Below are 144179 nucleotides of genomic sequence, written 5' to 3' on the forward strand. Positions count from 1 at the left end.
AGAGACAGCACTGGGGCTGTGGTTTTAGCTATTAGTTTCTCTGCAGGCCGGGCTGGCAAAGCTGGAAGGACGCGGGCTACAGCTTTCCTGGCCCTATGTGTGCACGTGTGTAAAAGCAGAGGAAAAAATCTGGAGGAAGTGTGTGAAAGCAAAGGGTGATGACCTCAGGCGAGAGGATGACCCAAGCTCCACCTGCATCCCTGGGAGCCCAGACAACGTCCAGGTGCGACGCTCCCTCCTGCCACCTGCACTGTGGCTCTTGGTCCTAAGGGCCTCAGGCTTCAGGATGTCCATCCCCGGTAACTCTGAGCTCATGACTAACTGTGGGGAGATGCTTCTGGCCCTTGGACAAGACCTACACTGTCCACAGACACTGGTCCTCATGCCTCCTGCCCTTCCTAATCCCTCTGCCTGGCCAGGTTCTTGGGGGGATCTTCCTCAAAGTTACTGGGTCTGCTCAGGGGACGGGGCATGGACCAACGGGTACCAGGACACAGAGGGGACCAAGGCCTTCAGCGTCTCGGCACAGTTTTACATTCTTACCAGGAACAGCTGTTCCTAGTTTGCTTGTGTAACTGAAGGTCAGTGGGAAGAGCTGGATGAATGTGTGTGTTGGATATAAAGTGTTGACTTGCTCAAGGACATCCCTTCTCCAAGCTGGGCCCCGAGGGGAGGTGGGGGCCCTTAGACCAGGCCTGAGACCTTCACTCTAGCAGAGCGATGGGGCCTGGGCCATATGCCTGAGCCCCTGCCTTGTGGAGATGACACTCAAGGGGCCGTGGCGGGGGCCAGTGTGGATGAATCAGGGGTGCAGAGTGGAACAGTGGTTCCCAGAGACACCCAGGCCCCATCCCTGGAACCCATGGATGTTCCCTTAAAAGGGGGCCTCGTAGATGTGATTAGATTACAGATCTTGAGATGGGGGTGCTCACAGTGGGTCCTTATTAGAGGGAGGCTGGGGAGTGGTGGTCCAGTGGCTAAGACTCTGGTCTCCCAATGCAGGAGGCCTTGGTTCCATCCCTAGTCAGGGAACTAGATCCTGTGTGCTGCGTCTAAAACCCAGTGCGGCCAAATAAATAAATATTCAAAAAGAAAAAGAGGGAGGTAGGAGGCTCAGTCAGGGGGCAAGTCCACGTAGTGATGAAAGCAGTGGTTGGAATGATGCAGCTTGGAGCCAAGGGGACACAGGTGCCTTTAGAGGCTGGACACGGTGAGGGCAGAGCCTCCCCGGGAGACCTCGAAGGAGCCAGCCCTGCTCACACCTTGCTTTCACCCCCACAAAACTGTCTCCAGACCCTCCATCCTCCAGACTGTGAGAGAGTAAATGTTTCTTGCTTTGCACCTCTGGGTTTGTGGCCACAGATACTGCAGCCACAGGAAACCTCTGTGCATCTTGTATCAGGTGGTGGGATGGGTGGAGTTGGGGGAGTCAGGAGGGAAGGCAACATTAAATGGGGTGTCAGCTTCTCAAGAGGCCTGAGGAAAGAGCAGTCTGGTGGGGGGCCAGCCTATGCAAAGGCCCTGGGGCAGCCGCTGTGCATCAGAGGTCCAGGCATGGGGCTGAAGTGCCGAGAGAGGAGGGGTAGTTTAAAACTTGTCCTTGTACTCTGAGCTGTGTTCCCAAGGGGACCACACCCCTCCCCCTCAAACCTGGGTAAGCCTCATGTCCTCCTCCATCAACAGGTGAGCCTGAAGGATTCACGTGGTGACTTCCAAGGCTGCCTTAGAAAAGGCCATGGGCTTCCTTGGACCCCCATGCACTCACTGCAAGACACAATCTCAGTGGGGTGGAGAGGGAGAGAGAGAAGGTGAGAAGGAGAGAGATACCTGGGAAGTCCCAGATGTTACAGCTGGGTCTCTGTGTCTTCCTAGCTCAGGGGCCTTTTCGTGGTCTGGGGTGGCTGTGGGAAGACTCCGAGGTGCAGCCCTGGGAGACAGGATGGGTGGGAGGTGTGTAGTGCTGCCACATTTGGGATTTTTGCTGGCATGTAGATGCTGTATTCGTTCGTTGGAGACGCTGTAACAAGCATCACAGACATTTATTTTCTCACGGAGGCTGGAAGTCCAAGATCGAGGTGCTGCAGGGCTGGTTCTCTCTGAGGCCTCACCCGTTGGTGTGTACCTGGCTGTGTCCCCACATGGTCCTCCCTGTGTGTGTCTGAGTCCTCATCTCTTCCTATAAGGATACCAGTCCTATGGGATGAGCCCCAATCAATGGCCTCACTTTTCCTTAATTACCTCTAAGATCCTGACTCTCAATACAGTCACATATTGAGGTGCTGCGGTTATAACCGCAGTGTTTGCATTTTGGAGGAACACAATTCTGCCTGCAGCTGGCCCCATATGGAGGGTGAGGGGACAACAGTCAAAGGTGAGAGGTCGTCGGGGCGGGGACCGAGCGTGCAGGGTGTTGGGCAGGCAGAGTGGCTGTGGGGGTCAGGCTGCAGGGCTGCTGGGGTCCCTGGGCCCCACCCTGATCGACCTCCAAAGGGCAACTCTTGGACCTAGAGCTGGACCCTCGCTGGACCCTCTGCCCAGCCTGTCCAGGCTGTGCGCCCAGGAGCAACCCAGCCCCTCCCTCGCCTGATAGGAGGTGACGTCCCTGAACCACAGTCTCCAGAGAAGGAATTACAAGAGAGATCAGTTCTGGTTCAGAAGACCTGTGTTCACCTCTTGGTATTTGAAGAGAAGACATTCTGGCTGCTGGGATTGTCTGTTGGACATGCATGGAGGCACTCAGGCTGAGCCTTGTCTCCCCCTCCTCTTCCATCAGAGCAAGTTTAGCCCCTCGGCCCCATTGGTCTGTGTGAGAGAGGAACAGTTTCAGGCTGCTCAGAGAAGCCTAGCTGAAGCCCAGGGAAAATTAGAGAGCTAGTTTCAGGCATGGCTGGTTCCAGTGGCTCTGGACACAGACTCTCACAAGGCTGACCTCTCATGCTTCCCCCTCCTTGCCCAGAAGAGGAGGCCTTTCCTAAGGTTTCAGGGAAGGTTCTGGATTGTCTCACTTGGGTCTTGTCGTCTCATCTGGGAGACGGGCCAAGCAAAGGTGAGTGCTGATTGGCTGGCCTGGGTCTTGAGCGGAGGGTCAACCTGTCAGCCCCACCCCGACCACATGGGCCCGGTGGGGTGCAGGTGCCAGAAGCAAGTGTTGGCAGGAAACAGGCCAGACGATGCAAGTTCCTGCACCCCTTCCAGCACAATCACTGTGCTCCCGGCGCTAATTTAAGGGCGTACGACCCAACTCAGTGAATTCTTCCGGCCTCCCTACTCAGGGGTGCCATAGCTACTCCCAATGTAAAAAGAACCTAAGCTGAAAACCAGTGTCCACACAAAAACTTGCACATGAGTGTCCATTCCAGCATTATTCATAATGGCCCAAAAGTGGAAGCTGCCTAAATATCCATCGAATGATGATGGACGGATAAACAAATGTGGTGGTTCCACACAATGGAATATTATTCACCCCCCCGCCAAAAGCTATGAAGTTGTGATGCATGCTGCAGCGTGGAGGAGCCTGGAAAACACTACGTAAGCGGGAAAAACAGAAAGAAAAGCCGCAGAGTATATGATTATAGGAAATGTCCAGAACCATGAAATCTAGAGAGGCAGGAACCAGAGACAGCCAGGGCTGGGGGAAGGGAAGGGGGCGGTTGGTAATGAGTAGGTGGTTTATTTTGGGGTGATGGGGATGTTCTGGAATCGGATGGGGTTGATGGTTGCATAGCATTACGGATGTACTTAAAAGTCACTCAGCTTTAAAGGGGTAAATGGTGTGGTTTGAGTCACCACTTAAGGAAATGCGGGAATGAAGGGTTAAGGGCTCTGCTCCAGGCCCCCCAAGTGAAGGGCTGGCAGCTTTGACCCGCCCTCCCCATCTGTGCTGTGTGGCTGCCACTCTTCTTGCCCCCGGCCCCACACAGTGAATAGCTGATCAAAGCAGCCGGCACTTTGTAAAGCTGACAAAAAGCCAAGTTACTGTGCTCTCACTGAATCTGAGTTGTGCCATGATTTCAGAGAGCGCTCAGAAGGGAAACTGCCGCCAAGCACACGATGATGGACTGCTTCGTCACGTGCAGTAGATTTCCGACTTACTGGATGAGCTTTCTAGACTTAGCAAAACAGCTCTCTTCACCATGCATCTCTATTAAACACGCCTTAAAGGAATAAGGTAGGGACCGCCCTGGTGGTCCTGCGGTTAAGCCTCTGCCCTTCCACTGCAGGGGGTGCGGGTTTGATCCCTGGATGGGAAACTAAGATCCTGCGTGGCACAGCCAGGAAAAAAAATTTTTTTTTTTTTTTTTAAAAGGAACAACATAAGTAAAGCAGGCTGGTGAGGCGTTGGAGGCACTGTCAGGTCTGTGCTCTGTCTGCTGGGCTTTGTCCTTTTTGGGCGAGGGGAAGGGGGAGGAAGCCTGCGCCTTCTGAAATAGTCCATGGAGGAGCCTAGCTCTCTTGGAATGCAGCTAAGGGGAGGGTCTGATGCTTCCACTGCTCTTGACTCAGCCCTGCGTTCCTCAGAGCTAAAGCCTGCTCTTCCACAGTGTTTGGGGTTTCCTTCCAAGGCTATGCATTGGGGTGAGTGGTGTCTCCCCAGATCCATATCCACCCAGAACCTGGTGGATTGGGAATGGCAAGCCACTGCAGTAATCTTGCCTGAAGAATCCCATGGACAGAGGAGTCTGGTGGGCTACAGTCCATGGGCTCTCAGAGAGTCGAACACAACTGAGTAACTAAACAACACCAACAACAGCAAAATGGTGGTTTGGGCAGCTGCCCAGGACCCTGACACAGCTGCTAACTGTCCTCTGTGCCTACCCTGCCTTCCTGCTGTTCCCTAAGCTGGAGCCAGGGCCACCTTCCCTGCCCGGGAAGGGTTGGTGCTGCCTGTCGCACCGTCAGGGGCTTCCTGGTCGTCACCCTGGCCTGCCGGTCCTGTCCCCTCCGCCCTGCCCAGTCCCCCCTCCCCTCACACTCTCCTAATTCAGCCGGACCCATCTCCTGTCCCTCTAGGCACATTTCTGCCACGGGACCTTTGCACCTGCTCTTCGCACCCCCAGCCCCCGTGTCCCTCCCGAACCTCACTACTTTCCCTAGGTCTCTGTCCTGTGTCACCTCCTTAGAGGTGGCTCCGTGCGGCAGCCTCTGCGAAGCAGCCCTTGCCCTTGCCCCTGCTCCCCGTTTGGTTTTTTCTCCATGCAGTTTTTACCACCTGCCCTCTGGTCCATTCTCATATGTTTACTCTGGGCTCCCCCCAAGGCCAGGCACTGCCGTCCTGCCCTCACGGTCTCCCAGCAGCACCACGATGGTCTCAGAAAGGGTCCTCTGCTTGGAGGGGGCGCTGCCCTAGCCCACCGTCAGGAGGCTGAGGGGACCAACCACTGTCGGGGTTCCAGATGTCCAGCGTCTCCTGGTCTCCCGGTCCCTCAGTGTGGGGTCCCCACTGACTGATCCTGGGTCCCTCTCTCCTGTTCAGCTGACCCTGGAGACTTCCGTGACCAGCCACACCCTGTGGGCACAAGGGTATGGCCTGTTTGACTCCTGTGGCTCCTGTTTGACAGCCTCCTCCTTGGACATTCCTGTGGGTGAGCCACGGCAGGCACCCCCACATGTCCCCAAACTCGGTGCCTCACCTCCCCCCACCCTGCACCCCTGACTCTGTGGAGGGTGCAGCCATGAACCTGGGCATGGTTGTTATTTCTGTAGAGTAGCTTACTCTTTATTTATTCACTTTGGCTGCGCTGGGTCTTTGTTGCTGCTCAGGCTTTCTCTAGTTGCAGTGAGCAGAGGTTCTCTGTCAAGGATCATGGGCTCTAGGTGTTTGGGCTTCAGGACTTGCAGCTCACTGGCTCAGTAGTTGCAACATGAAGGCTCGGTGTTTGTGGCTTGTGGGCTTCATTGCTCTGTGGCATGTGGAATCTTCCCAGAGCAGGGATTAAACCCATGTCCTCTGTATTGGCAGGTGGATTCTTTTCCACTGTACCACCAGGGAAGTCTTTACTCTGTCTTTAACCAAAAGTGCCCATTCTGAGGGCTTCCCCAGTGGGTCAGCAGTAAAGAATCTGTTTGCAATGCAGGAGCTACAGAAGACATGGGTTTGATCCCTGGGTCGGGAAGATCCCCTGGAGGAGGGCATGGCAACCCACTCCAGTATTCTTGCCTGGAGAATCCCATGGACAGAGGAGCCTGGTGGGCTACAGTCCATAGGGTTGCAGAATCAGACACGACTGAATTGACTTAGCACATGCACGCATGCTCCTTCTGAACAAGCCTGTGACAGATAATGAGAACAGGCAATGTGTCTCTAAGCCTTGACTTTATTGAAGTCAACAGATATTCCTTTGTTAGTGTTCAGTCCCCTGGTTCCAGTGCTCTGTGGTGGAGGGAATACTCTCCTATCGGTTTACACAACGTCGTGGAAGATTAGCTCTGGAGCCCAGTCGTGGGGCACCTGTGTTTGGTGGCAGCCTTGGCAGTGGGAGACGGTGCCCCCCAGGCATTCTGCAGGCAGTGCCGCCCATGATTGAGGCCACTCCTCCTGTCTTCTCCCTGCTGGACTTCAGGCCCAGGGTTCCCAGTGAGCCCCTGTCAGTAGGTTCAATAGCTCATGTGCACTCATCCTTCAAGCTGCCACGCTTTCAAAACCAGGCATTCCTAGTCCCAGCTTTAGAAGGCAGAGTTTTTGTGTTTGAGTTTCTCTTTTCTTCTTGTCTTTTAAATAAACCTTGGGAATTCCCTGGTGGTCCAGTGGTTAGGATTCTGCGCTTCATTGCAGGGGGCATGGGTTCGATCCCTGGTTGGGGAACTAAGATGTTTCATGCTCAAAACAAACAAACAAACAAGACACCCAAATAAATAAAACTTTAAAATTTGGAACAGTTTACATGTATAGAAAAACTGTGAAGACCATACAGAAGTGCGGATGACCCTGTACCTACTTTCCTCTGTTGTAAACACCGCATGTGCTGTGGTGCCTTGTCACCATCAGTGAACCGATAAAGACAGACAGCGCTAAGTTGTGTCCGACTCTGCGCCCCCATGGACTGGAGCCCACCAGGCTCCTCCGTCCATAGGATTCTCCAGGCAAGAATATTGGAGTGGGTAGCCATTTCCTTCTCCAGGGGATCTTCCCGACCCAGGGATCCAACCCGGGTCTCCCGCATTGCAGGCAGATTCTTTATAGCTGAGCCACCAGGGAAGCCCAAGGAGACCACAACTTCCTATTTCCCTGTAGTTGTAAAGAGCAACTTGGAAGGAGGCACCAGGATCATTCACATTTAACCATACGAATGATCACTTAATTCAACACAAATGAAACCGCAAACTCTGCTGAAAACCACCTGCTGGATTGAGATGTTTGGCTGTGGGGTTGAGTTTCCACGTCTTCTCGGCAGCAGTCCGGCCTCCCTGCCCCACCCGCCCACGCTTCCCCTTGGCCCCTTGTCCTGGATGAAGCGCCTTCCCCAGCAGCCTTGTTTCTTTCTGGGAATGTGGCGAGAGTGGCTGGGCCCTGAGCTCTCACTGGGTCAGGGGAGCGGAATGGTCTGGCTGGGGGTGGGGGGTGGAGGGCAGGGCTTTCGGACCTGAGCCACACCCACCTCTGGGCTGTAGGGATGTTGAGACAAAGCATTACTGACAACAGGTGGGAGTGTGTTTTGAGCAATGTTACTGCATGTTAAGAGTCTTAGAGATGATCCGGATCCATATTGCACATGCATGATGAGGAGAGAAAGGTTTTTTTGGCTTGATATCCTGACATTTTCAGTTGTAGGATGCGAGAGAGTGCTGTTCATCGAGGGGATGGGGCCGGGGGCTGCCGCGGCTGCCTGGTCTTCCGACCGGGGGGCAGCTGAGCCGGTGAGGGAGACCACAGCGGGGTTCCCGCCCAGACCCGTGCTGGACCGGGGCCTCTCCTCCCGTTCCCGCTGCGGTGATGGTGGTTGCCAGTCTCGTGGACCCCAGACAGAGAGTCCATGACAGGTGTCGTCTGGGGGACATCTGTGTAAAGACCGTATTTCCTCACCATACCACGATGCTCCCCTGACAGCTCGATGTCACCTGCCATGTTCCCGGAGCCTCTAGACGAGGCTGCGTGCCATTACCCGGAGCACTTGGTTGCAAACAGAAATGTCCAACGTGTTAGACGGGGCCTGACAGACGCCTGGACGAAGGCCCCAGCCCCAGCCCCGACATCGTCTGCCAGCGCTTTCCTGCAGCTGCCCTCACGGATGACTCTGGACATCAGAGGATGCGGGCCCACGACGGACACCCCACCCCACAGTGCTGTCAGTGGGTGTCCTGCTGGCGTTGGTCCAAGTCATCCTTTTCTTGCCAAGAATCTTTGTCTGGCTCATGCTCCCAGTTCCTTCACAGTGGAACAGCTAAACAGTGGCCCTGAACCCAGCAACAGAGGCGTACAAATAGCAGACAGAATGGAAGTCACGGTCGGTGCCCACAGGTCTAAGGACACAGAACCCAGATATTGTGAAGAAAATGAAGGACCATGTAAAAACAAAACAATTTTTGCAGGTTCAAAAAAACCTATAAAAGAGAGGTGACAAATTGGGAGAAAATTACTTACAAAGTAAATAATACAGAAAGGGGTGCTTATTGTGCAATAAGCAAGTCAATAGCAATAAAGAGCCAAAGCACAGGGCTGGTTTGCAGAGGAGAAATACAAAGGGATTTATAAATACAGAAGTTGCTCAATCTTGCTCATAATTAAAGAAACGAGATGAAAATGTGAGAACTTTTCATCTCTCTGATTCAGCCAAGGTGACGTGTGAGTCACACTGCTTTGATGCGGATGCTGAAAAGACACTCATGTTTGACTGCAAAGAGCCCTTTCTGGAGGACAATTATTTGCATCAAAATCAAAAGGGTATGTACCCTGAGACTTCCACTGCAGACTCCGTGGTACCTGTGTGCTTAGGTGATGTCTGTTCCAGGATGTCCAGTGTGGCTGTCATGCGGGGACTGTTCAGACAGCAGGAAAAAAAGAGGACGCCCCGACGTGCAAGCCCCGGGTCTGTGCACCAGGCTTGTGTCTGCTGGATGGTGGTGGCCAAGGTGGGGCCTTAAATGCTGACAGGGCACCGTCACAAGGCAAGCCCGTAGGACAAAGTACAGAACTCCACAAAGCACAGCACGCCACTGCCATGCACAGGGACAGGTGTGTGAGACACGGGCGTGCATGCGTGTCCAACGGGCAGCAGGACCACAGCCGCAGCGGGAAGTGGCTCCGCGCCCTCAGTTCTGCGCGCACCCGGGCTCGGCGCCCCGGCCGTGTCCTCCTCCAACCTGGCCTTGGACAGTCGTTTCCCAGGGGTGTGTCGTTTTCTTCCTGACCATCCTCAGCAAGACCCCTGGAAAGGCGTCTGCTTTCTGAGAAGGAACATCTCAAGGATCCATTTTCTGGTTCTGGAAAGTTGGCAGAACCAGGATGAATTCCGACTTTGGCACAGGGGGGTGTGTGAGTGAACGGTGTGGAACCTTCTTACTGGGAGGATGAAGGTCAAACCATGGACAAGAGACAGCAGGCCCTCGCTGCTGGCACTTTAAGTAAGGCACAGGCATCTGCGCACACCCGGGGCCGTGGGTCCTCTGCAGAGAAAGGCCCGCGTGACACAAGCAAGGTGGCCTCTCGTGGCTGTGGCCGAAGCCTACAGTGGGGTGAAAACACGAGGTATGCGGGCCAAGCGAGCAGGGTTCAGTGAAAGGATAGCTGTGTTCGGCACCATCCATCTGAGCGAACGTGGAGGACACAGGTGCTAAAGATAGGAACCCACCCATACAGCGATGCCCTGCCTGGCAGAGGCAGGCTGCTTGCCTCTCCTGCTCTGCGGGGAGCGGAGACGGCGGTGGCCCTGCGCCCTGGTGCAGGGAGTGCTGAGCTCTGACCACAGTCGGGGGTGCAGGAGCCAGGGGTCGGGGGTAGTGGTGGTTGTATGCCTGGTAGGGGTGTTGTCAGACTGGCAAAACCAACAGCCATCCCCACGTCCCCTGATGCCCACGTAACAAGTGTTAGAGGCCAATGATAGACGACAAACAGTAAAAAAACTCACAAGCCAGACAAGGAAGAAACTGCCCACAGTTACTAGCTAAAAAAGGTGTTTTCCTCCCATTTTATTTGATAATACATTTTCACAGAAACATGATATTATTTACAAATATACAGGTAAGAGACTGCTGGTCAAAAATCTTAAACTGAAAATGTCATCAAAAAGTAATTTACAAAACCCGCCAACTGTCCAGGAGCCCCGGGGGGGATGGTCTGTGCAGGTCGGGGCTCTCTGCTCTGCCGGCTTTGGGAGCCCAGTCGCCCAGTTGCCCGAGGCCTGTGTCTCAGGAGGCGCTGGTCTGCATGTTTTTGGAAGCTGCTAGCATCGCTCTTACTTTGGCCATGAGGTCCTGTGTGAGAAGAGACAAGGTGAGGTGAAGACAGAGGAGACTGGGAGCAACGTGCTGGGGGCCGTGGATGTGCTCAGGGCAGGGCTCCGTCCCAGCCCCGCTGCTGGGACCCGAGGTAGGATCACAGGCTCAGGGCCCAGGAGTCGACCACACAGGTCACCCGGGAAGGAGGATGCAGGGCTGCCCGGAGAGGGAAGCTCAGGGCTCAGCCACCCTGGGACCTCCAGGCAAGCAGCCCAGGACCCCCATCAGCACCCACGAGAGGAGAAGGAAGTGAAGGCTAGCCCCTTCATAAAAAGAAGGGAGGGAAGAGAGACCCATTCCCACCTTACCTGAGTGATTTTGCTCTGCACTGAAGAAACGATGGCTGAGGAGATCTGACCGTCCTTTTCCTGAGAAACTCCCCTAATGCAAAGAGAAAGAGAAATCGGGGGCTTAAAAATACTTCAAGCCATTTTGTTTCCAGTATCTTTAAAAAATAAAGCAACCTTATAAATGTATGTATTTTACTTGTCTATTTTATGTAACAGAAATTTGAAATATTTCATAAAATGTAATCTAACTCAAAAGATATTTTCATATAAACATCATGTAAGACACATTTACAAAATGATGAAGAAAAGGAGGGCAGCACAGAGAGCTGGCGTGCATTCAGAACCTGACCATAACCTGAGTGGGCACCTCCGGCCCATTTTTTGGACTTTTGGGGGCATGGATGTGACACACAAGTGATGATGGAGCCTGTACTCAGTTTCACCTTTGAAGAAGCCACAGCTTAGTTCTTGATTCACCCCAAGTGAGCTATGGAGAAGGCAATGGCAACCCACTCCAGTACTCTTGCCTGGAAAATCCCACGGACGGAGGAGCCTGGTAGGCTGCAGTCCATGAGGTTGCTAAGAGTCGGACACGACTGAGCGACTTAGCAGTAGCAGCAGCAACTGAGCTGTTGTCTCTGCCACTCACCCGCCAGTTTTGGGGGAGATGGGCCAAAATTCACATTCATGAAAACAGTGGGTCTACAAGCAGGAGGGGACATGATCCCAGTGCCCCTCTGGGTGGATGGGTGGGGGCGGCTTTATGAAGTGGTATTGTCTGGCAGATACCTCCCAGCAGCCAGGGCAGCCAGTCCTTGGGGAGCCACCTCGTGGGCATGGGGAGACTGTGATGGTCAGTGTGGACTCCCACGGCCCTGAAGCCTGTGTGCTCAGCAAGTTTCACCCGTCTGCTCCGGCTCAGAATGAGCAGTGGGTTGACAGGGGTTCTGGGGCTCAGTCACCGTGCACTCCTGTGCCTGCTCCCTTCCCGTGGTCACAGAGGCTCTGCAGCGGGGGCGACTCCCACCTCACACGGCCCATGTGAGGACAGAGGTGCCATCATCAGGGAACGGCTGCTGCCACATTACATCTGACGCAGGCGCTTCCCCAGGACTCGCACCCAGGTCTGGGAGGGGAGGCCCCCCACCTGCTCACGGGGGGTGGGGGGTGGGGGGTGGGGGCAGCCCAGGGTGCGGGGTGCAGGAGGCAGCCTAGGTTCTCTGACCTCTGTGTCCGCCTTAGGCTCATTTTGAGCCTAAGTGACACAGAGAGGAGGGCGTGGGAGCAGGGGTCTGGGGCTTTGCCAGCGAGCCTGTCCCGTCTCAGCTGCCCTGCGCGGCCCAGAGGTCGGGGCGGGTCACGGCGGGGCTACCTGGAGCGCTCCTGGCTGGAGCCCCGGCTCTCCACAGGAGAGATGCTGGCCGAGTGGCGGCGCGCGGGCTGCTTGCTCGGGGAGGCTGGCTGAGATCCGGCCTTGGACTTGGTCCGTGACCGTGAGCGTCTCTTCTTCTTCTTCTCGTGGGGGCTCCTGGAAGGAAAGCAGTGTTAGACAAAGGCACCGCGCTGGCTCTGAAGGAGTGCTGGGTGTATTCCAGGAGAATTCGGCAACATCCCCCTTCTATACACATTAACTCTTTTTAAGAACTATGTACATTTAACTTGAAACCTGGATGGGTGTTAACAATATAAAAGCCATGCAAGAAGTGAAATGTAGACCACCTTTGAGACAGAAGTCCTGAAGTCAGATGCCTGTGGGTTTATAACACACTCAGCGCTTTATCTGCATTTAAACACCCAAGATAAGCAACTGAGTGCTGTTTATGCTTCCTGTTCATTTATGCTGACTTAACGGGAATTTCCAGCCAGAAATGGAAAATGATTAAAACCAAGCTCTGCGAACACAAAAGCTCAGTGTGTCCTGGCCTGAGGTGGACAGTGCTCCGGGGCTGCCTGTGCTCCCGCTGGTCCCCACGGCCACGTCTCGCTGACTAGCCCACACGCTCCGAGTCACTAAGGCCTGCAATCCCACGTCAGAAATGTGCCCCCAGCTCCATCTCCCCTTTCCAGACCCTCCCCCGCCCAGAGAAGACATCCTTGAGCTTCCCGAAGGTCTCGTGCTACATTCTGCCCTGTGACCCTCCTTCTCGTGCCCCTAAAACGCCTGAAGAAAGAGGGAACGTGTGTAGATGGTGAAAGCGTGGAAGTGCACACGGGCACTGAGCCCCTCCTCTGGGCTTCCTCTCAAAGACCACCTGTTGCCAGTCCTTGAGAAGCCCACCCCAGCACACAGCACAGGGGCCTCCGCAGCCTGCCCTCTTGCTGTGACCAAGCATTTCTGGGAGACTCTTTGCAGACACAGGTCACCATGAATTTCATGAGCCTGATGCCCAAACTGTGCAGGGTGCCAGCTGGAGGGTGGATGACAGGCTCCCAGTGCTATAGTGACCCCTGAAAATATTTATTGCTCTAAACACGGACACCCCAGGTCACCGCCTGTACAGCTCAGACTCCTCCCGGCTCCTCAGGACTCAGGTAGCTTGCAGGCCCTCCCCAACCTGCAGACACCCCAGGGTCTGTCCTCACGTCCTCTCACCATTTCACCTGCCACCCGACCTGTCACTCACCAGGGTATTTCCCTGGTGCCCCTATCCGCCTTGGTAGCAGAGTGTGGGGTACAGGCAGGGCCACCCCAGGCACCTGAGGGGGCTCGTGCTTGAGTCCAGGCCCCGGTTCAGCTCCCATGGGCCCCTGGCGTAGCAGACTGCTGAGCCAGAGAAGCAAGCCGATCCTCCTGTCTGGCAGGGCACAGCTTTCTGGCTCTGCCTCAACCACAGCACCAGGGTCTGGCCCTGGGTGGTGACAGCCTGACGACTTCAGCTGCGGGAAGTGTCCCCCAGTGAGCTGGGCTGTGGGGAGGTGGCCTCTGTGCAGGCCTGGATGAAGAGAAGTGGTCGAGAAAGAAGAGGCTGTTCCTGGGGCTGGACACAGAGGTGGAAAGTGCATAATACCACAGGCCTACTTCTTATACTGCAGAGGTTTTTGTGAATTTTTGTCTATAAACAAATGTCTAGGATTTCAAAGGAAGCAGGGTTAAAAAAAAAAAAAAAAAGTGACCTCAACCCCAAATCTAGTTAAGCTCCTGGGGCTGCTGATATGAAATAAAGGTAGGTTAGCAATCCTGACCTGTAAATCACTACAACTTGATCTTCATAACAAAACTTTCCAAGTGTTTGCTTAAGGAATTAAGTAATCTAATTATTAATAGTATTATTTTAAATTGAGGTGTGCTTTACATCCAGCAAAATGCAAATGTCTGAAGTGCTATTTGTTGATTCTGGCCAAGTTGCAGACATGGTGAAACCCAGAAACCTCTCACAATCAGGGACATTCCACCATCCAGAAGGTTCTTCCACTGATGCTCTGCCATCTGCACCCCCTTCCCCTCCCTCACAGGACCCACTGCTCTGATTTCTAGCATGTATTAGGTTGGTGCAAAAGTAATTGCAGTTTTGCACTGCTGAACTTTGCTGTTTGACACTGGAATACATTCTTAAAAAAATGCAGTTTTGTTATATACATCATTTTAACACACATTTCTTGCTTTATGTTTTTTTTTGCTAATGACTTATTACTTGCTATTTATATTTATTTTAGAAATGATGTGAGATAAAGAGCAAATTTGAGCGATTTTCTTATTAGAGTTCAAAATGGGTCATAAAGCGTCGGAGACAAGTCACAACATCAACAATGCATTTAGCCCAGGAACTGCTAACCAAAGCACAGTGCAGTGGTAATTCAAGAAGTTTTGCAAAGGAGAGGAGAGCCTTGAAGATGAGGAGTGCAGTGGGCGGCCGTTGGAAGCTGGCAACGACCAACTGAGAGGATCACTGATCCTCTTACAACTACCCGAGAAGCTGCCAAAGAACTCAGTGTTGACCATTCTACAGTCTTCTGGCATTTGAAGCAAATTGGAAAGGTGATAAAGCTTGTTAAATGGGTGTCTCATGAGCTGACCGCAAGTCAAAAAAAATTGTCCTTTTGAAGTGTCATCTTCCCTTATTGTACACAACAACAATGAACCATTTCTTAATTGGACTGTGACATGCCACAAAAAGTGGATTTTATACAACAAGTGGCGACAACCAGCTCAGTGGCTGGACCAAGAAGAAGCTCCAAAGCACTTCTCAAAGCCAAACTTGCACCAAAAAAAAAGTCATAGTCACTGTTTGGTGGTCTGCTGCTAGTCTGATCCACTACAGCTTTTTGAATCCTGGTGAAAACCATGACATCTGAGAAGTATGCTCAGCAAATGGATGGGATGCACTGAAAACTGCAACACCTGCAGCCGGCACTGGTCAACAGAACGGGCCCAGTTCACCTGCACTACACCCGGCCGCACGCTGTGACCAGCGCTTCAGAAGTTGAACAAACTGGGCTACGAAGTTCTGCCTCATCCGCCATATTCACCTGACCTCTTGCCAAGTGATTACTGCTTCTTCAAGCATCTCAACAACTTTTTGCAGGGAACATGCTTCTGCAACCAGCAGGACGCAGAAAATGCTTTCCAAGAGTTGGTTGAATCCCGAAGCACAGATTTTTATGCTATAAGAAGAGACAAACTTATTTCTCATTGGCAAAAGAATGTGTTGATTATAATGGTTCCTACTTTGATTATATACTGTATGAATCTGCCTTCATACAGTTTAGGCTTTCTCCTGTTAACCGATACCTGAGTTGTTGCCAATTTTGGCAATTACAAATCAAGTGGGCATTTGCGGGCAAATGTTTATGGGGAGTGGACACCTGGGACCAGCAGAGTCGGGCCCTGGAGCAGTACATGCGGAACTCTGTAAGAAACCGCCGAACTGTTTCCCAAGTGCTGTACCACCCTGCCCCCGCCTTGCAGCTACGTCTCAGGATTACGGCTGCTCACACGCTTGTCGACACTTACTACGTAATACCGGGCTTGCTTATTTCCAGCTATTCCTGTCAGTGTAAACAGCACTGCATTGTGGTTTTAATCTGCATTTCACTAACAGATGACTAATGAAGCTAAGCATCTTTTCATACCCTATCTTCACTGGCTATTTAAATATATTCTTTTTCTCATGCACAGTATTTATTAGTTGTTTATTTATCAAGAGAAACTATTCCGTAGCCCAGATATTCATGGTTCATACTTTAGGAACACAGATCAAGTGACTAACTACCACGGAACTCAACCCAAAGAAATCCTTTACATTCCCAAATCACTCTGCACTCTGAAAGACACCAGCCTTCCTCATCTCCTCCAGATCTTTTATGGAATCACAATTTGTGTAGGAAACCGTGTATGCCTTCTTTCCTGATTCACCCACAGCAAACTTAAGAGAAAAACTCAACTCCCAGGCACACAGTAAATGCTACAGCAATATCAAGTCGCAGATGCTTGACCAGAAGGCTGTGCATCCAAGCGCCCATCAGAGAACTGGAAGCCATGGTAGTTTTTCTCCCTGACAGCTCAACAACAACGTCCTTCCACACTGATGGAGACGAGGCCCTTAAATATATTCTGTCATGAAACATCTTTCAGGCAGTCTGCCCCTTTTCTATGGGGTTGTCTTTTCGGTATTGACACAGGCCTTTGTCAAAGATACACACTGCAAATATTTCTCCCCATCTGGGGCCTGTCAATGAAGTTTAACTGTGCCTTTTGAATGAAATTTTTAATTTCAATGAAGTCAAATTTATAATCTTTTCTTCTTACGGTGGAATTGTCTATATCCTCAAGATTCTCTGGCACTTCATTAAATGTATTCTCCTTATTTTCTTAAAAACACACACACACACACACACACACACACACACACACAGAATGGTTTCAGTTTTCACATTTAGGTCTGTGATACATTTTAAGTTAAACTTGGTATATGGGGTACAGGTCACTGTTCTTCCACTTTGGTATCCAGTTATTCAAGCAAATTTTGTTGAAAAGACTTTCCTCACTGTGCTATTTTGGCTCTTTACCTCTTAAAGGTGTACAGCACATACTGTCTGATTGATGAAGCTTTCTAGTAAGTCTTGAATTAGTAGTAAAAGTCCTCCAATTTAGTTTCAAAGTTTTTTTCTTTTCTTTCTTTTCTAATTTCCTTTTGTTTTTGGCTGCGCCGGGTCTTTGTTGCTACACGCGGGCCTTTCTCCACTTGGGCGAGCAGGGGCTGCTCTCTCGCTGAGGAGCAGGCTTGCGGCTTCTCTTGTGGAGCGTGGGCTCTAGAGCGTGAGCTTCAGCAGTTGTGGCTCGTGGGGTTAGTGGCTCTGTGGCATGTGGGATTTTCCTGGACCAGGGGTTGAACCCGTGACTCTGGCAATGGCAGGACTCTCAACCACTGGACTACCAGGGAAGTCCTCAAGGTTGTTCTGACTGCTAGTCAGTTTGCCAATACCTACAAGAAGCCCATGAGAGCTTTGATTGGGACTGTATTGGATCTACAGATCAATTTGTGGAGAAGAGCATCTGACTAATACCAAGCCTTCCAATCCATGAATACGGAGTTTCTCTCCATTTCTTTAAGTTTCCTAAACATTTTCTCTGAAATGTTTTATGGTTTTTCATTGTAGAAAGATCTTACATGTTTCCTTACACTAATCCATATGTAGTTTGCTTTTCTGATACTGTTATGGATGGTATTGCTTTTAACTTCATTTTTTAATTGTTTTATGCTGCTGCTGCTAAGTTGCTTCAGTCACATCCGACCCTGTGCGACCCCATAGGTGGCATCCCAGGGATGGCAGCCCACCAGGCTCCCCCATCCCTGGGATTCTTCAGGCAAGAACACTGGAGTGGGTTGCCATTTCTTTCTCCAATGCATGAAAGTGAAGTCGCTCAGTTGTGTCCGACTCTTAGCGACCCTATGGATTGCACGCCAACAGGCTCCTCCGTTCATGGGATTTTCCAGACAAGAGTACTGAAGTGGGGTGCCATTGCCTTCTCCGTGTTTTATGCTAGTATACAGAAATAAGAGGTTCCTTAAGATTTACATAATTACGTAGAAGATAGTTTTACATTTTCCTTTGCAATCTTTATGCCTTCTATTTCTTTTTCTTGCCTTACTGTCATGGCTATGAATTCTATTACACAGCAGACACCCTGGCCTTGTCTCTCATCTCAGAGGAAGGCACTAGGAAGTGTGATGTTAGTTGCAGATTTTTCAAAGATGCCCTTCAGGAATTCCCTGGTGGTCCAGCGGTTAGGACACCACCTTTTCACTGCCGAGGGCCAGGGTTCAATCCCTGGTTAGGGAACTAAGTTCCCAAAAGCTGCTGGGTGCAGCAAAAAATAAAATTGGATGGAAAAGATTTCCTTCTATTCCTGCTTTTGCCAAAAATATCCCCCCCCTCCATTTTTCTTTTTAATGAATGGGTGATCAACTGTGTCAAATACTTTTTTCTGCATCCATTGAGATGTCATATGATTCTCTTCAATTTTTTTGTCAACACTGTGAATTACAACGACTGGTTTTTGAATGCTAAAGAACTCTGCACTTCTGAGACAAATCCCATTTGGTCCCGATGTATTGGTTATTATCCTTTTAGTAAACTGCTACACTCAAATCAGCTAACATTTTGTTAAGAATGTTTGCACTTCTTTTCCTGAGAATATTAGTTCATGACTACATCTACACCCCCTGACAAAACACACTCCACACCACACAGATGTGCACACACGTGGCCATCTGCTTCAGGGTGGGCTCATGAAGTGTTCTCCTGTTTCCTTCGAAGTGTCTATAAATATACTGTGTTCTCCTTTTTCTTGAATGTTTGTTAGACTCTACTGATAGAAGTCATCTGGGCCTGAGTTTTTTGGAAGTTTTAAATTATAAATGAAATCCCTTTAGCAGGTATGGAACTATTTAGACTTTCCATTTCTTCTGTTGTCCGTTTGTAGTTGGTTTCTTTCAAGGAGATTTGTCCATTTCACCTAAATTGTTAAGTTTATTGGCATGGTATTTATTTCCTTATTATTCTTTTAATATCTATTGGGTCTTTCATTCTTGATCAATCTAAAAACAGATTAATCAATTAAAAAAATCATTTTCAAAGAACCATCATTTGGTTTTACTATTTTCCTCTGTGAGTCTGTTTTCTGTTTTGTTGATTTCTGATCTTACTTTTATTACTTCCTTGCTTCTACTTACTTTTGGTTTAATTTGTTCTTCTTTTTTCTAGCTTAAGACAGAAGATTAGATCACTGTTTTTAGACTTTGCTCTTTTTTTAATATAAACATTTAAAGCTAGTAACTTCTTTCTGAGCACAACTGCACCCCACAGACTTGAGTGTCACATTTTCATTATTATTCATTTCAAACTATCTTCTACTTTCTCTTGTGATTTCTTCTTTGACCTATGGGTAATTTTCAAATATGTTAATTTTCAAATATTTGGGATCTTTCCAGATATCCTTTTACAGATTTTTATACTTAAAGTCGGCCTTCCTAGGTGGTGCTAGTCGTAAAGAACCCGCCTGCCAATGCAGGGACATAAGAGACTCAGGTTCAATCCCTGGGTTGGGAAGATCCCCTGAAGGAGAACATGGAAACCCAATCCAGTATTCTTGGCTGGAGAATCCCATGGACAGAGGAGCCTGGCGGGTTGCAGTCCATGGGGTTGCACAGAGTCGGACACGACTGAGCAACTTAGCACACACACACACTTAGTCATGTGGTCGGAAGACACACTCTGTGTTATGTGAACGTACTGGCACTAATTCAGTGGTACAGAGAATGGTCTAGCTTGGTGACTGGCCCGAGCACGCCACGACGCACACGCCATGCGAGTGCGTGCCTCACTGCAGGGCGTAGTGTTCAGGTGGTTGATGCTCTGCTCACGTTTGCTGCATCTGTACTGCTATACTGCCTGCCTTTTTCCCTTTAATTCTTTCAGTTTCTGTTTCAAGTATTTTAAAGCTTTTATTCAACACTCACATTTAAAACATTATGTGCTCATGAAGAACTGATCCCTTCATCATTATGAAAAGGCCTTCTTGATTTCTAGCACCACTGCTTCAAGTCTATGTGGTCTTCTATTAAAACAGCCATATTGCCTTTCTTCTTATTAGCCCTGTATGGTGTATCTTTTTTCAGTCTTTTAGATTTCACAGTCTTTGTGTATTTCAGGTGTCCCTTAAGCAGCTTAGTATTAGGTTTTGCACTTTAATGTAGTCTGAATTTCTGCCTTTTAACTAGAGCTTTTAGTCTACTTACATTTAATGTAATTATTTGTACAGATGGTGTTAACAATCTCTTTTGCCTTCCAGTTGTCTATTTGTTCTTTTCCCTTCCCCTCCCCACTTTTCTGCTTTCTTTTGCATTAATAAAGCATTTTAATGTTCTCTTTAACAGTCTCTATTAGATTTTTAGCCTTTCTTAACTGGTTGCTCTACAACCTTTAACAGTCATAGTCTACAATGAATTAATAACATCTCATGTATGATGTAACCCACTCCAGTCTTCTTGCCTGGAGAATCCCAGGGACGGCGGGGCCTGGTGGGCTGCCGTCTATGGGGTTGCACAGAGTCGGACATGACTGAAGTGACTTAGCAGCAGCAGCATGTATGATGTAAGAACTGTAGAACAGCAGTATATTCCCACTTACTTGATAAACATTTACTGATGTGTTCAGAGCAGTGATGAGCTGGAGGAATTCAATGCTAACCACCCCCTCCCCAATCAATCACTAACTATTTACTGTTATAAAGTAACGGGGACTTCCTGTTGGAGTATATGGTAATATGATTTGGCTAAACATTTTCATGAATTTTACTTTAAAAAATATTCACTCTACCCAAATTTAGATTTCTAAACACTCACTAAAAGGAACCATGATTCCTAGGAGAAATGACTGACCCCAGGTCCGAGGTAGGGGAAGCAACAGCTAAACCTAGAGTATCTTGGGTCAAAAGTGACAAAGTGCTCAAGGAACAACGGGGTCAAATGTGAGACGATGTCACCATCAAATGGAATATAATGGCAATGGATTATTATGCAACCAATATAAAACAAATTCCCCAAACCCCAAATCCACAATGATACTAAACAAAGGGTGGGGTGTCTTTAGAGAAAAAATGAGGAGAAAGTCGATGGCAGCAGACATTCACACTGTGCAGCGCCGCCCACAGACTACCTGCCAGTTCAAAGAGGAAAAGGCAAAAGCAAGTGCAACCTTAACCAAGCCATCAAACTCAGAGTCACTAGTAACGGGGCAAAGGGACACGTGTGCATCTGTGTGATACCATGGGAAGTCACACGGCAGCATTTATACAGTATACAGTACTCTTGCCGCAGATACTTAACAGCAACACAGCCAAGAGGACAAAGTAAGACAAACCCAGAGTGTGGGGTCTTCAATGACCTGGACTGGCCTGGACTCGTGTAAGTCATGAAATACATACATAGAAAGGTGGGAGGGAGGGAGAGAGAGAGAGAGGAAAGCAAATGTGGGAAAAACATTAACAGTGAATTGAGCTACAAGCTTCACGCAGATGGCTGTTCACTGTACTATTTCTAAGTAAATTAAAAACTTTCTAGTAAGTTAAAATTAAAAAAAAAAAAGTCAGCGAAAGAAGCATTGCATTCAATGATCAGCTTGTAGGAATAATCCTTCAAATCTGGGAGGAGGCACTTTCCCCTCAGTTGGGGGACCTGATGGGATTAGTCGCCCTGACTTGGTGCATAATTAGCTACCTGCTGCTGTACTGAAGCAGAGACCCCCTTCTCCGCCCCAGCAGCTACTCTGAGTAGAAGGACAGAGGGAACAGCCTGACTGTTGGGTTTATATAACTTGCCCTCTAAAAAAACATATTCTGGACCTAGAGACAACTCTAGGTTTCTCATAGCTTTTCTTCTAAGGAGCAAGCGTCTTTTAATTTCATGGCTGCAGTCACTATCTGCAGTGATTCAGGAGCCCAGGAAAAGAAAGTCTGTCACTGTTTCCATTGTTTCCCCATCTATTTGCCATGAGGTGATGACAAACCTAGATAGATTAAAAAGCAGAGACATTACTTTGCTGACAAAGGTCTGTCTAGTCACAGCTATGGTTTTTCCAGTAGTCATGTATGGATGTGAGAGTTGGACGATCAAGAAAGCTGAGTGCCAAAGAATTGATGCTTTTGAACTGTGGTGTTGGAGAAGACTCTTCAGAGTCCCTTGGACTGCAAGGAGATCAAACCAGTCCATCCTAAAGCAAATCAGTCCTGAATATTCATTGGAAGGACTGATGCTGAAGCTTCAATACTTTGGCCACCTGATGAGAAGAACTGACTCATTAGAAAAGACCCTGATGCTGGGAAAGATTGAAGGCAGGAGGAGAAGGGGATGACAGAGAATGAGATGGTTGGATAGCATCACCAACTCGATGGACGTGAGTTTTAGCAAGGTCCAGGAGTCGGTGATGGACAGGGAAGCCTGGTGTGCTACAGTTCATGGGGTTGCAAAGAGTCAGACGTGACTGAGTGACTGAACTGAACTGGGAGACAACTCAGTTTATAATCACCACCATGAAATTGACCAGTAATCATGCACATGTTCAACTCTTCTGGGTTCCCCCTGAATCCACCACTGCCCACAGCCCCTCAGAGTCAGGTCACAGGATTAATCCCATCCACCAGGGCAGGGCAGCTGGGCCCTGTAGTGGGATGAATCTTGACTTCTTTTGTCTGACTTAAAGTTCCGATGATAACACAAGCTCTGATGAATCCTAATATAATTACCATAGTCTCAAGTGATAGCTCTTTTAATGCAATGGCTAATTTTGAGGGTAAAGCAAGAACTCTTCTGTTAGGAGAGATTTTCGGCTACAAGGAATTAATTTTAGACCATGCCCTTTACATATACCAAGGGTGATGATAAATTTCAAATGTCAATTACTTGAATAAGGAATAAAATTTAAAATGGACTTCACTTTTCATCATGTTATCCTGGAACAGTCACGTACGCTTAGTGAGGGATTTCTAAGGCACAAAATGAAATTTATAAACAGACGGAATGAGTCTGTACATGAAGCCTTTGCTGAAATATATTAGCTTCACAGCTCTTTTCTGATTTTTCTGTTTTTACTGTTTTAAGAAAATGAGATGACATTTTATCATTTAATGGAATGATCACATAACTAGCCAGACTGCAGGAACATTATTTGGCTAGCAATGCCTTTTAGAACTCTTCCTGTTAAGGGCAGTGCTGATGGAGGCGGGCCTCTGAGGCAGGTTTGGGTGATGGTTGGGTTCATTTGCCCAAGAATGGCAGACACCTGAAATTCAGATCTGTCCTCTGGAAGGCTCCAGAAGGTTCTGGAACTCTGGATGTCCTGACACACACAAACACTAAGCAGCATAGTCTCATGCAATCTGAGACTACGATGGGCAACAATGGCATCCTGCCTGTTTCTGGATGCCTCAGTCGCTGGGACAGCAATACTCCTGTCCACCTACAACAGCTGGGGCCTGCTTAATTCCAGAGCCAGGGCACAAAAAACAACAAGCCTCATTTCTGGGGCAAATGGAAATACAGAAGCCAAGTGACTTAAAGTATTCAGGTGGCACCTCCCACAATGGACGGGATGGTCTCCAGATGGCAATGCTTAGCTGAGAGGGAAACGCCCACTGGTCCACCAGCCACCAGCCCTGCTCCTGGCTTGGATTCTGTGTCTTCTCAAGTCAGTGGTGGTACTGGGGCCTCTGGTGGCAGAGGTCAGCCCTAGAGCTCTCTCCCAGGGAGCGAGAGCGGGGGCCCTGGCTTGCTGAGTGTCAGAGGCCCAGACCAGGGGCGGCGGTGATGTGGGAACCTGGCTCTCTCACCCTCCTCGACAGGTCTCTTCCAGTGGTCAAGGGGTCAGAGGACGGACCCTGTCCCTGCTCTCAGGCCCACTCCTGGGAGCCGAAGCTGGGGCCTGGTCCTGAGCAGCAGGGACCTACTTGAGACTTGAACTTCTGATTTTCCTTGACACTCATCCCTACTGTCCTTTCCCTTCTCGACAGGTAGAGGATAAGGTGCTGTGTGTGGGGGGTCCAGAGGAGCACCTAGACTTGGGGAAAATGGAGACCCCATGACCCACTGCAAAGACAGATGGTCCCTGGCTCTAGCATGGCAAGTTCCCCTCTGCCTGTGAGAGTTCCAGAGCAGTGGAAACGCTGCCAGGATGACTCAGGATCAGTCAAAGTAACTGCTTCCCTGGTTCCCGACAGCTCTGTGCTGTGGATGTGGAAGCCCCACCTTCCCAGTACAGGTCCCACGTCTGCGAAAGCTTGGTTGCCTACCTGGACCGGGTCCGCTTCCTGCTGACTCCAGGGCTGTTACTCATCCGGTAGGCGGTGGGGACACTCCTGTCCTCCCGTCGTCTCTCGGGGGAGTGCGCTCGTCTCCGAGGGGACCGGGACCGGGACCTGGGCAGAGGAAGGCGGGCCTTTCAGTTCTCTGTGTGTGGGGGCAGGGGAGCACCTCCACCACTGAGGTGGCGGCCAGCCCTGGCCTGTCCTCTGAGGCCCGCCCCCAACCTCCCTACTCTTGCCGACCCAGAATGGGATCCAGGCTCAGGGGCAGAGTGCTTGTCACGCCAGTGCTAAACTTCTAACCGGGGCACAACTAATGCTGAGGCTGGAGCCATGTGCTCTTGGCCGGCAGCGGCCAGCTCCCCGCCTGGGCGTCTCCCTGCAGGTCTTGGTGGACGCGGGCCTGCTGCTGCTCTTCCTCCCTCTTGCCTTTGCCCTAAAAAGTTCAGCTCACTGATATTTCTATCAAAATTAGGGATGGAAAGGCATTGAGACTCTAGTGAGTTTTTCTACTTGTTCTGAATACTGGCAAGAGGAAGAAACTAAAAAGAATAAAGTTAGAAGGTGACTTGAAATTTCTCCTGTGTGCACTCATCTTATGGGCTCTTAGCATGAAGAACAGGCTGCAGGCCCACTGGCAGGAAGCCTAAACCTTCAATCCAATTCAGACCATGCCATTCCCGCGAAAATTTTGGCTAAATCATTTGTTTCTGAGATTTCTAATGTTTTACTCTCCCCTTTCCTGTGCCTGGAAAAGGACTATTCTATTCATGCAGTGTCCCACAGACACCAGCACATAGAGCTCCAACTCCAGACCCTCACCTGTGGGGTCAGGTCCTTAAGAAGAGACCTTTAATAATAGGGTTAGGACTCTTATTTAAGTTTTTTGTCCATTCAGTGAAAATACTATTTTGGGGAAATCTGAAATAAGCAGATATCTGAGCAAAAAAACAAACAAACAAAAAAAACCCCCCAAAACCAAAACAATTTATTTCTGTTCTGTTTCTATGACAACACACTCAAAACCAATGTAAAGAAGAGATGTTTTGATTTTTGTCATCTAAAAATATTCTACACTGAATCATTCCAGTTACAACCAAACCTCCCAAACAACACACATGGTTGTTGCAAAGATCAGCCTGTAATCACATTCCACCCTCTGTGTCATGGAGAAAACCCTGAGTCATTCCTGAAAAAACACCACAACCACAGAATGAACCTGCTCCGGGATCAACTCCCCTCGACTCTGGGGCTCCTCCCACACAACTGCTTCTCAGCTTATACAGCGGTTTTGATTTTCCAGACCTTTCCTAAGATTTAAGTAACAGATTACAAAGGTGAGGTCAGTCAGACACCTTGACATTTTACCAGGTTTCCCCTCAAAAGAGCTCCAGGAGGCAAATCTGCTCGTGGTCGAAGCTGCCTGATAACTGTCCCGCTCTGCTGCTGCTGCCACTGCCGAGCTGCTCTGACAAGGCTCCGTGCTCAGCGTCCCTGGGGAGGCTGTGGGTCTGTGATATGGAGGTACACACTTCACATTCAGAATAAAATGTGCTGAGCTGGGCAGCACTAGAACCCTGAAAAAGGGCTCTGCTTAATCAAAACTATCGCACCTATGGAACGCTCAGACGCAGAATTCTACAATAAACTCAATAATCAGGAAAATGGATTAGTTTTTAATGTTTGCAAATTCGTAACTTTGAAATACAATACCATTTAGCGGTGGCTATGAGTATTAGATTTCTTTAAAGTGAAGAGGCTGTTACCAGTAGATTTCAAGTTATCTGGGAAAAAAGCCCATCTCAGAATTATGGGCCATGAGCTATGCCAGATAACACTTGGGTTTTATTTTGATTAAAGAAGCTCTAATGTTTTTATTCTATTAAGTAGGCTCTTAATATTGCTACCACGACACAGTTCAAGAAACAGGAATTCCATTCTTTCCTTAAATCATCTGTATAACGTGACCAGAGGCCTTCTTATAGAGATGCAATAGTCTGAATTCAAAAAACTTCAAGCATAATGCAACTTGGATATTTTTTTCTTAAATAATAATAACAGTTTGTTGTCAAATAAAAGCATAAGGAAACCTTTTGTCTGAATGATGAGATATTTATAAATAGCTGCTTCTACCAGTGTTTAACCACATCTGCGACCCACTTCTCCATTCCTGTTACTTCACTGCTCACAGGTCCTCATGGAACCCAACGAGTGTCACTGGTGCCCTGGCAGCAAGGATCCGGCACCAACTGGCTTGAATAACCAAGAGGATCCCAGGTTTTACTTCTTTTAACTTTTGAACTGTGGACCCAACTTCACTCACAAATCCTTCCTCCTCTCTTGAGGGGCTAGTGTCTCCACAGCTTTTCTCCCCAACACTATTATCAATGGCTGTGGCTCTGTCTGGGGTTACGACTCACTTCCTGGAAACCAGCATGTGAACTGTCTCCTCGTGGGAACATCAGTGTCCCACGTTCCTTCAAAGATCAGGATCAGGAGATAAACCACTCACTCACTGACTAGATATGCAGTTTATCAGTGGAAGAAGTGAGGAATTACAAATTTCAAACTAAAATATGACCCCAATTTGGCCCACCTGAGTTCTTTTTGAACATTAAATGTAACTGTTACAAAAGCCACGTTAACCTCCAGCCTCTCCTTGAGTGAAAGCCCTGAGGGAACTTTACTTCAGGAAGTGACACAAGGGCCCATTATCCTCCACAGAGAACACCCCAAAATGTGGGGGTGCAGAGTTCTACCTAGAAACCTCCCCTTAGACACAAACTAACCAATGAAATGACACCACAGGTGATCTTATTAAAAGCTTTACAAATAAATTGAATTTCAAGCTTTAGTCTCATTGAGTTTAGTTTTAAAATACCTAAACTATTAAAACTGGATTTTAATTTTAGGCAGTAAATTGCATGAATACATCTTTATCCCATTAAGATATAAAACCTAATGTGATATAAAAGCAGAAAACAACAGAGAAAGAAGTCTTATACTTTAATCAATGTTGATTTAAAAGACACTAAATACTGCCTTGCGGTAATCACTGTGCTTTCTGAGAAGCAACAGACTGATTTCCAAAACTAAAGATTTTTCTATGACTAATTCACCTTTGGAGAGCCCGAGTCATCAGTAATTTAGACATACTTGATAAATGGGACTTCAACCACACAAGCATTAATATATTAACATAAAAATTACTTATGATAGTAAAGCTTTTTAATCTTAACTTTCTACATTTTACATAGGACTTTAGTAATTTAATATACAAAAGAAAATATATTTCAACTGTAGCATCCTACCCCAAGCAGAAATATTAACAAAAGTCATTTTACTTGAAGCTGGCAGTAGTCTTTTTAAAACAATCGATTAAATTGTGTCAGGCCCAAGAAACAGTCTGATATATCCTATGTAGACATTATGTCTGTAATGGGTTATTCTATCTGAAAAGACAGTTAAAGAAATAATTATGATAGTTATCATTAGCAACCTCAATATTTTGGTTAAAATTTAATTTTTTTCTTTTACATTTCAAACAATTCATATTACCAAGAACACCAACCTCCCTCATTTCATAACTGCTGTATTCGAAATTCAGTTGGGTCCCTAGAAATTATTAATGTGAGCTTGGATTAAGAAAGCAGGTCTATAACCAGCTTAGAAAAATATATAGTTTTATCAGATAAAACTCACTCTTCTCAGAAATAAAAGCTGAGGCAGGATCCTACTTGGTGAAGGTACTTATGTCGCTGGGACCCAGAGACCAACCACAGGACAGGTGGGCTCCTCCATACATCCAACCAGACCTGAAACCCACTTCAGCGCCCTGAGTTCAGAGGTGGTCTGATTTCAAGCAGCATCACTGTCACATACAAGCTTTCAAGGCAAAACTTCCTGGACAAATACTTTGAAGGTTTTGTTTTCTAATAGTATTTTTAAAAAACAATTTATAATAAAGTTGCACTTTGCCTTGATACTTTATTTAAGCTGTAAAATCAAACACCAAAGATCTGCTGATTTAACTAAAGTCAGCTGATTTAACTAAAATTAACTGAAAGTATCACATAGATATTACTCTGTGTGTGTGTCTTAGTCGCTTAGTTATGTCCGACTCTTTGGAACCCCATGGACTGTAGCCTGCCAGGCTCTTTTGTCAATGGAATTCTCCAGGCAAGAATACTGGAGTGGGTCGCCATTTCTTTCCTCATAGATACTACTAAGATTTTTTTAAAAGTTTGAGAATTATGAGAATACTCAGCTCTCTTTACACATAAAATACTTTGTTGGTAAAATTAAGGTAAAATTGTCGGCCTGCCATCACAGAACTCATATTAACAATTTTTTAATCTTTTTCTTTAACTGAAAATTATACACTAAGGATTAGGATTTTGTTTCTTGCACTTGTCAGCACTGAATATATGAAAACAATATTAAATACACTTGCATATAAAATATGTAAGTCTAAACAATATAAAATACACTTGCATATAAAATATGTAAGCCTATTCTAAAATAAAAGCTATTTTAAAAATACTAACATAATATACACAATGACTTACTCTACTATAGATAGTCAATAAAAACCATGGAATCCTAGAGAGTTGAAATTCCAAGTGTTTCATGAACACTTCTAGTTCTGAACAGACCAACCTGGGGAAAAGTCTGTGGCCATCAGGTCTGACCAGATGGGTTCACCTAAGAACCAGGCACCCGCACCTACTGTTTGTCTCAGCATGCACCACGAAAACCAACTCATTTCTTACATAAGAAGCGACCTAAGGAGCCCTGAGCATTATCAGGCCCCTAGAAGGGGATTTAGGAGTAGATTATAATTTCTTCTCTTTGAGCCCTGAAATAAATGAAATCTACAAAGGATTTTACTGGGTATGGTTATTATTCATAGGGCTTGTACAGGTCTATTTACTTCCACTATATTATAAGAAATTTTTTCAAATAAGAAACCCTAGTTTTGATATATACATACAAGTTCCTGGGGACTTTCAAAAATTGGAAATATGTCAGCAAAGTTGTTCATTTAATTAAACAACAAGGTGTGTGTGTGTGAGAGAGAGAGAGAGGGAGGGAGAGGGAGAGAGAGGGAGAGCAAGGGATAGAACATATAAAGAACTAGCAAAAATGCAGAGCCAAAGATCAAATTTATTTATCGTGGAGGTAAGCCTAATTTCATTGTAGACAAGGGTAAATACTTGTCAAGCCTTGAAGGTCTGGTCTAGGTAAAAACTGGGAAGCATGTTGTTTTAGGGTATATTCAAGAAAGGCTAATGTGTATACAGTACAGTTTTTTTAAACATAAAAAATAAAAAGTATAGGGCCATCTGCATTTTTCACATGGAAAGGAAAGAAAACATCAATTGTAGAAGAAGTAGATTAGTACAAGTGCTGTGCTAGAGAAACTAAGTCCAATTGACATTCAGTAAGAAATCAGAAGGCGTGAGGTAAGTTTTAAAACTAGAAACTTGCTTTTCTAAACCTCCTGTAAGTCAGATGCTTTAAAAATCAGAAAAGCACCTGCTTCACTAAGCACTCAATTCTGTGATCCTTACAGGTTTTCGTGTTTATTATTTCTGTTGCATAAAACCTTAAGCTGCTTCCTCAAAAGCTGGCTTTTGGTGGAACAGTGACTGTTAGTGGGAGGCTGGAGAAGCAGATTGATTGAGAAAGCAGATCTGTGCCTGTGTTTCCTCCTTTACGGGCACTTGCAGGTGTTCTGCCAGTGAAGCTGAACACAGCCACAGTGCACGTGTCTCTCGTGTTGGCAGATACACATTCAAAAGGAATTAGCTTGGGAAAGTCGACTCATTCACCAAACAAAACGCCCCCGACCCTGTGAATTTTCCACACATTTTCAGCAAATACGCTAGGCTTGCTCCCAAGACCTGTTAAAAATTTAAATACCTCTCTTCTAAGAAAAACCTGGCAATAGTTGATGAATTTTGGAAAGTCAGGTTAAAAAATATTTTGAAAAGAGATTGCAGGACGCATCTCTGCGTAAAGACACGCAGGTGTGTGGGTCTGTGCTTGCGGCAAGCCGGGGGAGGGGAGCCCCGCGCCCCCTGCTGGCGAGCAGGAGCAGCGGGATCCGCCCCGCACCCGACGCCCGGCCGCGGCAGCGCCCTGCACACTCACCTCGAGCGCCGCGCTGTCCGATAGGCACTGGGAAGACAATGCTTTGCTTTTGAGTGAGACCTAGACCTGGACTTGGACGACGAATGATACTTGGGAGACCGCGATCTTGTTCGAGACCGTTTTTTGTGCTTTTTCTTTTTCCTCTCTCTTTCTTCTTCTCTCGGCGGGTCTTTGCTTCGGCTCGAGCGCCCTTCTGGAGGCTTCACGTCTAAAGTTGGCAGAGGTCTGCCTCCAGCCAGTAGAGGACAGGGCACGGTACCAGCCTCCTGGAAACAGAAGCACACGTCCGGATCTCAGCAAGGAAGATAGGCTGTTTCAAAATGTGTGTATAAGATTCCGACTTTGGCGCTCTCTCATCTGTTAGAGCAGCCCATGCCTCCGTCTGTGGCTCTAAATATACCCCCGGCATCTCTGGGAGAATGATGGCTCCTCAGAGGCCAAGAGCACGAATGCCTACCTCTCACGGCCGAGCCTTCCCGTGCAGGGTCCCGTCCCCAGCCTGCCAGGCTCTGGAGGCTGGATCTGAGAAAAGAAACGCGGCACATGGAGGGCTGTGTTAGGAAACGAGCCCCACCTGCTCTTTCCTAAATAATTGTGACTTTCCACTAAAAAGGAGATTCTTCAAATTGCTAGCACTAGGTTTTTATGCATCTCTGCTCTGCCTGAACCAAAAGAGGTTCCTTTTTGATTAAAAAAAAAAAAATTATTTGTTACTAGAACACTTTCTTTCTTTGTATGAGGTAGTGGATATTAACTTACTGTGTCGATTACTGCGTATTTTATGTAAGTCAGATCATGCCATCACCTTGAACACACAGTGCTACATGTCAACGGCTAACTGGAAAATGGTCCCTCACCATCTGGTGCTACAAGGATGAAGTCACCGGTCACTGGAGTTGCTGACCTTTGACACCCTGAAAGAAGTTCAGGGCAGAGATCAGGAAAGAGGCCCTCTGTGCTCTGGGAAAAACTGGCAGAACGTGCCTTCGGATAGTTAGACCTTTACAGGAGAAGATTCTAAGAGCGATTCTTGTACCTCCTCATGCCTGGAAAAGCACTAACATTACTAACAGAGACATCTGCTCCTCCTGATAAGCAGCCATCTTCCGCCAAAACGTGTGTTTCACTGCACATTCCGCTTCACCAAACTCACGTATACACGGACCCTGCCCCCCACCTCTCAGGAGCAGTTCCTCAGAGGTCTGACAGGCTGTCTCCCCAGGCTATCATCCTCATTTTTGTCCCAAATAAAACTTGATGTGCACCTTTTCTCAGGTGACACAATTATACCTCAGTAAAACTGAAAGTAAAAAAATAAAGCCACTAACAGGAACCACAGACAAGACAATCCCATCAACGCAACCCAGCCTTACTCCACATGTATCAACACAGCAAGGAATTTCACTTAATGGGTTATCAGTCTTCAGACCTCTGTATCCAAGTATGACAGACACACAGAGTGCACAGATCTTAGGGCTGCTGCCTACTGAACTTTCACGTCAAGACACCAGCGCATACATCCAGGAGCCACCACTCTCAGCAGTGTGCATCCAGAGCAGTCCCATTTCCAGAACTTGTTCACTACGGTCCAACCAGGAAGGCAATTACTACTCAACTTTAAAAATGATGTGGTAGTCCTATTTTATTGACATTAACATTGTCCATGTCACAATGTAAGATAAAAAAAAAAAAAAGAATTTACAAAAAACAAAAACAAAAAAGCCACACATAAGAAAACCACAAAAAACACCCCCAAACCGCATTTCATATTTGCAATTGCAGCCACCCCCTTCAGCCCTTCCCTCATCCTGAGCAAGGTCGTTTCCTTGATTCAGTTTACGTGAGTTTTAACTACAGCCAGTAAACACCATACACAGAGAGACACCGAAGAATCTGGAATTTATCATTTTGTGCCTCAGAACTTTCAAGCTGTTAAGGTTCATGAAAAAAAAAAAAAATCCCAGGCAGGGGCTGCAGCCCCAAGTGGGTGCAGCTGCTGGCGGGTGGTGGGCTCTAGCAGGCCTGGCTTCCCTTCTCCTTGGGTCCATTTGGATAAGGCCAACTGGATGAGGCAAAACAACACTTTGTGCAAATGATTCTTCTGAAGCTATGCTTCTTCCCCTGACTTGAGAGGAACCGTGATGGTGGTCTTATGGGACAGCCACCAAAGATATCGCCCCTCCGATACAGGCATGCCTAGAGAACAGGGCTGCCTTCCTGCCAGCCTCCTGTCGTTTACACTCACAACACACTGTCTTCACATCTTTCATTCACTGTGAGCTGAGAGGCAGTGGGGCTGAGAATCGCTCAAGAACAATATGCCCTGCTCCCAAAGCAGTTTATTACCACGAAAATACTCTTAGTAACCAGGCCCCCTGTGGAAGGGCACATAGCCGCCTGGTGTTCCTGTCCGGCCTTCACTCTTCTCCATCGTGGCAATGCGGCCCAGGGCATTTTTAAGGTTTTGCTTAAACTGTCTCCAGGGAAACCATTTCATCATGAGACAGTTCTTCTTATCAAAAATGTCTTTCTTACTTCAAATTATTTTAGTGCAGTAATCTGTTTCTTCCTTTTTTTTTTTTGGTGTCACTTGGCATGGCTTGAAGGATCTTAGTTCCTCAACTGGGGATCGAACCTGTGCCCCCTGCAGTGGAATCGAGGATTCTTAACCACTGGACCGCCAGGGAAGTCCTGCAATAATATTTTTTCAGGTTAAATTTTAAAATAATTGGTTGTTGTTAAACAATTCTAACATGTAGATACAAAACTTTATATATAAGAACACCTAATTCCCACTCTGGCACTTCTAAACACACATACAAAGTGATACAATAAATTTAGACTAATAAAATGTAGTGAGTTTCTAACTTTAGAGGTTGGAGGAAGGGAAATGCTGCCCCCTTCACACCCCACATCCATCGGCTTGTAGAGAACTCTGCTGTTGCCAGGCTGGAAAACCAGCTTTTAGTGCATTAAAAAACCCCAATAACCATGGACTCTAAATTAGGAATATATGTAGGTCTTCTCAGGTGGCACTAGAGATAAAGAATTCACCTGCCAATGCAGCAGATGCAAGAGATGTAGGTTGGATCCCTGGGTCGGGAAGATACCATGGAGGAGGAAATGGCAACCTACTCCAGTATTCTTGCCTGGAGAATCCCATGGGCAGAGGAGCCTGGTGGGCTAGTTGATGGGACCGCAGAGAGTCAGACACGACTGAGCACACACACACACACACCCCCCGCATGAAAAAGTGAGATGGAACTGGGGGTAATAAGTCACCACTAAGAATTTCCAGGCCAGCACACTCGAGGCCTCTAGGAATGCTGAAGGTCAGGGCCCAGGGACCACAGGGCAGTCGGGGCTGCTGTGGGGAATTTCCCTGGGAACCAGAGAGCCCGTTTTAGGAGAACTGAGACTCCATCTTTTATCTAAGTGATGGCTGAATGAAGAGAAACACAGGATGGCTTTCTCCTTCTCCAGCACAGGGGATAGAAGAATGGCACTGACGAGTGATAATGAGCGCTGCACTAGGAGGGGGAGAAGGGGAAAATATGTCCCCCTAAGGACGTCTGCAAAGGACAGGAACCAGGGGGACAGGGCGCTGCAGGCAGCCACACCAGGCCAGGAGGGGGAGAGGCAGCTCATTAGATGAATCCCTATTTATATATTACTTCCAGCCTGATGATTTGTATCTCTGAGCTTCATTACTGCTTCTGCTGCCTTTGTCCTAATGCCCATCGTTAGTAACACTTATTTTACCACTGTGGTTATCGTTTATTTCATTTTGAGGCGAGGGAATAAGTAAATCAATATATTAAAAATATAACTTGCAATTAAGTCATAGATACATTTATTCTAATAAAATGATCTATTACCCTTCACCATTAAAGTAAAAATCAGCAACTTGGGGGTGGGGGTGGGGGTGGCGCTTGGCTGGGCAGAATTAAGATGATGCATTCTGATGACCTCACTGTTTTTTCAGCTTAAAAATACAAAGAGGACATTAAAAACCAAGCAGTTAGACTTGAGAATAACAACAGAACGGGATAACCAATCCTACATGCCCAGTGGTAGCCCCCACAGTGGTGGCTCCAGGGGCAGGCTGTGTGCGCCAGCATGTCTCAGCAGTCTGGAGATGTATGTTCTCCGCAACATGCCAGTGCTTCTGAAACCCAGAAACTTTAAGATGCATCCTACAGCCCAGGGCAGTGGCTCTCGTGACTGCACCTGAAGAAACAGACTCAGGTCATGCCTCTCATGCAGGGTCACCAGCAGTCAAGGGAGAAGCCCAGTGTAGCCCACAGGGGTACCTATGCCCAGAATGTAAGTAAAAATGCAGAGTTTAAGAGACTTGCAGAGATGCAGGTGCTCTACCCAAACATAAGCAGGAGGACCTGGTCTCCCAGGGCCCCCATGACTGCTCCGGAGGTGGGCTTCTTGGCCTCCAGTGTCGGGGAGCATCCCAGCACGTGGCACACAACAGGGCAGGGGTGCGTCCTGGCCTCTCCGACTACACCAAAGGCGTTCCTGTGTGCACAGCTGGCGGTGGGGTACACACTCCAGCAACACAGAGGAAGTAGTTCATGGATATTTATGACACAAGCCATGGAACTACTGGGTTGGCCAAAAAGCTCCTTTGGTTTTTAAGTAAAAACAAAAGATACATTTTTCATTTTCCCCAAGAACTGCATTGAACAACATACTCATCATCCTGTTCTACTACCTTCTACTGTTTTCCAGGCAGTTTTGTAATCCCAGGGATTCCCTGGTGGCTCAGAGGGTAAAGAGTCTGCCTGCAATGTGGGAGGCCTGAGTTCGATCCCTGGGTCAGGACGATCCCCTGGAGAAAAAAATGGCAACCCACTCCAGTATTCTTGCTTGGAAAATCCCATGGATGGAGGGGGAGCCTGGTGGGCTACAGTCCATAGTGCTGCCAAGAGTCAGACATGACTAAGCGACTTCTCTCACTTTTCTAATTCCATCTTTCCAACACTTTTTATCTTTTTGAGCCAGGTGCCTTTTATAGTCTTTCAGGAAACTGAAATTTTTTCCACTAAGAGAACTTTGTAAAGACCGAAATACATGGACATCTGAAGGTGCAATATCTGGTGAATACAGCAGATGGATCAGAACTTCTCAGCCAAGGAAACAGCTGCCTCCTCAGCCAGGTGGTTTTTGCCTGATCATTAAGAAATGCGTGATCTTGTGTTACCCCAATGGAGGATTATTTGTTTTCTGTCGACTATTTCCAGACGCTTTTTGTTGAGTGCTGCTTTAAGTTTATCTATTTGAAGCAGTACTTGTTGGAATTAATCCGTCTGGTTTTCCGGAAGTAGCTCATAATAGAGGACTCACCTCCAATACTACTATATACACAATATCACTTTCTTTGAATGAAGACTGGCCTTTGGTGCATTTGGCCTGCCTCATGATCTCTTCTGTTCCACATTATTGTATCTACTTTCATCACCTGTCACAATTTGTTTTAAAAATGGACTGTTTCATTACATTTCAGTAAAGAATTGCATGGGGAAGTATGGTCAAGAAGGTTTTCTTGCTTAACTTACATGGAGTCCAGACATCAAAGTGATTAACCCAACCAAGCTGGTACAAATGATCCTCAGTGCCTGATTTGAATATTTTGAGTATGTCAGTTATCTCCCAGGTGGTATAACATTGATTGTTCTTAATTAATGTCTCAATTTGAAAGCTATCAACTCGTCTACCCAACTATGGAGCCTTGTCTAGTGAGAAATCTCCAGCACTAAACTTCAAAAACCACTTCTAACACATCTGATCTGCTGCAGCACCTTCTCTATACACTGCACACATTTTCTTTTTTGGCATTTCAGTTGTATTTTTTATCTTTCTTGAAATAATAAAGAATAATATGCCGAAAATGTTTTTCTTCCATCTTCAGTATTAAAATGGCTACACAGAAATTTATCAATTTTTATTTTATTTTTTTTAATGCACACTGATTTTATAACAGCTGTCACAAAACAGACCTGGAGAGTGTGGCCAGCCAGGGGAGGCTGGGCCTGTGGATGCATCCTTGAGATGCCTTGTGACGTCCTGTGAGCTAGGCTACCCTCACAACTCAGAAAGCAAACCCAACTAGTTAGTGGTTTTGCTTAAGTCGTTTGGGGGCAGTAGGGTAGGTTTCTAGCATGTATAATATAGAGCCCTGACTGACGCAGCAATATGGATTTTTAAACTACTGGCAAAAAAGAATGAAAACCCAGCTAGCTCTGTAATGTAGACCGTGCTGTGGTGGTGGAAATGTTCTGTTTCTGCACCATCTGCTGCATTTAGCTACCGGTGGCTATGGAGCACCTGAAATATGGCTAGTGTGGTCAAGGACCTGAAGCCCAAATTTTAATTAAGTTTAACTGAAATTGCCAGGGAGTCCCCTGGTGGTCCAGTGGTTAAGACTCTGCCTTCCAATGCAGGGGTTGCAGGCTTGATCCCTGGTCTCTCCCACATGCCTCCTGGCCAAAAAAATCAAATCATTAAACAGAAGCAATACTGTAATAAATTCAATAAAGACTTTAAAAATGGTATACATTAAAAAAAAAAAAAAAAAAAAACTTTAACAGAAACAAAACTGAGATTGCCACATGGGGTTAGCAGCTACCATACTGTATAGTGTATATCCTGAAGGAGGCAAATGACCCGTTAATTTATACTATAAATTATATGAATAACCTGAGAGACTAAGCCACTGCTGAGTCAAGACCTTCCTTGCAGCCCCACATGTCCTGTGTCTGGTTTCTGAAGGTGTCTGGCTAAGGCCCTGCACACAATGACCTGTGAGAAGCTGCCCGTGATGCCCACAGGAGACACAGCAACAGAACCACATGGCAACCAGTGCCAAACAAGCAAAGCGGCCTCTCAGGGACGGAATGTTAATATTACAGCAAGGATGACTAAGGCACAAATCATCATGGGCAGTGGGGAGAGCATAGGCTGGTTTGAGTTGTGAGCGGGCAAAATCAAAAGGAACTTTAGAAAGATCAGATACTCATAGGCGTATTTAAAAACTGACATCCCTTTTGTTGGTAACACTGAAAAATATTAATCTGTCTTTGATCACAATGAAGTATTTGTCAACAAGTTAGCACACAAACTAGCAACTACTATTTCCTGCTGTGGGAAAACAAATTGCTCAAAAGCAGACTAACACACATTTTAAAATAAAATCTTATTTCTGAAGTAACACTACATTAACTAGGAAAAGGGATAATCATGCAAAAGACTCAAGGTAACGTTTGAAATCAGACTTTGAAATGCATCCTCTAGAACTGTATTTGCAAATTTCTACCCGTGCTGGGCATGCCCTGCAACCCTCCCAGCAGGGCAATGGCCCAGGTCTGACTGCTGAGGCCTCTGTCCAGATGACCCTGCATTTTCCACTCTGTTGGCACCCTCTCCTCCCCTCTCATCAGCTGTGTTTGCTTGGGAGTGCTGCTGCCAGCCTTGCCAATGCTACTCCATACATATCCTTCCCGTGGAAACACTGCTTTAGCTCGTCAGTGTCCCACTTGTACTGCAGCCAGTGGTCCAGCCTCTCCCAGACCTGCCTGTGTCAATGACTTGTTCTGCGCCTCCTCCACAGACCCTTCAATGCAGGGTTGCAGGCATTATTACTGCCTGCACAGGCTTCACCGGCCTCCCCCACAGGTGAGCCTCTGGGCCTCCTCGCTACTGTCACCTCTCCAAGTGATCCAGGTTCCTCACAGTCCCGGTGCCCCCTCTGCTGTCCTGGGGGCCCGAGGCCCTCACCCACACACTCAGAGCTGCTCTGCACCTTACAGGGCCGGTGTGGTAGAAATGTTCACGTGTAGATGCCAACCACTCAAAAGTGACTGGTTATGAGAAACAGGTTTCTAATTCATACCCCAAAGCTCCCGGAATTATCACAGAGGCTCAGCAAACATGGGTTATTTTTGTTCCCCTTTTCTTTTCAAACTCTTGCTGGACCTTAAACCTGGCAGGATCATTAACCTGAAAAAAGTTACTGCATCTAAACAAAGTACTGAAGTCTGTTGTTACCACGGAAATGATGCCATGATTCAACAGAGACTTGATTCAAAACTTCTGATTTCTCTTCATTTTGAATTAACAGTGCACGTGTGCACAGGCACACATACACAAAATGGGACGGTATATACACAGATTTCCAAGTGCTACTCATGAACAGGTTTGTATATATTTTATACACCGCTTAAACATTTAACGTAACTAGTATCTGTCCATGTCAATAAATACACTTCAAGACATCCTTAAAAGTTATACCTAAACATAAAATCACCTCTCCTAACAAAGGGACCAATGGAACTAACAGACAAGAATGTAAAAATAGACCAAACACAAGCGGGAATTTAGTATACAATAAAGGGAGCCCTTTACACTAGTGGGAAAAGATGTGATTTAGTGGTTTGTATTGTGCCTAGCTATATGCTCCTCAAAGTGAAGTAAATTCCCAGTGGGGCAGATTAAAAGACAAAAAAGAAACTGTTGGTAATGCTGATGACACAGAGCTAACACAAAAACAGCAGAGACAGACAGTCAGCCAGGAGAAAAGCAAAGGCCATAGAGAGTGTTCTCAGCAGGAGAACAGAAAGGCCGTGAAACCTGTGAAAAGTTACTCAATGTCCCCTATAATTAGAATATGCAGTTAAACCAAAGAGATAACATATTTTCCCACCTGTCAGACCGAGAATTAAGGCGGATGATAACCAGCGCTGGCAGGGAGGCAACAAAGCTATGTTCATACACAAGGGAGACAAAAAAACAAAAACGTCCCACCCCAGTCCGGGACCGCAATAATCACTGTAGGGCCTAATTTAATGGTGAATTAAATTTAAAAATCGGAAATGTAATAACAATTCCACGGTCAGGGATTTACTCTGTGGATACACTCACCTCAGTGAGCGCACAAGTCACAGGAGCCGTCATACAGTAAAACCCTGAGTAGGGCCCGTGCTTCCGAGAGCAGGGAGGAGTGAACAGCGCACAGCACATGCAGATTAGCTTGATATAAGGGCTGATGTGTGAAAGGACTGATGGTCATGCATCCAGTGAACAGTTACCAAGTGTTTATTACATACCAAGCATCACTCCAGATGTGCAAGCTGGTTTTAGAAAAGGCAGAGGAACCAGAGATCAAATTGCCAACATCCACTGGATCATGGAAAAAGGAAGAGAGTTCCAGAAAAACATCTATTTCTGCTTTACTGACTATGCCAAAGCCTTTGACTGTGTGGATCACAATCAACTGTGGAAAATTCTGAAAGAGATGGGAATACCAGACCACCTGATCTGCCTCTTAAGAAATCTCTATGCAGGTCAGGAAGCAACAGTTAGGACTGGACATGGAACAACAGACTGGTTCCAAATAGGAAAAGGAGTCCGTCAAGGCCGTATATTGTCACCCTGCTTATTTAACTTATATGCAGAGTACATCATGAGAAACGCTGGGCTGGAAGAAGCACAAGCTGGAACCAAAATTGAGGCCACTGAACTCCAAGTCCCCTGGACACTGAAATAATACACCTGTGCAGTGGGGTCGGACATGTCAGCCTGGGAGTTAAGTGCACAGGAAATGGTCAACAGAGTCAGGGTCACCTGTCTCCAGAAGCTGCTTTAGACTGAAAATATTTTCAAGTGTGAATCTCATTTATGATAGCTGCCAATTTAATTCACGTATTTTGTTTCAAAGTCATTAAAGATATCACCACCTGCAAGTACTGTTAACATTTTTGTTGAAATAGTTTAGTAGCTATAATCTTTCCCACTAGATGTCCAGGAAGATTGACCCAATGATTTAAACATGAAGCATAAGCATTCATTTCTAAGGTACTACAGATTTAAAATACATGCTTGAAAAGAACACAGTGGGAGATGCCACAAAAAAGACAAACAGGGTACGAACCTAAGTCTCAGGCTATCTTGTGTTTATAGAGAAGCGATTCTGGTACCTGTGACAATACTGGCAGTACAGCAGACAGAAAAACTGGATTAAGGATGAATGACTCTGGCTGTGATTGAGTTTGCATTTAGACACAATTTTATTAGAAAATATAGATGCACCCATGTAGAATAATTGGTTAAAGTATCTATGTATGTGGAAAACTTTTAATTAAGTCCTTTATTCACTGCCCAAGTGACATCCAAACAATAAGGAAAATGAAAATAGCCACTCACACCCCTCCCGTGGAGGCAGTTCCCTGTCTTCCTAAGTTCCCTGCCCTGGTGCTATATGCATCATTTTTACAGCTGCAACCATAAAAGTGGAGCTGCTCCATATCCTGCCTCTTCTTCCTTTTACATCTAACGCAGTCTTAGTGGCTGCTAGTTTCACCCCTGCACTGGTCCAGAGGTCCTCCCAAAGCTGGGCGATGACCGAGGGTGCCTTCCTGTTTTTGGCCCGGTTGGTGGCAGCGAGGCCCTCCCCAAGGGGGGACGGACGCGTCTGAAGGTGCCATGTAAGCCAGCGCTCGCTGCTCCCCAGTCTGATCCAGCTATTATTTTTGAGGCCTCCTGCCAGATTTGAATTTCTGACTGACTCCTGAGGTGAGAAAGCCGATTTGACCTTCAACACAATGCTGAAAAATGCTGCTTTCCATGGAGAAACAAATAAACCTGTGGCTACATGTAGCAAAAATCAGTTGTGAATAATGGCTCTAAACTCTTAGAAATGTCAACGTAATTAAAGTAAAAGACGCACAGGGCCCGTTCTACATTACAGGGGAAAGAGCTGCAAAAGACATTTCGGGGACACTTGGTGAAGTGGCGTGAGCCCTGCTCTGAGTGGTCCAAGCCCCCCTCCACAGCCTTCTGAAGGGAGGAAATGGGCCAGGGGGCTAAGTTCTGGTCCTACAGCTTACGAAAGAGTTGTGAGGCTCTGACCTCACAACTTGTCTTAAGAGAAGATGACAGTGACCGTATCTTATCTAACTTTTCTTTTAATTGAAATGCTGATAGTAACCTAGATCCCTGAGTAAGACCATAAGCCTAAGTGTGAGCTCAGGGTTGCTGTGACGGCAGGAACATGAGTGCTCTGGTGGGTCTGTCCAGGCCTGAGGTGGGTGCGAGGTGAAGTTCCGTTGCTCCTGTGAGGTCACCACAAAGCACAGGCTCCCAACCTGGGCCCAGAGGCCTGGACTCTGACCCTGCACCCAGAATGTGGTGTGTGTATGTGAGTTATGGGAATTTTCATCAGACTCTTGCTGACGCCAGCTATACAGTACAGGCAGACCTCATTTTCACAGATACCACTATGGTTTGTTTTTTCCCAAACTGTTGGAATTCACAGATACTGTTTTTTTTTTTTTTTTTTTTTTTACAAATTGCAGGTTTGTGGCACCTCTGTGCCAAGTGAATCTATTAAGGCCATCCTCCCAACGACATATGCTTACTTCACATCTGTGTCACAGTCTGGTTAATTCTTGCATTATTTCAAACCTTTTTCATTATTTGATCTGTGATCAGCGAAGTTACTACTGCAAAAAGGTTACGACTTGCTAAAGGCTCAGATGATGGCTGGCATTTTTGGGCATCAAAGGATTTTTAAATTAAAGTATATATTTATCTTTCAGGCATATGTGCTTGCACACTTCAGAGACTATGGTATAGTGTAATAACTGTTACACACATGGGGAAACCAAGAAATGTGCGTGCCTCACTTTGCTGCCAGGTCTGGAACTGAACTCCATGGTCCCTCCACGGTCTGCCTGCACAGGCGCTCCATCCCACCGGGGAGAAGCGCAGGGGCTGCTCATAGCCTTCACGCAGCTCGAGAGCTGAGAGGCTGCAGGATTCACACGCAGGTACTTCTACCAATGGTGCTTAGTTCAGAGCACTGATGTGGACCCTTTTAAAACTCACCTCTATGCTGAAAGGACTCTCTTCAACTTTCCCGACTTCTGCTTCTGGCAGAGGATTTTTTAAGGTCTGTAAAAATAAAGCGGCTTTTCTTTTACGTTCTGCTTGGAGCTGTTTCTCCTTTGATTCCTTAGACGCTTGGGCCAGCTTTTCCCTGGCAGCAGCTGCCAGTCGATCCTCCAACTTTTGCTTTGCTTAAGGAATAAACAAAGAAAAAAGATGTTTAGAGCAAGCAGTATTGTATAAATACCTTGCTGTCTTAATTTTCACGGGCAGTAGCATGGCCGTGAGATACAATGCAGTTACTTTAAAAACATGAACATGATACTGATTTCAGGAAAGGTCAACAAGTCAGGCAAACAGATTTCTGAGAGAATTAGTTTATAATGCTTATTATTAGTACTTTTCATAAATTTACTTTCAAACTCAAAGTCAGAAAGCTGATGGGGTTCCATAGCAGTGAAACCTGGAATGATGAGACTCTTGGAATGGTTCTCATATACAAGTGCCCAAACAGCCATACCAGGCAATGAACACTCTGTGAAAAGTGTTTTATGCCAAATGAACCGACACACAGTTGAGTTCACACGCAGTAAATGTAGATTTAGCAACACAGGCATGAACACACGTGTGCTGGGGAGAGGAACTACAGCATATCGCAAGTTCTAGGACCTCCTGTGGTTAAAGAGTTATCTTTTATCAATGCTATGTGATCTGTCTGTGTATACATAGAAAAAGCAATTCACAAAACCAGAAGAACAGTGCTTATTTTGAAAGAAGGGTAGAACACTGCTGGTCATGCGTCAGAGGCGAGCGGCGGCCACACTGTGACCCATCAAGACGAGCCGCAGTCTGAAAACCAGCAGGGGCCCCGGCCCCTTCAAGGGTCCGATGGTTCTGTAGGGAGAGGCCTCACAGAAGGGCACCTGCTGGCTCAAAACATTAACCCGAGCTGGGAACATGGGCTGAGCATTTGCCCCAGGGCTGCTATTAAAGCACTCTTGGCCACTCTCAGCTCCTCCTCGGAAAACAAATCGCCGAGGGCACTGCATCTGAGCTTAATGAACAGCAGTGCTCCTCACTTGACTGAGCGCTTCTCAGCTGAACAAAAACATCACACAGCTCCCCAGTGGTCGGCTTCCAAAGGCTGGAGGCTCTAGTCGGCAGTCCCGCACTTTTGGCTTAGTAGGTTAATCTTGTATGTACACACTTTTCTTTTAAGAAGTTTAAAACATTTGACAAACCTTGCTTTGCTTCTAGCTCCTCCTGGGTAAGTTGAGGCCGCTTCTCCTCAACAACTACACAGGGTGGGGCAACTGCCGGGTTAGTGTTTGTAGCACTACTAGAACTTTCTTGGCCTTCTTTGCTTTCTTCATCATCATCACTGTCATCATCTAGCTTAACACGATTTTTTTCCAGGGGAAGTAGATCATTTTCTTTGGCCTTGATTGCAAAGCTTATTGGAGCAAATGAAGCTATTGAGAAAAGGTGAAAATGGTAATACATTTTTAAGTAACTGGAAGCACAGAGCAAAAATCTCGGCCCCACCATTCACATGAGCATCAGTTGGTGGGAGCAACATCTGGAGTGGAGCCACATCTTACGCAGAGGGAGGGTCTAGGGGCTGTAGGTAGTGCCCATGATGTCAGAGAGCCTTTAGAAGGATGTCACACACCCCAGGCCAGATGCAGGGCACTGCAAAGCACTGGCTCCAACTCGGGCCACGTCAGGACGCACACACCGAGTGCCAGCTGGGGTCACTTCAGGGCCAAATGGTCAATTTCTGTTGATATTTTCCTTCTTTTTCTGGGCTCAGCACATAGCTGAGTTTCTGTAAGTAAGCATATGATGCGACTCCACTATTAAAAGTTACTTCTAAAAAAAAAAAATCCCAACTATATAAAATAAACTTTTTTTTTTTTTTTTAAACAAAAGCAAGATAATCTCTTCCTTTATTCAGCAAACATTTGACTGGGTGCCTACTTTGTGCCAGGCATTATGTCAAACTATTCTCTGAACCTGTAAGACAATTTTAAACCAAAGATAACAAAAATTTAGGTGGTTCAAATTTTTTCTCTCCTAGAATATTTGGAATTTTTAATTTAAGAGAAATACAAAGGCCCAAAAGGAAACAATCTTCTTCCCCTTCCCCCCATCCACTCATCACTCACTCACTGGGTCCCTTCTTCCTCAGACACTAGGTAAATGGCTCCTAAGGACACCTAATTGGTTGTAATAAGATACTTTGTTTTAAAAACCATGTGTTATTACTGATGAAGCTATTCAAGTAAACCTCAATGAAGGGTGATTTTAAGTGCAGCACAAATGGGCTGACTCTGAGAAGGAAGTGGATCTGGGTTAATGAAGGCAGGTTCTGAAGTGGCTGGGGTTGTGAGGGTGAGCTGACTCAGCTGACCCCCGAGGCATCCCCACTTTCAGCATTTTATGGTTCCAAATCTATGTGTGACTTGAAGCTGGCAAATAACCCATTCAGCAACATATAATCATCTCTTGTCAATAATCACCTCAAGCTACAAAGCACACTCTAAGATGTTCAATGTTGGTAAAGTGGGCTTCCCTGATGGCTCTGATGGTAAAGAATGTGCCTGCAATGCAGGACACCCGGGTTTGATCCCTGGGTCAGGAAGATCCCGTGGAGAAGGGAACGGCTACCCATTCCAGTATTCTTGCCTGGAGAATTCCATGGACAGAGGAGTCTAGCGGGCTACAGTCCATGGGGTGGCTAAGAGACACGACTGAGCGACTAAGGACACACAAAGCGCTTTTTTATAGTCAGAATCAAAGGGGCAAAATCAGTCTCTGTGTGGAGTATGCAATGCTATGCACTTGGACTGTGCAGGGTGGTGCACGTTCCTAATAAACCCCAGACAAAGAACACAGGAGGAAAAATACACTTTGTTGGGAGAGTCAATATTAATCGCTGTGGTTAAGAACAGCCCTTATCTTTTGGAGATACATGCACTCACACTGATGGATAAAACGCCAAGATGTTGGAATCTGCTTCAGAATATCCTAGGGGTGGGCTGGACTGAGTGTATAGATAAAATCAGTCCGTGCTGGCCACGGGAGCTGGACGCTCAGTGCTGCACGTGTGTGTGGTGACTATTCTGCCAGACTCTGTTTTTGCACTTGTTTGAAATTTTTCATAAGAAAAAAGTATCATAACATTAACCCTGTATTGCCTCTAGGTCTCTTTAATAAATCAAAGTCAAAGAAACATGTCACTATAAAAGAAAACTTCAGTTAACTGTTAATCAGAATTACTCAAGTTAACTTGGGGCTAAAGTACTATATCATAAAACAATTTTAAAACAATTACTCCCCATCTTCAGGCCTCCAAACTAAAATAAATTCAACCAACAAATACATTAAAAGGAAAACATCTGGAACACAGCTTAATGCACGCCAACACCATGCATGTACTTTAAAGTGACTTAAAATAAGAGAACTGACTAATACGCAGTCTACACGCCTCACCTCACTTCACATTTGCGACCCCAGGAAGAGACAGAAATGAGCAGGCCTCCCTATTACAGATAAGGAAGCAGGTTAAAAAGGTGAAGTAACTTTCCCAATGTAGCTCAGCCAGAAAGCAGGCGATTAGGAATTACTTCCTTTGTAGAATTATTCAATTTACAACTATTGCTTCTACATGGAAGCTTATTCGCAAGTCACATCATAACATATGAAGAGCATTTCTTACAGCCTTCAGTGTCCTGTTGTGTTAGGAGGCAGCCCAGGCTCCTGGCCACCTCTCCCACTGTGTTCCAGGCCAGCCCTGTCCTCCGACTGGAGCTGTCGCCCGCTTTTCCTCGCCTGGCTTTCTTCCTCGGCTCTCCTCAAATGAAGCCTCTCCTCGGCAGGGCCTGCTGGCCTCTCCTCCTTCAGGCCACTCTTCACAGTTTGTACTGAGTGTGTGGTCTGCTCACCTGGAGCCTGGAACAGGCAAGGACTGCAGCACTAATGTGGCCCAGGTCTGCACCGACTCTCAGGAAACACTTGTGCGTGAACCCACAGTGTCTGGCCCTCCGCCTTCCACATCAGATATGCTTCCTTTCTTAAGGTCATTAATAACTTTTAACTTCTATGGTAAAATATGTTCTTGGTGGGAAATTGTGAAAACACAGGTGAACAAAATGAAAGACCAACTGCAATTTGGATATGGGAAAAAAACGATCTGAATATTATCAGTGGATGGTTCCGAGGCACAAACGTGCGCATGTGCACTAATACAGGACAATGGGACCATGCTTTACAGGTTTTAGCCCGCTTATTATTTCCACTTAACAAGTGTAGACATCTTTCCATGTCAACATACATCATTTTAATAAATGGCAGTCATATCCTTAGTGTGGACCTGCCAGTTTATTTCAATCTCCCACAGCTGTTCCCAATTTTTTATTTTTGAAAGCTCATGAGCCTTGTGATGAACACCTGGCCGAGACAGCCTGGGGAACCAGCCATTTCCAGGAGCGGGAGGGCGTCTGTGTTTAAGGTGGGTCTCCACCATCAGGCTTCCTCCTCTAGAGAGGTCTTATCAACAACACTCCACGGACGGTGTGTGAGGGCCCAGCCGCCCACACGCTCTCTTTTACTTTAACTTACCAAAGTGGAGGCAAAGAACAGTATCTTGTCAGTGAAGATATATTTTAAAAATCTGTTCACGTACCACCTATTTTTCTTTTGTGAACTATCTTTTCGTGCCCTTTGTTTTTCTACTGCAGTGACTTTTCTTATTGATTCACAAGAGCTCTTCATATAGCAAGGATTTTGACCTTTTATCTTCTGTTATTATTAGCAATCACTGCTGTCCTGACATTTGTCTTTCAACTCTATATGGGCCCAGCTCCCGTCAGACCTATTAATCTTTCTTTATCATTTATGGCTTAAATTCTTAGGCAGTCCTTTCCAACTCTAAAGACTAGGAAAGAACTATCTAATTTTCTTCTCCTTTCATGGTTTTAGTTTCTGCATTTAAACACTTTGTCTGGAATCATTATTTATTGTCAAGTGGGGTGTAACAGTCTAATTTTTTTCAAATGGAGAGCCTGTTTTTTCAACATCAATTATTGTCATACTAGGGAAGCTGTCTCATAAGCATCTCGGGAACTGTGGGTGCTGTTCCGGCACCTGTCTGGTGCTAAGACTGGCTGTACTGGGAGATTTTGTGGCACGGTGCCACACTGGGACTTCTGCAAGGAACCCCACCTGCCCACACTTGCTCTTACTGCCCTTCCGAACCTGCTTCCATCTAAGAAGCTAACACCTGGGCTTCCCAGGGCTCCTGGCCTGCACATTGCTAGGCTTTGTGAGGCTAAGGTACTGGGGCTCATGAACTTTTAAACTTTCGATCTTTGGGCTCTGGAGGAGCTTAAATCACAATTACCCTGACCTTGACTTTGTCCTGGCCTGCCTGATTTTAGAGGTATTTCATTGACCAATGTTTTCTAAATTCTTTTAGGCCTATAGATCTATTTTACTGCCTCTCTGGAGATCATTTTAGCAATTCATACTTTCTTAGACAATTTTATCATTTATTTTCAAAATTTTCAAATTTAGTTATATATATTGTTTCTGTGTACTTAAAAATAAGTTTTTTTCTTCCTTTTTTTCCCATTATGTGTGCATTTGCTTTCTTTTCTACACTGTATTAAACTTGCACAATGATGAAAAGTTTTACTGGTCTTTTAGTATTTCCTCACTGATTTCTGCTTTTTTTAGTGATTTTCTTTTCTGCTTTCCTTACATGCATTTTATAGTTTCTTCCTAGGTTCTTGAGTTGAATGCTTGGTTTGTTTTCATTTTTTCTTTACCAACACAAGCATAAGAAGTTATAGGTTTTTCTTTTAAGTTTTCACTACATTTGATAATTTTTTGATAATAGTCGTTTTCACTTTCTTTGACTATTTTAGGGCATGCCACATCTGTAAACTCTGCTCCAGCGTTTAGAATACTTTGCATTCAGAATCTGATATACCTTAATTCCCTGGCATTTAATGCCACAGATACATGTCTAATGTGCCAGCCTGCTTTTTTCCCCCTGTGGAGAACAACCTATTTTTCTTTCTAGATGGCTTTTCTTCCATCTTTATCCTTTTCCTTGGAAATCTGAGGAAAATTCTGAACTTGTTTTCTCATCCAATCTGATTTTGAGTGCTTTATTATATTTTAAAAATTGGCAATCTTTTTCTAAATCTTTTCCAGATGTTGGATTATCAGTTACACTAATTTTACAGTACCTTTTAATTCTGTGAGAATAGAAATCAGAGAGTAAAAGAATTTTTCTATAACTTAGTAACTGCTTCCAAGGGCTCAGATGCATGTCCTTCTGAACTCTTGCTTCTCTGCAGGTGCAGTGACCTGTCTCGGGCAGGGTGGGTTCTGTTAGACACCTGCAGCTCTCAGGCGTCTCAGGCTCAGAGAGTGCAAGGAGGCGAGCATGGTTTCATCTGCTGAATTACCGGGCACTCACAGGAGAGTGGAGGGTGTCTCATGGAGGGCAGTAACCTCGGCTGAGGGGCTGACCCACTGCATTGGATCACACTGACAGGGCCCAGCTGCCCTCAGATGCTCCTGGCTGTTCTGGTCTTTGGTCTGCTCCCTTCTTTGGTTGACAGTGGGTTCTCCTGGGGGTCACTGCCACTGACTCCCCAAATGTCCGGCTTGTTCCTATTAACTAAAATCCAGATGGGCCGGCTTGTCTTTCTTAAGCATGTTCCCCCAGCTTTTGGAGCAGTAACCAACCCCACCCTCCTTTTATAATTTTTAATTGAAGAATAATTGCTTTACTAGTAACGGTTTTTACTCTCTACTTACTACATTCCTTTGGTTATTCCAAGGAGAGTCTGAAGACAGCCGGGAGGGGTGAGAGATGAAACACGCATGCTCAGGGAACCTCCTATGCTGAGAGGCTTACAGATGCTTTCCTACTCTCCTAAATCACTGGTTCCCTAGTTATTCGTTTGGGTCATTCTGGTCCCTCTTGAGAACCTTGTCTTTGGTTGCTGGGAAAGGCCCTCCTGTGGTCCTGGCCCATCCTGCACCTCCTGCCTCTCCTCTCGCCCCAGCACTAGCTCCAGTGCCCCTCCTCCACCTGAGGCCATCAGCTTCACTGCAAACCTCCCACGTGGTTTCTGCTTCACACACTCCCCACACGGGGCAAAGAGACTCCTCTGATCTAAGCTGTAAGGTGTTTTGCCCCTGTCGGGAGCCTCAGGACCCACCGGGAGGGCAGAGCCCCACAAGCTGGCTGAGGCTACCTTGGTGGGGATGCCCCACTTAACACCTGAGTCGCTCGGACCGCTTCCCATCTCTGAACCAGCCACGCGTTTCAGATGGCACCGCCCATGCCTGGGTGTGAGCCTGTTTCTGGGAGTCCCTTTCCCTCTGCACGCCCTTTCTTGTTCCCACTTGGTGGAATTCACTGCTTCTTCGCATGTTCTACCCACACAGGGTTCTCTGCTAATGTGCCTGTGTCAGCTTTTTTCTTTCTATATGTCTGTCCTGGTAGATGAAAAACTCCTCCCAAGAACATAAAGGGAAACTGGAATGGAGTGAATGGAATACTGCCTGGTGAAAGTGAAGTCGCTCAGTCGTGTCCGACTCTTTGCAACCCGGTGGACTGTAGCCTACAAGGCTCCTCTGTCCATGGGATTCTCCAGGCAAGAATACTGGAGTGGGTTGCCATTTCCTTCTCCAGGGGGTCTTCCCGACCCCGGAATCGAACCCAGGTCTCCCACATTGGGAATACCTGAATGGAATACTGCCTGGTAAAGACCCTCAAGGGAACTGCCTTAACAAATAAAGAAAACTAATTCCATCGGCACAATAGTCTGAATGTAGTTTCAGAAGTCCAAGGGGGTACAAAATATTATTTGAAAAATTCTAAACGCTTCCATTAGCCCTAACACAAGTACAGACTGTTAAAAACAAATGTATACCTAAGATGAGTTTGTATCCAAATGACCCCAAATTCAAAATCAAGAAAGTATTGGGTTGGCCAAAAAGCTTGTTCAGGTTTTTCCATAAGACAGTACAGAAAAACTTGAACAAACTTGTTGGCTAACCCATATGCTATGAAGTAAGCAAGTTTCATTATAGCAACTTAAAAGGGGCAGCCATTCCCTCCTGTCCTGTGGTTGAAGGCAGCTGACCGTGAGTGGTCTAGCACTCTTCCTTGTTAATTTAAAGTGACACCTACGAGGTACAAGATCAAGAATGGAACTCTCGGTAGTGAGGGCAGCGTACCTTTCACAAGCTTCCCGTCTGGGACAGCTCTGCTGGACGACGCCTCCTTCTTCCCCGAGGAGACACCTCTTCCCCCTGCGTCGGCTGCGTCTTCAGACACACTATCTTCCCCAGCGTCACTCGGCTTTTCAGGAGCAGGCTCTGCAGGAGTCTCTTCTGGCGCTGACACAGCCTGCAGAGGTTACAACATGACTCTGAACTGCTCACCGGAAATGACGCAGGATTTGTCAGGAAACAGACACAGTGTGTGTATATTTCATGGGACAATAGCACTGCCATGTTACTGCCTAAGTAACACTAAGGAGCATACTTTCTAACTCAGATTTACTATTTTCTGATAGAACAGACCGAAAAGAGGCGTATAAGGAGATATTTCCCCTCTAACACCATTTTGGGAACAAATGCCCACAACTTCTGTGGAAATGGATCACTGAGAACACATTTAGAACACCAAATTATGCCTGGAACCTGCAGATAAGTCGGTTTTCTTCAGTTTGAGGAGTCAGAGATAAAAACCTGAGGAAATCCACTGATATGTTTTCTACCAAAACAGGTTTTGAAAAACATCAGGGTGTCCATGTAAATAAGGAGAGGAGAGGAGAGGCAGAAGAAGGATTATAAGGACAGGAAGAAATGCTTCCAACAGGTACCTAAGAATCAAACGTGGGGCCGTTTGCAGGGAGGGAAGTTGTGAAGGGAGCTGCTAGCAGGCGGCCCTCAAGGACAATGGTGGGCAGCACCCTTGACTGGACAAATGATCATCAACGAACTGTGAATGTGGTCAAAGGTTTTAACAGGTATAAAACAGAGAGAGGAGAGAAAGTAAGTCAGTAAAAGCAAGACATCCATTACACCTAAAAGCAAGTGTAAAATGTATAAGCCCTATTAATACACATCTTGAGAATCAGACCGTTCTTCCCACACATACCTGTGCGTTCTCACCCCCTTCTTTCTGGAGGAAGAACTGCTTCTTAAACTCATAATAGGCATTATACTGGTGCCAAGGCTGCAGGAACTCAAACCTAGCAACAGAGAAGGGTTGAGCCATTCAATAAGACACACTCACTGCAACACCTCAGATCTGACCAACCACACCTGCTCCAACTTCACAGTGACTGACTCCTAGGATCTCAACAACCCCTTTTGGCAGCCACAACACCCCCCACTCAGTTTACAGACCCGGGAGACAGGGGCAGAGAGCTCATCCATGGTACAAAGATCATGCTGCAACCACAGCCTCCTGTTTTTACGTTAACAATCTGAGCATGGAACATTATTTGATTAAAAACACAAGGTGAAGTTGGGTCTAAACTTCAACAGCAGATTCTTGAAAAGCATGAATTACTGACTTTTATTTTAGGCAGGTCCAATATTTTTAAAAAATGAAGCAAAACAAACTGAATGAATAAAAAATTGTAACAATAAAGAAGACCACCACCCCACCTCAAAGTAATTGAACAAGATGTATTTATCTAAACATAGGATTAAATACATATGTATATATATAAAGAATTATGTAGCTAGGTTAAAAAAAGAAGCTAAACTAAACCTCAAATACCATCTTCCTATCCCATATAAACTCTTTCACTCACCGTTGATCATTCTTGGCCCGCACGCTGGTCTCAAACTTAAGGCCGTTCCTGGCCACGTACTCTGCCAACTTGTCAATCACAGGCTGGATGTCGGGGGGTGGGGGGATGATGGTGGCCACAGGAGCAAGTGCACTGCAAAGATGAACAGAGTCACACCCACAGCACTAGGCCCTCCCCCAGATCACTGGTCGGGGCAGCCAGCACAGCGGCTGGAGGAGGACTTGCACTGTCTCAGTTCCCACCAATAGGTAAGTTACACAGAGACAGGGATGCGCTTATCTGAGATGACTGGGACTCCAGAAAACGAATCAAAGCCAACCCACTTGAAACAGGGACTGAAATATCATTGCTGATTGTGAAAATAGGGGTTTTACTCAAAGAGACACTTAAGGTCATGAAAATAGGATCATCTCCTTCCGTTTCCCTCCAATTGCTAATTCTCAGAAGTAACCAAGAATAAACCAAGTGTGGATTTTTTTATCTTAAAAATGCTGGCTAGCATAATTCATCACCCATAGTTTCATCTTTGACTTTCTAGCACGTTCAGAAAGTGGGTCATTTCTACAAAAATACCCAAGTGTTCTGTCAAGTTTCCTGAGCATATTTTCAGCACGTTCCAGTGCCTCTTACAAAGTGCCTGGTCAACTGAGACACTCAGAGTCCCCTCCACACCACCCCTGACAAGGGCTGGGGCTTTAGTCCCTGCCGTGCTAGCTCTGTGAGTCAATGGTTTGCTGGGCTGACGGCCAGGTTCCCGTTTCCCACTTGCATCAACTTTACGAAATCCGAGTTTTTGGCAAATAACTGGACTCCATACTGACTATGCCCTATACTGTCTACCTGAGATGGTGACACAAAGAACAGATGCTAGGGCTCAGGGGAGGGGTGTGGGATGCTAACAGTGAGGGAATTTTCTCAGTTGGTTAAATCTCACTGCTCTAAGTGCCTCATGATCAACCCTGTAACGTGGGGACTTAGATAATAAATACTCAGATAACAGAGACCCTCTGTGTGACCCACATTATAAAGAAGCCCAATCCAAGAACACACATGCTCCAGGTGGTCAGCAGGAGAGCATACCTTGTGGTGATGGTGGTGGAGGTCACCCCACTGCTCGTCTCCGCCGTGGTTGGTGGGGGAGGTGGCGTGGTCCCTGGAGGGGGTGGGGCAGTGGCAGTCACTCCAGTGGAGCTGGACACGGCCACCCCGGCAGGCAGGGTGCTGTAGTAAGTGGCAACGTCAACCCCTGGAGGGGGAGGTGCCAGGCAGTAGGTGCCGTCTGGCAGCATGTAGTAGCTGTAGTACATGGCTGCCACCGTTGCTGTGAAGAGACACATTTTGAGGGCATGAGAGTGGCAAATGATGGGCCAGTTGGCTAGAATACACAATGCAGGGAGAAAGGGACACTTGCTCAAATGCAGTGTCCCTTCTGTCCAATGTCAATCATGTATTTTCTTTATTTTTCTGATATAAGAAAGGATGCCCAGGGGGCAACACAATTTGGAAGAACTGGACAATGTCCAGACACACACCCAGGAACAATGGAATCTGAACATGCATGGGGACATTCAGAGAAGCTCACTGCCTACACAGACTGCAGAATGGCAGATTAGGACAAACTTCCCCGTCCAGTACACCAGCTCTCCTCCTTGTGTGTCTTGTGAGACGACCATCTGAGGACTAAACCCCTCCACTGGCTTCCCTGTTTGACAACAACTCTCCACTCTTCACACTTGTTACTTTCCTCTCTTAAAAATTTGTCTTGGCATAAATCCTTTTCTTAGGTCTCCCAAGGCAACAGACACAAAAGCAAAAACAAACAAATGTGACCCAATAAAAGCTTTTACACAACAAAGGAAACTATAAATGAAATGAAAAGACAACTCACAGAACGGGAGAAAGTATGATGATGTGACCAACAAGGGCTTAATTTCCAAAATATACAAAAACTTCATATACCTCAATAACAAGAAAACAAACAACCCAATCAAAAAATGGGTAGAAGACCCAAATACATTTCTCCATGGAAAACACACAATGGCCAATAAGCATACAAAAAAGATGGTCAACACTGCTAATTATTAGGGCAATGCATTAAAAATACAAGGTATCACCTCTCACTAGTCAGAATGGCCATCATGAAAAAGTCTAAATAGTAAATGATGAAGAGGGTATGAGAACAGGGAATCCTCCTACACTGCTGGTGGGAATGTAAACTGATGCTGCCACTATGGAGAACAGTATGGAGATTCCTTATTCCTTAAAAAACTAGAGCCACCCTATGATCCAGCAATTTCGCTCCTGGGCCTACATCCAGAGAAAACCCTAATTCTAAAAGACACGCACCCCAATGTTCAAAGCAGCACTATTTACAATAGCCAAGATATGGAAGCAGCCTAAATGTCCATCAATAGATGAATGGATAAAAAAGATGTGATATATATGTACAATGGAATACTATTGTTGTTAATTCGTGCCTGACTCTTTTTGTGACCCCATGGACTGTAGCCTGCCAAGACTCCTCTGTCCATGAGATTTCCTAGGCAAGAATACTGGAGCGGTTGCCATTTCCTGCTCCAGGGGATCTTTCTGACTCAGGGATCAAACCTGTGTCTCCTGCATTGTGGGTGGATTCTTAAAACCCAACAGAATATTACTCATCCACAAAAAAGAATGAAATAATGCCATCTGTAGCAACATGAACGGACCTGAAATTATTACTTAGTGAACTAAGTCAGAAAGAGAGACAAATATATTTGATATCATTTACATGCAGAATGTAAATGGGCTTCCCTCATAGCTCAGTTGGTAAAGAATCTGCCTGCAATGCAGGAGACCCCAGTTTGATTCCTGGGTCAGGACGATCCGCTGGAGAAGGGATAGGCTACCCACTCCAGTATTCCTGGGCTTCCCTTGTGGCTCAGCTGGTAAAGAATCCGCCTGCAATGAGGGAGACCTGGGTTCGATCCCTGGGTTGAGATCCCCTGGAGAAGGGAAAGGCTACCCACTCTAGTATTCTGGCCTGAAAAATTCCATGGATACAGTCCATGGGGTCGCAAAGTGTTGGACATGACTGAGTGACTTTCACACACAGAATCCAAAATATGATACAAATGAACTTATTTACAATAGAGAAACAGTCTCACAGTCATAGAAAAGAATATCAAAGAGGGAAGGAGACATAAATTAGGTGTTTGGGATTATCAGATACATACTGCTATATATAAAATAGATAAAACAACAAGGTCCTACTGTATAGCACAGAGAACTATCCAGTATCTTTTAATAAACTATAATAGAACTGAATCTGAAAAAGAACATCTATTATATATAATAGATATAATAAACAAATCTGATACATCTCATATACATACATGTATATACACGTATGTGTGTGTTTAGTCGTTCAGTTGTGTATGACTCTGCAATCCCATAGACTGTAGCCCACACGCTCCTCTGTCCATGGGGATTCTCCAGGTAAGAATACTGGAGTGGGTTGCCATGCCCTTCTCCAGATCTTCCCAACCCAGGGATCAAACCTAAGTCTCCCACACTACAGGCAGATTCTTTACTATCTGAGCCACCAGGGAAGCCCATATACATCTGTGTGTGTGTATGTGTGTGTGTGTGTGTGTGTAGATACAAAAAACTGAATCACTTTGATGTACAGCAGGAACTAACACAACACTGTAAATTAACTACACTTCAAAAATAAACAAACATACATTCGTCTTGGAAGTAAGTCATCTCGTCTACAAAGCCATGCTGCTCTGTAACCACTGCACGTCCCCACCTCAGCGCAGAGATGCACTGCAATTTACTTAAGAAGTCCTAATGGACACTGAGATCACTTTGGGGCTTTATTATTACAAACAGTGACGTACAATAACTTCTTACATATTTAGCCCACACAGGCTAGTATCTGTAAGACAGAGCCTATTTAAAAACAAACAGCAAAAACAAAACAAAACAAACAAACAAAAAAACCCAATAAAAATTCCTGTATGTTTATTCTTTTTTTTTTTGGTGAGGGAAAAAAATTCAAAACCAGCAAACCACAGAAGACCCAATGATATAATTAAGCATTTAAATTTCTAATCCTGTTGTAGATAAGCAACTGGTTCTGACTACAGAGATTTAATTTCCTGTTCATTAGAGGATGGTGAAAGATTTTTCTAAGTAAGGAATTATATTTTGATTTTCAATTAACTTACTTTAAGACAAAAACACAAATAGCAAGACCTATTCACTGCCCGTGGTGTCCAGCACTGGAGGCCATGCAGGGAAGATGCGGGAGGTGCAGCAGCTCCCTACATCTCCTAACAGCTGGATCAGAGCCCTGCCGCCCTCGGCGGGAACGACTGCATAGTTCACATGCGCTGCGGGTGTATCCGCAGATGCTAATGACCTACTCTCTGTTAATTATACACGTCTCAATTCCTAGGTTGTGACTCTCTGGCTTGATGCTGTGCACCAACCACCGTTCACGTTGACAACAATATTCCACATTTTCAGAGCAGTGTGTGTGGCCTCAACATCCTCTCTACGTGATCTTCAGCATGGAGACATTCAGACCACACCTCTGAAGGCAGGCGCAGGCAGAGATGAGACCACAAAGGGCTGGGCATTGAGGGAGGAAAGGGAGGTTAGCTCTCTAAGCCCAGCACTCAGCACACAGAGTTTGATGGGTGGACAAGCTGATAGGACGTTCACATACAAGCTTTTCCTAACCAAAGGAGGTATCTGAATATGGAGAAACCTCTGTGAGATAAACCATAACCTTGAAAAAATGGAATTATGTTTCCCTTCATCCCCTTCAGATAATCAAGCTACCAGGGTCTTTCTTCTCACCCCTTGGGCAGAGCCACCATCAGAGGAGGAATGAGGCAGCATCAGCAAGATCAGAGTGTGCCCTGCCCCCTACCCCCCGACAGAGCACACCCCTGTGTATACTAGGGAGAGGGGACAGCAAGTGCTGTCCAAAATGTCACACCTCAAGGAAAGGACACTCCATGTCCTGTTCCAGACAGTTAGCCTCTTGCCTGAAAACAAGTCAAAATACATTTAAAAAATGTAGCCATAACCAATGAAACAAATATGAAATAAAAAAAGTCTGTAATTAAGTTCTGATTATATATTATGCAATTATAATTTAATGCATCCTTTATGTAATAGAAGTGAATAAATTATTTTAAAAACTGAGTAACATCCCTTTGAAAGTTTGATATGAATATGCAGATTAACCATCAGTCTATACCTGAGCTACCCATCATATTAAATTAAAACAAAGACTAAAAATAGGCCTGCCAGAGAAATGGCAGATGAACTCAAGAACTCATCCATTACAAACGTCTAAAAACGTGTGCTAAAATAAAGGAGAAATTTAAAATGCATAGCTGAGCTCAGAAAGAAGAAAAGAATCCATCTCCAGGTGTGAAAATCAAACAAAGCTTCCAAACCCGAAGGCATCTCTTAAGCCTTGGGCTTACTCAGGATGTGGGGATTCCCAGGCTGCAAACGGGGCTCAGGCTGCAAACCCTAGGGCCACCCCAGGACCCACTCTGGGGAGTCCTGCAGAGGACAGACTGGAATCAGAAACCCAGGGACAACATGTCCAGGATGCCCTCTCACTTCTTACACAAGAACTCTGTGAGTCCCTTCCAATAAATTCTAATTATACCTTGCAAAGGTGAACAGGAATTTGAAAATCCCTGTACATCCAAAAATAACCCTGATGGCAATGAAACATCGGAGGCGTGGTGAACTGAGAATGCAGACTTGCTTGCTGCGAGGTGCCTGCTGGGGCAATGCCACAGCTGAGGACTCAACACTGTGGCCAATTATGAGGCCGTTTCTCCAAGATTCTCTGTGCATGGAATGTCACAGACGAAAAGATTTTAGGGAGAAAGTTGTTTCTCTTCTTTTCACCACAGACACTGAGGTCTGGGTGGATGTGACAGGGCCAATCTCAGCAAAGACCCATGCCTGTCCTGTCTTGCCCCCCAGTTTATGGTGAACAGCACTGCCCCTCATTTCTGACCCTGGCACCTCTAAACTGTGTCTTCTGCCTGCTATGAAGTCCTTCCTAGTTTTTTTTTTTACATCCAACAAATAATAAACCCTGATGAGGATGTATAGAAAAGGGACCCCTTATACACTGTTGGTAGGAATGTAAATTAGTGTAGCCACTGTAGCAAACAGCATGGAGGTTTCTCAAAAAACTAAAAATCAAATAAACATATATTGGAAAAAAAGAAAATACTAACCTGAAAAGATACATGCACCCTAATTTTCACAGCATTGTTTACAATAGCCAAGATATGGAAGGAACCTAAGTGTCCATCAGCAGATGAATAATAAGGAAAATGTAGTATATATACACAGTGGACTACAACTCAGTCATAAAAAAGAATGGAATCCTGCCACCCACAGCAACATGGGTGGAACTGGAGGACATTATGTTATAAGTGAAATAAGTTAGACAGAGAAAGACCAATACCATATGACATCACTTACATGTGGAATTTTAAAAACTACAACAGATTAGTGAATATAAAAAAGAAGTAGACTCACAGAGAGAACAGACTAGTGGTTACCAGTGGGGAGAGGGAAGGGGGGAGGGGCAAGACAAGGATAGGAGATTAATAAGAGGTACAAACTATAATGTGTAAAACAAATAAGTGCGACTTCCCTGGTGGTCCTGTGGTTAAGAATCCACCTGCCAATGCTGGGGATGCGGGTTCGATCCCTGGTCTGGGAAGATCCCACAAACCGTGGGGCAACTAAGCCCACGTGCCAGAGAGCTTGTGCTCTCTAACAAGAGAAGCCACTACAATGAGAAGCCTGAGCACCACAACTAGAGTAGTCTCTGCTCACTGCAACTTGAGAACGTCCATGTGCAGCAACAAAGACCCAGTGCAGCCAAAAATAAATAAAAATTTAAAAAATTATTTAAAAAATTTACTAAAAAAATAAGCTACAAGGACATACTGCACAGCACAGGGAACTCAGCTAATATTTTATAATAACTATTAATGGAATATAACCTTTAAAAATTGTGAATCACTATGTTGAACACCTGCAACTTACACCTCTGCCCCAGGAGGCTCTGCTCTGCCTTCCTGAACACACATTGCTGGGGTTGTTCTCTGCAATCTGGGCTATTGGCACAGAGGGCCGTGCCAGACCACCTGCACAGCTCCCAGGACAGAGCAAGCACCAGAGACATGTTTAGAGTGAAGCCTGCTGACTGCAGGGCGCATGCGCCTCCTAAAGACCCTTGGGCTGAGACATTCTGCAAGAGCGAGAAGCTGGGCACCCGACACCACCCCACAACACTCGCTCAAGACGTGCACTTGCCCTGTGGGGCTTCACAGCTCTTTAAGTCCTTGAAACCCTTTAAAATGACCACCAACTAGAGCCCAAATGTTTTTGTGTATAGCTCCCAAGTCAGAAATTCTTCTAAGTTTTGACAATGCCTGGACCAGATGGAGCAAAGAACAGACAGAGGTCTGGTTCCTGGGAACTTACCACCGTGTCCCAGACTAAACTGGGGCAGGCGGCAGGGGCAGAGGGAAGGTGCAGGGTTCCAAAGGGCCCCTGCGGTTCCGTTTCCCCCTGAGCTTCCATGACAGACTCCTCCTTACTAGGTCTGCTGTTGATCTCAGGATTTTCTGTGAATTTTCCAAGAGGGGACTGGATTTCACCCCAAGTTAAATATTGATGTGATTTTAATAAAAATCACTGAGTACCACAAACACCTACTCCAAATAAACCCAAGAGAGATATTTCAGTGAGGGTCTACACTTTCCAAAGGCAGGTATAGTTGTATGGAAAAAATCAAGTGGCTTAAAAGCACCAGGCACATCCTTAAGCACTTCCTCCTCGATACTGTGCGTGCTTAGACAGCTGTGGAACCCAGGGTCACAGAGACCTGCCTAATTACTTCAAAGCCCTTCTATTCAGTTAGCTTCTTGCAAAAATCAGAGCTAATTTACTGATATCTGTATGCAACCTTAAATCTCATATAAATAAATCTAACTCTCAGAAGAGAACGTCAGCACTGGAAGGGTTCTTGGAGATTAGAGACCTGGTGAGCAATACTTGCTGTCAATTCTGGAAGATAAACATGTGTTTGTATTAAAAATAAAAATAGCTTTCCCGAGTTCTGTGGAGAAATGAGTATATTCTTAAAAAATCGATCTACTCTATTCACATGAGAATGTGAAGCAGCAGCACTGTGTTACCAGCTGAGTGGGCCTGGGCAGCAGCAGCTGCACCCCCTCAAGGTCAGCGCCTGGCCCCTAGCCTGCATCCCAGGACTTTTCTAGTAAGTTCAATGACTTTAAATCCTGTTTATACTTGCTGATTCCAGAACTGCCATCTCCAGCCCTGAGCTGAACTAGTACATTAAGTGCCTACTCAACACTTGCACTGGGACGTCTCATAAACCTCACAGGTGGACTGTGTCCAGAACAGGGTTGTCCCCACACATGGACATCTCCTGCTTCCTGCAGCTGCGTCAAGCCTCCTCCCACTGGGTCATCCTGGCTTCCGTGGTCTCTCAGACCCATATCCGACTCCCCAGGATCAGATCTCTTTTGACTGCTGCCCTGGAAGCTCCAGGGTCCCCTCCCTCAACTAGACAGAGCCCTCCCTGCCCACCCAGCCAGATTACACCTCTGCTGGAAACCCTCCCCAACAGGTCCCCAGCCACGCTCCCCTTCTGTGAGGCACCTGCCTTCAGGCCTCGGGGCCCTGAAAGCCTTGGCTCAAGGGCTTCCCTGGCTCCATCCGCCAGCATTGTGCACTCACTCCCCCAGGGCTCTTGTTGATTCTGTGATGCTCCGCGATGGAGGAAACGCTGTTACGGCTATCCCCAGCATCGGTTGCCTACGATGCCAGCTTGTTCAATGACCGTATAAATCACAAGAGGAAGAGCAGAAACTGGAATGACACGGAGCAAAGACTTCTAGGAGACAGAACTCTGGAACCTTCTGAACTCTGAGGGGCAATATTCAACCCACAATTCTGGGTCCATCCAAATGACCTATCATGTTTGAGAGCAGTATCCAGACATTTTCAGACATTCAAGGATTAAAAAAATAAAAAAATCGGTCTTCTTGTGTACCCTTTCTTTCTTGGCAAACTACCGGAGGATGTACTCTAGTAAAATACAGGAGTAAACAAACCAACCAGGAGAAAACAGCCCTAACACAGGAAAGCAATGCCTGGAAGTCACCGGAACATCCTGGGCTGCAGGCTGGGAACAGGGCCTGTCTAGACTGGTACCCAAGGCATACAGCTCAGAAACACAGTTGTCAGTCACCACAATGCGGACCGTGAATGCAACCACCAATATCACAGAGAAGTTGCCGCAGAAGCAAACATGAAGCATCCAGCATCAAGACTCGCTTAAAAAGATGGCACCATTAGCAAGTGCCCGCATCACTCACTGTCTCTGCAAACTGGAGGCGAGGAAGTCAAAGCAGTGACCTGGCTGACTGTCCTGGCACCTGATAGCTGGGGCTCCTCTGACAGAGATCAGGACAGAGAGACAGGTCCAAAACTTTGTAGAGGAATCGAATTGGTGCACAGGATTCATGAATAAACTATTTCTGAACTGCTCCCTTTTGAATTTTGATTAGGAAACAGAGGTTGAAATATATTAAAGTTACAAAGTAGCCAAAACCAAAACTAAACGAGTAATATGAGCAAAATTTAGGGTATTAGAGCAGACTTCATAGGGGCACAAGTGAGCCGAATCATCATTTGTCATAGCAAGAGAGATGTCAGAGAAAATCTAGAGCTGATAAATCCAGAGACGGTGCTATAAATGCATTATTCAGAGATATGGAGGAATCCTCAAAAACTTGCAACAGTTAAAGCATTTATTATTTGACTTGAAAATATGTTTTACTTTGGGACACTTTTAAAAATTATTTTAATCAAAGAGATAAGTAATTTATCCTATTTACCATAGTCTGAGCTCAGGCCAAAGAGTTCAGAGTTCAACATTATTCATTCTCCTCTTCAATGTATTACTTCATGGTTAGTCTTTCCTTTCTTCGGTCCATCCAGCCAATATTTGCGTCAGAGAGGCACCTGAAGCTGGGGATCCAGCAGTACCCACGACAGACAAACCCCACCCTCTGGGAACTTCTGTATGGCAAGTTAGAGTATGAAAGTAAACCAGGGAATAAACAAAGTAAGCTCCAGTTCTGACAAGGGTTATGGAAACATAGAACAGGGTATGTGAGAAGAGGATGAACTAGAGGAAAGGACACTGTGCAAGGCCAGGGAGACCTGACCTGAGCAGCGACAGGTCTGAGCAGCAGCATTGCAGGCTGACGAGGAGCCAGTGCAGGAGCCCTGTGGTCAGAACCCACCGCACAGGAAGCACAGTGTGACGGTGCAGGGCAAGGCGAGAGTGGAGGCAAGTTTCCGGGATTTAAATGACATGGGAAATCAAGAGAACGGTTTGCGTAGGGAGGTGCCAGGGCAGCTTCCACTGACCACCACAGGAAGCACAGGCTACGGGAAGGCTCCCCAAGACTGACAGGGGCTGCAACAGATGACAAGGCCAGAGAGACAGTAGTGTTATGTGGTGAGGAGTATCAGATTCGAGAGAGGCCCTGAACGTGATCCCCAAGGATGCGCAGCAAGATGTGGGAATTGGGAAGAGAAAACTGAGGTGACGCCTGATGCTCTAGCCTGAATGACAAAGTGAAGGTTGGTGCTGTGCCCTGAACAGGGGCATGGGGGGGCCAAGACGAGAGTCCTGCTCTGGATGCACTCAAGTTAGGGGGTGATGGTGAGAAGGCAGGTGCGGCGGGGGCTGGAAACACACAGACACTTCCTACCACAACAATACACTGTAAATGCTGGAGTCTTAACGAAACAGGTCTTTGCTATAATGTTAAAGTTTGTAGGGCTACCATACTAATAAAAAAGGAGTAAATAAAATAAGAATACTCATATTCAGGTAAAGTCTCTTAAGTAATTTTGGGATAGACCAAAGGTTGGTAAATTTTCCCTATAGAAACTCAGGTAGTAATTATGTTAGGGTCATGGATCAAGCAGCAACACCGAGGATATCATACAAGCACTTAATAGTGAGTAAAAACAAAATTCCCACATATTTTTAAATTGCTGAAATTCAAAATACAGTAAAAATAATTGAGTGCAAGTTTTTTTGGGGGGGAGGGGCAGAGGTCCATTAGTGGGAAGAATACAATTCCTTTTACACAGTAAAACTTTCACTGAATTGGGGTTCATAGTGTCCCCATCACCAAGATGACTGTAAAGCTGTCTTAGTTCATGGTCACACACACAGGTGGTGGGCTGGATTCTGTCTGCGGGTTGTGGTATGTCACCTGGGAGAGTGTCACACACCTAGCATTTTCTATTTACTCTGAAGCTAAAACGCTTTCCCCTCCACAAGTGGAATTTTTGTTTTAAAAAAGTCAACTGCAGATCTTACTTCCCTGACCAGGGATGGAACCCTCAGCCCCTGCAGTGGAAGCATGGAGTCTTAACCACTGGACCGCCAGGAAACTTCCCAGCCCAGTGTTCAAGGGAAAAAAAAAATCCCGAACAAAAGGAGACCTGTTCTGCTGTCATCAAACTGGAAGAGGAAAATCTGAAGACTTCTGTAGCGACGCTGAGAATATCTCACTTGTAAAGCCGAGAAACCACTCAAGGGGATCAGTTTTAGACATGTGAACATGTGACTCTGGAACTTTAAGGCCAGTGTTAAAAAGTAATCACTCTATTTTTTGCAAATACAAGTTATTTCTCAGGATGCCCTGTCTCCAACCATTACTTAAAGTCTTCATCAGTGACCCTCAAGCAAAATGATCTGAATATTTTATACTGTGTTTCGGTTCTGGAGACAAGTTACATAAGAATGGATTCTGGAGAGTCTGGGTGGAGAAGGCAGGAGGCTCAAGTGTGTGACCAGGAGCCCAGGTGAGGCGAGGCTGCGGGGGTATGGGGGGCGACGTGGGGAAGGACATCTGCTCCAGGGCATTGTTAGGATCCCAGGAGAGAGGAGAATGGAGTCTCCAGAGGAGCTGCACTTGTAAGGGCAGACAAAGCATCTCAGAGCAGGTGTGAATGGTGTAGAGGAGGGGCGCCCGGTTCTGGGACTAGAGGTCTGGACAGAGCTGCCAAAGTAAGCAGGGTGAGGGGTGAAGGGGAAGGTGAAAAGGAAGAGGCCCCGCAAAAGGAATCCAGCAAGGAACATGACAGGTAGACAGCAAGGAACTGAGTCTGGAAGGAAACAGAACCCAAGCAACCTTTTGAGTTTTTGGGCCACAGAAGAATCTGGAGAGACAGGAATTCAATCGAGCACAAAGAAAGGAAGTAAAGCAAGCAATGAGATGGAAGGGATCATGCTGAGCAGGGTCAGGAACCAGCCCTGTGTGTCTGCTTCAGCACAGCCTGGGAGAGCTCGGGATGGCTTCACAGTTTCAAATGGTTCAAAAACAACCCAATAAAACAACATTTCACGATGCAAATATTCTACGAAATTCAAATTTCAGTGTCCATAAATCAAGCTCTATCAGGCACCGTTACACACCTCTGTTCCCAACAGTCAGTGCAGCTTTCACACTCCACCAGCAGCGGTCACAGAGTGCACTCAGTCACCACACTAGAAACACTTATGCCTGGACCTTTACAGGAAAGGTTTGCAAACCTTGCTGAAGAGCTTAGAAAATAAACCGAGGACCCAAACACCACTGCTATCAAGCTGGTACATTTTAAACTGTAAGGAACAGAACAGTCACAGCTGAAAAAAATCAAAGTAAGGAGAAGATGGGACAGGAGGTGGACGTGATCATGCTGAATGCCAAAGAGAAACTGAGATTAAAACAAAAAAGAGAAAATTACAGACATGGAAGAAAAAGATGATCCAAAATAAGGAAGGTGGCATCTTTTAAAAGACATTCAGAGGTACAAAATAATTTCCCTGAAATGAGAACAGAATCTTCAACTGAAAAGGGTATGCAATAAATTCCAGGAAAACTGAGGACTTCATTGAAAGTTATTAAAATTTAAGAACAAAGAAAGAATTCTTAAGGTATTCAGTCAGAAAAAGCAGTCTCTTAAGGGGGAAGATGGAGCTGGCCACTCTCTCCCTTTTCACAGCAACACTCAGCAATTCTCCCAAGTTCCAAGCAAGTGTGAGTAAGTGAACTATTCTCAGCCAAGTTGCTATTTATGTCAAAGGGCAACACAGACAACACGAACATGCGATCTCAGAGAACAGCAACCAGGAGCAACTAATGAAAACCAAACAACTTACCTACACAACTAGTCAGTGGCAAAAGTCAGCCAACCTAGGTTTCACTGAGAGGAAGAACCATGTGAAATTCCAGTTTACAAAGATCTCAAAGAAAGAATACGCAACCCAAGAATTTTATACCCAGACAATTTTTCCTTTCTACACCAGGGTCAAAGGCAGGTATTTTTAAAGTATGTATGAAACAGAAACCTTGCAAAAAAACTACTTATTTATGAAATTATAATGACCAAGAAATGAATCAGATAAAGAACTCAAACAGAGATGCTCTGACAAAAAATCTAACCCAAAGAACTCAGAATAATCAACCAGGGAATTATGGTTACAAAACTGAACATAAACCCTACTTTTAACTCTCACAATCTAAGCATATTTCTTTAAAAAGACAAAAACAAAAAATGAGTTAGTGAAGGGGTGAAGGGAAGGTATTTTAATGAGGACTTAATTTTCTCTACTTAGTTGATTAATAATGTCTAAGATAAAAAATAAAAAGCTTAAGAAAAAAAACCCACACCCTACAATTCCAACCACTCTAATGTTCTCTTAAGCTTTAGAACTGAATTCTTGGAAGAAACTTTTATCTGACATTCAGGAATTACTTCACTTTGATTTTGATTATAGGTTCTTCAGCCAAATTCAAGTAAAATTATAAAGCTTATGTCCACTTTAACACAAATATTTCTATCTACACATAAGTTTTTAAAAACAACTTTTCATAAAAATTATCTTTGTATCCTAAAGATGTGAGCTTTCTTTTTTCCCCCTTTGTCCCCATGATTACCTCAGTCTTTTCCACTGTCAATGATGTTCACCTAATGTTAAAAATGGCTATTTCTGGATGGTGGCATCTTTTACTTTCCCCCTTTTCCCCTTCTACTTCTCTTGAATTATAATAAAGCTATTTCTAAATGAGAGTTTGGAAGGTAAGTAAAGCATTTCAAGGTCATGACTTTGCAGGGAAAAAAATGCTAAAAGCAACAGCAAAATCACATTTTAAAAACTGGGAAGAAGCAAGAAAATATCTACTGCAGCCACGTGATGTGGTTTAATTTCACTTAAGCTATTTATAGAACATTAAAAAAACTGAGTTGGCATTTTAGTTTAAAAAAACCACATGCTATAATAGTGGGTAGTATTTCAGCATTACTGCTTCCTGCATAATTAATTTTATTTATTATGCTCTTTGGTAAGGATTTATAGCTAAACAGCATAGGACAGCCAAATAAGAACAGCTAACAGCATGAATGACAGCTCACTGTCAGACTAATAAGTGAAAGAGATTGAGTTTCATGTATCTATATTTAAGGAACTTCGAGAAAAAATTCTTTTAAAATAAAAACAAATGCTTTTCTTCCTAGACTGCCAAATCTAGGGAAATCTCTGATCAGCAGAAAGTAAATAACAAAGGACAACTGAGTACATTCTAAGGTTATTAAACACCAAGTCATGTAAAAAGACAGAAAAACTTAGAGACTCCAGCTACCTAGACAGGCCCCAGCAGGTGGGCACCACAGCATTTGTTTTCTGGGATAAAAGCTGCCACCGGGACTGCTTCAGCCTCAACAGAATACAGGGAGAGCTGACAAAACAGTCCTGTCATTAAATCACAGAACTGCAAAGAATTAACTCAGGATACCAGTGTTTCAAAATAAGCCTCACCCAAATCTGTATTTTTTCTGAGAAGGTTTAAAGCACTACAAACGGCCAAGGAAGGAGTCACTCTCCTTGCCCTGCACTTTATTCTTCCAGGTCCTCTTCTGAGGGCACCGTGAGTACCAGTTTCTAACCTGTCTTTCCACTTCTGAACTGAATGCTGATGGTCTCACACCAAAACCTAGTCCTGGGCCTTCTGCCCTCACCCACGCCAAGTGCCCCAGGCAGGGCCTCCGGCTCCTCTCTAACTCCAGCAGCCCGCCACACACATGCATGCCCTGATGCTTATTCCATTAGTCTTCCCTGAAGGACACAGAGGGCAGCTCAGCCTTGTGCTACTAATAAAAATCTTTTTTACAATGAACATTCTTTTTTTTTCTTTTAAACTATTTATTTGGTTGCTCTGGGTCTTAGCTGCAGCATATGGGATCTAGCTCCCTGACCAGGGATCAAACCCAGGCCCCCTGCTTTGGGAGCACAGAGTCCTAGCCACTGGGCCACCAGGTGCTGGTGACGGTTTAGCCACTCAGTCGTGTCCGACTCTTGTGACCCCATGGACTGCAGCTTGCCAGGTGCCTCTGTCCATGGGATGCTCCAGGCAAGAGCACTGGAGTGGGTTGCCATTTCCTTCTCCAGGGGATCTTCCTGACCCAGGAATCAAACCCAGATCTCCTGAATTGCAGACAGACTCTTTACCAACTGAGCTATAAGGGAAGTCCCACAGTGAACATTCTTGTAGCTCAATCTTTACACATATATTTGTAGAAATATAGGAGAAATAAAGGAGAAATTCTGGGTCAAAGGCAGGTGCGTTTTAGTTCTGGTCTACACTGTCCACTTGCCCCCCACTCTGCTGGATATAAGCCTACACTCTCACCAGCAACAAGCGAGTGCTGTCAGCCTTGTCCTTTGCTTATGTGACAGCTGAAAACCGGCATGTCACTGCAGGGTCATTTGCATCTCTTTTAATTAATCTGTGATTACTAAGCAATTAAAAAAGGTATACTCAAAAGAACATTTTCCATAGCCCAGAAACTTCTATTTTATCTTAAGATATATAATTTCAAAGTATTCTCATGTGCTTGAAAATGGATATTTTTTTATCATAATGAAGTCTCAGATTCTTCATGTATTTGCTGCAGCCTGATTTAAAAGAAATGTTGGATTTTATTTACTGTGGAGGTTAGTTAGGTTCTAAAGTCAGCAGATACAATGCCATTTGAGTGAGCAGCAAGGGTAAACCTTTAAAAAATCAAATTGTATGGTCATTTTAACCTTTGTGAATTATTCATACTACAGTTCATTTTTTCTACTGGACTGTTTTTTTTCCTACTTGACTGTAAAAGCTGTTTGTGTATTATTAGTTTTCTCTGCTTTCTTGATGGCTTTATTTTTTTCCATTAGTTAAATATCATGTCTGTTGGTTTAAATAGATGATTCTTTATCTGTTAAAGTATACTTACTTTCCTGAGACTCTCACATCTGGCACTTAAACCTGGAAGCAATTCTATTAGATAAAAGGCGAGGTTTTAATGGGATCTTTTCTGAATAGCTTTTTCCTGACACCATGCTTTTCATAAGCCAGCCCTTCCTCATTTGAACCTGTCTCTGGGGGGCTCATTCATCCTCTCCCTCTGAAGAGTGTCCTAGGATTTGTGCTGGGGAGGCCCCAGGAGGCACTAACACACCAGGCCAGGACATTCCTCCTTAGAAGGCTGAGCCTTTCTGCTTTTACCAGCAGAGTTTTTAACTTTTAAACATCTTCCAGTTAAATGTACTGGAATGTAGGTATTTAATTAAAATGTATGCAAACAGATGAAATCTGGGTGGGAAAAGAGAATGGCTGTTTCTGTGAAAATGAAACTGAATCCTTTAAAAGATGGGTTAAAACACCAATTGCTTAAAATACAACAACAAAAAACTGCTGTGGAACCTAAGGAGGGAGAAAGAACTGTGAAAGTGCAGAAGGAAGATACCGCAAGCCTGCGGTTCTGCTCTTGACGTGCACCTCACCTCACCTCAACTCACAGAACCCAGGCTGGCCGTGGTGAGTACGCCCGTGAGAGGCAAGGGTGTGGCCCATTCCAAAAGTCAGTCAATAGGGGCACACGTTCAGGTACGCATGGACGGAGCATTTTTAGACCTGTTTTAATCACACGCTTTCCTTAAATCACCAATTAATTCAGACTTCTATTTTAACATGTCACTTGATTATCTTATCAGATCAGATCAGTCACTTAGTCGTGTCCAACTCTTTGCGACCCCATGAATCGCAGCACGCCAGGCCTCCCTGTCCATCACCAACTCCCGGAGTTCACTCAGACTCACGCCCATCGAGTCAGTGATGCCATCCAGCCATCTCATCCTCTCTCGTCCCCTTCTCCTCCCGCCCCCAATCCCTCCCAGCATCAGAGTCTTTTCCAATGAGTCAACTCTTCGCATGAGGTGGCCAAAGTACTGGAGTTTCAGCTTCAGCATCATTCCTTCCAAAGAAATCCCAGGGCTGATCTCCTTCAGAATGGACTGGTTGGATCTCCTTGCAGTCCAAGGGACTCTCAAGAGTCTTCTCCAACACTACAGTTCAAAAGCATCAATTCTTCGGCACACAGTCCAACTCTCACATCCATACATGACCACAGGAAAAACCACAGCCTTGACTAGACGAACCTTTGTGGGCAAAGTAATGTCTCTGCTTTTGAATATGCTATCTAGGTTGGTCATAGCTTTCCTTCCAAGGAGTAAGCGTCTTTTAATTTCATGGCTGCAGTCACCATCTGTAGTGATTTTGGAGCCCAGAAAAATAAAAGTCTGACACTGTTTCCACTGTTTCCCCATCTATTTCCCATGAAGTGGTGGGACCGGATGCCATGATCTTTGTTTTCTGAATGTTGAGCTTTAATCCAACTTTTTCACTCTCCACTTTTACTTTCATCAAGAGGCTTTTTAGTTCCTCTTCACTTTCTGCCATAAGGGTGGTGTCATCTGCATATCTGAGGTGATTGATATTTCTCCCGGCAATCTTATGGGCCACATCAGATGTGGCCCTTTGTTGTGCCTCTAATTTTTCATATTCTTGCTCGCTAATTTTTAAGAATCTAACCACAAATAAAAACAAACTTGAGAACCCAAGTACAGCTACCTGTATTTACTTCTTCTAAGCATTTTTCTGATCCAGAGCCAAATTCCAGCCCAGGGCTCTTCCTGGGAATACCCAGGCCACCTCTCCCACCCTAAGACTCTTGGATGCTAGATGGGCTGTTGTCATGGGAAACCAAGGGTCTGATCCTGGAGGGAGGGCTCTCAGGGAATGTTTCCTTCACTACCTGCTGTCCCCGCATGGCAAGTTCCAAGAAGGGGCCAAGGGGTCGTGCACACCACCCATTCACTTCCTACCAGGAAGGAATCTGGTTTTTGTCCTCCTCATTTCAATAAAACTGGTCTCGCTCCTCGAACATTACATTTAAATCTGTGTGAAATCTGAAGGATGTTCAGAGCCTGCTCCCCAGCCTCTAGGCAGAGCTGACTACTGCTGAGCAGTCTCCACAGAGGAGCTCTGTGACCTCCCTCTGACCCACAGCTTATGATCCCTCCTGCACCCACAGCAGAGGTTTGATACAGGCACCTGTGAGTAGCATCTGGCTTGCTGCATGTTTTGCTGGCCTGCCTTATATTTTTACAAGGTATGAATTCACTGCCAACATCTGTGAGTTGAGATGTTTTACCCAAACATGCTAGATTCCTTGCTTCTCTGGAATACCTAGAAGTTGGTCCCTGCCCTTGCCATGTCTAATCACCCACACGTTCTGTCAGCACCAACTCCTTCATCTCTGCGGGCCTGGGCAGATGTGAGGCTGCCCTTGATGCAGGGTGTGCCCAGGCAAGACCCCCCAAAGGCCCTCTCCTACTCATGTCTGTCACTCTTGCACATGTGTAGGAGATGAAGTGAAGTGAAAGTCGCTTAGTCGTGTCTGACTCTTTGCGACCCAATGGACTATACAGTCCATAGCCTCTCCCTTCTCCAAGCGATCTTCCCAACCCAGAGGTTGAACCCAGGTCTCCTGCATTGCAGGTGGATTCTTTGCCAGCTGGGCCACCAGAGAATGATGACCATCAAAACAACTATTTTGTTGAGGGGAAGAGCCAGTTACTAATGGTGCCCCCTGACTGGAGTATCTCCATCTGGGGTCATGGGTCAGGCAGGGAACCAAGACTTCTCACCTATGAACTGGTTCACAGAAGTTGCAGAGAGCAAGGGTGAGATTATACTGGGGGAAGAGGCTGCCATGAGTCACCCTGGCCTCTGGGGCCCCTGGTGGGTGGCAGAAGGGACTGAAGTCATGGGCTCCCTGGGACCTGCCCACACCTTTCACCTGCCATTACTTGGCCCAGACCACGGGACCTTGCAGTGAAATCCTGAGTCACTGAGCAGCTTCTCTCGCTCAGCTACTCCCCTGCCCAGTCCTACAGGGTCTCTAGACACACTGAGCCATTACCGATATCACAGTTAACTGCATGTACACTAGTGATAAGCAGTGAGAATAACCAGGTAACTGCCACTCAATCCCGAATTTCTATTCCTTCCCAATTTAAAGAAGTCTGATAGTTCTAGGAATCTAGTAGAGGTGCAGGGACAGCACACTGAACTTAAGGAAATTCAAGGACGGGTCTGAAAAGAGACAGCAAGGAAGAAGGAAACTGGAGACGTCCGCTCAGCGGGCTTGCCCCTTGGGCTGAGGCAGCAGTAGATTCGCCTGTGCGGGCTGTCTACACAGAAAGCCCCTGGGGAGTGATTTACAAAGTGCTGCAGGCATTTCTGCTTATTAGGACAGGTCCACCACACCCCAAGCCCAAACCCTAACCAGCAGGTGAGATGAAACAGGGCCAGATCTGCTCTTTGATTTGAACATTTAAAGAAATTTCATTTGACTTGATTTAAGCATTAAAGATGTTACCTGAGTTCTCTAAGAGTTTTTTTTTAACAAGGACATATGCATTAAGTTCACTAAAGCAACTGATTTCTGAAGTCTAAAAATGTTAATTTAGCACATCAAAATTACACATTATTGCATGCCAGTGCCAGACAGGAAGTGCATAAGGACACAGTTATCATTTTTAACAAAAGCTTCATTCCCCCAAAACAAGCACTTTATACATTATAAAATGGAATTAACCTCAGGCTGACCCTCTAATCGCTGAGAGTGACAAGCTTTATAGATGGATTCATTATATCAGATACCAGATGTAGGCTGAACAGAATTCCTGTGGCTTTGCTAAAGGTTCTTCTCTCATTCAATATTTAACCTCTGAATAAAATAATTTTAAAAAGACCTGGTAGTAAGACCAAGGTTAAATACTTTCAAATAATTTCCTGAATAAAACTTGAAGATTTGCATTCTATTAGTAATCTTAAGATTAAGAAGAGTAGCAATCAGAGAGAATAAGTAGGAACCGAAAACAATTCCAAGGTGCACATTAGACACTGTTTTAAGCCCCGTTTTAAGCCCTTTTTCAGCAAAGTGACCATGGCAGACAACACTACACGTCCACCAATGTCTGTTCTCCCTGCTCTTCTTAACAGGACTGATTTTATTTAGGTCAGCAATGTGTCCAAATGAAAGTCCATTCCCCAGCCTACGCTGTAGGATAAGACCATATGACACTGCTTTCTGCTCTTGCCCTTCCTCTTCATCTGTCCTGGAATGCAGGGCTGATGCTGGGGATAGGGCAGCCATCTTGCCAAAATGAAGCAACCAGCAAGAGGATAAGGCCACACGCTAAGGATGCTCAACATAAAGGTTCCTCATGGCACCTCTACCAGACCTGCCCGCCAGCTTTCAGATTTGTTTGACACCCTGCTGGGAAGCGCACAACAAAATACTCACAGTCAGTGGTGTACTCCACCTGGGAGGGCTGCACGGCTGCACCATCCGCCGTGGGTGGGGTGGGGGCAGGGCTGTCGGCCTGGGCCTTACGGACCAGTGCTGCAAGGGGGTGATCAGGGTCTACCACCTTCAAAGGCTGCAGAGAGAGAAGATGCCAGGTCACACCATTTCCTGCATTCTGAGTCACGCAGAACCCGTCTGTGGCAAGGTTCATCTCAACTTTAGAACAGTATCTACGCTTCAGAAAAACCTCAGCACATGCATGTAAACATGCGTGCACACAAGGAGGTCCTGACTAATTTTGGCTGAGAGCTCTAGCCGGTCGTGAGATCCAGAGGAACTGAATAAATGAATCACTTCACTCTTCCTAATGACATGAGGGAAAGTAAGGACGGGAGATAGGACTAGACTGCTGCTGAGAAAAGTGTCAGCCTCCAAATTCACTCAAAATCTCAAACTGTGTCCCTCCTCAAAGCAATTTCTCATTTTTAATCACCAACAGCTTTTAAGGTCCAATTGATCAGCCGACTGCGTGACTGCTGAAAAGATAAGCTTAGGTCTGAGGGACCTGTTTTCTCACATCACAAATGGCAGCATGAGGGCTGTGGATTAACTCCTAATGATAAGGATGAAAAAATAAATTTAGGTTTTTAGGTAACACATTATGTTTCCTGTGACAGATGGTTTCAAGCAGCACATACTCTGTGCACCTATGAAATCCTCTCATAATAAAATCTGTATGAAAAACCCATTTTCTAAGTCTTAACCAACATTTTACTCATTCTAAATATCCCAAATAGTAAAAATAATCCCAAATATAATAAAATGAAAATAATCTGCTTGTGATTATACAAAACAGGACATGTAAGAAATAAAGGGACCAAATCCTTTACTGCCAAGTCAAACAAAACGGTGAAATATACCTCAATGATCATAAAATGAAATAGAGCTATTACACAAAAACATGCTTAACAACTTCCCAAGGTTAAATTAGCAGTTTTGTTCTGTAAGGAGACCAGCACCTTCATGAGCTCCTCCAGGCGGTTGCACTTCTTCGAGGCGAAGAGGGACGGGTGCAGGTAACTGCCGTCCTCCTCATCGTCATCATCTTCATTGTCAGAGCTGACGCCCGACTCTGAAAGCAAAGCACATTTCAAGACTTTAAGGTACAAGTATATTGTGTGGGAATGTGGGAACAGACAGAGGCAGAACTATGTGCTGCCATTCCTTGGTTATCTGTCCAAATAATCCCTCTGGGAAATACTCCCCATCTCACTGCCCCCCAAGTCACTCAACAGCAAGGCAAGTGGTGAGAAAGGTGTGGCCCAGTGGCAACTCCCCTCTGGCATTTACCAGTCGGGGGCCACTGAATATTCACATTTTTTACAAAAGAGGCAAAAATCTTACTGATTTATGAAGGTAAAATAACAGCAACAGGTATTTTAGAAACCTGCAGGAGACCAATATGGAGAAGGTAAGGTCTGTAGTAAGACTGACACAGCTGATTTTGAAAATCATGTTTCAGCTGAAAGAAAAATTCAATGGCAGACAGATATACTGCTGTCTCAGGATGCTATTCGAAATACTTAATTAGCCTTTGCAGTAAGAACTCCACCTTTAGACACTCAACCCTACGCCCTAACCGGGCGTGTACCCTAGAACCATCCACAAAGCATGAGCCTGCTGCTTTCTCTGTGACACGTTCAACAGCCCAAAGGAAGGAATTATTTCCAACCTACATGGATATGCTCTGATGGCATCAATATTTAATTTTACATCACCAATCTATAAAAATATTAATTAAGAATCTAATATATTTTCAGACTTATCAGGAAGAGTGTCACACTAGACTACGGAGCACCAGCAGGTTTAATCCTCGGGCCTTGGCAGCAGGACTTCATAAACGTTCTGGAGGTTCTGCAGTGCAGACTTCAAGCTTGTATCTGTGAGGATGACTCTCCCTACACTTCTCCAGGGTCCCCCCTTACCCCTGCCCCACTCCACCCCAACCAACGCAGGACAGAAACGGTCTCACATACTCTTCTTCTCTTCACTTTTGTTTTCTGCCAGTACCGTATACCGTCCTTCTTTCATCGCTTTCTGGATGAATTTGTAGTAAGGGTTGAGGTAGTGATCGAAGCGTAGAAAGTCAAATTGAGAGTTTCGGGCCTGCTTGGCTTTCAGCATTATCTCGAACTGTGCACCTTGTTTGCACACGAAGTTGGCCGTGCGCTCAATGATGGCGTGCATTTTGGCTGTTGGTGGCTATGAGAAAACACACACATTCATGTCATTTTGTTCTCTTGTTCACTGACTACATGACTCAAAACATAGAAATGACCCTGGTTTTTATTGCCAGCTATAAGAAATTATAGACATTTCAATGGTAAGAGCCCAGTTTGAACAGAGTGACACTGGCCCCTGTCACAAGACACCCAGTTTCTGAATTTTGTGAGGAGAAAACTCCCATGCTGAGGCAGGACATTCTAGCTTTGTACTGAATTGACGGGGGAAGATTTCTGTAAAAAAAATCAACAGGTTTCCGTATATTGGGCACCCTTAAACACGGTTCCAAGACAGGCTTCAGAGGGTTATGAATCTTCTGGGAAGTTGTACGTAAACTCGGCACATACACATGCATATTTCTAGGAGAGGGTGAATGTTTCAACAAGCTTTTCAAGGATCTAAGAATCACTTCTCTTTGGGCTCTAGAATCACTGCAGATGGTGACTGCAGCCATCAAATTATAAGACACCTGCTCCTTGGAAGAAAAGCTATGACAAACCTAGACAGCGTATTAAAAAGCAGAGACATCACTTTGCCAACAAAGGTTCATATGGTCAAAATCAGTTTTTTCCAGCAGTCATGTACAGATGTGAGAGCTGGACCATCAAGAAGGCTGAGCACCGAAGAATTGATGCCTTTGAACTGTGGTACTAGAGAAGATTCCTGAGAGTCCCTTGGACAGCAAGGAGATCTAACTAATCAATCCTAAAGGAAATCAACCCTGAATATTCACTGGAAGGACTAATGCTGAAGCTGAAGCTCTAATACTTTGGTCATGTAACAGAAAGAGTCAACTCACTGGAAAAGACCCTGATGCTGGGAAAGATTGAAGGCAGGAGGAGAAGAGGGTGACAGAGGATGAGACGGTTGGATGGTATCACTGACTCAATGGACATGGGTTTGAGCAAACTCAGGGAGATAGTGAAGACATGGAAGCCTGGCGTGCTGCAGTTCATGGGGTTGCAAAGAACTGGACATGACTTAGCAGCTGAACAGCAAGGTATGGTCTGGCCAGAACAGGGAGGGTTTCACCCACATTTACTGGGTGAATCATCTTGTTGCCTCAGAGTGAGTTTACTACTAGGAATCAGACCCCGCCTCTCTCCTGCACCTGCTGCTAAGTTACCTCTACCACATCCCGAGCTGAGCAATTCCTACCCACACAGACAGCCCCTCAGACCAGAAGCTGGAAGCCACACATCTGAAATACTTTTATTAATATCAATGAAAAGATTAACACTAGAAAATTACATGCAAATAAAGTGGGAAATGACCTCTCATTAATGACACACAGTCAAGATGCTTATTGTCACTTGAGGCCTGAATCCTTCACAAAGTACCAATGCCTTAATTCTCAAATGTGACTCCTGAACTAATGACGTCCTTCACTCTTGAACAGCATAAATGTCTACAATTAAAGCTATTTACTGATCCTAAAATAAACCAGAGGCCATGTTAAAGGCCCACTGGGCACTTAAGTCTGGATGCTGATGCATGTTTTCAGTGGCTTTGCCTCAACAGGAAGATTAATTTTTGAGTCAGTGCATATATAATCATTTATGATTACTTCAGAATAACGACTCTTATAGGAAAATATAACCCCATCTGCCCCCACATGTAGAGATATTCTCTCATGACCCACCCACGTGTTGGGAAGTATTATGGCTACAGTGGTTACAGAGAAACAGGTACTTTCACAAAGCGATGATGAGTATAGAGAAACAAAGTACTTTATGAACGTCCTTTCAAGATCTGCTACTGAAGCAAGTATATATAAGACAAATGCTTGGTCTGGAGAAAGACATTCTTTGCTCTATCATGTAAGTTTTAGAAAAATCCTTTTCCATTTAAGAATATAATCATTCCCACTAAAAGATGAGATTTTAAGGATATGCTCAATGTTTAATACGCATGTTACAAAGACTGATACGGGGGAAAATGATTTTCTAATTTAAGAAAGTGACTGAGCCCAAGAAGGGGGGCTAACACCTCCCAGATCCCCCAAAATTAATGTGGTTCTAAGAACTCCAGAGTAGGAATTGAAAATGGGACAACAGTATGTGAGTTCAGAAAACCTGCACCAGTATGAGATTTCCGAAAAGCTCTGAAGACTGGAGCTCAGATCCAGGAGCCAGGGGAGAATGAGGGGTAAGACTGGGTGGCACATGGGGTGAATAAGTGAGGAACCCCAGGGGTAGCTGGGCTGGCCCTTTCCTCCTCTGTGATCATGAAAGTGAAAGTCACTCAGTTGTGTCCAACTGTTTGCGACCCTGTGGACTATACAGTCCATCAAATTCTCCAGGCAGGAATACTGGAGTAGGTAGCCATTTCCTTCTCCAGGGGATCTTCCCAACCCAGGGATCGAACCCAGGTCTCCTGCATTGTAGGAGAATTCTTTACCAGCTGAGCCAAAAGGGAAGCCCAAGAATACTGGAGTGGGTAGCCTATCCCTTCTCCAGCAGACCTTCCTGACCCAGGAATCGAACTGGGGTCTCCTGCATTTGCAGGTGGATTCTTTACCAACTGAACTATTAGGGAAGTCCTCTGTGATCACAGCCCCAAATAAATATCAGATTGAGTCATGAACTGCACTGTAAAAACAAAACTATGGATGTAACAGCAGGGAATATAGGGCTGTCAGGGGGGAAAGGTCTACTGAAACCAGATTCAAAATCCTGAAGCCAGAAAGGAACATGGTGACATATGTGTTTTTGCAAATACATTTAAGTTCTGCATGGAAAGAGGGACAAACAGTTAAGAGACAAAGCACAGAAGAACAAACATGCACAACATGTGCTGGACCACGGGTTAGTCAGCGCTTATCATATACGGACAGTCCTCACAATCTCCTGAGAAAACACACGAACTCCACACGGACATGGGTAAATGAAATTTTCCCCCACCTCCATCCCATGGCAACACACCAGCTGAACATGGTGAGAATTAACGCTCTAATCAGAACAACCTTCAGCAAAGCGTAACCATGTGGCCCCAAGTTCTGCAATGGCTCTGGGCTGCAAGTGCAGGCCTGACCCACAAGATGACCTGGGGCGGCTGCTCTTGACAGCTCTAGCCTGTGTCCCCATCACAGATATACTGGTGTCAGGGGGACTGAGCAGCCGAGCTGCACAGTGCCTGGCTCACAGCACCTGCTTAATGAACACTCCTTAGCTGCTGTTGCTATTAACCTACTGGACGGAAACCCAGCCCATGATGGGAACTGTGCACTGAATCCTTCCCCCTTTCCCTTCTGTCCATAAAGTAAGTTAAACAAGCACATTTCATTGGAAGGACTGATACTGAAGCTGAAGCTCCAATACTTTGGCCACCTGATGCAAAGAGCTGATTCACTGGAAAAGACCCTGATGCTGGGAAAGATTGAAGGCAAGAGGAGAAGGGGATGACAGAAGATGAGATGGTTGGATGGCATCACGATTCAATGGACATGAGTCTGAGCAAACTCTGGGAGATTGTGAAGGACAAGGAAGCCTGGCATGCTGCAGTCCACGGGGTCGCAAAGAGTCAGACATGACTGGGCGACTGAACAACAAAGCGCATTTCCCATGTGAACACACTCAAATGGGTGTGCCGAGCAGCAGCACTTCTGGTCCCATGGCTTGAAGGAAACGCAAGAAAGTACAGAACAGACAGGCCCAGAAGGTCCATGGCATCTCAGGTGGGTGAGAGAGCAGGTTGAGACACGCCCTCTACCTTCCCTGCAGTGCAAGACAACACAACCATAAATGGGCCTGGGCGTGTGCAGAACTCGGGAGGTGACAAAGCCTGGGAAAGGAACAGGTAACTGAAAACACCATTAAGACAAGCATTGGGCTACACATTCTGGCAAAAACTAGGTCCTTAATTCCCAAGAAACATACAAGTAGCCCCACAGAGGCAGTATAAAAAGCTAAAATAGAGCTGTGAGGCCACCTGAGGGCTTGAGTCTAGTCTAGGGGCTGGACCGGAAACAAGTGGCCAGCCTTGAGCCTGCAGCACCATGCGTCCCCAGGGTGCCGTGACCTCTTAACTGCTCCCAACCCTTCACACGAAACCCCAGAGCCCCTGCAGCCATTGGGTTCTAAACCAAAAGCTTAATTTAGAAACCAAGCACCTGCTCTCTTTACCATCCCCAGCCCCGCATGGCCAGGAGCTAGAGAAGCCCCTGCCCACCCAGGCAGCATGCGTCCATATAAACACATGCCAGCAGTTTCAACATTTAGTAACCGAGATGGAATATATGACACAGACATCTGTCTACTAGAGCTCCTCCACTAACGTGGACATGACAGTGTATAATGCACACAGCGGATCACTGCTCCAATTCACAGTGATTATGAAAAATCCACTACTGACATCACCATAAAGGAAAAGCAAGCTGTCCACTGGAGACCCAGTGAGCACTCACAACTGGTTTCTACACAGAGCAATTTCCTGCTCAAGAGACCATTATATAATAACATCAGAAGAGAGCAGACTTCCAGTTCAAGACGGTGGAGCAGAAGGACATGTGTTCATCTCCTGCGAGAGCACCAAAATCACAACTAGCTGTTAAACAACCATTGACAGGACACTGGAACCCCCCCAAAAGATACCTCATATCTAAAGACAAAGAAGAAGCTGCAGCAAGACTGCAGGAGAGGCACAATCACGATAAAATCAAATCCTATACCCACTGAGTGGGTGACCCGCAAACTGGAGAATAATAATACCAAAGAAGTTCTCCCACTGTTGTGAAGGTTCTTAACCCCACGTCAGGCTTTCCAGGCTGGGGATCTGACAAAAGGACTGGGCATCCCCAGGGAATCTGACCTTGAAGGCCAGTGGGATTTGATTATAGGATTTCCACAGGACTAGGGGAAACAGAGACTTTGGTCTTAGAGGGCACAAAATCTTGTGAACACCAAGACCCAGAGGAAAGGAGCAGTGACCCCAGAGGAGACTGAACCAAAACTACCTGCTGGTGCTGGGGGGCCTCCTGTGGAGGCGTGGGTTGGCAGGGGCTCACTGCGGGGCCCAGGGCACTGGCAGCATCAGGTTGGGAGGGTACCAGTTGGCGTAAGCCCTCTTGGAAGTCACCATTAACCCTACCATAGAGCTAGCAGATCCCAGAGCTGAGTTGCCTCAGGCCAAACAACTAGCAGGGAGGGAGTGCAACCCCACCCATCAGCAGATAATTGGATTAAAGCTTTACTAAGCAAGGCCCTTTCACTTTTCACTTTCATGCACTGGAGAAGGAACTGGCAACCCACTTGGGTTTTCTTGCCTGGAGAATCCCAGGGACGGGGGAGCCTGGTGGGCTGCCATCTATGGGGTCACACAGAGTCGGACCCGACTGACATGACTTAGCAGCAGCAGCAGCAGCAGCAGCAAGCCAGGCCAAGGCCACCAGACCAAGATCCAGTTTTTCCCATGCCAGTCCCTCCCATCAGGAAGCTTACACAAGCCTCTTAGCCTCCTCCATCAGAGGACAGACAGAATAAGCAAGAGGCACAGTCCCAAAGCGGCTAAAACAAAAACCATATTACAGAAAGTTAATCAAAATGAAAAAGCAGAGTTATATCCCAGATGAAGGGACATCATAAAACCTTAGAAAACCGACTAAATGAAGTGGAGAAGGAACCTGCCAGAAAAAGAATTCAGAATAATGATAGTGAAGATGATCCAGGATCTTGGGAAAACAATGGAGAAGATGCAAGAAATGTTTACCAAACACCTATGAGAACAAACTAACAGATGAATAATACACTAGAAGGAATCAATAGCAGAATAACTGAGGTAACTGAGGCAGAAGAACAGATAAATGACCTGGAGGACAGAATGGTGGAAATCACTGCCTCAGAACAGAATACACAAAAAAGAATGGAAAAAAAAAAAAAAAAAAAAGAAGACAGCCTAAGAGATCTCTGGGACACTATTAAACGTACCAACATTCACATTATAGGGGTCCCAGAAGGAGAAGAGAGAGAAAAAACCTGAGAAAATATTTGAAGAGAAAATAGCTGAAAACTTCCTTAACAAGGGAAAAGAAACAATCAACCAAGTTCAGGAAGCAGAGAGTCCCAGACAGGATATACCCAAGGAGGAACACACTGAGACACACAGTAATCAAACTGACAAAAATTAAAGAGAAAGATAAAAATATAAAAAGCAGAAAGGGAAAAACAACAAATAACATACAAGGAAACTCCCATCAGGTTTATCAGCTGATTTCTCAACAGAAACTCCACAAGCCAGAAAAGAGTGGCAAGATATATTTAAAGCAATGAAAGGGAAGAACCTACAACCAAGATTTCCCTACCCAGCAAGACTCTCATACAGATTTGATGCAAAAATCAAAAGCTTTCCAGGCAAGCAAAAGTTAAAAGAATTCAGCAACACCAAAACAGCTTTACAACAAATACTAAAGGAACTTCTTTAGGCAGGAAACACAAGAGAAGCAAAAGACCTACAGAAGATAAACCAAAAATAATTAAGACTATGGTAATCGGATCATATGTATCTATAACTACCCTAAACGTAAATGGATTAAATGCACCAACCAAAAGACAGAGACTGACTGGGCAGCTGAAAACATGTGCACGTATGCACTTCCACTGACCACATCACTCTGCTTGACACCCCCAAACTGTATGTAATTTTTTTATACTGTGAAGTTAATCATGTTCCCATTATGGCTTGCGACTGTAATCATCTTTTAGTTTTTGTCTGATCATTGATTGATAAACATCTTTTTCTATTGTGATTATGTAACAATTAATACCATTGTATCATGACTGGTCAACAGAAAAATAGTAAAACTCTGTATTACCAAAACTGAAGAGGAAGAATCATCAAACCTATGCTGCACTAAATATGGGAGGTGTCATGCACACGTGAGCAGAATGCCAAAGACTAGAATTTTCAGTGTCCACTGTTTATTCAGTGATGGTACAGAGGGACACACAGAAGTTCCTGGAATACCCACATCCATGGTAGGAAGATGCCAAAGAAAAATCTTTACAGTGAGCACAAATAGCCCTTTTCTGGGTATGTACATGCAACAAAAATGTTTTAAACATCCCTAATAAACATGTAGGGATGCTACAAAGCATAGCAATTTATGACGGCCCGACAGTTAAAAGACTGTGAGTCAGAGTTCCTGCCTGCTGTGTGTGACCCAACTTCTTCACTTCTCTTTATCTGTGAAATAGAGACAAAACAGGAAGCTACTTCATAGGACCACCAGCATTAAATGAGGTAATAGGTGGAAAACCCTTGATGAGGCCTGTTACAATGTAACCTTAACCAAATGTAGCTGAAATAGCCAGGTGAGCTGAGATTAATCCAACTCTGCCAGTAACCAGCTGCAGGGCACTAAGGTGGACAGGATGCCACCCAGATGTTCCTCCTGAGTGCAGGGGCTGCCTGGAGATACCACAGGGTCTTGACATACTAGAGAGGAAAACCAGGTGGAAGTGTGCCAAGGGAATGTCAAGGTGAAGACACTTATCTTGCCGCTGCTGCCGCTCAGTTGTGTTCGACTCTGTGCGACCCCAAAGATGGCAGCCCACCAGGCTCCGCCGTCCCTGGGATTCTCCAGGCAAGAGCACTGGAGTGGGTTGCCATCGCCTTCTCTGGACACTTATCTTAAGTGCCCACAAAAACTACAGTAGAGAAAGATAGGGCAAAGCAACTTTACTGTAGCCAAGCTGCTTAGAGTAAGAGGGTTTTTACACCTAAACGTGGCTAACAGTCCCCTCACCAGAAATTCTGACTAGGTTTTTCCACACTGGTAAAACCTGGGGATTCAACCACATGGTCTCTGAGAGTGAGCCAGCTCCCCCAGCCCCCGATGCTCTGGTCTAGTGACTCTACTGTAATGTTTCTTTTTTTCTTTAGAGAAAAGTAGGTGGTGTTTGATGATTTTTCCTCCATTAACTCAAAAATAAGTGTAAAGCATCACACAAACTGTAAGGCGGCTGTGACTGTGGTGAGGCTCTCACACGAGTACTTCCCGGTAAGTGCTAACAGCGGTGAATAGCATTGTGAAGGACAGAGACCTACCAGCTCCACATCAGGCGGCACGTTCAGTCCTAATGGGGCAATGAAAGGCTCCTCGTTTTCCTCCAAATTTTCAGCCTCATTTTTTTCTGTATAAAAAGAAAATGTAAAACGTCAGAATCACAACCTGAAAAGAGGGCGCCACCATCAGTAAGCAACAGTGGAGGGGACAGCGGCAGGAGCATCACCTGGCCCCTCGTGGTCTTGTTGTACATCAGCTCCCAGAAACACTTCCACTCTTTTCTGTGTTCACTGTACCACCTGTGGGCAAAAGCACCTCACCAGATCCCAGAGGGGCTGGGGTGGCTCATGCTTCCCTTGTTCTTGTTTGTTTCCTCCTAGTACAGACACGGTGGCAGCGTGGACTCCAGGGCCATGGCGCGGGTGCAGGGAGACAACGCATGAGACTGTTTCCACCCCAAGGCTCTGCACGTAGCAGGCGTGTGACACACTTTCAGCTCTCCTCCTTCCCAGCCCCTCTGATCTGCTAAGCCCACCCCCCAAACTATCTGGGTGGGTTCCCCAGAGGGCCAGGCACAGCACAGGGTGCTCTATTGCAAGACGACCGTTTTCATCACTGAACCAGAAAATCCCTGCGTGTAACTGCCAAGACCTCTCCACCCAAGCAAACCACCTCTCTCTTCACAAATAATCAGATGTATGTCTACTTTCATTTCTTGTTTAACGGTTCACTTAACAAACATCTGTCTACTGGAAGTCAGACAAGACACTACACACTGCAACTTTCTGAATTCTAAGGTACCTATATACATCTCAATTTAATGAACAATTTAAGAGGATATAGTGAAATGTATGAAAACATACTAGAAAACCAAGCTAACATTTTTAAGAATTTCACATCTACTTATTTCTTCAAAAAAGATGATGTGAAATAAACAGTTAAGTCTTCATCAAAACAAACATCTCCATTGTACATAATGGATTCTATTGAAGAGACAACAATTTCAAACTTAATTCTGCGAAGCCAAGAAGGAATTTTATACAGGCTTCACAGTACACAAAGACCTGCTGACTGCAGTCTGATGAGACACAGAGTGATCTGCAGGAGTATTCACCGCTGTCCCACAAGCTCACATACCCTTCCTCTCTGCCAAGAACTGAAGACTTGCTATGGCCTGAAAGCTCCCTGTAATCAGCAACCCCTCTATTCAGCTCCAATAACCAAATGACACAGCAGAACTGGTTAGTATTAGAAACACTGGTTTGCAACATGCCAAGTAACAGCTTAAAACCCCCAAATTTCTTTGGGAATGAGGCCAAAGGTGTGAATATATAAAAGTATAACTTTACCATATCTCCCTAAAATGACAAAGTGGTATAAACTTTGTTCAAATAGCCTTTCCTTAGTGCTAAGCTGTTCTCAAAAATAAAGGAGCTTGGAGCAAAAGAGCTATTTGGAACAGGAAGGTTACAGATTTGCTCTGTTCTTACACATACTTTTCTTCACAGAAAAATGGTTTTAGTAGCACAAAATAAAAACCAACTTTTGTAATGCTCATTCAGATTCAAATAAATTTAAATATTTTGTTAAAAAAAGGGATAGATGATGATGAAAACCTGTGAAAATAAAGGATGGAACTGGGCTGGCAACAGTAAGCTGCAGAAAGGGAAGAGAAAAGTTACACAGAACTAAAGGCACCGTCAAAGGCTTCTGGTTAATATCACAAGGGTTTACAGCAGTCGAACACCAGGACAGTGCAGTCGCCCCTCAGTGTCTGCAGGGGCACCAAAATCCGGGGATGCTCAAGTCCCAGAGCTGGTCCTCTGTATCTGTGGCTCCACTTCTGTGGATTTGACCAACAGCACAGTACTGCTTTTTATTGAAAGAAGAAAAAAATCTGAAAATAAGCAGACCTCTCCAGTTCACACCTGTGTTGCTCAATGGTCAACTGTATGGCATTTTTGGAAATCAAGGAATATTGAGACATGTTGGTGATTCAGAAAAAGAAACCAAAATTAAAATTTTAGACTGTAAGATAATGCAGCAGTAAAGTACAATCTGGTTGGCAGTGGTACAGGGTACCAAACTATTCTATTTAAAAAGTGTGTGTATGCATAGGTACACATACAAGTATGTATGTATGTGTGCATGTGCATGCGTACATGTTATTTGTATATGTGGCATTTTATTTATACTAGTGTAAAGTAAAAGCTGAGCTGTAAGTTTTACAGGGCCCCAACTTCCATTAAAAAAATTAATCAGCACACAAAGCAAAGTTCTGAGAATGTGGTTACAGAAACAAGATTTTAAATATGGAGAATTTACATTAAAGAGAAAACACAGTAAAACTTGGAAGAGAAACTAAGCCACATTGAAGTTCTTAAAATCCAGTGTTGTTATTTAGTTGTTAAGCTGTGTCCAAATCTTTTGCAACCCCATGGACTGTAGCCCACCAGGCTCCTCTGCCCATGGAATTTCCCAGGCAAGAATACTGAAGTGTTTTCAATAATCTAACCATATTTGACATCAGGTAGCCCAACAATTACACTGAGACAGGTGCCCAACACCTAGAACAGGCGTTTGCGACATCTTTCTGCAAAAAGCCAGACAGTAAATATTCCTGGCTCTTTGGCCAGGTGGCATCTGTCTCAACTACTCCACTTTGTCAATGAAGTGCAAAGCCACACAGACAAAACAGGGACAAATGAGCATGGCTCTTCCAATATAACTTCACAGAAATGTGCCAACTGGGTCTTCAGTCATAGTTTGCTGATCCCCAATCTAAAATGTTAAGAAAATATTACTGTAGATTTTCCCAAAATAGTCGATTGACCTTGCAAAAGACATCTGGGTTCTATGAATCTCAGTTCTTCCATTGTGAAATGGAGATAGTGTGCATTCCTTCCTTCTGATCAAACACTGCATATTTAAAGCACACAGAATGTACAAGGCTCAGAGACAACAAAATTGGAACTGTCTGGAATCCTAAGATGGACGACTTATTCTAGATTAAGGAATGAGTGTATACTTCTCAAACCTGCAAGAACACGTCCACCGCACCCTAACTTCTGAGGTCTGCTCAGATTCAAAAGTCAATGCTAGAAGGTGTTTAATACCTTAACTAGGCTTTAACTCAGAATGATTGAAATTACATCTGGGAAAACTCTTGAGAAGCTTGCAGAACAGAGCTGTGTAACAGTGATTCTTATGCCCATAAAGTAATGAGCAGAATGAAAGCAAGGGCCATGAGGCAAGTGTCTGTATGAGCTGGCCCCCACATCTTGCTGTCATGCCCCATGGTGAAGAAGCTGGGAGAACCCTAGAGAGGCTGCAGGGCAGACGGCATTTTAATATTAACTGCCACAGTCACTTCATACTTGCCAGAAGATTTGTTACTTGAGGAGAAAACAATTAAGTAAGTCCATATCACAGGTTCAGCTAGCTCCAGAATTCCATCTCTCTATGATGTGATTCCAGTTCATTACTCCGAACATTTGAATAGGTTTCTGAAGTTCTTCTTCTCTTTAAACAGAATATCCTGAATAAAGTGATCCACTCTTAATGTTTCAAGTGTGTTATCATTATTGATGATTCATGACTGATCATGAATGCAGGGCTGTAATAAAGGTGCTCTCAGGGCTTACCAAAGTGAATATGGACTTTATTTTTGAACTGCACAGCTCCAGTTTTTTTTAGTAGCACTATCGCTTATTTAAAAAAATATTCAGAGTTAATCCAAAAAGGCACAAATTTAGAATCTTTATTTCTAGGTAAATATTACTTACTTTAAAATACTGTGGTAAGTCTATGTCCTAGGGCCTATCGAGCCTAACCAGGACACTCTGTGCTATCTTCTGCTTGATAATAACTGACTCCACAGGTGTCCTTCCACTGGACACCTGTCATTATTTCACTCATGGAGTGGCTATGAAGAAGCAGGTTAGCAGGAGGGTGGTTAATGCCTGTCCCTTCAATGCCCTGTGAATGAGTTACTGTGCATTTCAACACATACACTGTCCATCTGGAAACACAGAATCCAGAGTAACTTCCTGCTCCATAAATCCAAAAGAAAGAAAGGAAAAGGCAACCAGATCCTTGGAAGATAACTGAACTCTGAATTCATTCCCCACTTCCAACAATTCCTTTCCTACTTCTTAGCTTTGTTTTACCCTAACATCAATCATGTTTCCTCTCTGTCCCACGGTGACACTGCGGCTGTTTAGTGCCCATAATCGTGCTCTGAAGACTCTATGGTTACACGCAGTGCCTGCCCAACATCATCACCTGGGCAGCCCCCTCACCTCACCTCTCTGTTTGGAAGGTTCCTCTTCCTCCGTGGGCTCGGATGGGTCATAGTAATCACTGCCGTACGTGAATCCCACTGCATTATAGCTCCCGTCCTCTGCCAGTGCTTCACTCAACCGCTTGTATTCTTCCTCTTGAACAAAAATGAGAATTATGTTAACAGAAGCAGAAATTTACTGAGAAACATTTTATATATTTCTAAAGTTGTGGCTATCAGTAAAGCATACAACACACTTTTTCCAACCTCTTTTCGAGGCAATAATGTTTTTTAAAATTTCACACTTCACATCTATCAATATGTACTTTTGCCAGTACATGTTTACCACAGACAGCGGATTACACGTCTTTTGTGGAAAATTTCTTCCTGGTGAGAAACTTGGGGAGTAAGAACTGTATTAAAGATTGTTATGGCAAAGACAAGAACATCAATTTTAATTTATACGATACTGTTAAAGAAGAACAGTTAAAGAGTTTGGTTTTTGTTTTTTCAAATCCCAGTCTGCCCTCAAAAGCTGGGAAAATTCTCTGTGGCTCTATATATAAACTATCCTGAGGTCCTCTCAGAACGCAAAGACTGCTGTTTTTCCAATCCACTGGGTACTGTCAAGATAATATCAGAAAGAGTGAGTATAAAAAAATGAATGGGAGTAAACTTTTAAATACTTAAAATTTTTTTAAAAAGTTTGTTGCTTAAGTAAGTTTTTCTTGAGCAGTACCTTGCCTTGCCTCCTCCTCAAGCAAGTCCGTATGCAAGGCTAAATACCTCTCTTCATCACACAGGGTCTCTATTCGTGCCTCCTCTTCGGAGAGCTGGTAATCTCTGTTCCATGTGGAATACTCAGCATCGTACTCAGAAAGGTCATGCAGGTGACCGCGCCCATCATATCTGTAATATGAACATGCTGGTCAATGGGAAGAAATTAACGTTTGGGTTGGTTCGTGTGTGACGTTTTCTATGTATACTTACCAATTAAAATAAATAAAAATATTAAAGCAAACATAAAAATGCTTCTCATTATATTTAATTTGGCTAGTCATATCTCACCTACTTTTAAACTCAAGTTATCTTAACAAAGTCTAAATTCCTTTCTAACATATGATAAAACTTATAATTAAAGGTAAACAATCCTTTAATAGCTTAAATGGTATCCACATCAGTGGCAGTTCTTACCCTTTATGGTTTGGTTAACCATTCAATGCCATTTGTAAGAAAAAAAAAAAAGAAAAAAAACTTTTTTTTCTGAAAAGTCAAATATCATAGCTTACATTCACACAAACCGAATACATAAATACCTATCCGTAAGAACCAAACGGTCGAAATTTCCTCGCTTCTTTCTGCTAGTCCCGAACTCTCAGGAGATATCTTCACCAAAGAAACTTGCGTCCATTGGAGGTAAAATCTTGGCTAGGCTCGCCCCCTAGCCACTTGGCTGAGGAAATAAGTGCTGGGTTATGTGATAGAGAGACACACATACATAGGAACAGTGACATATACGTGCAGTTTAAGGAGGTTCACTAGAAACAGAGCAAAACTATTAGAAGACGCAGCATAAAATATGTGCTTCTAAACTTTACGCCCCCAGGATATAACATACATGAACACACATCCATGTGCACTTGCGCGGACCCATAGGTATGTTAGCCAGATGAAGACTAAGCAAGCACTTTCTGCTATGCTTAAAATACAAAAAGTTCAATGAAGATGCTGTCAAAGTGCAACTCTCAGATAATGAGTGAATTAGGGAATTTTACTTAAAACACTCAAGATTTAGGGTTGCAGAAACAGATGCAGAGAGACAAAAGTCTGCTTAATTTTTTAGTGCTGACTTTTGTAATGAGGACTAGAAAATACAGGGGGGAAAAAGACATTTACAGGAAAAACGGCCAAATATTTCAGGGTAGCCAAGTTATTGCATATTATTAAATTTAAAAATTATTTTTACTACGCTGTAAACCTCCTTAACTTACAAATGTAGATCATCATCTTAAAATATTACACATCTACATGTGTAGCGTTTGCTCCCCACTGGTTTTGGAAGACCTAACTCACATCATGTACAGAATGATATGGAAAACTGTAAAAAAGCTCAGACTTACTCGCTTATCAAACTTTAACAATACCACAAGTAACACTTTTCAAAAGGAAGCCGCCTGACAACTCAGGCAGCATCATTCAATAGAAACCATGGTTTGAAGGTACAGCATGCTTGAACAGAGTGCTGGGGCCCTCAGGTCCAGACCTGAGCTGGCGACCCTCCCTCCACGAGTTCTTCTTGTCTAGATCTAACTCCAAGTGGAAACGTCGGGGATGGAAAAGGCGTTTGGTCATTAATGTGTCCATTCTGGCCAGCTCAGAGGTCATCCCTATAGTCAGGTTCCAGGGCTTTGTAGAATCCAGTTTTAATTGTCTCAAACGATGGGCTTCCTTCACTCGGAGAGACTATTCCACAGTTTAATGGTTGGTCACGGTTACTTTTCAGTCTGGGCCCCAGAAGCAGAGTTGCCAAATTGGCAAAAACCAAACCCACAAACAAAAATCCCAAGGAGAAAGAGGGACTGAAAACACGGGAGGGGAGGGGAGCAAACAACCTACATCATGTAAGGTCACCCTTTTCAAATCAAACATCTTTAGAAATTCCAGTCCCAGGACCCCTCCGTCCAAAGTGGCCAAACACCCTCCAGAGTGACTACCTAAAAGCATGTTTGATTTGAAAAGAACATACCTCTGTCTCAGCTCCACCCTTCAGTTTTAAGAGACAGTGAAACCAGCCCTAAGAACAGTACCTCTAAGAGCAAGGCCAGTGTCTGCAAAAAGTCAACTGGCCTTCAATGATTGGCAACTTCAGCCTCAATCTGTGAAACTCATCAGATCAACACAGGAAGGGGGAGGAATGGGTTGGGGCGGGGGGGAGATCAAATATCATGACGGCAAAATACCGGCGCTCCACAGAGAGCCTTGGGGATAGAGAGGTTCAAAGCCAACTCTTGGGGTCCAAGAGGTCTCTAATCGCGACATCAGCTTGCGGCGTTTCTGGTTGCCCTCCCACCACACGGAGCTGTGGGCGCACGGAGGGCCCCAGAGCGCCGGTCAGGAGAGGCCCAGGGCCCGGGCAGCTTCCACTGCCCGGAGTGGCAACTGCAACCCAGCGACAAGAGTGAGGGGTCGTGAGGGGCTGCGGGAGCAGAGACGATCCCTCCGGCGACAGACGCGGCACGCAGCTCCAGCCAGTGCCTTAGGGCAGGTTTCACCATCCCCTCCCCCCCCAAAACCAGGGGGATGTGGGGACAGGGAAGGGGTGTCCCCCAGATCCCCGATGACTCCAGAAAACCCCCTTTCAGTCCTGGCCATCAAGTCAACATCAGACGAAATCAAGCGGGCGAGGGAAGGGGAGGACCGGCGGGTGGGGGGAGGAACCGACCTGTCGATGAGGATCTTGTGGTCCCCCATCCAGGGGATGAGATGTTGTCCCTGTTCCTGGGCCAGGGCCCTCTCATCGTCTCGGAACAGCTTGCAGGCATAGCCGAAGACCAGCAGCTCCACTCGGTTCCCCCCACCGCCGGCACCGCCGGGCCCGGTCTCCTCCTTCGCGCCGCTTTTCCTCTCGGTTTTGGTGCGGCCTCCGCTCGCGCCGTACATGACAGCGTCCTCGGCGTCCAGGCTGGTTTTCTTCTGCGCCGCGGCCGATGTCCCTGAAGCCTCCGCTTGGCCTACCCGCTCAGTCAAGAGCGCCGCATCCCGGCCCCAAACTAGACACTGCCGCCATTGCGGGCAATAAAATGGAGGAGCGCAACTTCCGGCGAGGTGCAGCCCTACTTCCGGCGAGCAGATTCCACTGATTAGTTAATCCACTCGCGTCGTTTGAGCCTCTAGAAAATATTTGACTCTAGCTTTTCGCATTCGGAGGTGCCGCCACCTTAGGAACTTCCGTTATCAGAGGAAAGCGGTTTTTGGTGTGGATTTTCTGCAGCGGCAGTCCAGAGCTGTGGCGAAAGCGCGGCTTCGGATCGTGCGTTACCTACACCCGGGCGCGTCCCGGCCCTGCGGAAGGAGGGCGGGTGCTTCGTGGGCTGCGTACGCGGCTTGGTGGGGCGGGTGCCCTTGGTTCCTGGGAGAGGCTTTTCTGTCAGCTGGGCCCTGGACCATGCACTCTGGGGCCAGGGACCGTCGGGTCGGGTGCTTGGGGGCCGTGGGGCCATGAGGTCGTGGGGTTGAGTGTTCTGGGGTCGGGAGCTCTGGGACCGAAGCACGGTGGAGTCGGTTACTCGGGGGCGTGGGTTGTGGAGTCGGCTGTTTGGGGTCGGGTGCTCTGGGCTCGGGGACCGTGGAGTCGAGTGCTTGGGGGTCTTGGGGTCGTGAGGCAGGGGGGCCATGGGTCGTTGCGTCAAGTGCTTTGGGCCGGGGATTCTGGGGCCCGGGAGGTTGACAAGGGTGTGCCTTGGGAGCAGGTCGCATGGCTTTTCTGAAGCTCTTGGTCCTGGGGGTCATGACCCTGGTCTCGCCTACCTCAGAAGGTTTCCTCAGCAATTGTCAGAGATCTTAGTAAGATGCGAAGGCTCTTGCCTTGACGGATTTTTTGGTCCTGGGGACCCGTGTGGGAGGAAAGTGGTGGGAACTCCGTTTGTAGAGACCTGTTTTTGCGGGGTGATTTTGCTTTGGTTTGTTTCGTCTCTTACTCTTATTTGTTTAGTTTACTGGTACAACTACTTTTGGAGACTGTCACTCCGATGAAGTTCAACGTGTTTATCTGTACCCTGCAGTTCCATTTGTCCGTGGATACCCTGATGGGTACCCTCCGTGTGATGCGCGGAAAGCTGTAGGAGACGTGGATGCAAGTGTTTATAGCATCCTTCTTGAATGGCCCCAGACTGGAAGCAGCCCAAGTGTCCATCGACAACAGAATGCTCAAATAAATTGTAGTGTAGTTATATACACGGTGGAATATACAATGAAACTGAATGAGCTGCAGTTACAAGCAAGAGACTGGATGAATGGAAAACAATTTTGAGCAAAGGAAGCAAGACCGAAACGTGCAAATAGTACCTTTGTGATTCCAATCCTAAAATTCAGTCAAAATTAGGCTAAAATGGAGCACGCTGGTGGTTCAGTGGTTAAGAATCCGGGTTCAGTTAAGAAAACAAAGGTGGTTCTGCAGAGGGAAATTAATACCCTGAGCTAGTATAAAGGTCCGCTGCTGTTGCTGCTAAGTCGCTTCAGTCGTGTCCGACTTTGTGCGACCCCATAGACGGCAGCCCACCAGGCTCCTCTGTCCACAGGATTCTCTAGGCAAGAATACTGGAGTGGATTGCCATTTCCTTCTCCAATAAAGGTCTAGAAAGAGCTGAAAACAGGTAGGTGGGGGTAACCCTGAGCCCAACAAGCCAGCACCCCCACTACCGTGGAGGCTGGAGTTGGTTGCTTCCTCAGAGCTGGGGTGGGGTACCTGCTTTGCTTGTGAAAGAAGGGCTGAGTGGAGACCTAGAATCAGGAAGAAACTACAGATAAAACAGAGAAGCAGACAAATACACCGGCCTCTGCCCTCCAGCACCCAAACAGCATTTGTTGTCCGGAGGTGAAGCCAGTGGGCTGGGAAGCCTGTATGCTCAGCCTGCAGGCCAAGCCTCTTGTGACACTGGATGGAAGGGCATCAGTGGTCATGAGGGCAGATAGGTGCCTTCCCGAGCACATGTAGGACCCATTTGGTCCTCATGAGACCCGGTGAGAAACAAGACAACAGTCCCCAAATGGGGTTGATGATGCTAAGTCATCAGACTAAGACTTGATTTAATTATGGTTTTGGCTCTCCTAGAAATGGAATCTTAAATCAGCAAATCAGGATTCACCTGATAAACACTAGTTAGCACTAGTTAGGTGACTTGCTTTTTAGACCCTTGCCACCTCCTCCAGGAGAGTAATCTTGCAATAATCAACCTGTCTGGGGGCTAGTATGACTTCTTGTTCTTGCTCCCTTCTACCTATGAAAGGTTATATATATTTGGCTGTGCTGGGTCTTAAGGTGTGGCATGCAGGGATCTAGTTCCCTGACAAGGGATTGAACCCGGATCCCCTGCATTGGGAGCATGGAGTCTTAACCACTGGACCACCAAGGAAGTCCCCTATAAAAGTTGTTTTGTACAGCTTCTTGGTGCTTCTTTCTGTATGTTAATTTGGATGCTACCTGATATATGAATCATTGAATAAACCAGTGAGATCTTTAAGGTTTGCTCAGTTGAATTCTATTCTTTGATAGAAGTCCTGTGATCTCAGTCTTACCTGGAGATGTTCGTTAACTTGTCCAAGGTCACACATCTCTGGCTGCATGCCCCCAGGGCCTGTGCTCCTACCCATCAAGGCAACTGTCTTGCCAGGCCGAATGTGCTCAGCACTGGAAATAAGAGAGTTGATGTTCCCTGTCTTTGAAAGGCTCATGATCAAGGTGGGGAGACAGACATGTAAAGATAAATCTGTTCTGTTGGAATATTTTGTAAGTGGATATTTCTTATGGGGATGCTTTCTCATGCTGTACACTGAATGTTAGAATGCCCTTCCAGTCCACCTCTGCTATTATGTTCTCAACATGAAGGCGTCTTGTCTACAGTGTGAGCCGGGCTTGTCTCCTTCAACTGGATATTTTATAACCTAGTTTGAAGATGGAAAAAAATATAGTGTTGTGGCAGTACAGTAGTGTGTGGGTTGGTGATGGAATCTTGTTTTTATTTAAAGACTAAAGATACCATATATTTAACCGTTCACAAGTGAATTTCTTCCCCATCCCTTCCATTTTGTTATTTTCAGAAGCTTTGGAACCTCAGGAAGAGAAGCATTTCTTAGCAAAAAATAACAACAAAAACTTGGACTACAAACAAACATCTCTTATTTTTTTAATCTCTCTTCACCAGTACTATTAAAAAATTTTTTTTAATGTAAAGAGTTCTCTTTATTTTTTAGTTAGGCAAAAATTCAGAAGTTTTCTAGACATATATGTTATACATACTATTTATATATATGTATTCAAAAGCTTTTCTACTACAATTGATAAAAACTTGAGAAAGAACATAGAAGAGATAGAGAAATTGGAAAACAAACTAAATGAAGTGAGAGCACTGAATATGAAGTAGAAAAAGTGAAACAAACTAGGTAAAATTACAAGATCCTCATATAGTCCAGTTGTTTTTAAACATGGCTGCTCATCAGAAACATATCTGAAGCTTTGGAGGAAAAAACCAATACTTGGGCATTTGTATTTTTCAAAAAACTCCAAGATAATTCTGATTATCTGATAATTCTGATTATGCATCTGGATTTTAAAAAGTGATTACAGATTAAACTATGATAGTTTGGTGGTATAGAATTCTATTATTTTTCTGTTGACCAATCATGATATAACATGATTAGGTAATAGTTAACATTATCACAGTAGCAAAAGATGGTTATCAAATTTCACAATCAGTAGCCAGACAAAAAATAAAATGATTACAGTTGAAAGCCATAATGGGAACATGATTAACCTATAACAATATAAAATAATTACATACAATTTGGGGGCTTAAGCAGAGTGATGGCAGTAAGTGGAAGTTCGTACATGCTATTGATTCCTTCTAGTGTATTTATTTCAGTTAGTTTGTTCTTTAGTTCTTGTAGGTCTTTGGTAAACATTTCTTACATCTTCTCCATTGTTTTCCCAAGATCCTGGATCATCACTATCATTATTCTGAATTCTTTTTCTGAAGGATTGCTTCTCTCCATTTAGGTTTTTGTTTTTTTTTTTTTCCCCCTGGGGATTTATCTTGTCCCTTTATCTGGGACATAACTTTCTACCTTTTTCTTGTGATTAACTTTGTGTAATGTGTAGCCACTGTGGGATTATGATCCTTCTTGCTTCTGTCTGCTCTCTGATGGAGGAGGCTAAGAGGCTGGTGATGGGAAAAACTGGATTTTGCTCACTAAAGCTTTAATCCAATTATCTGCTGATTGGTGGTGGTGTGCTCCCTCCCTGGTAGTTGTTTGGCCTGAGGTGACCCAGCCCTGGGTTTAAGGGCTCTATGATAGGGTTAATGGTGACCTCCAAGAGGGCTTAGGCCAATGGGGACTTTCCAGGACAGCTGCTGCCAGTGCCCCCATCCCTGTGGTGAGTCCGGCTGACCCACGCCTCCACAGGAGCCCTCCATACCAGCAGGTAGTTTTGGTTCGGTCTCCTGTCGAGTGGCTGCTCCTTTCCTCGGTCTTGGTGTGCACAAGATTTTGTTTGTGCCCTCCAAGGCTGGAATCTCTGTTTCCCCCAGTCCTATGGAAGTCAAATCCCACTGTAATCAAATCCCACTGGTCTTCAAGGTCAGATTCCCTGGGGATTCCCAGTCCTTTGGTCAGATCCTCAGCCTGGGAGGCCTGACATAGGGTTCACAACCTTCACAACAGTGGAAGAACTTCTTTGGTATTATTATTCTCCAGTTTGTGGGCCACCCACCCGGCAGGTATGGGATTTGATTTTATCATGATTGTTCCCCTCCTACTGTCTCGCTGCAGCTTCTTTTTTGTCTTTAGACGTGTGGTATCTTTTTTTTTTTTGGTGGTCCCAGTGTCCTCCTGTTGATGGTTGTTCAACAGCTAGTTGTGATTTGGTGCTCTCGCAGGAGATGAGCTCATGTGCTTCTACTCCATCATCTTGAACTGTAACTCCCTAGTATATTTCTTGATTTAGCCTTTCTCCTAAATTTCTTTGAAATCTAATTTTCAGAGTGAAAGCCTCTACGCAGTTACAGTGAAGCACTTTTGTAAACAGCTTCATATTTCTTTCCTACTTGGGCCGCTGCTTGGCTCAGATGTGTAAGGGGAGATCTCTATTCCTGCTGTCAACACGCTGGACGGATAGATCTTTGTTCCTTGCTGTGTGACTTGGTCATATCACACCTGAGGCTGTGGTCACCTTCATTTATGAATGGCACAGATCCACCACTTACTGGAAATGGAATTGTTAAACCTCTTGTCTGAACAGTATACTCTGTTCTTTTTCATTGGGTTGAGGGAGGTGGGAGGGAAGATTGCAAAAGATGTGTACTAGAACATTTCAGTTTAACGTTTATGTTAAATGTATTTCGTTTAACTTTGATGTATATATACTGGGGAAATGGGTCCCAATTTTATAATATCTAGTTTCTAGATATTAAAGAGATTGCCAGTGAATGACAAAAATAGGGTTAGTAAACTAACACATTTTGTACACTTTGTGTTAAAATTCATTGAAAGGCTGTCTTCTGAAAAGGACCTTTGGAAGTGAAATTGTAAACCACATCTAAGTAACATATGTGCCTGTGTTTACCGCCCACTGTTGGCTGGGTGGTGAAAAGGAGGAATTGGGAGAAATGAAAGATTCTAGACTAGAATATTCCTTTGTAGAGGACACTTTTGAATATAGCCATTGTTACCTGTGTCTAGTTTATTCAACACTACTGTGTGTATAGTGGATAAACTTAAGTTTGAAACATCTAGTCTTACTTGAAACATCTTATTTGAAACATCTAGTCTTTCTAGATGTTTAAAAGTGCACAAAGTATGTTAAAAATAGAGGTCATGAAATAATATATTTTGTAGATATATCCTTTTTAAAAAATTCATATGAATTACTGTCTTTTAAGAAATGGAATGATTTAACCACCTCTCTGAGCAGTACACATTATTTTATTTGTGCTGGTTCAGGGAAAAAGAAAGTACCAGGGCGTTTATACCAGTATGTTTGTAGTGAAGCAAGATTAACCATTGTCCCTTATGTGTCTCTGCATTTTGTTTTACATACCTGTGTATATAGTATACATGAGCGCCGAAGAATTGATGCTTTTGAACTGTGGTGTTGGAGAAGACTCTTGAGAGTCCCTTGGACTGCAAGGAGATCCAACCAGTCCATTCTGAAGGAGATCAGCCCTGGGATTTCTTTGGAAGGAATGATGCTAAAGCTGAAACTCCAGTACTTTGGCCACCTCATGTGAAGAGTTGACTCATTGGAAAAGACCCTGATGCTGGGCAGGATTCGGGGCAGGAGGAGAAGGGGACGACAGAGGATGAGATGGCTGGATGGCATCACTGACTCCATGGACGTGAGTCTCAGTGAACTCTGGGAGTTGGTGATGGACAGGGAGGCCTGGCGTGCTGTGATTCATGGGGTTGCAAAGAGTCGGACACAACTGAGCGACTGAACTGAACTGAAGTATTGTTGCTCAGTTGTGTCCAACTCTTTGCAACCCCATGGACTGCAGCACACCAGGCTTCCCTGTCCTTCACCATCTCCTGGAGCTTGCTCAAACTCATGTCCACTGAGTCGGTGCCATCCAACTGTCTCATCCTCTGTCGTCTCCTCCTGCCTTCAGTCTTTCCCAACATCAGGGTCTTTTCCAATGAGTCAGCTTTTCGCATCAGGTAGCCAAAGTATTGGAGCTTCAGCTTCATCATCAGTCCTTCCAAGGGTTGATTTCCTTTAGGATTGACTAGTTTGATCTCATTGCTGTACATAAGGCATAAATGTCCAAGTTTACAACATCTATAAAGAGATTGCCAGTGTGTGACAAAAAATAGCAAATAAATACATTGGGTACATTTTATATTAAAATTCATAGGAAAGATTCTGAAAACAACTGGTGGAAGTGAAGTTGTTAAAATCCCTTCTAAGCATTACAGATGCTTATTAGATTTGTCCACTGGGTTGCTAGAGATGAGAAGGGGTGTGGTTCTTGGCTAGAGTGGTTCTATTTAGATGACACTTTGGACTAGATAGCCTTTGTGTGCAGTGTACTCATTGCTGCTACGTGTATGTATACTGGACAAACTTAAGTCCTTATTTGAAACATCTAGCTTTTCTAGATGTGTAAAAGTACACAGCCTATTTTGAAAGTAGAGAGTTAAAGTAGCATCTTTTAAGTATGTATTTTGTTAATTCACAGGAATGGTTATGTTTGGGGAGTGGACTTGTTAAGCGAGTCTTGGAGAGTAAGCTGGCTGTTCACTGGGGGTGAGGGTGGGAGTGGGGGACAGGGAAGGAAGTGCAGAGAGAAGCTCTCAGGGCCCATTAGCCTTTAGACAAGTTCAGATTGTCTAGCCATTGTTCTGTTTGTGCATTTTAGTTCATATTGCTGTGTATTAAAGAATAAGCAAGTCCTAATGCCCAAAGTTGAACATTAAGGAAATGTATTTTAATCATAACTCTTGCCAATATCTTTATCTAGAGGTCTGTTGCCGATTCGTTGCAACCCCATGGGCTGTAGCCTGCTGTTTCCTCTGTCAATGGAATTCTCCAGGCAAGAACACTAGAGTGGGTTCCATTCCCTTCTCCAGGGGATCTTCCCAACCTAGGGTTCCAACGTTGGTCTCCTGTATTGCAGGCAGATTCTTTACTCTCTGAGCCACCAGAGAAGCCCTTTCCCACTTTTCTTTTCAATGCCCAAAGTGCATTAAAAGCAGAGATAGTAAAATAACCCCTTTAGAGATGTCCTTTTGTTGTTAGGAAGGGCTGTGTCTCCTGGGAGTGTCTTGGAGCTGGATGTTGTCTGGTACATTGCTGAAATGCTGGAGGAGGGGTAAGAGGAACACTGAGGGAAAGGGCTCTTGGCTAATATGTCCATATCTAGAAGACAGTTTTAGGTCTTACCTGCATTTTTGTAAAGTACCTAGTTTATTGTGGACAAGGTTCATTCTTTATTTTGCAACATCTTGGCTTGTTAGAAGTCCTGAGGTGACAATGTATGATAAGTTGAGCTAGTAAATTAACCAATTTGTAAATGTATTTGTTGTGAATGTGTGCTACATTGCCTCAAGTGTGTCCGACCATTTGTGACCCTATGGACTATAACCCACCAGGCTCCTCTGACTATGGGATTCTCCAGGCAAGAATACTAGAGTGGGTTGCCATGCCCTCTTCCAGGGGATTTTCCCAGCCCAGGGATTGAACTTGCATCTCGTGTCTCTTATGGCAGGCAGGTTCTTTACCATTAGAGTCACCTGGAAGCCCAACTGTCTTTGTTGTAATTGATTAAAAAAAAACAAACAAACAACATCTTGGACATGGAATTCTTAAACTGTCTCTGAGAAATGTATGTCAGGACTTGTTTATTAGGTTAGCGGCAGAGGGCAGAAGGAAGTATAAGGGAGGGGTGTGTGTGTGGATGTGTTCATGTTTGTATTTTGATGATGACCAAATGGCAACCCACTCCAGTACTCTTGCCTGGAAAATCCCATGGATGGAGGAACCTGGTAGGTTACAGTCCATGGGGTCGCAAAGAGTCAGACATGACTGAGGGACTTCACTTTATGGATGTGTGCACATCTCTTGGCTGTGCTACGAGTTCATTGTTCAGTAATTCAATGGAAACGTACCTTTTTGCTAACATTTTAACAGTTTAGATCAGATAATGAATCCTCTTGGAGGCATTATTCTTTTTGTACTCTGTTGCTTTATGTCTCATTTTTAATTGAACGTTAAGGGGATGTAATATTTTAGTCATAACTCTGCTAGTATCTTTAGAGGCCTGTTGCCATTTTTGTGTTTTCTGAAATTTTTGTCACCAAGAAAGGCAGGATTGCTTTTTTTTTTTCCTTCCAGATTGAGTTGATATAGTATATTCTTGGTTATCAGAATATTCATAGCTTTGGGACTTTGAAATGGTAAATATTCATGATGTGTGGGACAGCCTGATACATAACTGTGTGATCTTAGTTGCATAAAAATGGATTTCTTAGTTTCAAAAATACGCAAATGACACCTAGAAGGATACATCAGACGGTCAACTGCCTGTGATATGAATGCCTTTGTTTTTTGGTTTCCTGTTATGCACATATTAGCTTTTAAGAAAAAAATGTTACTTTAAAAATCTTAAAGAAAATGAGGATATCTGTTTTACCCTCGACCAAATTGTTACCTGTCATCATTTTATCCATTGAAGTTGTATTCCAGTTTCACTGTTTGGTATCATTCATGGACTGTTTCATCTGAATCGAGCCATTGTGATAAATTTGGGGTCAGAGCTTGAGGTGCTCTGTGAGAGTCGGGAAGAAGGGAAGTGGTTTCCTGTGTGAAATCCGTCGGCAGTTGACCCTGAGCTGTCTCGTGCCTCCCAGCCATTATCTGGAATACCCATTTCACCTTTCCTGTTAGATGTGTCTCAGCGTCAGTACCCACACATTCACTGTGAATGTGGCCTAGCGTGGCCAGAGAGGCTTTGCAGATGGGATTAAGTTAAGGATCTTGAGGTAGATTATCCCGGATCATCCGCTTGGGCTCAGTGTGGTCACAAGGGTCCACATAAGAGGGAGTTGGGAGTCAGGGGGGCCAGCCTTGAACATGGAAGCAGATTGGATGCCAACGCCTCTAGAAGAGAAGAAGGCAAGAAACAGAGTCTCCCCTGGAGACTTCAGGTGGAACCAGCCCTGCTGGCACCTGGGCTTCAGCCTCTAAGACTCCTGACCTCCAGAGGTGTAAGACAATACATTTGTGTTGTTTCAAGCCACTGAATTTGTGGTCATTTGTTACAGCAGCAGTGGGAAATGAAGACATGTGTAACTCTGTATTTAACTTTTGGGGAACTGCCAAACTGTTTTCCAAATAGCTGCATCATTTTCCATAGTCCATCGTTTTGATTTCACAGCCATTCTAGGGGGTGTGTACCTCATTATGGCTTTAGTTTGCTTTTCCCTAATGATGAATAATATTGAGTGTCTTTTCATGTACTTAGCCATTCAGATATATTCTTTGGTGAAGTGCCTATTAAAATCTTTTGCTCATATAAAAATCATGGCCTTTTCCATATGTTGTGATATACTGACATAGTTCCTTTTTTTAAAAAAAAATTTTATTTATGTATTTATTTTTGACTGTGCTGGATCTCCCTGACTGCACAGGCTTCTCTCTGGTTGCAGAGATTGGGGGCTACTCTCTAGTTGTGGTGCTCAGGCTTCTCATTGTGGAAGCTTGTTTTGTTGTGGAGCATGGGTAGTTGTAGCCCTTGAGCTTAGTTGCTCCATGGCACTCTGAGCCCAGGACACTGCAGGCAGCATTCAGCCCCTCACGGTGGTGGTGGTGGGGGGGTTAATTTTGGGGCATGCATAATGTACAAGCCGGCTTCCCCTGTGGCTCACTACTAAAGTATCCACCTATAATGTGGGAGCTGCAGGAGATGGGGTTTGATCCCTGGGTCGGGAAGATCCCCTGGAGGAGGGCATGGCAATTCACTCCAGTATTCTTGCCTGGAGAATCTCATGGATAGAGAAGCCTGGTAGGCTACAGTCCATAGGGTCGCAAAGAGTCAGACATGAAGCGACTTAGCACAGCAGAGCATGGCATGACATAATGTATAAAGTGTTTGCAGGCTCACTGGTGATTTGTGAAACAGGCATGAGAACATTTAGTATGCTGTTGTCAAGTAACATTCTTTGCCACCTGTCAAATGAGCCCTGAAAGAATGAAAATGGTGGCACTAAACTGCCCTCATGCAGGGTCATTCTTGAAAGACCCTGTCTTTCACTCAAGACTCTGCTCCAAATCAGTGGCAGAAGCAAAGTGGGAAAATGTTTTTTTCCCCTGAGACAGAGACCAATTCTTAGTGGATTTCCTTCCACAAGGAGCAGGTGGTCTTGGCAAATCAGCTATCCACTCACTGATCTATCCCATATTAAATCTTTTCTAAGCCTCAAAACCTTAAAACCCCCAAAACAACCTGGTTCTTTAAGAGTCCGCCAAGTGTCCACTGACAGATGAAGTGATAAAGAAAATCAGGTACATATATACAACAGAATATTACTCAGCCATAACAAGGAGCAAAATTAGGTCATTTGTAATGATGTGGATAGACCTACAGTCTATGATTCAGAGCGAAGTAAGTCAGAAACAGACAAATAATCATATATTAATACATATATGTGAAATCTAGGAAAAAGGTACAGATGAGCCTATTTGCAAAACAGAAATAGAGACGCAGACATGGAGAATGGACACATGGACATGGGAAGAATGGGAGGATGGGACAAGTTGGAGGTTAGGATTGACATATACACTACCATGTGTGAGAGACAGCCAGGGGGAAGCTGCTGAAGAGCACAGGCAGCTCAGCTCAGTGCTCTGTGATGACATAGAGGGGTGGGATGGCAGGGTGGGAGGGAGGTCCAAGAGGGAGGGGATATATGTATACATAGAGCTGATTCACACTGTTATACAGCAGAAACGTTGGAAAGCAATTATACTCCAATACAAATTTTATTTAAAAAAGCAATCTCCAAATAGTCTTGGCCTCTGCATCTGGAATATGAAACATGTCAGGCATATGACGCCAATGAGGATGCCACAGTGCTGAAGAGGACCTTAGCCCAGGGCTGCTGACGAGCAGGTGAAAAGTCTGGGGTGTTATGTGAACCTCTTTTGCTGCTTTTTAAAGTCGGAAGAAGCTGGCCAAACAAACATTTCTCCTTCAGATCACCACTTTGCAATCTCTGTTTTACATGCTTTTAAATGTGATTTGAGCCAGCCAAATCATGCTTTAATGAAGGGGCTCTGGCAGGGGGACCCTGAGGGGGTCAGTGCTTCTCAGACCCCTGGAACAGCCCGAGCGTCTGCCCCATAATTGTCCCCTTGGATTGCCCTGTAGGGATGTGCTTCCTCAGGGAGTGGGACTGTTTCACCCCCACCATGGCTGCCTCCTCTGGGGGCTCCAGGAAGAGAAATGTCCTCCCAGTGGGCCTCCTTGCTGGATGATGCATCTGATCTCAGAGAGACAGCAGTGGGCGTGGTTTGAAGTGAGATCTTAGTTCCCTGCCTAGGATTCAAACCTGCGTCTCCTGCATTGGCAGGTGGATTTGTTGCCCCCGCACTACCAGCGCTGTGTAGTTTTGCCATTAGGAGGATCTGTTAGGGAGGTATTCACCCAGTAAAGGCCAGTGAGGCCAGCACGTGCACGGACAGTCTTCGTAATCTGAGCCCAATCCACAGAGAGCTGGCCTCTGCCTTCTGATTCCCAGGGCCTGGGGTCAGGGGGGGTCAGTGGGAACCATCTACCTCCTGCCTAAGAGGCTGGCAGCCGGGGCACCCAACCTGGCAGACTCTGAGGTGGTAACAAGCAGTGGGGTGTGGGCTAAACCCGGAAGTTCTGATTTAAGAAGCCCAGAGGTGTGACTTCAGTGCTGGGACCAGACACAGAAATGGAGGCAAGTAATACCTGGTGTCCAACAGGCTTGAGAGGCTGATTAGCATATAAATGATGGTTGGTGAGTGAATAGCATAGAAATGATGGTGACAAACAGTGTTTCCTGTATCTGGGGCACTGTTGTGTTCCCAGAGTTAAATCTCAGGGATCACATTCACTCTGTCAAGGTGCTGAGTAAACCTGTCTGGGCTTTTCACAGCCCTGCCCATGGCCCTGGGAGCCCAATCAGGGTCTTCTGAATGAGTGGGGGAGGGGATTGTCAAAGGGAGAAAACCCACCTGAGCACCCCCTGGGCAATGTCCCCAAATGCCCTGGCTCCACTGGGCTTCCAAGTCTGAATCCCCATGTAAATGAAAATTGGTGGGTTTAGGGGTCCTGAAGCTCTGCAGAATTTAGGGGGTGTAGACAGCTCAACCCCTTGTCTGGAAAATCCCATGGACGGAGGAGCCTGATAGGCTGCAGTCCATGGGGTCACTAAGAGTCAGACTTGACTGAGCGAGTTCACTTTCACTTTTCCCTTTCATGCATTGGAGAAGGAAATGGCAACCCACTCCAGTGTTCTTGCCTGGAGAATCCCAGGGACGGCGGAGCCTGGTGGGCTGCCGTCTATGGGGGTCACACAGAGTTGGACACAACTGAAGTGACTTAGCAGCAGCAGCAGCAGCAGCAGACGGCTCAACATTCAGAAAACTAAGATCATGGCATCTGGTACCATCACTTCATGACCCATAGATGGGGAAACAGTGGAAACAGTGGCTGACTTTATTTTTCTGCAGTGATTTTCCAAAATCACTGCAGATGGTGATTGCAGCCATGAAATTAAAAGATGCTTACTCCTTGGAAGGAAAGTTATGACCAACCTAGACAACATATTAAAAAGCAGAGACATTACTTTGCCAACAAAGGTCCGTCTAGTCAAGGCTATGGTTTTTCCAGTGGTCATGTATGGATGTGAGAGTTGGACTATAAAGAAAGCTGAGTGCAGATGCTTTTAAACTGTGGTGTTGGAGAAGGCTCTTGAGAGTCCCTTGGACTGCAAGGAGATCCAACCAGTCCATCCTAAAGGAGATCAGTCCTGGGTGATCATTGGAAGGACTAATGTTGAAGTGGAAACTCCAATACTTTGGCCACCTGATGCGAAGAGCTAACTCATTGGAAAAGACCCTGATGCTGGGAAAGATTGAGGACAGGAGAAGGGGATGACAGAGGATGAGATGGTTGGATGGCATCACCAACTCAATGGACATGGGTTTGGGTGGACTTTGGGAGTTGGTGATGGCCAGGGAGGCCTGGTGTGCTGTGGTTCATGGGGTCGTAAAGAGTCAGACACGACTGAGCGACTGAACTGAAATGAACTGAAGACATAGGTGGGTTTTGGACCAAAAAGCTCTCCCTGCTGCCTACGGTCTGCATTCAGTCTGGAATGGGTCAAGTTTGATCCACAGAGGGTTTTTTTTAAAATCTGGGAACTTCCTGATGGTCCAGTGCTTACAACTCTGCCTTCCACTGCTGGGGGCCGGCGGGTGGGGTGGGCATGGGTTTCACCCTGGTCGGGGAGCTAAGATTCTGCATGCCTTATAGTTTGGCCAAAAAAAAAAAAAAAAAAAGTACATAAAAGTCTGAAGCAATATTTACATATTTGGAAACTACTCTCAAAGAACTGGAATGTTTGGCCACATTCTGGTGATTCTGGTGTGGAAACACTGTTGTGGGGCTGGGGAGTAGCTTTCCCTGGGGACTCAGTGTGTCCCTCCCCAAACCCTCCCTGACTCAGTCTCGCCAGGCATTAACCCCTTAGTCACTGGGTCCTGAGGGATCTATGTGGGAGCCTGGCAGAAGGCTGGGCACTTAGGGAACTTGGGGCAGTACCTGTTCACCACATTTAGAGACTCATTCATGTTATTTCAACACTAACAATTGTCAGGGGCCAGGTGAGCTCAAAGCCACAGGGCGGGGAGGGTTGGGAGGTGGTGGCAGCTGACTGTGTCATGAGCACCACCCTTCCAGCTGCCCAGCTGCCCTGCTCTCTCCCTGATCCGGTCTGACACCATCAGGGGTACCCGTGGACGTGCCCACTGGGATCAGTGCTTCCTGACCCCGGAGCAGACATGAGATGTTTCTCTTCCTCTCTCCGCCCCCATCCTCTGGCTCTCGTTCCTCCTCTCTTTGCAAAGGAAGGAAAAAGGAGAATGCCAAATTTCTCCCCTGCCCAGACTCCACCTCACAGGACTAGAGACTAGGGTCCTGGCAGGGCCGCCCTGCACCTCCCAGAAGACAGTCCTGATGCCATTTCTTCTCTCTCCCTCTCTCTGTCCCTGTCTCTGTTTCTCTCTTTCTCTCTCTCTCTCTCTCTCTTTCTCTCTCTCTCTCTCTCTCTCGTAAATTTAGTCACAGAGCTGACAAGGTCAAGGGTGATCATTAAAAGCCCATTGTCTCCGAAGAGCCGCTTTTGCACCAAGCAGGGGTTTGAAATCGAACAAGGTCAGTGCATTAACTGCAATCAAAGGCTGCTGGAAGCTCCCGAACTCTTGCTGCTGCCTCTGCGGTGAATATGGTCCTGACTCTCCCATCATAGGGTCGCCTGGAAGGGCTGCTTCCATTCAGACCCTGCAAACCTGTCTGGAACATCGTCATAGAAGAGGTTACTCTAAGTGTATTTTCATCCACTTAGATCCACTCTATTGCTCCTAGGTGACTGCTGTTATTTGCTGTGGATGGAGGCTGCCTCTCTGCCAGGATTTTACCAGAAAGTATAATCATGACAACCTTGGGAGAGTTCAGCTGAGACACCCACCCTCATGGCAGAGGTGCTGGGTGACCCCCAGCAGGCCCCTGGAGACAGAGGTGGCTCCCCAGCCCGGGGACTGGGTTTTCACAAAACAGTGTCTGTCTGCATCTCCCTACTACCCTGATTTCCCTTCTATAGCTTGCTATCGGGACTCTGACACCTCACGCTGTGCTGGTCATGACCAGGGGCCCCACAGCTCAGCAGCACCCCCAGCCCCATCCATCCAACCCCCGTGTCAGGGGCAGGGACTTCCCCACTGCCCCCAGCACCATCGCTCTGCTGCCCAGGCCCTGCCCTCCATTCTGGGGTCCACAGGCTCTCAGGACCACAGGACATGGACAGTCCACGTGGGGTGATTTATGGGGATGGGCAAGCCCTCAGCACCCAGGGAAGCATCGCTCAGCTGGGGACCGGTGGGGGACTCCGTGCCTGCTGCTGGTAACAGGCCCAGGGCTGTTGATAGAAGGGAGATCTCACTGCCCCTCACCCCAGGTGATGCGCAGGGCCACCTAAATGAGACCAGTTGCTGGCACTGACCCCACTCCCTGGGGCTCTGGCGCCCAGGCAGGTGGTTCCACTCAGAAGGCTCCTCTGACCTCAAACTCTGACAATTCAGCTAGAGCCCTGCTAGCATCTGCAGTGGCTTTGTGCAGATGAGAAAAAGCTCTCTGCTCCAGGGGACACCTGGATACCTGAGGAGTGGACCAGGGGCTCCTTCCTGCTCCTTCTGAGACCTCCCAGCAGTGTGCAGCCTGCACCACCAGACAAAGCAGGCCTGACTCAGCTCTTATGAAATGAACTTGAAGCAGCTTTAAGGTTAAAACCTGTTTACTCAGCACCTCCTTCTAGAAATTCATCCCAGGGAAATATTCCGGGGTGTGTATGAAGATTTATGATCATAGCAATGCTATTTATAATGGTGGAAAAATTGGAGGCAATCTAAATGTTTAAAAACAGGGATCCATTATATAAATGATCATGCAATATTCCCGCAGCTCTCTGAGCAGGCATTAAAAATAGTGCTGTGATGCGCACAAGGACGTCAGTGCCAGGATGTTCACTGCAGGCTTGTCTGTTCTAACAAAAGACAGAGATAAATGTCTGCAGAGAGGAAATCACTTCAGTGAATCGTGGGCGTCTGAACCATGGATGCCCTGCAGGCTTGGACCATAGTGATGGCCAGGTAGTTCTAATGCAGAAGAATCTTTGAGATTTTTGTTCATTGAGAAAAGGAAGGTTGTATAGTATACAAATATATATGTGTTACCATTTGTAGACAAACCGTATGTATAGATACACATGTATGTGTGTTAGTTGCTCAAATCGTGTCTGAATCTTTGCAACCCCATGGACTGTAGCCCACCAGGCTTTTCTGTCCTTGGGATCCTCCTGGCAAGGATACTGTAGTGAGTGGCCATTCTCTTCTCCAGGGGATCTTCATGGCTCAGGGATTGAACCTGGGTCTCCTGCATTGAAGGTGGATTCTTTACCATCTGAGCCAGCAGGAAAGCCCTATAGATATACATCCATATATATGTATAAACTTGTTTACATCCTGACTATCTCCAATGAGGCTATCAGGAGGCTTTGTGGCCAAAGTAACAAAGAAGAAAGTCCCCCTACTGAATCCCTTTATATACTCCATGCTTTCAAGCATCACATACCTCATTTGGGGTGGAAGTAAACAAAGCATAACCACACATACAAGTATAATGTGCTGAGAGTGCTTTGGTTGCCTTGGGGAGATGAGCAGATCTTTCAGGACTGGGGTTCTCATGGCAACATCCAACTTCATGCTGGAAATGAACTTCAAGGGTCATGGATCTTCACCCTTTTTTCCACAACCCCAGTGCCCACTGTATGTATTCATATAATTTTAATACACTTTACATTTTAGAACACTTTTGGATTTACAGAATTATTGCAAAGATGGTACAGATGGTTTCCATCTACTGCAAGCCAGCTTCTGCAGTGACTGACATTGTACATTTGTCACTATCAATGAATGAACATTGATGCATTTTTTGGTGCAACTGATATTGTTATTAATTTCTAAAATAGTTTTTTATTGGAGTATAGTTGACTTCACATGGATACATTTTTAACTGAATTCCACACTTCATCAGATTTCCTCACTTGCCCCGAATGTCCCTTTTCTGTTCCCAGATCCCTTCCAGGGACCACACTACATTTAAGTATGTGTCTCCTAGGTTTATTTTGGCTCAGAGTTTCTCCCTTTCCTTGTTTTGATTACCTGGACAGTTTTGATGACCTGGATAGTTTCGAGGAGCGCTGGTCAGGTGCTTTGTGGGACATCTCATGCTGGGATTTGTCTCGTGTTTTTCTCATGATTACCCTGGGGTGATGGGTGTACAGAGATGAAGTGCCCTCCCATCCCATCAGCCAGAACACCTCCCATCAGCATGACTCATCACTTGATGTTGACCTTGATTGCCTGGCCAGGCAGTGTCTGAGGGTTTCTCCTGTACAGTTACCATTCCCTCCTTTCCACACTGTCCTCCTTGGAAGGAAGTCACTGACTCAGCCCACACTTAAAAGTCCACCTGCTTGAGGAGGGAGATCTACTTACTTTATTGGGGATTTTTCTGCACTGGAGATTTGAATATCCTTCACCATTTATTTACTCAATATCAGTATAAATTCATGGTGTTTATTTCAAACTTTGAGTTACAAGGCAATATAAGTTTACGTTCCTTGTTCAAATTCTGCCAGTTTGGCCATGGGAGCTCTTTCCAGTGGACCATTTGTGCTGTCCTGTGATTATGTACATGGGCCTATGTGTGTGTGCACATGTGCTCACACTTCCTTCATCTCTGACACCACCAGAGGCTACCCGCTCACCTGTGTGTTTCCTGCTCCAGCCCCAGAGTTAGCTATTTCCCCAGGAGCCCTGGACCCTTGTCCTCATAGACCAATGGACCCACTATGTCCAGTCCCTGCTTCCCCACCGGGGCGGGGAAGTGGTTCATCAGTGACTTTAGGGTCAGAGAGACTGAAACCATGCCTGCTCCATCCCCTGTGAGCTGTGGGCTTTGGTTTGTGGCATGTGAGGTCACATGATGCAGGAGGAGAAGCAGGATACAGAGGACGCTGGACCAGTGAGTGTCCCTTGCTGCTTGGAGCTAAGATAAATTTAATCAGTTGATAGAAAATGTGCATTAGATCTCACCCTCACCCCCTGAGCTTGGGGTGGGGAGCTCACCCTCCCAGGAGTTCCCTCTATGACTCCACTCCCTTGTCTCTGCTACCAGTCACCTCCTGGGGTCCAGGCTCACCACCTCCTCCCTCTCCTGTCCTCTTGTAATAGGGAAGAACGCTTTGTATTCTATTACAGGATAATCACTGAGGGGATGTTGCCAATAAGCTTAAATTTTACATAATGGCTCATCTCTGGGCACCCCAGCTCCCACGCAATGAGCATTAAGCTAAAGTACTTATGTTTGGCTCACAAGAAATAGCCTGATCAGGTCCACCTGTGAGTGACTGCAGGGAGGACGTAATTAACACAGCCCATCCGGAGGCTGATGGGAACCATGAAGTGTTTGACCTTATTTCCTCCACTTTTAGTATAAAAGGAGCCTGAATTCTAACTCAGGCAAGATGGTTCTTTGGGGCATGAGCCTACCATCTTCTCCCTCCATTAGCTGGCTTTCCCAATAAAGTCACTATTCCTTGTCCCAATAACTCCTCTCTCAATTATTGGCCTGTTGTGTGGCAAGGAGTACGAGCTTAGACTTGGTAACCCTCTCTAGCCAGGTCAATCCACAGCAGCTGCCCCTGGGGTCTTGGGAGATCTTCATATAATCTTGGTCCTGCCTCCAACCCTACTGGAGGCATCTCAGGTCTCATTCACCTTTACATCTCTTCTGACTGTGGTATTGATAGGGACAGAGTAAAGTGACAAAGTAGGTGATTAAATAGTTAACCCCCCTAGGGGATTGTAAGTAGAAAAAATGTGGGAGACCCCTGTTAAGGTAATAATTACTCAAGAAAGCAGGCTTGATTAGCAACAAAATCATACAGTAGAAGCATGCTGCTGCTGCTGCTAAGTTGCTTCAGTCGTGTCTGACTCTGTGTGACCCCATAGATGGCAGCCCACCAGCTCCCCCGTCCCTGGGATTCTCCAGGCAAGAATACGAAGTGGGTTGCCATTTCCTTCTCCAATGCATGAAAGTGAAAAGTGAAAGTGAAGTCGCTCAGTCGTGTCCGACTCTTAGCGACCCCATGGACTGCAGTCTACCAGGCTCCTCCATCCATGGGATTTTCCAGGCAAGACTACTGGTGTGGGGGTGCCATCGCCTTCTCCAGTAGAAGCATGAGATATACCCCAAAACAATAAAACAGTGGTGGTATGAAACCCACATCCTGCCCAGTAAGCTCAGTAAGTGATGATCCCGTCCCTAAGACATGCTCTCTGCACACATGAAAAACAGTTGTTTGTGGACCTAACATGACCATGTAGGGACAAGAAAACTCCCATGCCCAAACTCCCATGCCAGCTTCCTCCTGGAAGAGGAGCTGATGATGGAAGCATGACATCTCAAAAGAGACAAAGAAAAATTTTCCCTCTTCTCACTTTTCCTTTGATTCTAAAACTGTAACCCAGTAAGTTATTGGGCATGCCTTCTCTTGCCCACCCACTTGTAAGCCTCACAATCATCCTATTCCAATAAATTACTTCTTATCTATCATTTTGCCTCTTGCTGAATTCTTTCCTGTGCTGAGACATAAAGGACTGTGGTACCGGAGCTCTTTGGAGGCCCCAGAAATGACACTAATCAGTTTCAGGACCGACAAGAGCTGCCCCATGTCCTTTAGACACAGAGAGGATGTGCTGGCCAGCTTGCTACCAGAAGTGGACAATTCCATGGGCATAGACTAGGTGTTTGGTGTCACGAGCAAGCGCAGTGGGAAGCTATGGTTCCATGATGCCTGACATGTCTTGGAGAGGATGTAGAGTTTTTTTGTGTGCAGACTCCATTACTGGGCACAGGCAGAAGGGAAAGCTTCCTCCTTGAGAAGTAACAGGACGTGGAGTAGCCTCTGTGCCCATCCCCGTCATCGCCCCTTGCTCTCACCTGTGGGGCACCTGAGAGGACACCTGCCCAGCCTGTGTTCGGTCCTAAGGGTCACTGCACACCTTCTGGGCATTCAGGGGAATGGGGGGGGCATTTCAGGAAGGACCTGTGGCCACGTCTCCCACTACCCTTTCTCTCTTTGATGGCTCAGCAGGTATTCCACACAGAGGAAGGAAGCACATCCTGAGGACATGGCTCCAGAGGCAGGGAAGGGAAAGGTGCAGGATGAAGTCTCTGCAGTGGCCTCATCACGCAGGGCCTGCACTCCTATCTGGATTCCTTCCAAGAACAGGGCCATTTCCTGCAGTTGAACCTTTTTTTCTGTCACATTTCCTTGATCATGTGTAAATATTTCCTCAATTGGGCACATTTCAAGCTCTATTTAAAGCATAATATAGGTGAATATAACTTCCATGTTCACAGGGCAGAAATGAGCACAAGGATGCACCCACTGGCAGTGAACTCCATGCTCCCCTGTCTGGGGAGGGGAGGAGACCCCCATCTGAATGACCCTTAGATGATGTGACTTATGGTGTTGTTTAAGCCAGAATGATAGGGACAAAATAAAGGGATAAAGTAGATGATTAAATAGTTACTCTCATTAGGGGATTGTAAGTAGAAAAAATATGGGAGACCCTTGTAAGGTAATGATTACTCCAAAAGCATGTTTATTTAAACACAAAACCAAGCAAGCAGGCTTGCTTAGCAACAAAACTGTGCAACAGAAGCATGAGATGTGCACTCCAAACAGTAAAACAATGGTGGCAGGAGACCCACATCCTGCTCAGTAAGTTAATGATCCCTAGGACATATTGTTTGTACACAGACCTAGCATGACCATGCAGGGAAAAGAAAACTCAGCTCAACCTGGAGGAGGAGCTGATGTTGGAAGCATGATGTCTACACAAGAAAGACAATGAAGTTCTTTTTCTCCCCACTTTTCCCATGATCATAAAACTGTAGCCCAGTAAGTTCTTGGGTCAAGGCACCTCCTCACCTGCCCACTTGTAAGCCTCACAAGTGTCCTCTTCTAGTAAATCACTTCTTATCTATCACTTTGCCTCTGGCTGAAATCTTTTCTGTGCTGAGACATAAAGGACTGTGGTACTGGAGCTCTTCAGAGCCCCCCAAATACCACCCAAAGGCTTCAAGAGGACGTAACAGTTGCTGTTCCTGCAGTTTCATGGGCTCACCCAACGACCCTCCTGCTTCCCACTCAAGAAGCCTCTGCAGGCACCATGGGGCTCATCTCCCATGTGATTAAACCCAGGTGTGCTGGTTTAGACACTTTGGTGGGAAGCACCACAAATGGGTGTGGGCTACTGCAGCCATGAAATTAAAAGATGCTTTGCTCCTTGGAAGAAAAGCTATGATTAACCTAGACAGCATATTAAAAAGCAGAGACATTACTTTGCTGACAAGGGTCCATATAGTCAAATCTATGGTTTTTCCAGTAGTCACATACAGATATGAGAGTTGGACCATAAAGAAAGCTGAGAGCCGAAGAATTGATGCTTTTGAACTGTGGTGTTCTTGAGAGTCCCTTAACTGCAAGGAGATCAAACCAGTCCATCCTAAAGGAAATCAGTCCTGAATATTCATTGGAAGGACTGATGCTGAAGCCGAAGCTCCAATACTTTGGCCACTTGATGCAAAGAACTGACTCATTGGAAAAGACCCTGATGCTGGGAAAGATTGAAGTGGGGGGGAGATGGGGACGACAGAGGATGAGATGGTTGGATGGCATTACTGACTCTATGGACATGAGTTTGAGCAAGCTCTGGAAGTTGGCAATGGCTTGGGAAGCCTGCTGCCATCCATGGGGTCACAGAAAGTCAAACACGACTGAGTGACTGAACTGAGCTGAACAACCCCATCAACCAGCAGATAATTGGATTTAAGTTTTACTGAGCAAGGCCCTGCCCACCAGAGAGAAAGCCAGTGTTTCCCATTGCCAGGCACTCCCATCAGGAAGCTTACACAAGGCTCTTAGCATCTAAGAAGGAGGCTAAATTAATCATGATGAAAGTTAATCAGGATGAAAAAGTAGAAAGTTATGTCCCAGATAAAGGAACAAGAGAAAACCCCAGAAAAACAAATAAATGAAGTGGAGACAGGCAACCTTCCAGAAAAATAAATCAGAATAATGATAGTGAAGATGATCCAGGATCTCAGGAAAACAATGGAGAAGATGCAAGAAATGTTCACCAAAGACCTGCAAAGAACAGGTCAAACTGTTTTTTGTAAAGAACAGTTGTAAAGAACAAACAAAGATGAAAATACACTAGAAGGAATCAATAGCAGAATAACTGAGGCATTAGAATGGATCAATGACCTGGAGGACAGAATAGTAGAAATCACTGCTTCAGAAAAGAATGAAAAAAAAAAAAAAAGACAGCCTAAGAGACCTCTGGGACAATATGAAACACACCATTGGTATTACAGGCATTATAGGGGTCCCAGAAGGAGAAGAGAGAGAGAAAGGACCTGAGAAAATATTTGAAGAGATAATAGTTGAAAACTTTCCTAACATGGGAAAGGAAATAGTCAACAAAGTCCAGAAAGCACAGAGAGTCCCAGGCAGGATAAACCCAAGTAGGAACACACTGAGACACAGTAATCAAGCCAGGGTTCTCCTGCAGGGAAGCAGGGGACAAGGATGGTTGAAGCAGGAGGACACAGCTCACAGCAGCGTCAGACTCTACTAGTAGAACTGGTTCTGTTCATTTTTTAAAATTGTTTTTTATATGGCTGTGCTAGGTCTTTATTGCTTTGCTCAGGCTTTCTCTAGTTTCAGTGAGAGGAGACTACTCCTTGTTGTGGTGCACGGGCCTCTCATTGTGGTGGCTTCTCGTTGCAGAGCACAGGTTCTAGGGCACACAGACCTTAGTAGTTGCAGCTCAAGGGCTCATTAGGTGTGGCTCTTGGGGCCCTGGAACGCTGATTCAGTAGCTGCGGTGCATGGGCTTAGTTGCCTCTCGGCATGTGCAATTTTCCCGGACTAGTGATTGAACCCATGTCTCCTGCATTGGCAGGTGGATTTTAACCACCGGACCACTAGGCAAGTCCCATGTTCAGTTGTTCTTATCCCACCTCTAAAACACACCACTGTGTCACTATCTTTTTTGTGCAGTCTTAAAAGCAACTTTTTATATATAGCAAGGCATCAAGATTGGGAATTTTTTTTAGTTTTTAACGAATAAAAGGATTTACTAGAGTAACTGACTTTTGGTCACTTGGCTCTCACTAGCTGCACACTCATCTGCAGTCTTGTGGGGTGGGGGAAGGTTAAGGTTCCAGCCAGTGTGACATCTGCTCACCACCCTGAGGTTAGTTGTCCATGGCTGTGGAGAGGGCACTTTCTGTGGAAGGCACCAGAAACCCTGACTCTAGTCAGTAGCTAGAGGGCTCATGTAATAGAGGAATCTATGTATTTTACTTGGACTTAGGTGTGACTGCATTGGTGTCTCTGAAGATACCATATGGAAGTCATCTGTCTATCCTCTGAGCTCTGCCTTCTGTGTGGGTTTCAACCTCAGGTCCCCCAGTGTCCCCTGATGGCCCTTAGACCCCCTCTGGCTGTAGCCTCATCAATGCTGCAGGTCCTCCAACCTCATCTGCTCTCCAGAGAAAGCAACTGACTTCCCCAAATAGCTCCTGCAACAGCCCTGATAAGACTCTGATTGGTCCAGGTTGGGTCACATGCCCAAACCCCAAATAATGCTGTGAGAAGGGATGCTGTTAATTTATTACCTGGACTCAAGTCATACGATTCACAGGTAGGAAAACATAAAGGGCCTCCCTAGACCACAAGCACTGACATACGGGTCGGTATGGCAGAAAGTGAAGAGGAACTCAAAAGCCTCTTGATGAAAGTGAAAGTGGAGAGTGAAAAAGTTGGCTTAAAACCCAACATTCAGAAAACGAAGATCATGGCATCCGGTCCCATCACTTCATGGGAAACAGATGGGGAAACAGTGGAAACAGTGTCAGACTTTATTTTTCTGGGCTCCAAAATCACTGCAGATGGTGACTGCAGCCATGAAATTAAAAGATGCTTACTCCTTGGAAGGAAAGTTATGACCAACCTAGACAGCATATTGAAAAGCAGAGACATTACTTTGCCAACAAAGGTCCGTCTAGTCAAGGCTATGGTTTTTCCAGTGGTCATGTGTGGATGTGAGAGTTGGACTGTGAAGGAGGCTGAGCGCCGAAGAATTGATGCTTTTGAACTGTGGTGTTGGAGAAGACTCTTGAGAGTCCCTTGGACTGTAAGGAGATCCAACCAGTCCATTCTGAAGGAGATCAGCCCTGGGATTTCTTTGGAAGGAATGATGCTGAAGCTGAAACTCCAGTACTTTGGCCACCTCATGCGAAGAGTTGACTCATTGGAAAAGACCCTGATGCTGGGCAGGATTGGGGGCAGGATAAGAAGGGGACGCCAGAGGATGAGATGGCTGGATGGCATCACTGACTCGATGGACATGAGTCTGAGTGAACTCCAGGAGTTGGTGATGGACAGGGAGGCCTGGCGTGCTGCAATTCATGGGGTCGCAAAGAGTCAGACACGACTGAGCGACTGAACTGAACTGAACTGATGGGGGGTATATGGGGGTCAACCCCTAAAGGAAAGCCATTCACAAAAGAGGTGGAGGGGTGGTGGGAGGAAAAGCTCAGAGCCAGTGGTGGAGAGTAACCTTTTTTTTTTTTCTTTTAGATTTTAACTTAAGAGTTGCTTATAGGCTCTTGTATGGGCTTTCCCAGTCGCTCAGTGGTAAAGAATTTGCCTACAATGCAGGAGATGCAAGAGACACAGGTTCGATCCCTCAGTTGGGAAGATCCCCTGGAGGAGGGCATGGCAACCCACTCCAGTATTCTTGCCTGGAGAATCCCATGGACAGAGGAGCCTGGTGGGCTACAGTCTATGGGGTTGCAAAGAGTCAGACACGACTGAAGTGACTGAGCACAGCACACATGGGATCTTGTGTTTGGCTCGTACATGCACAAACACAGACCAACTTCAAAACCAGCAGTGGTACTATGAGTTCCCCAAACTGAGGAAAATAATATTTTCAAATTTTTCGGCCTTTTAAAAGTAACTTATTTGACTTTTGAAAGCAATACATGGATAATTTGAGGGCAAAAAGTTTAACTCTGTGATAATGTTTGACTTTTAGAATTTTGATTCAATTAAGCAAACATTAAATGTGGTTTGTAGGTTTTTTTTTTTTTTTTTGGAGTATAATTGCTTTACAATGTTGTTAGTTTCTATGAGAATGACTTTCATTGAAGGTCGTCGTGTGGGGTTCAAGAACTGCTGTGTCCACTCACCCTCTGTACAAGCTCTCTGGGCTTGTCAGACTTTAGTTAAGCCCTGGGGAAAGTGATGTGCATTCAAACATCATCCATCATGCCCACACCATGGAAAAAGGGCTGAAAGCCCTGCCTATTTCACACCTGAGTGACAAATGAAGTCTTCAGCCCATGAGAACTGGATTGCAGACTGATGACTTGGGATGCTGGGCTCCTGATAAAGCTTCATCTGCTCTGTCACTCAGGTTCACATCCCTGGAGCCATAGCTGTGCCCTTACTTCCTGGTAGTGAGCTTACTGCAGTTTACTGCCCCAGGATTCCCACCAAAGTTTATCTGCTGGTGATGTAGAGTCTGTGGAGACTGAGTCAGAAAGGTCCTGACCAGGTGCCATCCAAGGTGGCTTTCCCCTGACATTATGAATTGCTGCCCCCAGGTCTGCATCTGTGCTGGTGGGAGAGGGGGAGGAAAGAAAAGCCAGAACCTCAGCTGTAGTGGGTGGGGAAGAACCTGGGATTCAGGATAGGAGGCCCCATGGTCTCCATATGCCAAGGACTCCAGGAGGTGCCAGCAGAACACCCACCTCTGGGGCAGAAGGACGTGAAAAGCACAGGTGGAGAGGTTGCCCAAACCTGAGCCAGAATCTACCTCACAGCCTTGAGACATGAGACAATGATGGCACTGCCCAGACTCTCAGTTTGCCCATCTGTGAAATGGGGACCGCCATCATGTTGGCATCACTGAGTTGTGGGGAGTAGACAGATAACCTCGTTAAAGCAACACAGGCACAACCCCAGCCTCCTTCAGCAGGAGTGCTCTTTCCCTCTCTCATCTTGAGTCCTGCTGCTCCCAGTGAAGCAGAGCAGGACTCTATGGTTCTCCCCCCAACATCCACCATGCCCTCTGCCTGCCTTTTGTCTCTGGAAAACTTTGGCTAAAGAATAAATTTAACCAGAGAAGTGAGAAAATACAGAAACAAAGGAAAACAGTCAAAGGAGACCAAGTAATAACATTCCAGTCATTAAGCAACACAGAGGACTTTTAGTTCCTTCTCAAGGGCTGTAGTGGAGAAGGCAATGGCACCCCACTCCAGTACTCTTGCCTGGAAAATCCCATGGACGGAGGAGCCTGGTAGGCTGCAATCCATGGGGTCGCTAGGAGTCGGACACGACTGAGCGACTTCACTTTGACTTTTCACTTTCATGCATTGGAGGAGGAAATGGCAACCCACTCCAGTGTTCTTGCCTGGAGAATCCCACGGACAGAGGAGCCTGGGGGGCTGCCGTCTATGGGGTCACACAGAGTCAGACACGACTGAAGCGACTTAGCAGCAGCAGCAGCAGCATCAAGGGCTGTAGACAATATTCTGAGCCATCTCATGTGAGCTGGCTTATAGAGTCTGAAACCCCTACCAGGTGGAAGAAATTAACTACATGATGACCAGACTGTAGCCATGACATAAGCTTCCACAGTTCTGAGAACTGGCCTCCAAGAAATGGGAACAAACTGACCCTGAAACTGAAGATTAACTACTTAAAACAATCAATGCTGGTCAGACCACTGATGATCAGTTTCAAGATGACCGGCAGAGCTGACCATGCTGTTTCTGCATGTAGCCCCCTCCCTCAGCCTAGAAAAGCTCTTGCCCGCTGGTGGTCAGTGGAAGTCCTTTGGACAGGAGTCTGCTCTCACCCCTAGCATCCAAAATAAAGCAAACTTTCCTTTCCACCAACCTGGCCTCTTGATTGGCTTTCACTCAGTGAACAGCTGGACCCCAATTTTGGTTACAGTGGGAACTCCTCTTTCTGGGTTGATCTCAGCGCCGGCTTCTCCTGCCTGCTCATTGGCCCCTTGGACCCTATCCCAGCAGGGCCCCACCTCCCAGGGGAGACCTGTGAGTCCTGCCACATCCTGCTGGTATGTTGACTACATACCATGTGTCCACGGTGCCCTGAGCAGTGGGTTTACATCTGTGAGGAAAACAGGAAAAGACCACTTTGTGGAGAATATCCTGCAATGAGCTCGCTCATAAACAAATCACTCATCCCCAGACTCCTCCCCTCCCCCAGACCTTCTAGGGAACTTGGGCAAGGGCTCTGGCTTCTGGGGTGGAGACCGAAGCAGGATGGAGGTCAGGAGATGCTACCTCGGGTCAGCTTCACTCTGGAGCAGTGTGTTTGGATCTTTACGTTCTCAGAGGTCGTTGGACCACCCGGCTGCGGCCCCCAGACTTGTGGGAATGAGTCTGGGGCCCCATGCTGAGGTCAGCAAGCCATCTCACTACTGATTCCCCGTGGGATGAGGTGTGCTGGTGTGTCTCCACGGAGCCCTCAGATTCCCCTAGTGGTGGACAGCTGGTAAACCTCTGACACCTCATGCCCGTGGATCCCAGCTCTCTGGTCTGGGGAAATCTCACCTCCCTCTAGCCCTAGAAAACCTCTCCTAGCCTCTCCTTCTCACCCCTTCCCCTAGGCCAGAACCCTGCACCTCTGTCTGTCCAGAGAGCCTGGCTGGACTTGCTTGGGGTCTATTTCCCTGTGTAGCTGTCACAGGTCAGAGATGAGACTGATGGGGGGTGGGGCCACATTCTCCACATCAGTCCACGGTGTCTTTTGATAACATCCAGCCATGGAGTGTATGCTTGTGTGAGGGTGAATGTGAGTGTGTGAATTAGTGTACCTGTGTATTCACATGGCACGGCTAACAATGCCCAATTCAGGCACTGTCTCTGATCCTACAGTGAGGGATGGTAATGACACACCTGTGGCTCCTTCTGTCTGCCAGGCACGGCACTCAGTGTAGGTAGACAGAAAGATGGATGGATACATAAGATAGATGAATTTAATCTTCTCGACAAGCTACATGGAAGCATTGTTCACAGAACAAAGCAATAAATGTGCGGAATGAATAGCCATCGAATGGATAATAAATTGTGGTACAAATAATTGTATACAGCTTTGAGAATGCATGTTCAATAGGCCCTTTAACACAGAGATGCTCAAAAACTCAAGTTGAACACAATAAGCAAGTCACAGGGGATCAGGGCTGGATGATTACATCCCGTAAATGTGCAGAGTGCTCATAGTCACTTCTGTGTGTGAAGGATGCATGAAGGGGGTTAAAACAAAAACAAGTACATGGTGAAGTGGGAGGCAGGATTGAGGAGATGGTACCTGGGAGGAAGTGGGAGGGAGCCTGGGAGGGACTCGGGGTTGCTATGGTCCTGATGATGTCCCAAGTGTGAACCACCCAACGTGCAAGCTGCCAGCCACAGGGACCATGTAAACATACCCCACACCTTCAGCCCTGGCCCCTCCTTCTTCTTCCCCTGCCCACAGCCACAGAGGCAGCGGTGATGGCAGACAGGAGTCGTGGAGCTCTGGCTCCTTCTTGATCCCACCTGTGATCTCGTCTTCTCTCTGTCCTCTCATGGTGGGTCCTGGATGGCCAGAGCCTAGCATCCAAAGTGGCTTTAGACTCTGACTCCCCAGGTCAATTACTTTACTAAATGAATCTAAACTCATTAATTCCACCTGCACTGGTGTGGAGACTGCAGGGGTGGGGGTTGCTATGGCACCGTCACCATGGTACCCGGGTGCCCAGTGACCTACATCAACTGTGTGTCTGTGGAGGGGAGTACCCAGCATCAGTCAGCTGTGCAGGATGCCCGAGGAATGTGACCCTCTGCCTCACCTCTGTCCCCTGATCCCGCTTCCTGGGGACACCCAGGGCCCTGACCTCCTCTCTACATGTGCCCAGGGCCATGGGGCCAGGTGTGCACTGCAGGGTCTCACTCATCTCCTCTCCATGGACCCTACCTAGGGGGCTCCCATCTCTGTCTGTCCACACAGGAAAGCTGTGTGTGCCCCTAGTACCCCAGAGAGCTTCCCTGGGGAATCAGAGAGCAGAGGAAACCTCTTATGGCTTCCTGCCAGTCCTCCTGAGCCTCACTCGCTGGAGGCTAGTCTGGTCCACTCAGTATCCACAGCCCCTGCCTCTGTCCCCCTGAGGCCCCATCCCTCCCTCCAAGTCCTCCCTGGACAGGAAGCTGGTGTGGCTCTTCACTAGTGGAGAGGATGGGAAGGGTGGGTGGATGCTGACCTAGAAGCCATGTGGTCACATTCCTGCACCCTGCTCCCCATTTGCTTAACTAGAATGGACCATCCACTTGCCCTTCACCCTCTGCCTGACCTGTCCTGTCCTGATCTTGGTCCCACCTGGTTAGAGTCCACACTCACCACACCCTGATAAACAGGTGGGCGGTGAGCATCCCCCAGAAAGTGCCGGCCTGGGGTTCCCCATCAGAAAGGGAGCTCTCAGTTCCCAGTCCAGGGCTTTCTCTGTTCCGTCTGGAATAGGTGTGTGTGTACATATGTGTGCATGGCATTTGTGAGTGCAGATGAGCATGTGTACACATGCACCCGCCCAGCATCTCCTCGGGAACCACAACCATGTTCTCAGTCCCTCACTCGAGGGGGCAGAACCCAGCTATACACTCAGCAGGAGGCATGTCATTCAAGTCTGGTGACTGGGGACAGTCCATTTCTTGGGCACAGGGAACACTCTGTGGTCCACAGGGAAATTGGACCATGGTGTCCCCTTCTCTGCCCTCAGGAGAGAGAGAGATCTGGGAAGTATAAGCCTGAAGGTGCTAGGTGCCCCCCGGTGTGACCACAGGGAGACAACTGCCTGGTAATGTCAGGAGAGACACAAAGACAGACAGAGAACACAAAGACATACAGCAGGGGCAAATTCAAGGTCCAGCTGTGCCCAGAGCCTTCATCCCATGAATTGCCCTTATACATAAGCCAACAAATTTCTTTGCCCTTCCCCCTTTATAAAAAAATTTTTTTTGGCTACCTTGCATGGCATGTGGGATCTTAGCTCCCAGACCAGGATCAAACTCTTGCCTCCTTCAGTGGAATGGTGGAGTCTTAACCACTGCGTTGTCAGGAAAGTCCTTGATTCCTCTCTTTTAATACTTAGTGAAGTTGTTACTCAAACACCTCCAAGCAGTATCAGATTAACCGCATAAAAGACTAGTGAATCTTGTTCTCGCATAAGCGGCTCTGGCTTAGGTGACGCAAACAGGAAAAGCCTTCTGCTCCTCCGCCCCATCCCTCCTCCCATTCTGTGCCCCAGATTCCATCTCATTTTCCTGAATCTCCCAAAGCTACCAGCTCTGACCGGGAAGGACCAGAACTGGCTTCAACCAAGTCCTCCTGAGGCAGATGCCCCTTTCCTGGGGTCTCTCTGATTTCCTGACCTTTCTGTTGTCTTTTTTAAGGACACACGTGGTTTTCTCCCCAAGGATGCAGGACCAGGGTCTGAGCAATAACACTAATAACCAGTCTGTAGAAGCCCCTGCAGGGAACACACTCCACCCCATCCCAATGGCACTTTGTTTGGAGCCTCTCTCTCAGGTGGGGCCACAGCTGGTCCCCCTGGGAGCCTGTCCCTCCTCTGAGCTTGCAAACCTGTGAGAAGGCTGACTTGCTGTGTCCAGAGGGTGGGGAGGCATGACTCCAGGGCCAGCTGAGGGGTGACGGAAACAGGATCTGGAGGAAGAGGCGTCTCTTGTCCCCGCTGTCCCTGCAGGAAGAGTGACATCAGAGGGGAGGGGCCCGAGGGGGTGTGGGGACAGGGAGGGCTTTTCTTCCTTGCTTTGGCCTCAGTTCCTCCTTCTCAGCTCAGATAAAACTGTGTTATTGTTCAATGTTAACAACGGTCAAGTGTCCAGAGGTTTTGGTCACAAGTCACAGGATCTCATCACACACTAGGTGAGCGCAGAGAGCGAGTGCCGTCTTCTGTAACTGACAGTCCCGGGCAGAGCATCCTTGGGGTGACCAAGCTCGGACAGCAGCCTGAGGCCGCCCCTCCCATCTCTGCGCACAGACTGTCTCCCTGGACCTGAGCAGGCGCGGTTACTGAGCGCGGGCAGGCGTCCTGCAGCTTCCAGCCCCGGAGAAAGCAGGCCCTCCACGTGATCAGAGTCCTGGCAGACGTCTGCGACAGCGTCTCACCTCTCTGACTCGGGGCCTGTGTCCAGCCCTGAACCGAAGGCGGCGGCCAGGGTATGAGATGTGCACGTGGCCAGGCCTGGGCCCCTGAGAGCAGGTGAGGGTCACGAGGTGTCTGAGGAGTCTCCTGGAGGTCAGCCGGGAGAGCGAGTGCAGCCAGGAGCAGCCTCGGAGCCCAGCCTTCCTATGGGCTCTCTGCTCCCATGAGCTGGCTGGGTGTCAGGAGCTGTGTCACCTGTGGAGCAGTCCTGGGTCCCTGAGTCATGGTCTACCTGAAGGGTAGGGCAGAGAGGAGCTGGGGCAGCTGGGCAGAGGGGCTAGGGAGGTCCCGGCATCCAGAACCACCTTTGAAGCAGCCCCTTGGGTACCCACGTGGGGATTTTAAGTTCCAGAAATGGCGCATCCACCAGGGGGTGAGCCTCCCCATGGAGGGAGCCCAGGCACAGCGGGCCCTTCCCTGAGGCTGCTCCATTCACTCACGGAACGACTCCTCCAGGACCTGCTCACACGAGCTCTGTTCTTTATGACTTTAATCCAACATAGCTCGTTAATTGTGGGTGATCATTACCAGGGAAAAGCAGGGCAGGGAAATTACTGGATGGGGAGTTTCTGCAGAGTGATTTGCAAACCAAGAATGGACACGGTCGTAAGAGAAATAAGTGTTCTAATTTCAAAGTGAGTGTGAGAATGAGCAGCAGAGGCAGGTGCTGATGGGATCTTGCAACCTGGTAGTTTCTCCATCAAAGAGGGAGAATCTGAAGGGGAGAGGGGTGCATGTATGAATGGCGCCCCCTACAGGTGTGAGGGCGCAGTGGCTGTGCTGCCCCTGGGGAAGGATGGGCAGGGTTCCAGCTCTTTAAGGCCCTGGTGACAGCCCTCCTGGGATGGCAGACTCCATCTGGGCTCTTAGTGCAACTGGACCACCCAGGACCTGGCTGTGAGGGGACATGGCCCTGCCCAGACCCTTGTGCTAAAAAAGCTATTTAGGGACATCAAACACCATCAACACCACCACTGGCCTCAGTATCTTAGTCTAAATGGTCAGGCCAGTTCCATACTGTTGACTGTTTAGCATCACTGCGTGACCTCCTGGCAATGGAGGAACAAAGTCCTTGCCAGGTGTGAGGGCTCGCCTGTCTCCAAGTGACAGTGGACAGAGGATATGTCCACTGGCTGTGCTGCCCTGGGCGGAGGGCCCAGCAAGTGAAGGGAGAGCTAGAAGTTCAGACCTGATCGCGGCCTGGACCAGAGGAACAAGGGAGGCTAAGGAGCTCTTGCAGCTGGGCCAGGCTCCTGAAAGGCAGATGGGAAAGGTCTGTGGGAGGAGGCAAGGGAAACGGAGGGAAGCCTCCTGGGTCAGAGCTCAGGAAGGGAACTTCCAAGGATGACCCTGAGCAGTCCCAGGAACCTCAGAGATGGAGCTGCCCAGATCTGTGAGCAGACAGAGCAATACATGTGTAGGGGAGTGAACAGAAATGCATGGGGAAAGGGAGCAAGGTGACTGGGCAGTGGGTGTGCAGGGCAGGGCCTGGGTCAGGACAGAGCTCCTGAGGGGCGGTGCTTTGCAGATGACTGGGAGAAGATAGGGAGAGAGTCGGTAAGGATGGTAGAAGGGCTGTCCTGGGAGTGGGCATGGCAGGTGCAAAGTCCTGAAGTGGGAGCTGCACAGAGAGAAGGGAGGGGAGTGGGGAAGTAAACTGAGGGCATCAGAGGGGCCTTGAAGATCAAGCTTGAAACTGTGTTGCTCCAGGATGTCAAGAAACCACTGGAGGGTGTGGAGCAGGGAAGCTATACAATCTGTTTGTCTTTAAAACCACCTCTCCCCCAGCCCAGACCTTTTCATACCAAATCCAGCACCAGTGGACTTGGGCACTTCTGCTGGCCTCTCGGCTCTGGGAGTCGGGATGGGAGGAGGACACTCACCTCTGTCTGTCTCAGGATATGTACTTAATCACATCTGAGGTGTCCCTGGAGGCTGGGGTGGGGTGGAGTCTCCCACTCGCTCCCTCCCACGATGTAGTGGGGTGGTTTTGGCAATTGTCCCTTTGATTAGCAGCTGATAATTCATTGAGATGGGGTCCATGGGGTGCAGGCTCGTTAGGCCAGCTAATGAGAAGGCAGGTGCCCCTCCAACCTGGCCCCTCATCAGCTCCATTGGAGTCTTCGTTGCAGCATGATTGCCTGACCAGCATCAGATGCTGCTGGCTTCTTGTCCAAACAAGAGGGCCCCCGGGGTCCCATGAGGCCAGGGAAGGGGGGTGGATGGGAAGGAGGTGGGTCCCAGCCATCTCATTTCTAGCCTCTCTCCAGGGGTTCTGGAGGATCTTAGGGCCTGCTGGGATTTCTGCATCAATATTTACCAGGGATATTGGTTTAGTTCTCTATACTATCTCTGTCTGATTTGGATTTAACAACATAACATGGACCTCATGGAATGGGTTTGGAAGTGTCCTCTCCTCTTGAACTCTCTGGAAGAGTTTAAGAAGGATTGGTGTTAATTCTCAGATGCTTGGTAGAATTCACCACTGAAGCCACCTGGTCCTGGGCTTTTCTCTGTTGGGATGTTGGATTAATGATTCAACCTCCTTATTCATTGGAAGTCTGATTTTCTATTTCTTCCTGATTCAGTCTTGGTAGGTTGTATGTTTCTAGGAATTTATCCATTTCTTCTCAGTTGTCCAATTTGTGGATGTGATTGTTTAAGAAAGTCTCATGATTGTGTGTATTTCCATGGCATCAGTTATAATGTCTCTGTTTCATTTCTGATTTTTAAGTCTTTTCTCTGTTTTTCTTCTAGCTAAGCATTTGCCAATTTTATTGATCCTTAAAAAACAAATTTACTTTCATTGATTTTTTCTATTCTTATTTTATTTATTCCTGGAGTAATCTTAAATATTTCATCTGCTAACTTTTAGTTTAATTTACTCCCCTTTTTCTAGTTCCTTGAGGTGTAATGTTAGGTTGCTCATTTGAGAGCTTTCTTCTCCTTAAATGTAGGCATTTACTATAACCTTCCCTCTTAGCACTGCTTTTGCTGGATCAAATAAGTTTTGGTATGAGGAGTTCCATTTTCATTCATCTCGAGATATTTTCTAATTTCCCTTGTGATTCCCTCTTTCCCCATGGATTGTTTAAGAGACTGTGTCTTAATTTCCATGTGTTTGTGAGTTCTTGGCTTTTCTTTGTTGCCAATTTCTAGTTTCATTCCGCTTTGGTCAGGAAAGATACTTGTATGATCTCAATTTTCTTAAAGTGGATAAGGCTCATTTTGTGCCCTAGTGTGTTGTCTCTGCTGGGGGATGCGCTGTGTGAACTGGGGGAGGGTGTGTATCTGCCACTATTGGGTGCAATGCTCTGCGTGTGCCTGCGGTGTTGCTTTAGCCTGTGTCTCTCTATTGAACTTCTGTCCAGCTGATCCATCACTCACTGGAAGTGAGCTGCATCTCCTGCTGTCACTGCATCACTATCTATGCCTCGCCTCAGTTCTACCAATGCTGCTTCCTGTGATTTGGAACTATGTGTTGCGTGGATATATTTTTACAATTGTTCTGTCTTCCTGAATTGACCGTTCATCATCATACAATGTTCTTTGTTTCTTGTGACTGTATTTACTTAAAGTCTATAATGTGAGATCAGGTATAAGTATAGCTCCCCCTGCTCACTTCTGGTCACTGTTTGGTGGAGGATCTGTTTTCATCTTTTTACTTTAAGCCTGTGTCTGTCCCTGAGTCTAATTTGTTTTTTTTTTTTTTTTTTTGGCTACATCGCATGACACATGCGAACTCAGTTCTCTGACCAGGGATCAAACCCATGTCCTCTGCACTGGAACCTCAGAGTCTTATCCACTGGACCACCAGGGAAGTCCCCATCCTCGTGTATTAAGGTGAGACTCTTGTAGGCAGCATATACTTGGATCTTGTTTGTTTATTCATCAGCCACTCAATACGTTTTGACTGGGGAGTTTAACCCGTTTACATGTAATTAAATTACATGTAAATTACTGATGGGGAAGGGCTTTCTATTGCCATTATACATTGTTTTCTGTATGTCTTTAGTGACTTTCATCTCTTACTGCCTTCCATTGTGTTTTGTTTTTCATATAGTGATATGTTTGATTTCTTTCTCATTTTTTGGGTACATCCTCCATAGGTATTTTCTGAGTGGTTACCAATGGGATTACAGAAGACATCTTATAGACATAACTGTGTATTTTAAACTGATAACACCTTACCTCCAGTTACCTACAAAACCCCTATTTCTTTTTTTAAATTTTATTTCATTTAACTTTACAATATTGTATTGGTTTTGCCATATATCAAAATGAATCTGTCACAGGTATACATGTGTTCCCCATCCTGAACCCTCCTCCCTCCTCCCTCCCCATACTATCCCTCTGGGTCGTCCCAGTGCACCAGCCCCAAGCATCCAGTATCGTGCATCGAACCTGGACTGGAGACTCATAAAACCCCCACTTCTTTACAAACCCCCCTGCTGCTTTATCTCATCCATGTCACAATGACATCTCCATATGTTTCGTGTCTATTCACCCAGTTGTAACCATCTCATGAAGGTTGTGGACCGTGTGTTGTTTTCAAGCTGACTTTTCTGTGGGGAGTCAGGTGCAGTCTTCCTCTTTTTCCCTCCTGTCCTCATCTCTGGATGCACTAACTCTCTGCAGGGTCCCCTTGTGGGAATGGCCTGTGAACTCTCTGGACCTCCATCTTGTTCCTTGAACAGCCCTGTTGAGAAAATGTACAGAAAAGAGTTAACCTGGCACATGAACCACGATTCTTAGAAAGGCTGCTGGCAGTTGTTTTGGGTAAGGGCCTGTGAGCAGGACCATGGAGAGTTCCCGATATGGATGGGAATTTTTTCTCAGTGCTAAAGAGGACTTCCCCCATGCCCATCCTCCCATCTAAACCATTGTGAAGACAACATGGTTGATGCTGGGCACCTGCTTCCCTCCTGGGTCTGGGATTTGAGGACATGTCAGGCAGAGGGTGGCTACTTGGCCAGCCCCCAGTGCAACTCTGGGCACTGAGTGTCTGATGAGCTTCCATGGTGACACCGTGTCACAGGTGCTGGCATGACCTGCCGGCATGATCTCTTGGGTGGCTTCTCGGGGAGAGGACTCTGGACACCTGTGCCTGACCCTCTGGACTTGATGGAGACCCAGCCCCTGGTCTGCTCACCCCTCCCAACAATCACTCTCCAGCCCTCTTGTGGCAGTAGTTTCCTCTGTGGCCAAACTCAGGGTGCCCTCCCCTGACTCTCAGCTCTCGCCTTTATAATCAGGGTGCTTACTGAATTTCTGTTTCCAAGTCCCTGCTGTGCCTTCCACTTCCCTCTCTGCCTGCACAGCAGTCAATCAGGAGCTGCCATTTCTCTACCAGAAAGATGTACCCATCGGAGCCTTGCATCCCAGGAGATGGGGGGGGGGGGGCGAGTCCATCTGGGACAGAGGGCTTCGGGTCAGCAAGTTCCTGCATTGACCCAGGAGCCGTGTATCTGTTTCACTCTGTGGCCACATGTCGTTCCATCATCTCTGAGGAGCAAACTGCCCAGCTCCTCCTGAGTCCCTGTCATCATTTCCCTTCACATACACAGAACATCCACATGACATCTTACCTCCAACTCAGGGAGCAGGAGAGATGCTCGAGTGGGAGTGGCCACTGCACACACAGCCTGGGGGGGATTGGTGAGGACAGGGCCCCGCAGGCACACAAACAGACAGATGGAAGCCCCTGGGACCCCAGTTTTGCTTCCTGCCAGCCGTGTGGCCCAGCAGCTCAGTCACCTGTTGGGAGCCCTGTTTGCTCACCTGGGTCCTGGGTGCTGGCGTCTCCTGGTTTGTGAGCACGGTCCACTCCCACCATCCCTGGAGGCAGTCCCCCTCCTGTCTGGTGTGTGGACCTAGGGTGGCACTGTTACCCCCGTGTCTGCTGCCAGGCTCCAGAGTGGCCCCAGGGCCCAGGTCACAGGGAGGGGCTCAGGATGAGGAACCATTGCATTGGGCATGTGATGTGGGACCCCAGGGTCTGGAACAATGGAAAGGAAGGTCAGCAGAGAGCATATGAGTCCTAAGCTGGGAGTGGACGGTGTACTCCAGGAGGGGAGAGGCTCCCTGGATGAGGACTCACTGGAGACAGAGACAGTGTCTGATTCAGGGAGACCCAGTAACAACGTCCCTTGAACCCCAGGACCTGCCGACTGGAATCTGGCCCCCACCTGCCCCTGCAGCTTCAGTCATGTGAGTAGAACTCCTGGGATTAAAGTCAGTTTGGGTGTGATTGTCCCTCAACGACTGTCTGAGCACCAACAACTGCTGGATTAACACCCCTATCCTGTGTGTGCAAAAGCCTCAGGATAAACCTGGGAGGAGGTGACAGACCCCTGAGCTCACTGACCCTTCACTGGAGCAGCAGTGGGATGTTTTATACATTTTATCATCTTTAAAGCAATGAAAATAAACTGCTTCTTTCTCTGGAGGTTCACAGAGTCGCCAGGTCATGGGGTGGAGATTATGTTATTAGAATAGGATCCCACGAGATGGAATCAGCTTCCCTCCATCTAATTAGGAAGTGATCTCCTCCCTCAGGCACCACCACTCCCAGCCCACCTCCACTGCTCAGGAATTTAATATTGAATGTAAACATTTAATTCTACAGAAGTCAAAACTTCTGTCAAAGCTTGACTTTTCACTAGTGGCTCCTCGGCAGCTGTGCAGTCATTCAAACCTAATAAACTAACTTGGTTCATTTTCTTTGTCTTCACTTAACAGCATAATTGAGTCCCTGGCAGCTGTGCCCAGATGCAGCTTCTACAAACAGGAATTTGCCCCAAATTTGCTCTGAGCAACTCCCCTGGATCAAGCCCAAGATCCCTGAGGCTGGTCAGGGCAGCACATAACTCAGTGACCTCTGCTCACTGTCTCTGCTGGTGACAACGGAAGATGCAGAGGGGAAAGAAGGAGAACTTACTCCTGCATTCATTTGTTCATTTATTCAACACATATTTGTTGAGTCCCTACTTTATGTTAGACAGTTTTATTCTCTGGAACGCAATCTTGAATAAAACAGACCGAACTCTCAGCCCTCATGGAGAATATATTCAAAAGGTGAAACAGACATTTATTAGATAAAATATACAAGGTCGGCTGGTGATTGGCACCCTGGGGAAGGATGAAGGAGCAGGGGGCACGGCAGAGGAGGAGGCAGGGCTGCCAGGCGCTGTTGTTCAGGTTGCGTGCTGTGTCACTCAAACAGCACAGCTCACACCACAGTCATGTAGGAGTCACACACACTGGGATGGTTTCCCGGCAGATGGCAGTAACAAGTGTGAGGAAGAGTCCATTTCTAATTTACCCAAAACCATCTAGGAGGCTCAGAGCCCTGGGAAGAGGGGGGTCTTGCCAGGATGACACAAAGTGTGGGACCCTCACTTCCAGGCAGCTCAGCCCCTCATGTCCAGCTCCAACCCACAGCTCCCCACAATGATTGAGGGCAAGGCCATGAACTCACGTGTCCTTGGGACACACAGGAATGTGAGGAGTGCAGGTGCCTGGAGGTGAGTCATGGGGGTGGGTGGAGACTGCGGAGAACAGAAGAGCATCCGCCCCTCCTAAAGGCAGTGCTTCTTGTTCCCCAGACCAACCTGCACCAGCTGCGCTCACCTTCCCCGGGGCTACCCAGCCCTGGCCCTGGTGCACCCCTGGGAGAGGCAGGGTGGCTCAGAGCTGCAGGAGCCCAGAGCCCGCACAGCTGGTCTGGAGGGAGGGGGTCTCGGCTTCAACATTCCTGCTGAGAAAAGTGAGGGTGCAGGGTGATTCCAGGCGCAGGGTATTTATTTGAGGAAATAATGGCTCTTTTGGCAGCTGGTGGGTGGAGGGTCCCTTTCGGTCAAGAGGCACAGCGGGAAGTTGGGTCTGATGCTGGAGTGGAGCCCACTTGCCTGGAAGGAAGGGCTGTCGGTGCCAGACGTGGGTTCATTGGAGGCAAGGAGGCTGTGTCAAGAAAAGAGGGTCGGCGGCAGGCGGGTCCTGCCGAGCGAAGAGCGCCCGTGCGGCCCCTCTGGAGGGCGGCGGCGGCGGCGGGGCTGCGAGGCTCTGCGCTGCAGGCGGGCCGCGGGCGCCGGAGGTGGAGGAAGACGGGTGCCCCTTCGGCTCGAGGACAGACTCGCGTAGTCGTCAGTCATTTAAGCTGAGTGCATTGTGATTTCCAATAATTGAGGCAGTGGTTCTAAAAGCTGTCTACATTGATGAAAAGAGCAATGTGGCCAGCTTGACTAAGCCGCCAGCGTGCACAGCGCGGGCAGGACGCACCCGGGTCTCGACGGACTTGTGCATGTTAGCTGTCTAGAGTTATGTCAGGGATTTTAAAAGAAAAAAAAAAAAAAAGAAAAGAAAAGAAAAGAGGGTCAAAGAAGGACAGGTGTGTGCTCACTCAGTCGTGTCTGACTCTTTGTGACCCTATGGACTGTAGCCCGTCAGGCTTCTCTGTCCATGGAATTTTCCAGGCAAGAATACTGGAGCAGGTTGCCATTTCCAACCTGCGTCTCTTGTGTCCTGCTTTGGCAGGTGGATTCTTTACGGCTAGCGCCACCCGAAGGGAAGCCCGAAGGACAGGTGCATGTGGGCCCAGCTGGGCTGTGCGGTTCCCGCAGGGTTCTCACACCACAGCTCTGGGGTGGTGATCACGATGCGGCAGGAATGGTTCTCATGAGTCCAGGAGGGCGGGCGCACATCTGTGTCTGAGAAGTCCTGGTCCCACCTGTTGTCCTGTGTGCGGTGCTCAGATCCCAGGTGGACAAAAGCAGGAGCTCAGAACTGGGGGTGGAGGTCAGAGGGACAGGAACGTGATGGGGGATGGAGCTTTCACTTGCTCTCGGGAGCTGTCTTGAGAATGCAATTTACAGAAGGATAGGTGACTGCAAAGCCTGATTTCTGGCTTTGCCTAAAGGTAAATGAGTTTGATAGAGTTTAATAATTAATATCCTGCTGTTTGTGATATGCTGTAAATGTCAGCTGAAACAGTCTTTCTGGGTCCACCTGTGAATCCATGACCTTAGACTCTCCTCCTCTGCTCGCCTTGGTATCTAAGTTGGACCTGGTAACTGACCTCTCACAGCCCACCGTCACCTTGAACAAGGCCCGCGTTCACTCGCTCAGGTTGCGGCACCTGCTGCATGCCGGGTGCTGGTTTACTCCAGGACAGGTAGAGGGACCCTGTGGAAATGAGTACATGGAGACGTTAGACAGGGTTTCCAGGTGGCTCAGTGGGTGAAGAATTGTTGCAACGCGGGTTCAATATCAGGGTCAGGAGGATTCCCTGGAGGACGGCATGCAATCCATTCTAGTATTCTTGCCTGGAAATTCCCATGGACAGAGGAGCCTGTCAGGCTATAGTTCATAGGTTCACAAAGAGTTGGATATGACTGAAGCGGCTGAGCATGCACACAGACATCAGATAAATCCACAGTGCTAGGGCTGAGAAGTGAAAGACGACAAGGCTCTAGGGGGCTGGGCAGGCAGAACAGGGTCTCTGTCCTGGCTGGTCTGAGGCTCCTCTGAGGGAGACCTGCACTGTGAGGAGGAGCCAGCGGACCACAGGCAGGAAGAGTGCTCAGGCAGAGGGAAGAGCATGTGCAAAGGCCCTGAGGCCAGGGACCCAGGGGCTCAGAGACAGAAGGCCAGTGTGGCTGGGAGGGGGCGGGAGGAGGAAGATGTGGGAGGTGGGGAAGGCAGTGTGTTCTGACTCAGTCACGGGGAGGAGTTTGGATTTTATCCTCAGTGCGTTCCAGAGCTATGGATTTAATGAAGACTTCAGTGCTGCTATGGGGGCAGCTGATGGGAGGGAGCAGGAAGTAGCTCATTTCTCCACTTGTTTTACCTACTTAGCTTGTTATTAAAATTACTCCAAGGCAAGCGATGCAGAGCGAGCTGATGTTATTTAATGCACACTTAGCAGGTCACTCTGAGAGCAGCATAAACACTTCTATGCTCACCCTGTCTACACCACGAGGTGGACGAGCGGCTCGTGACAGTGACCTTGTAAATTCTCAGGCAGAGGCCACAGAGGTCTCCTCAGCAGCCAGTTACCAGTTGGGGGGTGTTCTTTCTGGAGCAGGAATGGCCACAGCTGGAAATAAGCGATGCTCTTGGCACAGTGCAATTCTCACATCATTATGATATTTGTTTATACACTCTTGGTTATTACAGAAAGTCTAAACCGTCATCTTTTCCTCTCTACAATGGAACATTGACTCTATTCCACTTTTATAATGGGCCTTAATGTTTGTTGCTATTATAAAAGAAAACACGATTTACTTGTTCAAAGCTTGTTAATGAGTTTGAAAAATCTCCAAGGTGATGAGGTGGTGGCAGCAGCTCCAGCCACAACCTTCTAGGGTCCTGGGTAGTGGGATGAGAGCTCCCTGGGTTCCCCAGGTTCTAACTCAGATATGACCTGTCTCTAATGGGCTCCTATGGGTCACCTGCCTGCTCCACAAGCTTCCCTCATGGTAGGTAGATGAGCCCTCACCTCTCAGGGGTTGAGTGGACACAAAGAATCATACCCCCATGAACCAAGGGGAGGGCAGAGAGTTGCACCTGGGAAGGGGCCCCTCTGCTGGGCCCGAAGGAGCTGACATCCACTAGGGCTCCCCATCCGTGAGCTCCACCCCATGTCTGCCCCTGCCCTCTTCACTGGCCTGTTCACCCCCGACCTCCCTGTGGACCCCCAACAGGACACTGCTTTGCTGTAATGTTGCTTTGCTCACACCTTGAGGCCAGGAACAACACTACCCTCCACCCTCTGCACACCTGCATCCTTCCTACCCCTGGTCCTGAGTTCACATCAGGATGGTTTCCCCAGTAGAGACATCAGACATGGATGGCCTGGGCACATGTGAGAGAGGGGCTGTGAGGTGTGGTTTTATGTGTCAGCCTGGCAGGGCTACGGTGCCCAGGTAGTTGGTCAGTGTTCTGTGAGGGTGTTTCCAGATGAGATCGACATTTGAATCAGGGGACGCTGAGTAGTAAAGCAGATTGTCCTCCCTAGTGTGGGTGGGCCTCATCCAATCAGGTGATGGCCTGAATACAACAAAAGATTGACCACCCTAAGGTCAAGGGGGAGTTTTGCAGCAGATGGCTTTCGGACTGGGACTTCACCATCAGCTCTCCTGGGTCTCCAGCCTACCCTGCAGATTATGGATGCACAGACCTCCACAAGTATCTGTTCCAACTCCTCACAATAAATCTTTCTATAGACACATAGGACAGCTGGCATGTACATGGCGGTGGGAAGAACTCACACAGGGAAGACTGGGCAAGACCCATCTTCCTGATGCTCCAGAGTGTGACACCCTTTGTCACCTGTCGGCACCCCATTTTCCTGCTGTTTCACCTCTGGCTTCTCCACGATCAACAAACTTGTCTATGAATTCTGGCATTCCAGGGATCCTCTTAAATTCAATCCATCCCAGCTCTGGGACCATCTAAGCCCTCAATGCTGAGGATCCCACGTGGTCCCATGGGTGAAGGTCCCTGGGCATCTCCAGGGACTGAGGGGAGTCTCTCCTGGTTGGAGGAGGCTGTGATCTTGTGTCATAGCTGTGAGAGCATAGAATGTTTCTGATTCTTTGACAAAAATACCTTTCCAAAAATTTATGAGCCTGAGCAGCACATTCATTTTTGTGGTGCAGAATGAAGTAAGGCCTGCATTTTTCAAGATTTTCTTTTCAATTCGTTGGGCACCATGTGCATGACTCACAGCTTGTCGAATGTTTTAATTCATGCATTTCTTTCTAAACTGTGTGTGATTGACAGGAGCTTGGGAGGGTGCTCCCTGCGGAGAACAACTCTGGGTGATGATTCCAATTTGTCCTTGAGCATCCATCCTGGGGACAGGACAGCATGAACCCCAGGATGGATGCTCCCAGCTTCTCTGCTCACCTATGTCCATAGACCTGGGCTAAGTGCTAGCCTTGGCTCAAACAGCCCTTGGGAATGTGAGTGTACTCAGCAGGGGGAGGGGCAGCCTGTCAGGGCTCTGCAAGGGCCTCCCCACACTTCCTGCAGGATCACCCTGTCTTCTAGGGACCTGCAATCCTGGGGCCCCACAGAGGCCTCAGCACAAGGGGTGGGGATTGGAGGGGCCTCCAAGTTGTCCCTGGGCCTCCTGTTTCAAGACCCCCCAGGACCCCTCGTCCTCAGTCCCCCAGCCCCTTCTGAGGGTCACACGTGCCCCAAACAGCAGAGCTTTTCCCCAGCAGCCTAGACAATCCCCCAAGCCCCAGAGCCAGCAGAGCTGACCTCAGAGAAGTGGGGTCTCCAGGGACACAGTTCAGGCATGGACTGGCGCCTCCCCCGCCACCCCACCGAGAGCCTGGTGCAGGCCTGGGGGTGAGGGTGAGCCTGGGGACATGGCAACCCCCCAGGGGCTCTCAGGAGTAGTCAGGGGCAAGATTTGTGGGCCCAAAGCAAGATGAACTGCAGAGCCCCTTGTTCTAGAATCAGGAAGAATCACTGTTACTGGGACTGAAATGTGAGCTCTTTCTTTCTTCCATGGTTGCTCTAGACTTGCCATGGGCTTTTTCATCTGCTATTTTATGTATGTAAATAAAATTAAAATTTTAGGTTGTTAGCATAAATTTTGCTACTCATTTTTATATTTACAATAGTTTAGATGCAAATATGAACATTTGAGTCATACAGGAAGCCACCTGAATGAGGACGGTCATATCTGAGGCTACTCTGGAAGCTGACTTCGGGGGTTGTGGCCCGAGAGAGGTGGAGGGGGGCCCCCAGGCATGGAACCAGGAGGTGCAGGGGCACAGGGACCCCTGGGGGCGAGGGCAGCCTTCAGGTGACATGCACATTGGCTCCGATGGCCACCAGCCCCCCTGCTCTGTGTTGTCCCTGGGGCTCCTGGTTCTCCCCTCCCCACCCCACCCCCAAGCTCCCACAGGAGGCCCAGCTCGCAGCTCTCAGTCAGGTTCTCTCATGAGCACGCAGGGCAGCAAATCCGCTCACAGCCCAGGGCAAATGCTCTGCCCTCACCATTCATCACAGGCTTTAGAGAAATGCATTATTCATCCTACAGAGATGGGGTCCAGGCAGGAAGGGGAAGGACTGCTGCTCTCCCAGTCCTTAGGAGAGACCTGAACGCTGAGACAGCCCCAGATCCACAAGTCCAGGGGCGCTCCTCCAGACCTGGACCCCGATAGCAGGATGCTCAGTGAGGGGCAGCCCGGAGCAGGGAGGTCAGGGCCCAGAAAACAGCTGGGGTCTGCGGGCTCCTCCTAAATGCCACAGCTCTGACCCCAGAGCCTGTGTGCCTGGGGGTCTTCAAAGATTCCCCCAAGCTCCACCTCCGGCCTTTCACCTCCACTGGGAGGGGCTCCAGGGACGCCTGCAGGGACGGGTGCCTCCCAGTCTCCAGGCAAAGATCGGCCTGGTCACAAATGCCTCCAGCTTGAATCCATCTCCTGCGGAAATGTGTCAAAACAGAAACTGCCAGGAAAATTGTGTTATTAGACTTTCTTCCTCCTGATGGCTTGAGTTCTCCAAAGCCTTGCCCTGAATTCAATTTAGTTGAGAAACGTCCACTGGTTGCTGGAGAGAGCAGAGTGGAGGGGCAGGTGAGAAAACTCATTTCACAGAGCTTGTGATTAACTGTAGACCCTCAAGGGAGAACGCCACCCCCCACACAAGGGCAAAGACACAGGGCAGACGCGGAAGGACATTTGTCATGTTTAACAGACAAAGGTTTGGCACAGAACCATCTAAGGAGCTTCCACCAATCAATAATAAGCAGAGAAAACCTGACAAAGAAGTGGGCGGATGCTAGGAATAGGCATTCACAGAGAAGGACTGGAGAGTGCAATTAAACACGAGGCAAGATGCTCAGGCAGGTCTGTGACACTTCTGCCTCCAGATCCAGGCTAATGTGCTTTGGAGTGTAGACAGCAGCCGGGGGACCCCAAGCCCACCTCCTTGCAGGGATGGCTCTGATGCATCCCCTGGAAACTCCCCAGGAGGTGGGCACATCAACCCCATTAGCATAGTGTCCCAGCACCTGCCGCTGATGTCCATTCCTGATTCCCCTCAGCCACGCATGACGGGAACCACTGATCTTGTGCAGGCAATGGGGTTTGCTATGTCAGTGAGCCTTCCAGGACCCCAGGCTCAATGAGGCCTGTAATACAGGGTTGGGGACCCACATGCATCTCCTGCCCCAAGCTGTGCCATTCCCTCATCACAGCTCCTCATCTCCCTGGCAAAAGGCACCATCTTCATCACCATCACCATCACCACCACCATCATCACCCCTATGTCACAGCTTTGGAAGCCCCGCCACAGGGGTCTAATTGATCACCACGTGAAGCAGGTCACGTTTCTCCAAAGTTCACAAAATCTCCTTTTCCCTTGGGTCCTCCTGGGCCTGGATAATAAGCTGACCCAAGCTGACTGGGCCTCATTCAGCCATTGAATGGGTTGAATGGGAGAGAGGAGGGCTCCCCTCCATCCTCTCAGGGTATCCCACAAGTTGTTCCTGTGAGCTCTGCTCATAGTGCATTGGTCAGAACTCAAATCCATTGGTCAGACGGCCTCTGAGGCTGCAACGGAGGCTGGGAAGTGTGGTCTTTACCCTGGGCAGCCATGTGTCCTGAGCATGCTCAGGGTTCTTTTCCAACCATAGGGCAGATGTGGAGGGGAGAGCCTGGGAATCTGCATTTATAACAAGCTGCTGGTGATGCAGATGCTGCTGGTCCACAGACCCCAGTCTGAGTAGCAAAACTTTAGGGGCTCAGCAACCCCTGTGTCTTCCCCTGTGGGTCGGGGCCCATGCTCAGAACCCTGGGGGGTTCCCATGTAACCCATCATGTCCTGGGTCCTTTCCACAAAGCCTCCTGAGGGACCCCTGAGGACAGACCATTGTGGTTTCCTCTGCTAATTAGTGCAGCATTTCCTGCCATGGATTCTCCCCCAGGATGGGTCCCCAGGATGCCTGGTGCCTGTGTTTGTTTTCCCAGTATCGATCCAATGTGTATGAAAGCACAGAGCTGGCTTAGCAGAGGGGTAATTTCTTCTATACGCATCACACAATACCCCATGCATCACTAATCTTGCTCATTACAATTTCACCTGCATTCACAGAGAGGAATCTAAATATACTCAACAATCTCTCTCGGTTGCAAACTTCAGAGGTTGATGTGTTTGAGGCCCAGGACCAGCAAGGGGAGAGGACCCCTGCAGCCTCCTGGGTCAGGAGGCATGTTTCAATGTGCTGGTGATAAGGGAGGAACGGGGTCTACACTGAACCAGGCTGCAGTGCCCTGTGGGCAGGATGCACTCTCATCATGGACCTGGTAGCCATGTCTCCACAGCCTCCATCCTGTGTCTTTGAAGTCCAACACCAGCTAATCCTTGTGAAAGGTGAGAGAGCCCCATAAACCTAATACCACAAGGATCGGTATGGTGCAAACACTGACAAGTCAGGGCGCTGCCCACTGGGCGGGTCTGGCCCAGCCAGGGAAGCACAGGCACTACTTTGCTGAGATTCGCTGTCCATCCTGCAGTGATGACCACCTTGTGAGACTTACAGACCCCCAACCCAGCCTCACTGCGTCATAGTTCGGGGGTGGGCAGCTGCACGCCCCTCCCTGACAACCACACTATCTCACATATCCTTTTACAGCAAACCCTCCCCCAGGCTTCCGAGGCTCTGTGAACCGTAACCACCAAATTCCTCTACATTGATTCTGCTGCAAAACATTTAATTTTTTCTCCGAGCTCTGACTCCTTCAGGGAACGTCGTGGGGAATGCTCTGTCTCTCACCCACTTTGCACACGTATGGGCATGTCTCCAGGTTAGATCTGGGAGGTGGAGAAGCCAGGGTGTGTGAGGTCTTTGTGCCAATAGATGTGCCCAGATTCCTCTCCACAAAAACCCATTCAAACTACATTCTCACCAGCAGCATGTGAGAATCCTGTTTCACACATTCTATTGTCTGTCCTGCACAGGTTTGCCAATCAAATAGGTGAGAAAGGATATCTTGTTTTAACGTGTTTTCCCCTCATTCCTACTGAGCTGAGAATTTTTCATGTCTGTTGGTCATTTGTAATTTCTCTCTCACAAATTGTGTGTTTATATCCTTTGCCTGAATTTCTACCAGTTGCTTATCTTATCTTTTTCATATTACTATTTGAAAGGGATGACATGTTCTATTTGTGATCCTTTGTTTTGTATTGTGTGAGTGTTTTCTCCAAGTCTGTGGGTAATTCTTAACTGTATCTTGAGTCGTATAGGGATTTTAAATTTTGAGGTAGTCAAGCTTATGTGTTCTGTATTTTAGCCTTTGCATCTTCTGTGTCTTGTTTGAGGTCTTTTGTCTCTCCAAGTTATACTTTCTTATATTTTGCCCAATGCTTTTATAGTTTTGTTTTACATTTAGGTCTGCAATTCACCTGAAATCACTTTGGGAAATGGTGTGAGGCTGAAGATTAACTTTATTTTTCTTTCGTAATAGTAGACAAGTGTCTCAACACCATTTAATGCCATTGATCCCTGAGGATTCGATACATATCTTTTTCTGTATATTAATATCACGTATGTTAATGAATCTGTTTCTGGACTTCTCATTATGCCTGCTTGATCTGTTTGCTCTACTCAGTCAGCTCCACCACTCCTTCTTATGTACTTTTGTTATGTGCCCAACCTGGAGAGAGAATCACCACTTCCCCCCTCTTCCTCTCCATCCTCCCCCTTTTCCCTCTCCCCCACCTTCCTCTTTTTCTTCTTCCTTTCTTATCTTTGGGGGGCTTCCGTTTGGTGGCTCAGATGGTAAAGAATCCACCTGCAATGCAGGAGTGCTGTGCTGTGCTTAGTCATTCAGTCGTGTCTGACTCTTTGCGACCCTATGGACTGTACTCTGCCAGGCTCCTTTGTCCATGGGGATTCTCCAGGCAAGAATACTGGAGTGGGTAGACTATTCTTCCTCCAGGGGATCTTCCTGACCCAGGAATCAACCTGGTGTCTCCCACATTGCAGGTGGATTCTTTACCAGCTGAGCTACCAGGGAAGCCCAAGAATATTGGAGTCCATAGCCTATCCCCTCTCCAGGGGAACTTCCTGACTCAGGAATTGAATCAGGGTCTCCTGCATTGCAGGTGGATTCTTTACTAGGTGAGCTACCAGGAAAGGCCCACAATGCAGGAGACCTGGGTTCAATCCCTGGGTCAGAAGATCCTCTGCAGAAGGCAATGGCTACCCACTCCAGTATTCCTGTCTGGAGAATTCCATGGACAGAGGAGCCTGGTAAGCTACAGTCTACAGGGTCGCAAAGGGTCAGACACGACTGAGCGACTAACACTACTTATCTTTACTGTTCTTGCCATTTCTCTTCAAGATGAATTTTGTCAATATCTCTAAAAATCTATGTTGAGCTTTTGGTTGGTATTGTACTGAACATGTAGATGAAAATGGAAGAAAGTCAGCCACGTAATGTTGAGGCTTCCTATTTAGGGATGCAGCAAATTGCTGCTCCCTCCTGTCAGGGAGTTTCAGTGTCTTGCAGGGATGTGCCATCATCTTTGTAAAGATCTCGCACATTAGTTAGGTTCACTCATGTATGTTAAAATCTCACTGCTATTGTAAATTGAAAATTACTTTTGCATTGAGTCTTCTAATTGATTATTGCTAATAATGAGGACAATCTTGATTTTTTATATTGAATTTTTCTTTATGTCCTTATGATTTGTGATATTCGTTATTGGGTTTTCTTTTTTTTTTCCTTTCTTTTCTTTTTTTTTTTTTACCATTTTATATTGTAGTTTATTGAAGTAATAAAAATTAAAGTGGTTTGGAATCGTGGGTATACAATACGTTATTGGGTTTTCTGTGTAGGCAGTTGGGCTTCTCAGTTGGCGCTAGTGATAAAGAACATGCCTGCTAATGCTAGGACAAGTAAGAGACATGGGTTCAATCCCCAGGTTGGGAAGATCCCCTGGAGGAGGGCACAGCAACCCACTCCAGTATTCTTGCCTGGAGAATCCCATGGACAGAGAGGCCTGGCAGGCTACAGTCCACAGGGTCACACAGAGTCAGACATAACTGAAGCGTCTTGGCATGCATGCATATAGACAATTGTCTATTCTGCACATGTGAATGGTTGCATTTCTTCCTTTGCAGTATTCTACCACTTTTTTTCTTGTGCCACTCATTACCCAGATCCTTCAACAAAAGTCCATGTCAGTGACATTATATGCTTTCCTGACTTCAGTGGGAAAACACTGATGTTTCACCATGAAACATGACAGTAAATGGGTTTCTCTCAGTTCTTGGAACTTTGCACGGGTATAGTGTCCTGTATAGGACTCCTCCTTAATCTCCAAAAATGTTTCAAAAACCATGCACCTAAATCCTAGCCAGGTGAAAAGCATGTAAGAAAAAAACCAACTGCTGCCCAAGAATCCCAGCCAGGTTCCTGACCCCAGGCAGGTAAAGTTGGTCTTGTCTCCTGAGGAAATGGACAAAAAGAGACTCTGAATCACCTCTGGGCTTCCACAGCCTCCACGCCTCTCAGGCCAGAGCCACAGGTAACGTTACTGAAAGCAGGGGTTTGGCTGCTTGCCACTCAAAAGCCGATGAAGAGGCAAGGTTGGTGGAAAGGAAAGTTTGCTTTATTTTGGATGCTAGCAACTGGGGTGGGGGCGGGTAGTATGAGTTCATGTCCAAAGGCCAACCCCTTCCAGCCCCTTGATGACAATCAGTGGGCAAGAGCTTTTATAGACAAAGGGAGAAGGCTACATGCAGAAACAGCACAGTCAGCTCTGACTGTCATCTTGAAATTGGTCATCAGTGTTCTGAGCAGTGTTTTCTTGATTGTTTTAAGTACAGTTAATCTTCAGTTCTAGGATCAGTTTGTTCCCATTTCTTTGAGGCCAGTTCTTGGAATTGTGGCAGTTAATGTCTTGGCTACAGTCTGGTCTTCATGCAGTTAATTTATTCCACCTGGTGGGGGGTTTCAGTATCTATAAGACAGCTCACAGGGTATGGCTCAGAATATTATCTTTAGCCCTTGAGAAGGAACTAAAAGTTCTTGACTATGCTTAACGGCTAAACTATTATTATTTCGTCCTGTTTTATTTTGCTTCTGCATTTTCTCACTTCTCTAATTAAACTTATTTTTTGACTCAAGTTTTTCCACAGGCAAAAGGCAGGCAGAGGACATGGAGGGGCAAGGACCATAGGGTCCTGCTCTTTTTCAGGAAGAAGAATGGAAATCCACCCCACACTCCCATCCTTGCTAACCCTCCCCACAGCCGCAAGGGCTAAGCGTTATGATGTCATTGATCAGAGGAGAACCCTGAATCTCGACAGATATTAGATGGCTTGACCAAGACTCGGGGGCAAGTGCAGTTTGTAGATGGAACCTATATGTATCTGGGCCATGGTTCTTCCAACCATGGTGTGGAAGGTAAAAGAAGAGTATAGGGACTTCCCTGGTGGTCCAGTGGTTAAGAGTCTGCCTTCCAATGCAGGGGTGTGGGTTTGACCCCTTGTTGGGGAACTAAGAACCCACATGCTGCAGAGCAACTAAGCCCATGAGCTACAGCCATAGAGCCCTTACACTCTGAAGCCCGCATGCCACAACTAGAGAGAAGCCCTTGTGCCACAATGAAGATGGTGCATGTGGCAACTGAGACCCAATATAGCCAAAAATAAATTAATATTAAAAAAGAAGAGTATAAACCACTGACATCATTTATATAAAATAAATGGGTATTATGAACACAGTTCAGTTTCGTCCGACTCTTTGCGACCCCATGAACCACAGCACACCAGGCCTCCCTGTCCATCACCAGCTCCCGGAGTTTACCCAAACTCATGTCCATTGAGTCGGTGATGCCATCCAACCATCCCATCCTCTGTCATCCCCTTCTCCTTCTGCCCTCAATCTTTCCCAGCATCAGGGTCTTTTCAAATGAGTCAGCTCTTTGCATCAGGTGGCCAAAATATTGGAGTTTCAGCTTCAGCATCAGTCCTTCCAATGAACACTCAGGACTGATCTCCTTCAGAATGGACTGGTTGAATCTCCTTGCAGTCCAAGGGACTCTCAAGAGTCTTCTCCAACACCACAGTTCAAAAGCACCAAGTCTTAGGTGCTCAGCTTTCTTTGTAGTGCAACTCTCACATCCATACATGACCACTGGAAAAACCATAGCCTTGACTAGACGGACTTTTGTTGACAAAGTAATGTCTCTGCTTTTTAATATGGTGTCTAGGTTGGTCATAACTTTCCTTCCAAGGAGTAAGCGTCTTTTAATTTCATGGCTGCAATCACCATCTGCAGTGATTTTGGAGCCCCGAAAACTGAAGTCATAAAGTAATTAACCCTAAACAGTGTGGACAAGGACTTATGCTTTTCACACATGTATCCTGTACAAGATTGGCCAAAGCCATTGTTCAGCCAAGAGGGAATATCTTCCAGAGATAATGGGCTTGGCATCTCCTGTGCTGCCTTCCATGGAAGGAGAGCCCACACCTGTGAACCAAAAACCTCAACCAAAATACCGGAGAGCATTAGGACATAAAATCCCATGATGTTCAGTCTCAAGTCCACCTCCCTTTATATGGAATAGAAAGTGACATACTTTTTTTTTAAACTAGTGCTCTAGAGAAACATAAAAGCGAGTATTGTGATGTGAACTAAAAAATGTGACACTTGCAAACTTTTCAGATTTACAAATTCATCTCCTTCCTCGCAGATGAATTGCCTGCCTTAAGGAAAGTCCATAGTCATTGGAAGATTGTTCCATATATATGGTCATCCTAGTCACCCGATAGCACCTGTCCTCCAGTAAGAAGTAGTTTCTTAGGAGCATCTTAGGAAATCCTATACCACAAGAGTGGGTGGTGGGGCATTGCTAAAGTTTCCATCACAAGTGAGTGACTCATTATCTATAGATCATCAGTAAGGATTTGTTATCTAGTCCTTACAGGATGGTGAATACAGGGAAGTAGCAATGTCAAGTCTCATTCTCCATAGAAAGGTCCCTAGGACAAAACTACAGGTGAATAAAGATGTTCCATGTCCTAAACTCCAGGTCTGAGCCAGAAGCAAGCCTTGGAAAAGTTGGAGGGCAAAACCACGATAAAAGAGACAGTCCCAATGTGATGTCACAGTGATGTTCACCATGTATATCTGCTCATCACCCTTCTGCAAACAAGGACACTGCACTTCAAATGAGTTTTGAATGAAAATGACACATGCCCGTCCAATCAAAGCATTTAATTGCCAATGTGAAACTCTCAAGGACTCTCTTTCTTCTTGGCAACTGCCAGCATTTATGTTGTTGGCTGGTCCACCTGCAATGACTCATGATGAACATGTAGCATGAGTGATGAACAAATCTTTAATATTCTAA

General features: G+C 46.5%; 1 protein-coding gene across 7 annotated transcripts; it reads right to left on the reverse strand.

Annotated features, from left to right (window-relative positions):
• Positions 1-10090: 10090 nt before the first annotated feature.
• Positions 10091-91152, reverse strand: SFSWAP (splicing factor SWAP). 7 transcript variants are annotated; one of them, XM_070769336.1, is made up of 19 exons: positions 90780-91148; positions 88077-88246; positions 87362-87493; positions 83097-83182; positions 74807-75032; positions 73790-73902; positions 72768-72903; positions 53007-53247; positions 51927-52058; positions 51263-51356; positions 50335-50506; positions 43311-43541; positions 42070-42260; positions 30175-30440; positions 25374-25529; positions 24007-24132; positions 12094-12249; positions 10740-10812; positions 10091-10407 (listed from the first exon to the last, which is right to left on the reverse strand). In XM_070769336.1, exons 1-19 carry the CDS (start codon positions 90995-90997, stop codon positions 10342-10344), a joined length of 2985 nt encoding a protein of 994 aa, XP_070625437.1. In that variant the 5' UTR covers positions 90998-91148; the 3' UTR covers positions 10091-10341. The 7 variants fall into 7 exon arrangements, 5 of the variants coding, with proteins under 5 accessions (XP_070625437.1, XP_070625436.1, XP_070625433.1 ...); XM_070769335.1 differs by having other exon boundaries at positions 88124-88246; positions 88654-90921; XM_070769332.1 differs by lacking the exon at positions 43311-43541 and having other exon boundaries at positions 90780-91152.
• Between the last annotated feature and the right edge of the window lie 53027 nt (positions 91153-144179).

Source organism: Bos indicus, chromosome 17, assembly GCF_029378745.1.
Source record: "Bos indicus isolate NIAB-ARS_2022 breed Sahiwal x Tharparkar chromosome 17, NIAB-ARS_B.indTharparkar_mat_pri_1.0, whole genome shotgun sequence".
In the NCBI taxonomy this organism is placed as follows: Eukaryota; Metazoa; Chordata; class Mammalia; order Artiodactyla; family Bovidae; genus Bos; species Bos indicus.

What these genes read in the sequence shown, in the direction of transcription:
- SFSWAP (XM_070769336.1), bottom strand. Translation starts at nt 90,997, where the DNA reads ATGTACGGCGCGAGCGGAGGCCGCACCAAAACCGAGAGGAAAAGCGGC. An exon ending in AAGGGGGTGAGAACGCACAG is followed by an intron (nt 50,507 to 51,262) that starts GTATGTGTGGGA and finishes TAACCTCTGCAG; the next exon opens with GCTGTGTCAGCGCCAGAAGA. An exon ending in AAACCTGGTAAAATGTCAAG is followed by an intron (nt 24,133 to 25,373) that starts GTGTCTGACTGA and finishes TCCTCTGCCCAG; the next exon opens with GTCCCGGTCCCGGTCCCCTC.